This window comes from Sorex fumeus, unplaced genomic scaffold, assembly GCF_029834395.1.
Source record: "Sorex fumeus unplaced genomic scaffold, SorFum_2.1 ptg000079l, whole genome shotgun sequence".
In the NCBI taxonomy this organism is placed as follows: domain Eukaryota; kingdom Metazoa; phylum Chordata; class Mammalia; order Eulipotyphla; family Soricidae; genus Sorex; species Sorex fumeus.
In genome coordinates this window covers 7,906,839-8,031,724 of record NW_026606136.1, presented here as the reverse complement: position 1 = coordinate 8,031,724, position 124,886 = coordinate 7,906,839, and the positions used below count along the sequence as shown (strand labels likewise).

The 124,886-nt window shown below is 58.1% G+C and overlaps 6 protein-coding genes across 7 annotated transcripts; 4 read left to right on the top strand and 2 right to left on the bottom strand.

Annotated features, from left to right (window-relative positions):
- Positions 1–2,280: 2,280 nt before the first annotated feature.
- SRSF7 (serine and arginine rich splicing factor 7) lies at positions 2,281–6,594 on the bottom strand. Of its 2 annotated transcripts, none has more exons than XM_056130605.1 (8): positions 6,436–6,594; positions 5,884–6,064; positions 5,610–5,786; positions 4,749–4,823; positions 4,555–4,665; positions 3,344–3,397; positions 2,888–2,923; positions 2,281–2,571 (listed from the first exon to the last, which is right to left on the bottom strand). In XM_056130605.1, exons 1-8 carry the CDS (start codon positions 6,461–6,463, stop codon positions 2,517–2,519), a joined length of 717 nt encoding a protein of 238 aa, XP_055986580.1. In that variant the 5' UTR covers positions 6,464–6,594; the 3' UTR covers positions 2,281–2,516. The 2 variants fall into 2 exon arrangements, with proteins under 2 accessions (XP_055986580.1, XP_055986581.1); XM_056130606.1 differs by having other exon boundaries at positions 4,564–4,665.
- Positions 6,595–14,555: 7,961 nt separating this feature from the next.
- Positions 14,556–16,479, top strand: LOC130038786 (tetratricopeptide repeat protein 39B-like). The gene has a single exon (XM_056130601.1). The coding sequence runs from the start codon at positions 14,561–14,563 to the stop codon at positions 16,319–16,321; it is 1,761 nt and encodes a 586-aa protein (XP_055986576.1). The 5' UTR covers positions 14,556–14,560; the 3' UTR covers positions 16,322–16,479.
- Positions 16,480–22,679: 6,200 nt separating this feature from the next.
- Positions 22,680–23,638, top strand: GEMIN6 (gem nuclear organelle associated protein 6). Its single transcript, XM_056130607.1, has 2 exons — positions 22,680–22,920; positions 23,141–23,638. Exons 1-2 carry the CDS (start codon positions 22,796–22,798, stop codon positions 23,520–23,522), a joined length of 507 nt encoding a protein of 168 aa, XP_055986582.1. The 5' UTR covers positions 22,680–22,795; the 3' UTR covers positions 23,523–23,638.
- A 4,168-nt stretch (positions 23,639–27,806) lies between these two features.
- On the bottom strand, positions 27,807–60,232 carry DHX57 (DExH-box helicase 57). The gene is made up of 24 exons (XM_056130598.1): positions 60,198–60,232; positions 54,967–55,175; positions 54,308–54,481; positions 53,339–53,533; positions 52,406–53,223; positions 51,015–51,214; positions 49,995–50,116; positions 45,390–45,585; positions 44,117–44,241; positions 42,017–42,150; positions 41,366–41,420; positions 40,049–40,254; positions 37,833–37,949; positions 36,886–36,982; positions 36,148–36,321; positions 35,556–35,756; positions 34,057–34,333; positions 32,667–32,762; positions 32,508–32,591; positions 32,016–32,150; positions 31,163–31,237; positions 29,292–29,426; positions 28,474–28,674; positions 27,807–28,318 (listed from the first exon to the last, which is right to left on the bottom strand). Exons 2-24 carry the CDS (start codon positions 55,167–55,169, stop codon positions 28,175–28,177), a joined length of 4,164 nt encoding a protein of 1,387 aa, XP_055986573.1. The 5' UTR covers positions 55,170–55,175; positions 60,198–60,232; the 3' UTR covers positions 27,807–28,174.
- MORN2 (MORN repeat containing 2) lies at positions 57,751–67,398 on the top strand. The gene is made up of 6 exons (XM_056130566.1): positions 57,751–57,874; positions 60,204–60,464; positions 61,318–61,371; positions 62,060–62,166; positions 65,210–65,346; positions 67,260–67,398. The coding sequence occupies exons 1-6, from the start codon at positions 57,751–57,753 to the stop codon at positions 67,360–67,362; spliced, it is 786 nt and encodes a 261-aa protein (XP_055986541.1). The 3' UTR covers positions 67,363–67,398.
- Positions 67,399–75,912: 8,514 nt separating this feature from the next.
- On the top strand, positions 75,913–124,458 carry ARHGEF33 (Rho guanine nucleotide exchange factor 33). The gene is made up of 18 exons (XM_056130586.1): positions 75,913–75,966; positions 94,728–94,837; positions 96,080–96,129; positions 98,947–99,111; positions 99,505–99,626; positions 102,411–102,544; positions 103,413–103,472; positions 103,990–104,211; positions 107,065–107,194; positions 107,859–107,991; positions 111,582–111,665; positions 112,181–112,264; positions 113,136–113,284; positions 115,139–115,294; positions 117,101–117,851; positions 120,019–120,158; positions 122,901–122,975; positions 124,422–124,458. The coding sequence occupies exons 2-17, from the start codon at positions 94,813–94,815 to the stop codon at positions 122,950–122,952; spliced, it is 2,457 nt and encodes an 818-aa protein (XP_055986561.1). The 5' UTR covers positions 75,913–75,966; positions 94,728–94,812; the 3' UTR covers positions 122,953–122,975; positions 124,422–124,458.
- Positions 124,459–124,886: the final 428 nt, after the last annotated feature.

Here is a 124,886-nt window from a genome sequence, read left to right as displayed (position 1 = left end):
ATCAAACCCAGTCAGCCATCGTGCAAGGCAAGCGCTCTACCCACTGAACTCCCTCCAGCCTCCCTCTGGCCCCAAACTCTCCCATGTTCTCTCAGAAATTCCGTGCTCAATCCACTAGATTGCAAAGCACAAAGATGCAGAACACAAGGCAGCTCCTGCTGCCGGGAAAATGCACAGGGGCAGAGCAGGACTCGTGCAGAGGCCCGAGTTCAACCCCTGGCATGCCACTCCTGCCCAGCCCGGCTGATGGACAAAGCAGCTAGCAACCCCCGGGCCCTCTGAGTCTTCTTGGGAAAAGCAAGGCCCCTGGGGGAGGGAACTATGGTCCTACCTACTGAACAATCTGACAGCCCACCGGGCGGCTAGGGGGCTTACAGCTGGTCTCCAGCCTTTCCCGCTCAAGCCAAGGGTCCTGCTTCACCTCCTAGACAGCAGGTGAGAGCACCCAATAATGTCTTAAACAGTCTCTCACGTTCAACTTAAAACCCAAAGCGAGGGCTGGATTGATAGCACAGCGGGTGGGGCGTCTGCCTTGCACGCAGCCGACCCGGGTTCCATCCCCAGCATCCCATATGGTCCCGAGCACTTCCAGGAGTGATTCCTGAGTGCAAAGCCAGGAATAACCCCCGAGCATTGCCAGGTGTGACCCAAAAAGCAAAAAAAAAAAAAAAACCCAAAGCGAGGTTTTAAATGAGGGCTTCCATCTGAGATGAAGAGGTCAAGTGTATGCAAAGTCTAGATTTGACCCCAACACCCTTAGGGTTCGTGTACACCCACTGCCCCGCAACCCCCCGCCCAAAAAAATAACTGAGTAGCTTCCAAGCACTGATGTACTTCCAGATGTAGACCAAAGACAAAATTAAGTGAACAATGGGAGGCCCAGGGTTTGCTTCAGGCAACACCTGGTCTGGAGTTGGGATCGAGCTCTTTCCTCTGCCCAGTCAGCCTTGTACACTTTCCGTGTGGGAGCCCTGGTTTTAGAAGTACAGCGCCCCACCCCCCCAAAAAATCAACAAGCCATGTCCCAACTACTAGGTGCAGTGCAAAAAGGGAACCCGTCCAGAGGCACAGCTGCGCGTATTTGGGGCCAGTGTGGTCCAGCCACCAGCTGCCCTTCCCAGGGAGGGTTGCGTGAAACTTCCATTTTCCTTCCTGCCCTTTCATAAGCTTGAGTCCATCCCCAAACTAAAGGACTAATTTCTACTTCGCTCCAAACTCCCAATTCCAAAAACTGAGTGTCAGGATTGTTTTGTTCTCTGCAGATTTATTATTGAATAATCTTTATATACAAAACTGTTAGACCTGCCAGTTATACACACAGCTTCATGCCAGCATTGTAATTCAAGCCTATTACCAAAACTCAAAGCAGCCAAACTTCCATCTATCAGGTCACTTGGATCCCGGAAGTTCAGGCAGGCCAGTATCCCAAACCGCAATGCTCTCCAGTTAAACAAGGGTGTGCCACCAGCATTGTTTCCTCAAGGATAAATACCTAAGCCAGTGAAAGTTTGACCAGGAATCTCTCCAAAATAACTGCCCTACTACAAACATTCCAAATGTTAAGAATCTACAGGAAGATTTACCCAGATACAAAGTATTGCTATAGGTGAGATTTATGGAACTTCAGTCTCGTTAACATTTCTGGTTTTAACACTTTTATTTAGCACCAGCCTGGCAAAATAAGGTTTGACCATGTTGGAACAGGAACTACAAAACCTAACTTGGAAATAACAGATTTCTTAAACTAAGCCTATTCATCTGAAGGAAGAGGGAAGATCCGGGCTGGAAAATTTTGCAAAGCTGGTTTACAATTTACAAGGTGCTTTGTCCTAAATTCAGACAATTCCTCAAACATGCAAATATTCTTATATAAAATATGAAAAAGAACATCGAGACCTTCCTAATGTGGCAAGCTATAATTTGAAACCATCTAATACACCCAAATGTGAACGAGTATCATCGGCCTCCAAATCCTGCTTCTCCAACATTAAGTCTAGCTTTTCAAGGATTTTAGTGCTTGTTGTCCCATCAAGCTCAGATGGCCTCTGTAGCGGAGGGGCAGCTCTCTGCAACACCCACTCCAATTTCAGAACCTCACGGTGCATTCGCGCTCTTACAGGGGACACGAGCTCCTCTGGCCCTAAATTGAGCATCAATGACATGTCCCAGGTGTATGCACACTGGTTAAGCATGTTCAAGACTCCAAGAACTTTTAAATGTAGCTGTATGAGATCAAGGTTGATTCACATTTACCAATGGAGTATTAACACAAATCAGAACTCTAGTTAGAAACATTTTATTTAAATGTGCCAAATAAAAACCCATTTTCAGACGACAGGATGTTAATACATTCAACAAAAAATTGTATAGTCTTACTGCTGTGAATTTACAGAGTAATAATCCAGATTCATTTTGATTAGATGGTTCAAAACCTTCTTCCTAGGTTACACTTGACAGACATCACAAATCCCTTATAATAATGTAAACAAAATAACTTTTTCCTGAAAAGGTGAACTTCAGTCCACTCTTTCAGGACTTGCACTTCTCCGAGGACTTCCTGACGGGGAACGACTAAAAAGGAAAACAGATTTGGAATTGATTAGAATCTACTGAAACCGAGCCTTCTCACGTATAATCAATGGCCAGTTTCAGTGGAATTCTAGTACCATAGCAGAGACCAAAGGGTTTTAGAAGACGCAGATTTCTGCTGCAAAATTTCAAGTTCATTGTAAAAAACATGACATTTCATCATTTTTATACAGAAGCCATTTCTTTTAAGAAATCATCAACTCAAAGGGACTCAAACACAAAGTCTGAAAAGTAAGCAGGAGGCAAAGCCCGCAGAGGCCACACAGAATCACGACCTTGGAAGGAAACATCAGCCTACCTTCTTTTTGGAGATGGAGATCTGGACTTTGATCGGCTGTCAAAACATGAGAAATTCTATTAAGAAGAGGTACTAGCCAATCCCGATTTCTATCAATGCCAAGAAATAAATCCCTAAACTGTTTTGAGCTTCTAAACGGAAAGAATCTAGCAATCCAATCTCCCAAAGGCTGCTGGTGTTTTCACTACAGGCACCTGTTCTATGCTATTTTACACAGATTTAACCGGGTGTGCGTCTTTCAAATGATCAGCTCTAACAAGGGCTTCTTAATAAGCCCCAATCGCAAACAATACTGCCTGACACAATCATCAGTTCTTAACAGCTTCTTTATTGTTCCCATTGAACATTAACATTTAGGAGTTAACACGTGAAACTTCAACAACTCAGAACCCTTTGAACGCTCTGGATACTGGTGCCACATAAACTAGAAGAGCAGTAATTAGTTTTCTAGCCTACCTGCTTCTTGGTCGTGAAATAGACCTGGATCTTGATCTCGACCGTGACCGTGATCTTTAAAAAAAACAAACCCCACCATCATCAGTTAGTCCAGGAGCAGTTTTCTTCAGCACCACCCAACACCTCATTAGGTAAGCACAGAATGGAGGTGGGCCGGACGAGATGCCTTGTGCTGCCTGCACCTGAGTGACCAGGGCTGTCAGTTCACAAAGGACAGTATTCTCACAAGGTGCAGAATACCCAAGAGACAGCGGCCTGACTTTCATGGAAGACTGAGTGCATCAATTCAACTCTCCTTCCAGTAATAAAGTTCAATGATATCACCACTGGGAAAGGTCTAAGTCCCATCACAGGATTCAGGGACCAGTTGTGTCCCATAATCCAACCCAGGCTCTAACATACTCACAACCTCCCCACTGTATTTCAACGGGGGCACAGGGTGCAGGTGGTACCCTGGGAGGCTGGGCCGTCTACTCTTAGAATCTCCCAACCATGGACCACCAGGCCCGCACAGTGGGGGGGCCAGTACTACTGGAGCACCCGCCCCCTAGTCAGACAAAGTCCAGAGCTGTAGCTCAGCACTCCAGAATCAGTATTAAAAATGAAGGTTCTGGGCAGGAAGAGAAACTGTGCAGTGGTAAGGCCCTTGCCTTGCAGACAAACCCACGTTCAATCACCACGACCGCACTATTCCAGGAACCACCAGGCTGGATTCCCCAAGCAAGCCCAGTAGTAAATAAAAGTCCCCATCACACACGTGGCCCCCACAAGACCACTAGGTCGTACCACTTAGCAGCAGCGACTTCTAAGGGCACCCCTACATGCCGCCAACTTCCTATCGCTGGTTATCTGACCCAAGGCCATGTCCAAACCCATCACCCCCCAGTCTACCCAGGGCTTTAATCACAGACTTGTGCTTGTTTCAGGGTGCTGCTCAGGGCTTCCTCCTGGCTCTGCACTCAGGAATCACTGTGGTGGAGGCGAGGGGGACCGTATCAAATGCCGGGGATTGAACCCTGGACAGGCTAGGTGAGGCAAGGCAAAGCACCCTACTCGCCTGTGCTCTCTCCACGTACTTGTGCTTTTTTGCTGTGGGGCCACTTCACCACTTGCAGGTAGCCAGACGCCAGACACCACTGAGCAGAGTCAGGCACGGTCCAAAGCCCAGCCCCCCAATCCAAAAAGCAAGGGTAAAGAAAACGGTCACGTACTGGAAATACCTCGATCCTTTTATAGAGCCAGACCTAGATCGTCTGAGCGAAGCCGATCTCGATCTACGAAGAGACACAGACCTGGATCGTCGGGGAGACGCTGACCTTGATCTAGGAATTAAGCCAAAGTGTAAGTCCACCCCCTAAACATCCTCAGCTCCCGAACAAGCCAGCATCAAGGCGAAAAACCTCACCTCCGTCCCCTGCTCCTACTGCGCGAGCGCGAGTACCGCCTACCTCGGGACCGCGAATGGGACCTCGAGCGGGACCTAGTTTTCAAGTCAGAAAAGAGAGGATGTTAGAGAGGAATTCGCTTCCACGCTCTGTGTGCCTCTGCTGCAATCAAATCTCAGAACTATTCAAACTTAGCGTTTTCACTTGGAAACAAAAACTCTGGGCCTATCAGTTGTCGTTTAAGAAAAAAAAACTTCCTAAAAAAAGATCCGTTAAAAGTCGAATTACATCTCAGCATCACACAATAGAAAGCACTGTAATGTGTATTTAAAATAAACCTTGCAAGTCTGCAGGTCGACCCTCTTTGGCCCAGGTCTAGGAGCTCTAGCAGATCTAGACGGTCTAGCAGAATCTATAGCCGAGCGCTGCGTCTAGATGTTCTCTTCAATCTAACGACGATCAAACTGACAGCCAAATGAGCCAGGTGAGGCTTGATTGACGCAGGAGGATTTTTCTAGCTGGGGATGTGGTCAATCTGGTGTTCCTCTTTCTAAACCGGAGGGGCCCCCCAGTAAGCCAATTGCGGGCACGGCGGGCGCCGGCTCAAACTCTGCCCTCTAAAGAATGAGCTGGGGCTAGGCTGGACGGCTCGAGGGGATCTGGCCTCTTATGCTGATCACCTCAAGGTCTAGGAGGATCTTAATGGTCGGATTTGCAAGGCGCCTCAGCACGAAATCAAAAGGCTCGTGGCACTCTGAATCGAGGCGACCGACTCAAACGAAGAAACCTGAAAGGTGGCGACCAGTGATTATTCAAGGAGCAACAGCGAGGCAGCACACGAGACGCGGGACCCCTGCGCGGCCGCCGCGCGCGCCGCCTACCTGCTCCGGCGCCGGCGGCTGTAGCGGTGGCAGTCGTAGGCGTAGTGGCCCTTCTCGCCGCACTCGTAGCAGCGGTCGTTGGGGTCGAAGGGCCGGCGCGCGGGGGGCCGGTCGAAGCGCGAGCGCCGCGGCATGCCGGTGGACAGCTCCACGCGCACGCGGGAGCCGCAGATGACCCTGGGGGCGGCACGAGCGCGCGGTGGGACCCCCGCCCCGCCCCGCGTGGGACCCCCGCGCCCCGCCCCCCGCGCCGCGCCCCGCCCGCCGCACTCACTTCCCGTCCAGGCCGCGCACCGCGTCCTCCGCGTCCCGGGGGTCCTCGAACTCCACGAAGGCGAAGCCCGGCGGGTTCCGCGCGATCCAGACGGTGCGCAGGGGCCCGTAGTAGCTGAAGGCGCGCTCCAGCTCGCCCTTGCCGGCGCCCGTGCCCAGGTTGCCCACGTACACCTTCGTCTCTGCGGGGGAGGCGCGCGCTCAGCCCGCGGCGGGGGCGGGGGGCGCCGCGGAAATGCGCCACCGCGCCAAGATGGCAGCCGGCGCGCGCGGGAGGGAGGGCGGGCGGGCGGACCGGCGGGCGGGCGGACGGGCGGGCGGGCGGGGGTCCCGCGCGGGCGGGCGGCCAGGTCAGGTCAGGTCAGGTCAGGCCGGCCGGCCGGGCCACCCCCCCACCCCGGGCCGCGCGCCCCCGCCCGCCCGCCCAACGCGCGCCCGCCCGGCCGCCGCCGCCGCCATTACGCACGCGGCGCCGACCGCCCCAACGGCCGCCCCGCGCCCCGCGCCCGCCGCCCGCCCGCCCGCCCGCCCGGCCCGGCGCGGCCCCGCTCACCTCCCCCGTAGCGCCCGTAGCGCGACATGCTGAGCGGCCCGCGAGCCCGGCGCGGCGCCCTGAGCCGAGAGACACAAAGGCCGGCGCACGCTGCCCCGCGCCAACGGTCCGGCGGCACTGCGAGGCCGCGCCTGCGCCCGCGCTTATATAGGCCGCGGCCCCGCGCCGCTCTGCGCACGCGCGACGCCGACGCGCCGCGCCGCACAAAGGGCCCGGGCGGAAGCGGCCGCCCGGCGGCGCGGGGGGAAAGCGGCGCGGCGGCGCGCGCGCGGCGGGCGGAGGGATTCGTTCCCATGGCGACGCCCGGCCCCGGCCCGTAAACCGCGGCCCGCCCGCCGTCCCGCCCGGCTCCCTCCCTCCCTCCCTCCCTCCCCTCCCCTCCCCTCCCCTCCCGCCGCCCTCCCCTCCCCCGGCCCCCGCCCCGGCTCCCTCCGCAGGTGCCGCAGGCCGACCTCGTGCGCGCCCGCCGCCGCCGCCGCCGCCTCTCTGCCCGGGTCCCGGCCTGGGGGCGCCCGGTGATGACCGGGGTCCGGCACAGGTAACGGGGGGCGCCCCGGACCAGGCTCGCCAGAGACCCGGCGCAGCCCGAGCGAGCGCACACGCGGGCCCCCCGTGCGCACCTGCAGCCCACGTGGGCCCCGGGGCGCCCGTCCGGGCTCCGTCCCGGCACCCCTACCCCCGTGCACACCTGCAGCCCACGTGGGCCCCGGGGCGCCCGTCCGGGCCCCATCCCGGCACCCCCCAGTGCACACCTGCAGCCCACGTGGGCCCCAGGGCGCCCGTCCGGGCTCCGTCCCGGCACCCGCCCCCCCCCCCCGTGCACACCTGCAGCCCACGTGGGCCCCGGGGCGCCCGTCCGGGCCCCGTCCCGGCACCCCCCAGCGCACACCTGCAGCCCACGTGGGCCCCAGGGCGCCCGTCCGGGCTCCGTCCCAGCACCCCCCAGCACACACTTACAGTCCACGTGGGCCCCGGGGCGCCCATCCGGGCCCCATCCCGGCACCCCCCAGCACACACTTACAGTCCACGTGGGCCCCAGGGCGCCCGTCCGGGCTCCGTCCCGGCACCCCCCCCCCCCCCCCCGTGCACACCTGCAGCCCACGTGGGCCCCAGGGGCGCCGCAGCCAGGATGCCCGCTCGCAGGACGCCCACCCGGGCTCCATCCCGGCACCCCAAATCCTCCCCCCTCCCCCCCCCACCAGCCCTGCCGGGTGTGACCCAACAACAGGCAAAACAGAGGGAATGGGAGCAAAGCTTCCGCTTCTGGGTGACCAAGACCCCGAAAACCTACTTTTTATTATTTATTACGTAGTCTGAAGCCTGTGCTAAACTGCTTGCCGTGAAAGATACTAGTATTCAACACTCGCTGCGCCCTGATGTTGAGCACCTCTTCCCTAAAAATCACGAGACCCTTTTAATGAAATGTCAGTGCAAGTCAGGGCTACTTTAGTGTGCAGCGTTCTTGAGTGCTCAGGCCTTAGTCCTGGCTCTGTGCGCTAGGATCACTTCTGGCTGCGTTCAGGGCACAAAGCAAGACCCCGACAAGCTGTACTATCACTCAGACGCCTCTTGTTGATTCTTTTACAGTTTCACCCACATAACTTTCTGCCTCTAGGATTCTGTGTTAGCATGACACTCCACGCTGGAGAGAGGATTCAGTAGACTGAGTTCCTGCTTTGCGTGCTAGTGTCCCAGGTTTGCTCCCTGGCACCAATCAACCCCCCAAAATAAAAGAATTAACAAGAAAAAAAAGCCAGCAAATTCTTGGGCTGGAGAGAGTTGGGAGATCAAGGAACATACGTTGTAGGCACTGACCCTGGTGCATACCCCAGTACCACAAGCATCACCAGGACAGGAGTGACCTCAGCCACAGTCCGGAGTTGACCCAGAGCATTGATGGGTGTGTTGCCAAAAAGAAAGTCCACATTTTTTTAAGTTCACTTTTTGTCTTCTCCATTTTAGTTTCACACTTGTTTTCTTTTGTTTTTATTTCAGGCCCCCCACCCAGTCATGCTCAGGGGTTATTCCTGGTTCTGCCCTCAGGAGTTACTCCTGGTGATGCTCAGGACCATAGGGTGTCGGGGATCAAACCTGGCTCAGCTGTGTGCAAGGCCTTATCTGCTGTACTAGCTAGACCCTTGGTTTCATGTTTAAATCATTATCCCCATTATAATAACTTGGGTGCGATCATCTTTTTTTTTCTCCACTTTTTTTGGGTCACACCCAACGATGCTCAGGGTTACCCCGGCCCTGCACTCAGGAATTACTTCTGGCGGATGCTTGGGGGACCATATGATGCTGCGGATTGAACCTGGATGGGTCAGCCCTGTGCAAGGCAAGGGAAATGTCCTACTCACTGTACTATTGCTTCAGCCCCGAGATAATTTAATACTAGAACAACTTTAAATATTGAACACTTTTTTTTTTTTTTTTTTTTTTTTTTGCTATTTTGCACTTTGGATCACACCAGCGACGCTCAGGGGCTATACCTGGCTCTGGATTCAGGAATTATTCCTGGCGGTGCTCAGGGGACCATATGGGATGTTGGAGATTAAACCTTGGTCGGCCTCGTACAAGTCAGACGTCCTCCCTGCTGTACTATAACTCCGGCCCTGTTTCTATTTTTAATATAAAATAACTCTGCTGGAGAGGTAGTACAGTGGTTAGCTGCTCTACATTGCTGACCATGGTCCAATCTAGGGCACCTCCTTGATATCACCAGAAGTGACCCCTGAGCTCAAAGGCAGGATCTGAGCACCACAAGGTGTGATCCCCAAACAAAGGCCAACAAAAGTAGTCCTGGGCCTCGAGAGAGAATACAGAAAATAGGGTGCTTGCCTTGCACACAGCTAATCCGGGATTGATTGCCGGCACCCCATATGGCCCCTGGAGCCCTGCTGGGAGTGATCCCTGAACACTTCTGTGCATGGTCCAAATAACATAATAGTCTGTAGTTAAAAATACTGGTCCCAGGGGCTGGAGCAATAGCACAGTGGGTAGGGTGTTTGCCTTGCATGCAGCCAACATGGCCAACCCTGGTTCGATTCCCAGCATCCCATAGGGTCCCCCGAGCACCGCCAGGAGTAATTCCTGAGTGCATGAGCCAGGAGTAACCTCTGAGCATCGCCGGGTGTGACCCAAAAAGCAAAAAAAAAAAAAAATTTACTGGTCCTGGTCTTTTTGGTTTTTGGTTTTGGGGGGTCGTGTTTGGGGAATCTAGCTTGGACCTCCTGCATGCAAAATCTGTGCTCAGCTCTTTGGAAAGGCCCCAAATGCTGACCTTTTAATATAAAATCATGTCTGTGTAGGGTTTGTGTGTACCATACACAGGCCCAAATAGCTGTGTTGTGCTTATCTATAACTGATAGCTCTTTCTGTGGGGGAGGGGAAGTTCCCCCCCAAGAGGGGGAAGTGACAGCTGGTGCTTGGGGGTCACTCCCAGCAGGCTGTGTTTAGTGGTGCCAGGATCAAACCCTGGGCTCCAGTGTGCGGATGACATTCAGCCTTTGGATATCTCTCTGGCCCCTCGCTTCTCTTTTTTCACCAATATTTCATAATCTTTTCCCTCTCCAATACTGCTTAAGAAATTTTGGGAAGAGGCCGGAGTGATTGTACAGCAGATAGGGCGCTCGCCTTGCATGTGGCCGACTCAGGTTCGATCCCTGGCATCCCGTATGGTCGCCTGAGCCAGGCGTAAGCCCTGAGCATTGCCGGGCATGGTCCGAAAACCAGACAGCGACACGAAGCATGCTCTCAGGCTCTGGGGCGCTCTCTCCCGCCCTTGACCCTGCTTTTGATCTGGACTTCCTCCTGGTGCTTGTGGTAAAGCGTTGCTCTGGCCTTGCACGGGCCTAGAGCCTTCTGAGCAGTCAGTAAGCGTCAGCTCTGACTCGTGTTGCCTAAGAGCAGCCAGCCTCAGCATCTGACTGGACTTTGTTATTTGTGAAAACTGCAAAGATCGGGGCATTAACCTCCCGGAAGTTTCCTTTCTGCCCCAACTAGCCATTCCTCAGACCTTTATTTTTATTTTTATTTATTTTTGCTTTTTGGGTCACACCCGGCAATGCACAGGGGTTACTCCTGGCTCATGCACTCAGGAATTACTCCTGGCGGTGCTCGGGGGACCAGTGGGATGCTGGGAATCAAACCCAGGTTGGCAGCGCGCAAGGCAAACGCCCTGCCCACTGTACCCACCCCAGCCCCTCCTCAGACCTTTATGTCTTCCTAACTTGCTGCCTTCAGCAAGAGAAATAAATTGTTGCTGTTCTTTCAGCCAATCCACAGAGAAAAGGGGGTCACAGAGAAGCAATAACTCATAGAAAACTTTTCTTCGTGGAAAGCAAATCTTTGGGGGCCTGGAGAGAGAGGACAGCACGCCGGGCTCTTGCCTCGCCCACGAAGATGCCTAGGTTTCATTCCCAGCACTCCAGATGCTCCCCAAGCCCTGCCAGGAGTGATCCCTGAGTGCAGAGCCAGGAGTAAGCTCGGAGCACTGCCAGACATGGCCCCCAAACAAAAAAATAAAAGAAAAATAAGAAAGAAAGAAAAGCAAGCAAATCCTTGGGCTGGAGAGAGAGAGTTGGGAGATTAAGGAACATATGTTGTATGCACTGGCCTTGGTTTGGTCCCCAGTACCACAAGCATCACCAGGGCAGGAGTGACCCCTGCCACAGATCCTGGGGGTTGCCCCCACCAAAAAAAAAAAAAAGAAAAGAAAATTCTCAGGAAAGGCTGGAGCGATAACACAATGGGTAGGGCGTTTGCCTTGCACACGGCTGACCCAGGTTCATTCCTCCGCATCCCATAGGGTCCCCCAGCACCGCCAGGAGTAATTCCTGAGTGAAGAGCCAGGAGTAATCCCTGAGCATCGCTGGGTGAGACCCAAAAAACAAACAAACAAAAGAAAAGAAAATTCTCAAGAATCCCCAGATGCTAAGGCCTTTGTCAAAGCTTCTCGCCCGGGAGCAAGGACCGTGAAGAGTGGGACACTGGCGTTTCTCACTGCAACCTCAGTGGCGGCTGATTCTCTGAGAAAGAGGAAAAGGGTGGCCTCCACCCAGAGGTGCTCAGGCACCAGCCCTGGCGAGCTCAGAGGGCCCTGGAGAGTGCCAGGGATTTAACCTGCGTCTGTTAGATACGTGCAACTGCCCTGCCCCCCTGTACTAACACTCTGGCCCCCTATTCCTGTAAGATTAGTGACATTTTTTTTTACTTTTTATATTTTTGGGGGGAAATCACTCCGAGCTATACTTGGGGACCACCAGGCCTCTGCACCAAAGCCACATCCCTGGCCCCTAGGCAAATCTGTTTCTCTGTTTTCTATTTTTTTCTTTTCATTTTGGGTCCACCCGGCAGTGTTCAGGGGTTACTCTGGCTCTGCACTCAGGAGTTACCTCTGACGGTGTTCCCGGGGACCATATGGGATGCCGGGACCGAACCCTGGTCAGCTACGTGCAAGGCAAACACCCTCCCCACTGTATCGCTCCAGCCCTTTTTAACTTTGGACTCTCTCCAGCTCGGGGCTCAGGAGACCACGTGATGTCAGGGACGAACTCAGGCTCCTGCGTACAAAGCATGTGCGTTAGGCCCCGAGCCTTGAGCGGGCTCCTCCCTCGCAGATAAACCTTATCTAGAAAGCAAATTTAGAGGAAAAAAGTCAATCCAGAGAAGCTGTAGAGACAGCACAGGGGGCAGGGTGCTTGCCTTGCACCGCTGAGCGGGGTTTGTTCCTCAGCATCACGGATGGTCCCCTGGACGCTATCAGGAGTGATCCCTGAGCTCAGGTCTCTGCCAGGTGTGGCTTCCTCACCTAAATAAATAAAACGAAAGCAAGCCCATGCCAAAGAGAAATGGGTCCACTCCCTAGGATTCTCAGATCATTGTTTAGACTGTGGGTTTTTTTGTTTGTTTGTTTGTTTGTTTAGACTGTGTTTGACAGAGTTGGCTTGAGGACTGAAGATGCAGAACAAAGATTACGGCCCTGCCCTGCTATGATCCTGGCACCCCCAGGTGTGGCCCTGAGCAGCAGCTGGGTGTGACCCAGAAACAAGAGGCAGGAGGGAGGAGCAGGCAGGCTTGCGATCTTGAGATCCAGAGAGAAGAGGAGGTTTTGTTTTTATTTTTGATTTGCTTTTTGGGTCACACCGGGTAATGAGCAGGGGTTACTTCTGGCTCATGCACTCAGGAATTACTCCTGGCGGTGTTCAGGAGACCATATGGGATGCTGGGAATCGGGCCCGGGTCAGCCGCGTGCAAGGCAAACGCCCTCTCCGCTGTGCTGTCGCTCCAGCCCCAAGATGAGGAGGTATTGGAAAATGTCAGCCTACCCACCATACTTTTCAAATAAGAGGAGGCTCTCACAGAGCATCGATCCAGTGGGAACTGAGACAGTGCAGGGGCAGAGGTGCTGGCCGGCCATGCAGCCGGTCCACCTGAATTCCTGAGACCATGGATGGTCCCCTGAGCACCATCAGGAATGATCCCTGAGCACAGAGCCAGAAGAAAAGCCTGAACACCATGAGGGCGCCCCACCCCCGCACCCCAACATCTTAAAGGGAAAAAAAATATCGGTCTAACAGTGGAAATTCTCCAATACTAGAAAAATGGGAAGTTTTGTTTGGGTGCCTCGCCCAGCAGCACCGGCTGATGGGTAAGTGTAAAGGGCATATAAATTGGTTATATTGGCCATTAAAATTGGGGGTGAGGCCTAGGGACGTAGTACAGGGACAAGCACTTATTTTACAAGCATGCGGCCCCAGGTCAGTCCTCAACACCACCAGGGGTCACTCCTGAGCACAGAGCTAGGAATAGACCCTAGGCACCCTATGGTGTGACCCCCAAACAAAACAAACATACAAAAAGCAAAGAAAAAAAAAACTGCCAGAGAGAAACACTGGCAGATTCTACAGGGCGCTGAGTGGCTGCGCCCACACTAGGCTATTTCAGAAAAGGTAAAATTCCAGCTACCTTGGATGGGGAGAGGGATTCCGTGGAATATGATTAGCAAGCCGGAAATTCTCCTGGGACTGAACCTGCCACTTGTCCTTTCTCGAGCTCTTGGTAATCCAGCAGCCCAAAGAACAGAATTGTCCTCCTGTAAGGGCATTTCCCCGTGAGCTGGTTAAACGCTTGATGGACTTTGTAATCACAGTAGCTCGGGGAGAAAGGAAGGGCCAGCAGGGCCTGAATCTCCTGTGCGTGCACCGTGTCTGTAAGAATCTGCTCCTCTTGCTTCTCGTTTCCTACCCTTTGATTATTCCCCTGTTCGACCCCTCTCCCACCTTTTGTTTGTCTTGGGTCCCACCTAGCTGTGTTCAGGGCTCTCTCCTGCCTCTGCTCCGGGATTGGTTCTTGGGGGACCACATGTGGTGCCAAGGATAGAACCCGAGTTGGGGGTGCAAGACAAGCATCTCACCCCGTGTTCTCTCTCCAGACCCCTCGCCCGCTTTTATCATCAACAGAGTCAGTGGGGCTGGAGCCAGAGTACAATGGGGGGGGCTTGGCTTCCAGCTGACCCAGGTTCAATCCCCTGCCGGGAGTGATCCTTGAGCACCCCCAGGTGTGGCCCAAAAGAAAGAAACAAGCAAAAAACCTGGGGTTAAGCTTGAGCACCTCTGGGTGTGAACTGGAAAATAAAAACAGGATCACGTTTGTTTTAACTGGGGGGCACACCCAGCTGTCCGTGGCTGACCATTCCGGCCGGGCTTAGGGGATCATACGTGGTACGGGGGATCGAGCCTGGGCTGGTGCCTGCGAGAGCCCTACCCTCCGTCTCTCTGGCCTAGGGACTATTAATGGGGGGCTGGGCCCCAGCCGGCTGTGCCCCCGGCTTACTGTTGGTAGGGCTGGGGGACCAAACGCACTTCCAGGGCTGGAACCAGGTCGGCCTGCCGTGCGCGGCGCTCCTATCTGGCCCTGCAGCGGGGCCAAGCAAGCCCCCGTCCTCCTGGGCTTATTCCAGACGACGTGAATGCTGACGTGCTTATCTCCCCCCCACCCCTTTGTCCACGCAGGTGAGGTCCTCCTAGGAAAGCACCTCTGGACTCTTGCAGCAGCAGCATCTCAGGCCGTGCTTCGGGACCAGCCGCAGGCAGAGCAGCCTCCCGCAGACCCAGGCACAGCAGGGATGGCCCTCACTGTCAGGAAGAGAGACAGCAAGAGCCAGGACTTCTCACTCCGGGTCGGTAAAAGGGAGAACGAGAAGGAAGAGCGCTTCGAAGACGCCTTCGAGGTCATCCCCGCCGCGTCCACCATGAGCCTGCTCTCCTCCCTGGAGGAATGCACCACGGGCCTCTACTTATTTCTCAACAACAGGTTCTCGGAGGCCTTAAGCCTCATCTCCCCGTGGTCCAAAAGCAGCCTGTACCACGCGCTCATGTACGGCATCCTGATGGTGGTCAAGTCCGCCCTGACACTGGACCCGCAGGACATCGAGGCCGGCAGCATGGCCGCGAAGGACGCCCTGAGGACCTGCTACAATTTCCGCAGGAAGTCGTGGGTGAGCTTCTACCGGCTGGTGAAAAGGCAGGGCTCGCAGACCATCCAGGAGGAGGAGCTGCACGCGGACGTCTGCTACGCCGAGAGCCTCATCCTGAAGGCGGCCGTCACCTTCATCCAGGACGACAGCGTGCTCGGCTACCTCCGCAGCGGGCTGGCCATCAGCTCCAGCTACCAGATCTACAAAGACTGTCAGCAGATCCTGCCCCAAATCCCCAGCAGCCAGAGCAAAACCTACAAGCACCTGGTGGGCGGCATCAAGTTTGGGGTGGGCGTGTTCAATCTGCTCATGTCCCACGTGCCTCCCAAGACGCTGAAGCTGCTCAACGTGGTGGGCTACTCCGGGAACAGGGAGGTGGGCTTGACTCTGCTCTGCGAGAGCGCCTCCGAGTCCCACATCAACAGCATCCTGAGCGCGCTGATGCTGCTCTTCTACCACGGCTACCTCTGCGTGGCCTTCGGGATGGGCCAGGTCTCCAGCTCCGGGGCCGAGCGCCTCCTCGTCCTCCACAGCCAGCGGTTCCCCCACTGTGTCATCCTGAAGTTCTTCCACGCCCGCTTCTGCATGCTCGCCGGGGACTTCGCGGAGGCGCAGCTCAAGCTGCACGAGTGCGTGTTCGTCCAGAGCGAGTGGAAGCACGTCCACCACCTCTGCTACTGGGAGCTCATGTGGTGCGACATCTTCCTGCAGAACTGGAAGCAGGCGTTCCAGTACGCCCGCCTCCTCTCCCAGCAGAGCCGCTGGTCCAAGGCCATCTACTCCTACAGCAAGGCCGCCATCCTGGCCCTGCTCCCTGCAGACTTCGCCAGGCTGGTCAGCGAGGACACCAACTCGCTCTTCCTAAAAGTGGAGTCTTTGAGGATCAAGGTGTTGGGAACGTCGGTGCCCGTCGAAAAATTTATTGCCGTGAAGGGCCAGCGCTACGGGTCGACCACAGGTTGGTACCCGGCACAGCCCATGCTGGAGTTTCTCTATGCCTGGAGCGGCTTCCGCGTCATGAGCAAAAAGCTGGACCTGATCTCCAGCTGGCTCATGATCATCGACAAAGGGGAGGACCTGCTCCGAGAGAAGGCCAACACCGAGTACTGGGCCGACGACATCACCCTGCTCTACCTGCTCAAGGGGCTGTGCCTGAAACACCTGGGCAAGTACCTGATGGCTGAGCATTACTTCAACTCTGTCCTCCAGAGGGAGAAACTGTTAAAATACGACCACTACTTGGTGCCGTACACCTACTACGAGCTGGGGATTCTCTACTACCTCAAAGGAGACAGCGTCAGCGCCGCAAAAAGCCTGGACAACGTCAAGAACTACCGAGATTACTCCATGGAGAGCCGACTGCAGTTTAGGGTTCACGTGGCCTTTGAACAAATCTTCAAAGAACTGTGATTTCGGCACCAAATCCAGCTGGGTGACGACGAGCAGAGTCGGCTGCCTTGAGCAAGGTAGTCAGCAGGCAACGTGATTTCTGTGTCGAAGAGCTCAAGGAAAGCCTCCCGTGTAGAGTCCTGGCTGTGGCGAAGAAGAAGCGAGTCACCTGCTGCTCCCCCCCGTCCCTTTCCCTCCTGATAAAACGGCCCGTCCCGGACTGTCAGCGTAGTAAGAGCGCATTCTTGGCGAAGAGAGCAAATGAGGCACACGGTCAACAGCCCCCCTTTGTGTGTTATCAAGGTCTGGGTTATCTCAGAGAACATTTTCCCAGCCCTCCCCCTACTTTTTGGTTCTCGCCTTTTGTGTCACACCCAACGATGTTCAGGGGTCACTCCTGGCTCTGCACTCAGGAACTGCTCCTGCTGGTGCTCAGGGAGCATATGGGATGCCAGGGATCGAACCCAGGTCAGCTGCATGCAAGGCAAAGGCCCTCCCTGCTGTCCTATGGCCCCGCCCCTCCCCCCACTTTTTTGGATGATTCCTGTGTTGGAACCCAGGCCTTCATCTGTGCTGCTCATCTGCTCTGTCACTGAACGCCATGGTCAGTCCTTCCAGAAATACTGGGAGGGGGCTGGAGAGAGAGTACAGTGGGTAGAGGCTTGCTCCGCACATGGCCGACTCCGGGGTCGAGCCCTGGTATCCATACGGTCCCCCGAGCCCCACCAGGAGCCAGCCCCGAGCACCACTGGGTGCAGCCTCCGAAATAGAAGTCTATTGGGAGGGAGGCTGGAGGGATAGCACGGCACATTGCCTTGCATGTGGCTGGCCCAGGTTTGCTCCCCAGCGCCTCATGGTCCCCCAAGTCCTACCAGGAGTGATCCCCAAGTGCAGAGCCAGGAGCTCAATCCCTGACCACCGATGGGTGTGGCCTCCAGAAAGTGTTTTTCAGTGGGCTGTGTGGTTGGGGTATGTGAGCCGTCTGGTTACACTCAGCACTGCCGGGTATACCAAAAAGAGAAAAAAGGGAAAATATTCCACCGGACTGCTAGAGACCACGCACATCGGGCAAATAACACCAGAACACCCCATTTGGGAATCTCAGTGCCCCGTGTAGGTCTGATTTTGGTTTTCGGTGGGAGGTGCCCCTGGCGGTGCTCTGGCCATGCCTGGCCGTGCTGGGTTTAAACTACTGTCCTGGCTGCAGCCTCAGACAAGGCAGATGCCTTCCCCTCAGCACCCCTCTCCAACCTGCTTGTTCTTCAAAGAAATAGTCTTTACTATTTGACTTCTCCAAACAATGTGGGGTTGAGGAGATAAAGCGGCAGGGAGGGCCTTTGTCTTACAGCTGACCTACTTTCAGGCTCTGGCACCCTGTATGCCCCCCCGATTCCTGCTAGGAGAACCCCTGAGCAAGCCCCAGCACTGTTGGGTGTGGCTTACAAATGCTTTTAGGTGACTGTCTGTGCTGAGTCAGCCCCAGAGGTCACTGGACTGTTAGTGCGCTAAGAGGGCAGGTTTGGGCTGGCATCACACCCCAGCTCTGCCACTGTGTGGCCTTGGGCCTCTGGGCCTGTTTCCTCAGCTGTAAATAGGGACACTAGTTTCTGTTACATGAATTAACCCATCACGGCTAGGTAGAGCAACAGGCATAGTTCTTTCGTGCTGAGAATTTCACTGCTTTCTTAGGGCTGGAGCGATAGCACAGCGGTAGGGCGTCTGCCTTCCACGCAGCCAACATGGCCGACCCGAGTTCGATTCCTCCGCCCCTCTCGGAGAGCCCGGCAAGCTACCGAGAGTATTCGATATGCCAGACACAGTAACAACAAAGTCTCCAATGGAGACGTTACTGGGCCCGCTCGAGCAAAATCGATGAACAACGGGAGGGCCGTTACCTTTACCTTTCTTAGGAAAAGCCAAGGTCCTTTGTTACCTGGTTTGCCAACCTAAAATTTGACCTGCTACTTAAAAAATAATTCTCGATCTCTTGTGATGTCAGTAACTTCAACTTCCACTGTCTCCTTTACCAGCTGTGACAAGTTTAGCGGAGGGAACAAGTGCTGTACACCTGCTGTGTGGAGGCAGCATCAAACCCCTGGTCTGTCTCCCACCGGCCACCCCGTTAAGGAAATGACTAGAGACACAGTTGCTTCAAAAGGCTTTATCCCAAATAATGATGATAGTGATGTCCGTGGGCCCCCACGGGTGGTCATGTGAGGCGGGAGGAGAGATGGTCACTTCCTCCCTATCTGCCTCTGCCACCCGCGACCCAGGGTTCGCGGGTTCTTGTTTCACCTCGCAGAAAATAATTTCAGGAGTAGATGAGCAGTGAAATCAAACAGATTTTACTTAGGAAGCTTTTAGGAAGAGGAAGGAGGGAGAGTGATGTGCTCAAGAGAGAACCCCGGCTTCTCCAAAGCCCCTAACACACCCCATCGTTAGAGAGGAAAGTATGAAAGTCCACAGGAGATGCGGGCAACACGTGCTCGGCCACGTGGGAGCAAGCGGCACGGCACACGTGCTCGGGTAGCATACGCCTGCCCTTCCTTTGTTCAAGGTGGCTTTTAAGGGTTTTCCAAGCTGCCCTATGTGGAGCTTTCTGGCCCCATGTGGAGTCAGTTGCTAGGGTTGCTGCCAAGGGGGTAGAGTTGGAGGTGGTCTTTGGAACTCTTTTTCTTCGCCTTTGTTCCTGCTGGAGCTTCCCTGAGGGTGGGTCCAGCCTTCTCCAGTCTGGACGGGCTGAGGGTTAATCGGATTAAAGGAAGGAATTGGGGATTTTTTTAGTAATTCCCTTCAGGCTCCCCGCCCCCCTTTTTTGGGTCACACCCAGCGATGCTCAGGGGTTACTCCTGGCTCTGCACTCAGGAATCACTCCTGGCGGTGCTTGGGGACCTTATGGGATGCCAGATCGAACCCAGGTCGGCAGCGAGCGAGGCAAACAAGGCAAGTGCCCTACCTGCTATACTATCGCTCCGGCCCCAGGCCTTTTCTGTAGGGCAGTCGGGTCTCCTCAGGGTCTGCTGGAGGTCTTATCAGATCTTGCTTGCTTTCTGTATCCATAAGGTGGGTCTGATTTAGGACTGCTGGCTTAATTACTTCCGAGGAATTTTTTTTATTGCCATGATGGGGGAGAAACACTTCCCTAATCTATCTGCCGACATCAGTAGGCAGTTCAAGGCGGAGCTTTCTGTTATGGTGGTCAGGGAAGGGGGTCCAAGTCACACCCAGCAATGCTTGGCTTTGTCCAGGATCATATGACCTATGCCAGATGTAGTGCGTGGATCAAAATAGGGTAGGCTGCATGAAAGCTGGTGCCCAAGCCCCTGGACTGTCTCTCCAGCCCTGCAGAGTTCGAGTTTGACATTGCCTAGTCCTGCAGAGTTCACAAATATTTCCAGCGTTTTTATCCTAGGAGAGGAAGGCCATCACCACTCTCATGATCTCTCTGGGCAGGGCAGGGCGGGGCAGGGTGGGACAGGGCAGATAAAGGAACTGGTTTGCAGAAGCTGCTTCCCTGTAAGTGGATTTCCATTTATAAAGCTGCTCCAGGTCGGCCCGCACCGCAAGTACCACGGCATTGTTTTGAGAGGCTAACTTTTCCAGAAAGTACTGTGTCAAACGTTACACTTGGAGTCTGCCCAAAGCCCGCCCCCTCCCCCCCCAGTATCTTCTCCATGAGTCAGTAACGGGAAGTTCTCAGGATGTCGCCTGACTCCCAGCAGGAGCTGCAGAACCGAGAGCCGCGGTGAGGGGCCCAAAGGTTCAGGGGAGTGGAGCAGTGAAACCAGCACGCCTGGGCTCTGAATCACCCTGAATCTGAGCCCCTGCTTCTCGTTCTGTGGCCAGACAAGCCTTTCTGCAGTGCCATCTCTGGGGCTTTATTCTGATCTGGTGTGAATGTAGTCACCGACCGGCCCCCACTTCCTTTCTGGCCGCAGGGAAGACACAGCACCAGCTGAAATCTGAGTATTTTAAGGGAAAGCAGGTTTACTTTTGTGCCAGGGCTAGAGTGAAAAGTCTCAACAGACCGAGTCCATGAGGGCAGAAGCCTGGTTCAATCCTGGATCTACCGGGAGCAGCCCCTTCCAGCACCTCCTGGTGTGGCCCCAGTCAAAACCAAAAGCCCTTCGTGTGCTGCTGGATAGTACAGCGGGTAGGGGACGCGTCTTGCATGCTGCTGACCTAGCTTCCATCCCAGGCACCCCACGTGGTCCCCTGAGCATGCCAGGAGTGATTCCTGGGTGCAGAGCCAGGTACTCCTGAGCACAGCAGGCTGTGGGGTGCCCCAAGCCCTATTTTTCACCCCAAGAGCTGGAGAGCTCGAGGGACTGAAATGCATGCTTTGCGTGCAGGAGGCTAAACCATCAGCACTGCATACGGTCCCCGAATAAAGCCAGGAACAGTCCCCAGGAATCTGGCCAAAACCCTCGCCCTTAAGTAGCTAAAACCAAACTGAAATGCACCCCAAAACCTCTGAAAGGAGGAAGAGGGAGAAAAGTATAGCTTGAGGGAAAGGGATAGAAGACAGGAGGCAACCAACTTTGGGGGGCCCACCGTGGGCGTGACGGGAGAGAGGGCAGGGCTAAGTGCTGTGTCTCGCAGATGCAGACAGGGCAGGAACCTAGAAGGTGGGAAGGGCAGGGCACGGCCTGCTTTCAGTCTGCAGGAAAGCTCCGAGACATCTTTTTTTAGTTTTTTTTTTATGTAGGAGTACTGCTATTTATTCAGCCACTGATTGGCTGATTGAATTGTGCATTCCAGGACCTTTTTTTGAGTTTTTCTTTTGGGGGGGGTCGCACCCAGTGATGCTCGGGGAGGACTCCTGGCGGTGCTTGGGGGATCGTACGGGCCGCCAAGGATCAAACCTGGGTCGGCCGTGTGCCAAGGTCCTACCCGCCGTGCTCCGGCTCTGGCCCCAAAGCGCCACGACTTGGAACGCAGTGACAGCGAGCAACTGGTCCCGGTCCTGCTTTTCATGCGCTTTTGGGTCTGGGCGCCACAGCCGGCCCAGGCCAGGCACCACCTGAGGGTGCAGGGCCGGGCCCACACTCGGAGCCTGCGGGGGCCGAGCTCGTGCCGGCCACACACAGGCAGGTCCCCACCCCGGCCCGGAGCTCTCGGCGTGGGCCTTCGTGCGCGCGGCGTCTTTCGCGTCCCTACAGTCTCGGGCCTCGCGAAGCCCAAGGCCGAGGCCCCGCGCCGGCAACGGCCGACAGCGCGAGGAGCGCGGGTTCGGGGCGAGGGCGAGGGCGTGGCCGGGCACGGCCCGAGCACGCGCCGTGCGGGCGCCCGACGACCCTGAGAGAGCACGGAGCTCGGAGCCCAAGCCCCAGGTCGCGGGGCGGCGGCCTGGCGCTCCCTTCGGCGCCGGAGTGGGGCGGGGGCCGCCCGCCTGTCGCCCTGGGCTCACGCCACGGGGCGCCACGGGGCACCGCGGCGCGGCGGGGCTCGGGGGGCAGAAGCGGCGCCAGGGCGCGAGCGGGGCTGGAGCCGGCCGCCGACCGGGCGCGGCCCCACCCGGCACCCCAGGACCCCCGGCCCGGCGGCTGGGACCGCACAACGGAGCCTCGCGGCGACACAGAGGTCGCGGCCCGGCCGGCGCCCGCGGGCCGGAAGTGACGGGGGCGCAAGGCCTGCCGGGACCGAGGGCTCCTGCCGGAGGCAACGGGGCCGCGCCCGCTGGGACCTAGGACGTCTCCTTGGCACGCCGGAAGTGACGGCACAGGACAGAGCCCGCCGAGACTCGGACTCGACCGAGAACTACGGGGCCGACCCCGCCGGGGCCGGAAGTGACGGCAGGGCGGCGCCCGCTCGAGCCGCCCGGAAGTGACGGCAGCGCGCCCGCAGAGCCCGCCGGGGCCCGGAAGTGACGACAGGGCGCCCGCAGAGCCCGCCGCCCGGGGCCGGAAGTGACGGCAGGGCGGCGCCCGCTCGAGCCCGCCGGGGCCCGGAAGTGACGGCAGGGCGCCCGCTCGAGCCCGCCGGGGCCCGGAAGTGACGACAGGGCGCCCGCTCGAGCCCGCCGGGGCCCGGAAGTGACGACAGGGCGCCCGCTCGAGCCCGCCGGGGCCCGGAAGTGACAGGGCGCCCGCAGAGCCCGTCGCCCGGGGCCGGGAGTGACGGCAGGGCGGCGCCCGCTCGAGCCCGCCGGGGCCCGGAAGTGACGACAGGGCGCCCGCAGAGCCCGCCGCCCGGGGCCGGAAGTGACGGCAGGGCGGCGCCCGCTCGAGCCCGCCGGGGCCCGGAAGTGACGACAGGGCGCCCGCAGAGCCCGCCGCCCGGGGCCGGAAGTGACGGCAGGGCGGCGCCCGCTCGAGCCCGCCGGGCCCGGAAGTGACGACAGGGCGCCCGCAGAGCCCGCCGGGGCCCGGAGGTGGCCGCGCGCGCGGCGCTCGAGCGTGCCGCGGCGGTCCCGGCCGCGCGGCGGGGTCCGTCCGTCCCTTCGGGCTCGCGTCCGGCCGTCCGTCCGTGCGGGGCGGGGCCGGGCGCGCCGCCATGGGCGAGTGGGCGGGCCGCAGCCCGCTGGAGTGGCAGGCGTGGACGCACCGCGCCGTGCGCGTGCGGGCCGGCGAGCGCGAGTACCGGGGCTGGCTGCTGGCCACCGACCCGGTGTCCGCCAGGTGAGCGCCGCGGGTGGGCAGGCCGGGGAGCTCGTCCCGGCACGTGTGGGCCCACGAGGGAGCCGCCGCGCCCGCGGGCGTCGGTCACCGCGTGCGTCGCGTGCTCCCTGTTGCCGGGCGGGCGGGCGGGCGGGCGCTCCGCGGTGCTGGGGGCGGCGTGCAGCCCCGTGTCGGGTCGCCCGCCCCCGTTTGCAAATCGCCCCGAACGTTCCCTCCGAAGCGTCGTCCTGGCCAGCTTCCTCGAGGACGGCCGCCTGTCGGTGACGGGCGTCATGGGACACGCCATCCGGGCCGTGGCCGCGGACCCGGAGCAGGAGGGGCAGGACGCCGGGGTGCGGGAGAGGCTGGCGCCCCTGTTCGTGGCGGGAGCCCCCGAGGCCTGCAGCCCCGAGCTGCTGCGGCAGAGGAGGGACAGCCTGAGGAAGTGGCTGGAGGAGAACCACGTCCCCATCGCCGAGCTCGGAGACGCGCCCCACGCGCTCTGCGTGGCGGGGGTGCTGACCATCGAGCCGCCCTACGGCCCGGACAACTGCAGCAGCGCCAACGAGATCGTCCTGTCCCGCGTGCAGGACCTGATTCAGCGGCACCTCGCGGCTTCCTAGGGGAGCGGCCGGAGCCCTGCGCCGCCCGGCTCGGGCCTTGCCCCTGGGACTCTCGGCGCCCGATCGGATCAAGTCTTTGTTGTTGGGGTTCCACGTGGAATAAATTAGCACAGGCACGTCCTGGTCGTATTCGTCTTCATTTGGGGCCACGCCCGGCTGACAGGGCTTACTCCTGTTCTCTGCACAGAGCTCTCTCGGCGGGCTCTGGGGACCGCGTGGGGTGCTGGGCATCAAACCCCAGTTGTCCACATCCGCATGCCAGGGAAAAGCCCACCTGCTGTGCTCTCTGTGGTCCTGGAATAATTTCTTTTTTTTTGCTTTTTGGGTCACACCTGGCGATGCACAGGGTTTACTCCTGGCTCTGCACTCAGGAGTTCCTCCTGGCAGTGCTCAGGGGACCATATGGGATGTTGGGAATCCAACCCGGGTCAAGGCAAACACCCTACCCGCTGTGCTATCTCTCCAGCCCCGTGGAAAAAAATGTTCTTTTCAGAGCTTTTTTTTTTTTTTCGGTTTTGGGTGACACCTGGCACTGCTCATGGCTGCTCCTTGCTCTGTGCTCAGAAATTTCTCCTTGGCAGTGCTTGGAGCACCACATGGGATGCTGAGCATCAAACCTGGGTCTGCTGTATGCAAGGCAAGTGCCCTCCCCACCGTGCTATCTCTTTGGCCCAAGGGAATCATTTTTTGATTGAGTTATTCCCTTTTTGGGGGGGGGGTCACATCTGGCGATGCACAGGGCTTACTCCTGGCTTATGCACTCAGGAATTACCCCTGGCGGTGCTCGGGGGACCATATGGAATATACTGGGAATTGAACCCAGGTTGACCACGTGCAAGGCAAATGCCCTACCCGCTGTGCTATCGCTCCAGCCCCCTCCTTTCCACTTTTGTTAGGTAAGTTAGTGCCTTTAGAAAATAAGGGACCAGAGAGAGCCCAGCTGGTAGAGCAGCTTGCTTGCATATGGTTGATTGGGTTCGATCCCAGCATCTCATGGTCTCCTGAGGACTGAGAAGGAAGCCCTGGGCATCACTGGTGTGGCCCCAAGTCAAGAAAGTATTCGTGTTGGAGGTGTGTGCATCTGTTCCAAGCCTGGCATTGCCCAGGGGCTTCTGGCTCTGTCAGCAGGCTCATTCCTCGGGACCAGATGCCATGGTTGGATTGAAACGGTTGACTGCAGGGAAGGCAGGTACCTTACCTTGACTCCTATCACATCTGGCCGTAGGGCGTTTGGGTCACACTTGGCGTTTGAGCTGTTCTGACCTATGCTTGGGAGTGACACCCTATGTTGCTTTTGCTTGGGACCCTGTGATGTGCTCGGGATTGGACCAGGTGTGGGCATTTGTAAGTCAGGTGCTTTGCCTCCTGGGCCATCACTCCAGCCCGTGTAATCTTCCCCATTAGAGTGAAGCAAAATAGTTGCTTTTCGGGGTGGGGGACCCACACATAGTGGCGCTCAGGTCTTACTCCTGGCTCTGATTCGAGATCACTCCTGGAGATGAGATCAGGGCTTCCTCCTGCCTCTCGCTCAGGGATCCTGGCAGTGGACAGGGGCCCTCTGGCTGCCAGGGGTTGAACCCGGGTCAGTTGTCTATGAGGCAAGTGCCCTGCCTTCTGTAGTACCGCCACAGCCTCCAACAGGAACTCAGGCCTTCAGGTCATTTCCAGGACAAGCCGGCTGGAACGCAGTGAGCACACTTTCTGCATAAGGAATTTCCAGGCTGCAGATAGTACAGCAGCTGGGCCGCTGCCCATGCACGCAGTGACCAGAGTTTGATCCCTGGTTTCCTGTGTGACATCCCGGGCACTTCCAGCAGTGATCCCTGAGTGCTGAGCTGGGAGGAAGTCCTGAGAATCGCCAGGTGGCCCCAAGGTAAAAACAGCAAAAACAACCAGAGAAACAGGAAACTATTACTGATGAGAACACATACTACACATCATTGGTCTTGACCAAAGGGCAGAGAAGTGACAGTCACAATCCCTGCTTGTATTTAGCTTTGGGGTCACAGCTGGTGACGGGGCGGGGCAGGGGCACTGCGGGCGCATCCTGACCCTGGGCAGAGCGGAGACTGCGCAAAGGAGGTTTTCTTTTCATTTAAAAAATTATTTTGAGTTGGGAGGGGGAGTGATGGGAGGGCATCTGGGGACACGGTGCTGGGAAACGGACACTGGTGGTGGCGTGGGTGTTGGAACACTATGACAAACTACGAACAGCTCTGTAAAGGTCTATCACAGTGATTCAATAATAAATATTTTTTTCAATGATAAAATTTTAAAAAATTGTTTTTTTTTTGGGACCACTGCTCCCATGTCACACTCATCTGGTTTGAACCAGAGATGGCTGATGCCGACCCGGGCCCTGTTTGCACTCCTCCCTGGGCCCGGTCCTCCAATACTGACCCGACCATGGTCACCGTCCAGACCCCACTCCCTCGGCAATGGCAGGTCACAGAGGTGCACTCGCTGGCGGTGCTCCAAGGGAAACGGCCCCATGCTGCTTCATTTCCACGGACTGAGGGAAGCGCCCATCCCTGCCATTCGGGGCCGTGGGCCTCCTGACAGTGTTCAGCTGGATGGCGAAGACTTGAAAGTTGCACTGGGCACCACAGGACCACCCCAGAAGCGCTCGGGGCCCAGGGTCACACCCGAAGGTGCTGTGGTTCATGTGGTGCCAGGATTTATGTGATGACTGGGTGACACCCACAGACCCGCTCAGTTGGAGGTCACACTGCTAAGTGGGACTCAGCCCTCAGCCGTACAGCTTGGAGCCCACCATGGGGGGCTTGTCGAAGTACTTTCCCAGGATCTCGTTTGCCAGAACCCCGTGGCCAGATTCTGAGTGTTTCCAGAAGGGTGAGACCCACTCTGGGCGGGCGGGGCCTGGCGGGGTGCGCTGCCTGTCACTCCTGACGGGGCCGGAGCACACACATTCTGTTAAGTCCTTTACTGACACTTTCCCGCGCGCTCTAGTAAAACCATCACGGACAGAACTTGCTGGAACAGTCACGCCATGAGTCGGCGTGCCTCGACATCCTCTCTACTGAACATGTGCCCGAACACCACACTGCCGACTCGAGATGGATCCCGAGTCGATGGATCCCTTTCCAGGGGGCTGGGCTGGAAGCCCGGCTTCCACCTGCTTGGCCAAGTGCTCAGGCCTCTGGTCGCTCCTCCTGGCCCTGGCTCTGGGCGTCTGGCTGAAAGGAGATCTGTGAGCTTTAACAGTGTAAAGCTTGGCACGTTCGTGGGATGGGAAGGGCCGCTTCAGGCTGGGCTCTGGGCACCGCGTGGCCCCCCATCTCCAGCACGACTGGGTGTGGCCCAGGGGGAGAGCTCGGGGCTCTGCAGTCGAGGGTCCCGCCCTTTCAGGTCTGGCACGTATTAGCATGTGTGTGTGGCTCCCGGGGTTGGGGCAGCCCCCTGCCCTCAACAGGCCTCGAGGGTGGCACCCAGGGCCCAGAGGCAGCTCCAAGGTGAAGCACGAGCCTTGCACATGAGAGGCCTGGCCCCGGCCCCAGCACCAGATGTGCAGTGAGGTACAGTGACCTTCTCAAGGCTTAGGCGAGTGTTGTGGCTCGGTGTCTGAAACGGTCCCGCCACACCAGAGCTGTGAGCTGCGTCTGATTCCTGCAGCGGGAACTTGGCCAGGGTGGGGCGAGACTCTGCTTGCGGAACTCATCCAAGGGATGACTGCGATCAGCCTTTCAGATGCTCAGCCCGAACCCTCCAAGGTGAAGCACCAGAGATTGATTGTGGCCAGTGGGTCTGGGTTTCCTGTCCCCTGAAGACTGCCAGGATATGGGGGGCTGTGACTGATGAGGAATTCGGGCTCCCAGCACAGACATACACCAGAGGGAAGCGCCCCATGCCACAGTGGAGAAGCAGCGGTCAGCGGCGGTCATCGTCCATGGACACTTTTCCATCTCAGCTGTGCAGTCTCACCCAGAACTGTCCAGTTCCGGGGGGCTGGGAGATGTGCCGGTGAGGCGCAGACCCCTACTGAAACCTGACAGGAGGGAGATGTCCGGGTGACCCGCTTTCCAGACCAGGCATCGTGGACTGAGGTCTTGGATATGAACGCCCTGGAGTGCAGGGTCTCTCCTGGCAGTGCTTGGGGACTGAGAAGCGGGCCCTGGGCCCTGCACACAAAGTCCAGGCTCAACCCTGAGCTCCGGCCCCATTTAGGTTCAAGCCAAATGAAAGTCTGTCCCTCGGCCTCACGCATGTGTGTCCACACTGCGGCCCACCCTGCTGGCCTGCACCACATTCAGTTTCAGGCTGGTCTTAAGTGGAAATCAACTTTACTCAGTCACCAGAGCCCAAAACAGGATTCAGACTTTTCCTGTTTCGTTTTTAGGACAAACTGGTCTTGTCAGGGGGTCACTCCCGGAGGGCTCGGGGGACCCTCCGGGATGCCGGGGTCAGCCCCAGCGGCAAGGCAAGAGCCCTCCCCGCTGGACTATGGCTCCAGTCCTGTCCCTGCTCCTGCACTCGGTTCCCGTTCTCTGGCCTGCCTGTGGCTTCTCTCGGTGGCCCAGGTCGGGTCGGGTCTCGGTGGAGACCCCCGTCATTCTCTTCCTCCCGCGTCCGTCACTGCAGCACGAAGCAGAACCCTCAGTGCTGGCGTCCACCAAGTGGCCTGCGGCGTGCCCTCACTGCGTGGTGACGAGCTTGACGATGGTGCCGATGATGCGGGAGCCGCGGGGGCAGGTGCACAGGTCCATGCTGGGCTTCCGGATCTTGTCCTGCAGCAGCTGGTCTAACTCCCCTCGCAGCTCCCGGACCAGCTCGGCCACCTAGGGTGGGGCGGGCGGGAGGCAGTGACCCCATGCCGGCAGGGACAAGGACGGGGTCCAGTGCACCGCACGCCCAGGGCACCTCCCGGCTGGGGTGCCGCTGTCACAGGAAGCAGAGGAGGGGCTGTCCCGGGCGACCCTCACCCCAGCCTCACCTGCCGGGAAGCTGCAGCGAAGCGGATCCAGCCGTCGTCCAGGGAGACCACGAACTCGCCCCTGTGCAGCTGCACGCTGACCTGGCCGCCCCCGAAGAGCACCAGCGGGTACACGGACACCATGCAGCAGTCCCGGACGAACACGCGGCTTGTCTTCACCTTCTCGTGGTACACCAGGTAGGGGCTGTCGAAGTGCCGGACCTGGGGGCACGGCGGGCGGGGTCACCACCCTCCGCCTGGGCTCTGGGCCACAGCACTGTCCTGGCAGCAGGGACCCGCCCCTCGAGTCAACCAACCAGACACGAAAGGAGCGACCCAAGGGTGCGAGTGTGCCTGGGGGACAGTACGAAGGGGCACTGAGGGTGTGGCTGGGTTTCTGGGCGGCGCTCAGGGGTCACCCCTGGCGGGACTCTGGACACCCTGCACGGTACCAGGGATGGAGCCTGGCTGGCCGTGGGCATGCCGCCCCCCCCCCCCCCCCGCACTGTCTTAGGCCAGTAGAACCCAGAACAGGGACTTGGAAAGCTCAGCCTGGGCCAGCAGGAGTACCTGGGCATGGTTACTTCTGAGGATGGGGGCAGGAAGAGACGGAGTAATTGCGCCGGCCTTGCACGCAAGCGACCGCTGTCCCTGCCACCCCGGTGGACTTCCCCATGCTCAGTCTTTCTGGAAATGGCTAGTGTTTACAGTCGCTGACTTCACCCCTCCCTGCAGAGCTGGGGGGGACCAAGCAGGCTAGGGATAAGCCCCAGGACCACACCCATGTGAGCCACTTCCTGTCCATCCGTCGGGGTCTGGGGTGTCAGGGACGCCCTGACCTGATAGTTGACAGAGGAGGGGTGAATGTGCACGTAGCCGTCGTTCTTGGTGACGAACTTCAACTCGTCGGACTTGGGCTGCATTCTCACCGCCCCCGTGCTGGTCTTCTGGAACTTGCCGTCGGGGCTTTTCACCTGAACCGGACAAAGCACGTGCCCGTTGGGGAAGGGGGAGGGTCGCTCCTGTCCTCCCGGGAGACAGACGACGGGGACGGGCACAGGGCCGCGTGGACGCTGAGGCGCTCAGAGCTGTGGCCCACCCCACGCCTGCCAAGAGCCAGAGTGTCCTTCAAACCTCAGTGAAGGAAGCGTACAAAGAGCTGATTCCACCACAGGGAGAGCGACAGCCCCGCACACGGGCCTTGCGTTTACACAGGCGTGCACCGCAAATGTACTGTATACCGGAAACTAACGTGAGAAAAATGAAAACACCTGAAATCTGATTAGTAAGAAACTAGCATTAGTATCTGATACGGATTTTTTCTCTGCTGCACTTCAATATAGGAAGTAACACGAATGTATGCATGTACTGAAACTAGTATGCGGTTTTCTTCTAGAATCTTTCACTATTTGAGGGGATGTTGGGCCATGCCCAGCAGTGCTCAGGGCTGACCCTGGCTCTGTGCTCCTGGTGGCACTCGGGACCCTGTGGGGTGCCGGGCAAGTGCCCTCCCTGCTGTACTACCTCTATGTTCCCTCTGATTTTCTTTTTTTTCCACCTTCGCTACAAACAACTTCCTTTTCCCTGCAGTGCCAGGATCAAACCCGGGCCTCGCACGCGCACACTACGTCTCAACCCGAGCCCACTCCAAACGGTTCTCTGAAGTTCAGTGGTTTGGAGAGCGGGTACGGGACAGGGGCCCAAGGGAGCGGCGCTAGCTCGCACCAGTGTGAGGAGAGAGAACTCAGCCGGACACTGCAGCTCGTTCGGAGCGGGCCCAGGACGGGGCCCAGGACGGGAACTGCCACGCGGGCAGCACACGGCGCTTCCTGCTGGCCAGCAGACGCCGAGTGAGCTTCATGCCACTCTGACTTCAGTCGGCTCTTCTGGGTCAGCTGACGCCAGGCGGACAGTAGTAGCTGATGTTCGCTTCTGGGGCGCCCAGTAGGGCCAGAGAGTCAGACCTGTTCTACGTCAGGGCTTAGACACATTTGCTTCTTTTTTCTTTCTGGGCCACACCCAACTGTGCTCAGGGGTTACTCCTGGCGGGCTTGGGGGGCCATACGGGATGTCAGGGATTGACCCCTGGGAGGCGTGAGCAAGGCAAGCGCCCTCCCCACTGTGCTGCCGTTCTGGCCTTCACAGATGTTTTCTACTTGCGACCGATTTTTGCCCAAGAAAATTTTATATAGCCCTGGGGATATGGTTATATATAGTAGGCGTACAAAGTCAAGATTCATTGATAATACATCATAAAAAAATCATCCTGAAGGGCTGGAGAGACTGTACAGAGGGCAGGGTACTTGCCTTGCATGCAGCCAATCTGGGTTTGGTCTATCTGGACCCTACACCACCCTGTGCGGTCCCCTGAGCACTGCCAGGAGTGACCCTGGAGCACTGCACTACCAGGTGTGCCTCCGCCTCTGGAAAAAAAATTTTGTATCGAAACGCAATGTTTTAGGGTTATGTGACGCAATTTAGGAAGCAAGGCTTTACACAGTCATGTCCCTGAAGGAAGTATGGAAGCGGATGGGAACTGAAGGAGGCGTGAAGGTGCGCTAACACTCGGAAGACTGTGTGACCGTGTGTGTGTGTGTGTGTGTGTGTGTGTGCACTGAGATCTTCAGATATGAACGAAGGCGTCTGTCTTCACTTCAGAGCCTACAACTCAGGCGTACAGCGGGGCTGGGGAGGGACGGGGGAGCGTTACCTGCACGACATTGGGATAGAGAGCGGCGCACAGCATGGCCGAGATCAGCTTGGGGTTCTCGGCATTGGAGTTCGCCTAGGAGCGAGACACAGCATTACCCCCCGGGCCTGCCTTCCCCGTGACTCACTCCCATCGCGGGGGGAAGCGTCACATCTCCGTCTCTGTTCTCGGGAGATCTTCCCCACGAAATAGCGAGCTTCGGGGTCACGTCCGCACAGGACCCACCCAAAACGCCTCTGGGTCCTGAAAGCGTTAGAGGACTGTGGCTCCTGAGACGATCTCCTCTCCAGAAAGCCTGTGGGGTCCTTCCTACAGCCAGACAAACCCTCCTACAGTCAGAAAAATCCTTCCCAGAGTCAAACCCTTCCTACAGTCACACAAATCCTTCCTCGGCCGGAAAAGGTTGGACTCACGTAAGCCAACAACTGGGAAGTCTCTCCCGCCTGGGGACCCACAGGTGTCCAGTGTGAAACTGAACTGCTGTTTTGGGGTCACGCCCAGTGGTGCTCAGGGACCCTTCCCAGGGGCAAGGGGCCACGAAGTGCCAGGGATCAAGCATCGAAGAATAACTCAACCCACTCAGCAAAATGTAAATAGAGTCAACACAGAAACCACCCTAGGACACCATTCTGGAACAAGAGCCGACATCTCGCCCTCTCCCCCGTTCTGGGCCACGCCCCACGGTGCTCAGGGCTGACTCCTGGCTCTGTGCTCAGGCATCTCTTCTGATGGTGCTCGGGGGCCACCTGGGGTGCCGGGGACCAAACCCCGCTGTGCTGTCTCTCCGGCCCCCAGAGCTGGCGTTCTCTGCGGGATGAAGGCAGTGTCCCCGTGCCCTGCTCGGGGCTGTCACCTCGTCCCCGGTGGCCTCCACCACGCCGTCTCCGCCCTGCGCCCTCTTCTCGATCTCCCGTGCCCGCAGACCCTCCTTCACAAAGCCGATGTCCGACAGGAGCTCGGTGAACTGCCGCTTGAGGCTGGCCATTTCCTGGGAGAGAAGCGAGGTGAGCAAGCGGGGCCTCGGGTGGTCAGTGCCCCCCTGATGTCCAGGTGAACGAGGCCAGGGAGGCTTGGCAGCAGGGTGCTCGCCTTGCTGTGACCGCCAGGTTCACCCCGGGACCGCCAACATGACCCCAGCATGGTGTCACGACTACAAAGCCAACCCGGCTCGGCTCAGTGGCCGGAAGGTGACAGCCGCTCTTAAGTGGACGCTTAGGTCATTATTCAGGCTCTGATGCACACAGCTGGTGCAGCCAAGAACATTCCAGAAATAAGTGTGGGCATCACGCAGGGCAGGAGGCTGCCACCCCGTGGGGCGCGGGGGAAGGAGGCCGAGGGGACTGACCTGGAGGATCCGCCCGGACAGGAAGTTCTGCCGGCAGTAGCTGGAGCTCGCACGGGCACCCTCTCTCCAGCTCAGCTGCCAGCCCTGCACAGAGAGAGGGTGAGTGCCCGCCGGGCAGTGCTCAGCCCTGCACAGAGAGAGGGTGAGTGCCCGCAGTACCTGGTACGCCCGAAGCAGGGCCAGGTAGTCACTGTTGGCCACGGCGAACTCGAGCTTCCTCTGGTTGGCCTCCTCCTTCTTATCCCAGGGGGATACCTGGGGGGTGAGGGGGCAGGCTGAGCTCCCACAGGGTCCCGCTCCCTCGAGGGCAGGTCAAGCGCTCCGTGGGAACATCTCCGAGCTGGTCTTCACAGCGGCGCCTGGTCCCCGAAACTCCCCGGGGTCACTCAGTTCCAATCAACAAGTCCACCACTTGCTCTGTTTTCCTCCCTCCCCCGCCCCCAGGCAGTGCTCAGGGCTTGGGGGGCTGAACCTGGGTTGGCTGCATGCAGGCAAGCGCCCTTCCTGCTCGACTACTGCTCTGGGCCCCGAGCCCCTCACTCTGAAGGCTCCACCCGAAGCCCAAGGCCCATGGACAGATGTTGGGGCTGGGCTGGCCATCGGGGACAGGCCCACGCGTGCCCGGGAGTCAGCGAAGTTGGGGCATCTCAGCTGTGCAGAGCCAGAGCTCGTGAGAGACAGGAGAGCTCCCTGCGGTCGGCAGACGGCGACCCTCACTGTCCCTGCCGCTGTCCCTGTCCCGGGGCCCGCAGGAGTCAGCGAGAAAGAGAAGCCAAACGGCTCTGGCGGGAAGGAAGGAAGCCGCGCCCTGAGCGGGTGACATGCTGACACGCACGGGAAACCCTGAAAACCTGGCTGAAAACCCTGAGAACCAACCAACAGATTACGAAAATCAGCTGTATTTCCTGTCTGGGGGTGGGGTGGGGGTTCCTGGCTCGGGGTCGGTCACGCGTAAGGCGAGGGCCTTTGCCTTCCACACTGCACTGCCAGAGTCTGGCTCCCATTTTTCTTTTCCTTTTTGGACCACACCCGGCAGTACACGGGGGTCACCCCTGGCGGTGCTGAAGGGACCCTATGAGACTGCAGCACAGTAGCATGTCCTCCTGTTGTTCATCGATTTGCTCGAGCGGGCCCAGTAACGTCTCCATTGTGATACTTGTTGTTACTGTGTTTGGCATATCGAATACGTCACGGGGAGCTTGCCAGGCTTTGCCGTGCGGGTGAGATACTCTCAGTAGCTTGCCAGGCTCTCTGAGCAAGGCTGAGGAATCGAACCCGGCTCGACCAGACAGGCCGCGTGCAAGGCAAATGCCCTACCACTGTGCTATCGCTCCAGCCCCCTGGTTGCATTTCCAGATGCGAATAACGAGCTAAGAGGGGAGAGAGGAAGCCTGACCCCGTTCAGAGAAGCTGAGCTTCCCGCCCGGGCACCACCCGGTCCCCCCACACCACGGATGCGGCCCGGGCGCCCCCAGCCGCGCAGGAGTGACCCCGAAGCGGCTCTGCCTTCGGGACAGAGGGCAGGGCAGTCGGGGGCCCTGGCACTCACGAAAGGAGACTTAAAGGCCAGGCTGGCGGCGATGGTGAGCGCCGGGTCCAGGCAGCGGAAGATGGAGCCAAAGAGCATGAGCTTCCCAATGCGCACGTCCACGGGCAGCGAGGCCAGGTGGTAGCCCAGGGGCGTGAGCTCCTCCTCGGGGGTCAGGGCGCCCAGGTCGCGCAGGCGGATCTTGGAGGCGCGCAGGGAGTCCGGGTGCGGCGGCTCGATGAGGCGGGAGAAGACGGACTGCAGGTCGTGCGCCTGGAACATCTCCAGGATCTTGATCCTGGGGGCAGACAGGCGGCGCTCGCCACTCCTCCCACAGGCCCTGGCGCCCGAAGGGCGGGACGTCCCCCAAGTCCCCAGATGACGCGTTTCCTGCATCTGCTTTTGGGCCCTTGACGGGCCAGGGGTGAACCCGGCGCGCCCGCATACAGCGCCTCCGCTCAGGCCTTGACTAACGTTTATTTGAAAAATTTTGGTTCTGGTCCACACCTGGCGATGCTCAGGGGTCACTCCTGGTGCTGCTGGGGGGAACCACATGGGGGCCGGGGATGGAACCTGGGTTGGCTGCGTGCCAGCAAGCGCCCTCTGCTCAGCCCTGGGCACTCTCCAGCCCGAACCGCGCCTGCCTGAGGCGGACGATGCCAGTTTAAGGCGCGCTTCAAGACTCATGGCCTCGCCTCTCACGCCGCCTCTCCCTCTGCTCACAGACCTGAGCACAGAGCCAGGAGCAGCCCCAGTGCAGGGTGGGGAGTGGTCCCCAAATCAGACAGACTCGAAGAAACATTCGGGCCTCTGCCATCCTCCCACCCCCCTGCAGGACACCTCTAGGCGCTGAACCACAGGCCCAGAGGAAGGGGAACTCTCCAGACGCTTCTCCCGAACAAGAGAAGGTCCGATTCAAGGACATTTCTGGGACTCGGGGCTCCCCGAGGGCTGGAGGCCCAGGCCCCATTCCCAGCTGCGTGTCCCAGAGCCAGGTCCGGCCCAGCCCCTCTCCTTCCAGAACATTCTCCGAGAGCGTTCTGTTCCTGGGCCCTGGGCCCCCAGCCCTGGGGTTCCCGCAGGCAACGTGCACCTCACCCCTGCATCAGCATCCTGGCCCAAAAAGTTGTTTCGTATCCTAAACGGGAACAATCTTCAGAACAAAACCTTAGACCACCCCAGAGTGTGAGGTGCCAGGAGGAGGCCTGGCTTCATGCTCGTTCTGCCCCCCGGGCCCTCTCCCCTGTCACCTTCAGCCCCCACGCCCGGCAGCGTACAGGTGGTGGGCGGGACACACTCGGAGCCTACCTGTCCCGCTGTCTGCAGACCATCCAGGCCCCGTGCCCCTGTCCCCCTCCCTCCACAGGGCCTCTCCGCACCCCCTTGCCTGCCGCATCTGCCCACCTGCGCAACCTCTTCGTTTCCTGGGGGTTTCCCAAGCAACGCTTCGGGGGTTGGGGCCAGCCCTGGCATGGGGGGGGCACGCTGGGGATGGGTCTGCAGCCCCCATGGGCACGCACCTGAGGCAGAGCTGCTCGAGGGGAACCCTCTGGATCTCGGGAAGCTGCTGTTTGAGCAGCTGGTGCCGGAAGTGGTGGCTGGTGAACAGGTGGAAGCAGACACCCGAGGCCACGCGGCCGGCCCGGCCCTTCCGCTGCAGCGCGTTGGCCTGCGACACGAACGTGTCCTCCAGGCTCTCCATCCCCTTGCTGGCGTCGTACCTGGGGAGAGGGACACCGAGGGGAGGCACCTGGCGCTGGGAGAACCCACCCCGCGGAGCTCAGGGATCACTCGCGGCAGGCCTGGGACCGTGTGGGGAGCCAGGGACGGAGCCTGGGCCGGCGCCTCCCGCTCTCCCCTCCTGCCCTGGAGGACGCTTTCTTCAGCTGGTTTTGGGGCTTTTCCTGCCGGCCCCGAGGGGCCCATGCGGGGCCGGGGATCGGAGCCCCCACCCAAGGCCCCGAGGTGGTCACCACAGAAAGGTCACCACCACGTAGGGCATGAGCAGATCCGGCCCCAAGCGGCTCCTCGGAGCAGGGCGGAGACGAGGGCAAGTGTCCACGTGACCCTCCCCGGCTCCCTGCCCGGGCCACCAGTCTGGCGCCTGCACACCTCTTCTCTTTCATCTTCCCCGAGTCGATGACATAGACCACGTCGTCGATGGTGACGGACGTCTCGGCGATGTTAGTGGAGATGATGATCTTGGTGACGCCTGCCGGGGGCCGGACGAACACGGCCTGCTGCTCCTCGCTGGACAGGGACGAGTGCAGGGGGTGGACCACACACCTGCGAGGGGACACAAGCACGGGCACCGCAGTCAGCAGGCAGGGGACACTGGCCTCGAGATGGGCTTGCTTGGCCGGGAGCCCGAGAGCCCGACACGCCGAGAGCTGCCCCCTACTGTGTGGAGGGGCCGTGGCGGCTTGCCGGGGAGCCTCCCCACTCACCAGGCCCTGCCAAAGGCCTTCCCACAGAATACCAGCATTCCTGCCATTTCGGGGCGGGGAGGGGGTTTGGCCCACCCAGCAGTGCTCAGGGGCTACTCCTGGCTCTGTGCTCAGGAGTGATGTCGGGGGTAGCGGGGATTCTAAGCTGGTCATGGCCGACACGGCCTCGTGCAGGGCACGTGCCCGGACCCCTGTGCTGTCCCTCGGCCGCACGAGCAGCATCTCGGTGACCATCGCTGGCTTCTCCCTGCCCCACCTGTGGGAGTGGCGTGTCTGTGCCTGGTGACGAACGTGGAGCACGGGCTTCCTGGGCAGACGGTGGGTCTGTGTTGGGCACGAACCAGGGCAGGGACAGGGCGGGGTGCAGCCCTGCAGTGGGAGGGCACGGGAAGGGGGGACTCACCGCTCGCTCCGCCGGTTGTTGAAGAGCGAATTCGCCTGGAGCTGCTCGTACAGCATTTTGATCTCAGCCAGACCCGGCAAGAACACGAGAATCGCGCCTGGGCACAGGGTGAGAACCACCTGGTGAACACGGGAAGCAGGCGGCAGTGGGCACCGCAGACAGGTTGCCTGGGCATCCTTTTATTTGCAAAGTGCCCAAGGACTTCTCGATGCACTGCTTTCCTTTGTTCTGTTCTGGGCTGCACCCAGCAGTGCTCAGAGCCTACTTCTGGCTCTACGCTCAGAGATCACTCCTGGCAGGTTCACGTGGCGCCAGGGACGGAACCTGGGTCAGTGATATGCAAGGCAAGTGCCCTGCCCCCTGGGCAGTCTCTCTGGCCCCCAACTCCCTGTTCTTAAGGCACGCACACTGCACAGAGGGAAAGTGTCCGCGAGCAGAACTGAGTCTCCGGACAGTGCTGCGGGCTGGAACATGGCCCTGTTTCTGCTGTACTGACCGCTAGGGGCTGGGGAGGAGGCTGTGCCGGCCGGCAGGTCCCGGGGGTCCCAGACAAGGCAGAGCGGCGGGAGGGTCCTGTCCCTGAGTGTCAAGTGACCGGGGCCTCAGCAGTTCTCTGCATGGCACCAACCAGGGGCTTGGGCCGCGCTTGATGCCACAGCTATGGTTTCTCTGACCCACAGAAGAACTTTCTAGAAAAGACCTTCTGTCGTCTTCATTGTCCAGACAAGGCTCCCCAGGCCCAGCTGGGGGGACGGCCTGGCAGAGCAGGGGAGGCCCCTGGCCTCTGAGCCCGTCACTGTGGCCACTCTCTGGGTACCCCCTGGCCAGGGCCACCATCCCTGCGGGACTCAGCGCCTGGCCTCCCCCTGGAGCTTGCAGAAACGCTGCTCGATGGCGGGTTGGAGCCTCAGTACCCGAAGGAGGGCCGGGGCAGGCACGGGGCTCACCCGGGGGGTAGGAGTGCTTCCCGCTCACGATCCACTCCAGCAGGGCCTCGATTAGCTCCAGGTTGACCTTCTCGAAGTCCAGGACAGACATGGTTTTGATGACCGATTTGCTGACCCCTGAAGAGCAATGGAGCAATCTGCGGGCTGCTTGCATGCGACGGGCCCCCGCAGGCCCCGAGGCGAGGGGTCTCAGCTCCAAGTGCCCCCGAACGTGAAAGGGACTTTCTCGTCCCACGTCTCTGAGGGCGCGCCACGGGCCAGGCCCAGCACGTCTCCGAACCTCCCAGAAGCCTCTGGATTAGGGCGGAGAGTCAGGACAGTGGGAGGGGCCTGCTCCACGTGTGGCTTCACGGGTTCCGCCCCGGGCACCACCAGGAGCGATTCCTGAGCACAGAGCCAGGAGCAACCCCTGAGCATCGCCGGGTGTGGGCTAAAGAAACAAAAAGCATCCTTCAGAGCAGAGAGGTTGGTGGGCGAGAAGTTGTGGATTTAAGGTGACAGGGTCCCCTGGAAACTGACAGACCAACACACACACACACACACACACACACACACACACTCGCAGACAGAGCACCGTGTGTGGCAGGCAGGCAGGACTCATTCTCACTGGCCAGGATGGCAGGGGCGGGGGACGGGATTCAGGCTGTTGCCTTGCATGCAGTTGACTCTAGTTTCGTTCCCAACGAAGCACAGACCCCCAGAATCACTAGGGGCAGCCCTGGGCGATCCTCCCCCCGCTCCACCACCCCAAAAATACTGAGAATGAACTCACTGAAAAAAAAAAAAGTAAATATTTTGTTCATTTGCTTTTTGGGTCACACCCAGTGATGCACAGGGGTTCCTCCTGGCTCCGCACTCAGGAATTACTCCTGGCGGTGCTCGGGGGACCATATGGGATGCTGGGAATCGAACCCACATCGGTCATGTGCAAGGGAAACACCCTACCCATTGTGCTATCGCTCCAGCCCCCCAAATTATTTTTAAGTAACTATTTTAAATTATTTTTGGGGGGCACCAATGGTGATAATCAGGGCTTGCTTACTCTTGGCTCTGTGCTCAGGGGTCACTCGTGGGGGTACCTGGGAATATTTGCTGTGCAGGGGGTGGCGAGCTAGGGATTGTCACATGCAAGGCAAGTGTACTCTCTCTCTCTGACCTGACCCCTAACACGCTTTACTGGGGGCCACAGCTGGCTCTGTGCTTGGGGGCCATACAGGGCGCCAGGTATCGAACCTGGGCTGGCCGTGAGCATGGCCGAGTGCCCTGCGCGCTGTGCTGTCTCCACCCCCAACGCTTTCCTTCCCCATCAGATACTTGTAACAACACTTTCTCTTCCTTTGGCGTTTGACCCCCGACCCCCGGAGTGTGAGGTGGCCCTGACGCAGAGGGGCACTCAGCCCACCCGCCTCCCTCTCAGACCCACGAGAGGAAATGGTTCTAACTATAAAACATCAAAAAACACTCAACTAGGGAACCTGATTTAATCTCACCATTGTTACAGTGATCCGTGGGGTACCCCTCCCTGGGTGCTCCACTGACCTCTCTTTGGCTCCCAAGTTCGTTTGGGGCCACACTTGGCTACGGAGCCTACCCTGGTTCTGGGCTAGGGGGACCCTCTGGGGTGTGGGCTGGAACCTGGGCTGGCTGTGTGCACGTGAATGCCCTTTCCACTGGACCATGGCTCTGGCCCTCCTAGTCTCTTTTTTCTCCCTCTTCAGTTTTACTTTGGGTCACGGCCAGCGATGCTCGGGGGTTCATCCTGGCTCTGCACTCAGGAATTACTCCTGGCAGTGCTCGGGGGACCGTATGGGATGCCGGGGATGGAGCCAGGGTCAGCTGCATGCAAGGCAAACGCCCCATCCTTTGTACTATCTCTCCAACCCCTATTTTTATTTTTTTTGTTTTTGGGCCACACCTGGTGTGCTCAGGGCTAACTCTGGCAGACTCGGTGTACTGGGGTTGGACCTGGGTTGGTCACATGCATGGTAAGCGTCCTCCCGCTGTGCTCTCTGGGTGGGACCCGAGGCCTCACTGCGCACGTGCAAGGCTGATGCTCTCCCGCTGAGCGGCACGCCGGACCCCGCTGACTGTTCGGAAAGCCCCCGGTACCCGAACAATGGCCACCGCACTTGGGTGTTGGGTCGGTTCCGAGAGGTCATGGACGAGTGACCGTCCAGCTCTGCCCTGCGCCCCACACCCAGGAAGGAGGCCAACACCTTTGTAGCGAGCCAGCAGCTGCTTGAAGTCCAGCTGCTGGTCGGGCACGGCGTCGCGGGCAGCGTCCTGGTCGTGGAACTGCAGGGACAGCCTCAGGTCCTCCTCCACCTCCTCCAGGGCCGTGCGCTGGCGCCGCGCCCGCAGCCGCTCCTTGGCCAGCTGCTTCCCGGAGCGCGCGTAGGGGCTCCCGTCCTGCAGCACATACCTGCGGGGACAGTGGGCACGCCGGGGGCTCTGACCCTCCCCTCAGCCCGTCCCTCCGGACAATCACGCCCACGCCCGTCTGCCGGACTCCCATCCCTGGTGACTGGCTCCCTGAAAACGCTCGAAAAGTCACACAGGGGCCGGGAGAGGCTGCGAGGCGGAGAGCTCAGGTTCAAGTGCACCCAGGCCCTCCCCGGGGTGCCAGGGCTGAGCTGGGCCCGGCTGTGTGCCAGGCGCCCGCCTTCAGCGCAGTGCTCGCTCTCTGACCTCCAGTTTCGAAAAGCTGATTCTTGAACATGGAGGCAGTGAGCTGGATGGGTCCGGCAGGGAGGGCTCGTGCCTTAGTCACAGTGACACGGACTCGAGTGCTCCAGGAGTGAGCCTGAGCACAGCTGGGTGTGGCCCAGAACTGGAGCAGTTAACAGGGCCCGTGGGGCGAGAGCGGACAGCCAGGAGGCCGCTGTCTTCCACACGGCGGAGCCGGGATCCATCCCACATCCCATACGGCCCCCCGGCACCGCCAGGAGTGACCCCTGGGCATCGCGGGGTGTGGCCCAAACCCACCAACCCTCTAAAAGCACCGACAGCAACTTGAGGCAGTGCAGGCTGCCACAGCGTTACAGCTGTCTTTTACTGTTTGGTGTTTGGGTTACACCTGGGACACTTGCGACTGCATGCAAAGCAAGTGTCCTGCTGGCTGTCCTACGCTCTCCCGAGAGTTGTCATTTGGGAGTTGCGGAGAGCCCCACCAATCCCCGCCCCCCCCCCCGGGTCCGGTTGAGTCTCAACCCTCTGGTTGAGTTTCAGTCTGGGGGGCACGTGCAGAGGTGCTCTGGGCTCCTGGGGACCAGGCGGTGCCGGACTGGCCTCTGTGTGGGAAATGGTGCCCAGCACCTGTCCTTCCTCTTGGGCCCCGCAAGTCCGGAGATGTCCGCGTGCTGCGCCCGCTGGGTTCTGCCCCCAGCCCCACGCCCTGCCAGGCGGAATTGAACCCCAGCCACCCGCACCCAAGCCCACGTCTACAGGGCCCCGGAACGGCCCCCGGTCCGCGCGAGTCCTCGGGGCGAGCGGGAGAGGAAACCGGCCGCGGGCCCGCGCGCTCGTCCCCTCACCTGGTCACAGCGATGGCATCTTCCAGAAAGAACTGATCTACGGGGAACGTGCGGCCTGGGAAGCAAGGACGGCAGCGCTCAGCCCGCCTGCCACAGTCCAGAGCTCACGACTCTGCGACAGAGCCCGGCTCGGGAAGCGCTGCTTGTCCGGCGAGCTTACAAGCACGGAAAAGCTTCTGACGACGGAAACTGGAGGGGAAATTCCCGTCCAACAGAAAACAGAGGTGCAGAGTGACCCCGGCGATCCCCACATCAGGTCACTAAAAATTCAGCGACCGGGGCTGGACGGTGCCGTGGGGAGGGCGCCCGCCTAGCAAATGGCTGACCAGAGTTTGATCCCCGGCACCCCTATGGTTCCCCAGCCCGCCAGGAGTGAGCCCAGAGCAGAGAGCGGGGGGAGCCCCGAGCACTGCAGGGTGTGGCCCCAAACAAAACAAAACGGAAGCGAGTGAACCGGGGCAGAACACGGCTCCGCCACAGAGCACGCGGCAGGTCCCGCCAATCCCGGCACCAGACCACACGAAGGAAAGGCCTGGGCCCCCCAGCAAACGGAGGGTCCTCAGACTCCTCGACATGGCCCAGGGTTTCCCCAGACTGTTTTCTAAAGAGAGACAGAGACAGAGACAGGGGCAGGCGGGCGCCCACGCTCACCGGGGATGGTGACGATGGGGCAGGAACCGAAGTACTCGGAGAAGAGCTCGGCGTCGAGGGTGGCGCTCATCAGGATCACCTGCAGCCCCGGCCGCTGCAGCACGAGGTCCTTCAGGACCAGCAGCAGGAAGTCACTGCGGAGAGGCGGGGGCAGGTGTGTGCGGGGAAGGACACGCAGCCACTCCTCGGCAGGCCCCTGATGGAGACGGCTCCGACCCTGAGCGCACGGGCGGTCCCGGGGGATCGGGCGTGCGAACTGGACCGACGCCATCGCACCCCACGATGCAGGCCTGCGGGGGTGGGGAGACAGTGCTCTGCAGGGGAGCACCACTGCCCAGCACACAGGCACGCACCCAGCCGGAGGGCGCAGTCACCCGCACGTGCCGTGGCCATGTGCCCGCCCCAGCCCACGGGGAGGGAGCTAAGAGCTGTGCTCAGCTGTCAGCCCCCGCACCTCACTGCGAGCCCACTCAAGAGTCCCATGACCTCCCACTCTGCTCCAGCACTTCACACAACCTCCACCCGCTGACCTGCCCGCTGCGGGAGCACGCCAGACCAGAGGATGGCCGGAAACAGCTCGGCGCAGAACCAACTTGTACCAGCCAACCCCTGGGCTCACAGCTGGCACCCAACGATGCACAGGGGTTGTTCCTGGCTCATGCACTCAGGAGCTACTCCTGGCGGTGCTCAGGGGACCATATGGGATGCTGGGAATCAAACCCGGGTCGGCCGTGTGCAGGGCAAACGCCCTCCCCGCTGGGCTATCGCTCCAGTCCCCTGCCAAAGGGTATTACGAGGAAGCAGCAGCAGAAGCTGTTTCTCCCTCAGGGTGCCTGTGTCCACGCACACCAGGCCTCACGCTGACCTCCCGCCACGGCTCTCGCTTCGGCAGAGGCCGCGGGCACTGCCACTATGGCGCTGTTTATCACTGAGTTCTCACCGACTTCGCTGCCGTGCGGGCAAGCGCTGAGTGCTCCGTGTGGAGAGACCTCCCCGGCCCTCATTTGTTTTTCTGTTCGTTTGTGGTGGAGCCACACCTGGCAGTGATCAGGGCTCATCCTGGCTCTGAGCCCAGGAGTCCCCGCTGGAGGGGGTCAGGGGACCGCCGGCCGTGTCAGACAACAAGCTCCGCCCTACCTCGCTGTCCCCAGTATTCTGGATTCATCGTTAGGTGTTAATAGGCCTTAGAAAACCTGCTAGTGAACAGGACGGCAGGCGGGACCAGAACAGTCATGGCCCAGTTTCTCTGAGTGGTGTGAAACCTCAAGCTCTTCCTTCTCTTTCTGTTTTGGGGTCACACCCGGCAGTGCTAAGGGGTCACTCCTGGCTCTGCACTCGGGAATCCCTCCTGGTGGGGCTCGGGGAACCACATGGGATGCCGGGAAGGACTGAACCCGGGTTGGCTGCGTCAAGGCGTGCACCCAAAAGCTCCTCTTCGTGTTCACATCAACACTGGACAGCACTTCCTCTGAATTTAACACGCACGATCGTTTAAACACCATTAGTCTTGCTGAGCTTTCGGGCTGCACCCAGCAGTGCTCAGATCTCACTCCTGGCCCTGCACTTGGGGATCAGTCGGCCAGAGGGGGAGCGTGGGGTCCACACGGGCTGCAAGGCAAGGCCCGACCCATGGTCCTATGACTCGGCCTTCAGGTGGCAGGGGCTCAGGGCATCTCGCACGTCAGCTCTAAGGACCCGAACTCCATGGAAACGAACCAGAAAGGCCCTGTGGCTCACCGGGTGTCTGGCTCCCACTGCCGCCCCTCCAATGTCAGCCACATGGGTCCCTGTCCGCACAGCCCCGGCCCTGCACGCACGCGCCTCTGCTCGGCCACACGCCTGCCGAGCACAAGGGTCTCTGCTCTGTGTCCAGAACACACAGGTGATTGATTGTTCCTGCCAACCGGTCAGTCAGTCACCCGGGAGCGAGTGTCGGGGCTGTGCCTAGCCGCCAGGCAGAGGGAGCAGCTCACCTCCACCTGTCAGTCCGTCAACCCTGCCGTGTGACACCCGTCTCTTCTGCTGGGGACAGTGCCCGCTCAGCCAGACAGTGCCCGTCCAACGGGAAGCCTGCCCCCTGCCAAACCCTCGCCCCGTTACCTCTCCTCGGTGCGCTCATGGACCTCGTCGATGATGATGTGGGTGACCCCGCGCAGGGCCGCGTCTCCCTCCAGCCTGCGCAGCAGCACGCCAGTGGTACAGTACAGCAGCCGGGTGGACGGGGACTGCAGGGGAGCATGGAGCCCGTCAGCGCCGGGGAAGTCAGGCCGGGGAGGCATCTCTCTGATGTGGCGACCCAGGTTCCGTCCCCGGCACCCCATACGGTGACTGGGACCCCACCAGGAGAGACCCCTGAGCGCAGAGCCAGAAATAAGCCCTGAGCACTGCCGGGTGTGGCCCCAAACAAAAACAAAAGAAGATTTTGGAAAAAAAAAAAAGGAAAACTTCCTGGCAAGCTGTTTTTAATGGCAAAAAGGCAGAAAGACCAGCAATGCCGCTGACAGGAAACTAAACTTGGGCAGTTTCCTGCCAGGTCAATAATAAAAGCTATTCTATCTCAGACAAAAATCTTTTTTTTTTTTGGCTTTAGGGTCGCACCCAGTGATGCTCAGGGGTTATTCCTGGCTCTGCACTCAGGAGGAGTGGAGGTGCGGGGCAGACCATATGGGATATTGGGGACCGAACCCATGTCACTGCATGCAAAGAAAATGCCCTCCCCGCTGTCCTTTCACTCCAACCCTAGATAAAAATCTTAAGTCATCAAAAGTGTTCACAACTTACCATAAAACTTCAAAAAGATTAGTGAGTGATAGATCAATTCGGGACCCAGAGATTCCTTTTTTCTTTTTTGGGGGACTCCCCAAAAAACTCCCAGCGATGCTTAGGAGTTACTCCTGGCTCTGCACTCAGGAATCACTCCTGGTGGTGCTCTGAGGACCATATGGAATGCTGAGGACTGAACCTGGGTCGGGCGCCTGCAAGGCAAACGCCCTCCCTGCTGTGCTATGGCTCCAGCCCGAGATTCCTTATTTAATCAAACAGAGTGACTCCCAGGCCCAGGGGTCAAACAGCACCTCCTCCACCGCTTCCGTCAATAAAATGAGGGCTGGAGAGGCAGCGTGGGGTAAGGCACTTGCCTACACCCAATTGGCCCTGGATCAATCCCTGGTAGAAGGTCCCCAGTACCACCAGGTGCCAGTCCTGGGCACTGTCAGAGGTGGCCCCAAGCGAAAAACTGAAAAGCCAAACGTCAAGACACCTTCACAGAGGAAATCAAGTGTAACGCCGTGAGTCTCCCACGGCCTGCAGGACTCGGCCCGGGAGGAACCCTTCACTGCACCTCAGGACTGAAGGAACCAAAGCACGGACGCACCTGCACGCTCTCCAGCCGGATCTGGTAGCCCACGGTGAGGCCCACTCTCTCGGCCCGCTCCTTGGCCACGCGCTCGGCCACCGAGATGGCCGAGATCCGCCGGGGCTGGGTGCAGATGATGTTGGCCACCTTCTCGGGCGGCCCGCTCAGAGAGTCATCCAGGATGAACTGCGGGATCTGCGTGGTCTTCCCGCACCTGCAGGCCGACACGGGAGCTCAGCACCGCAACAGCACAAGCAGTGGCCGCCCACCGGGGTTCCTGGCGTGGGCCTCACACCCACAGGAACCGAGCAGCAGTTTAGAGTCACGCGGGGAACTGCATGTCCAGACGGATGCCAGAGCGGGTCTGTGAAACTCTCCGACGTTTCCTCCCCTCCTCCCCCACGAATCTCGGGGAAGAGCAGAACGTGTTCCGCTGTGAATGCAGCTTGTACCTGCCCCGTGGTCCAACTGACTCGGTAAACCAAGGTTTGAATCAAGACTGGAAATGGGGAGACACGTCACAACCACCACCATGGGACTGGGAATTAATGTGCTCCTCACGCACTCACGCGTGTGTGCACGTACACGCACACACACACACACACCCCGTGTGAACAGGAAAAACCTGCGTCTCAAGCCTCTTGTTTTTGCCTTTTGGGTCACACCTGGTGATGCTCAGGGGTGACTCCTGGCTCTGCACTCAGGAATTACTCCTGGCGGTGCTCGGGGGACCATGTGAGATACTAGAAATCGAACCCGGATTGGCTGCGTGCAAGGCAAACGCCTTCCCCGCTGTGCTATCATTCCGGCCCCTCAAGCCTCTATTAAAGAAAAGAATCTCTAAGGAAACCAGAATGAGTACGGAGGACAGCAAATTTTCACGCAAAATGTTCACACACTGTCCTTCTCTTTTAAAATGGACTTTTCCATCATGAACAATTTTGTAACAGTATCTCACAGTGATTCAGTTAAAAAAAAAGTGGGGCTTCAGCAGCTTGAGGCAGAAATGTGAATGGACTATGCGTTAAACTCTGGTGCCATGCGCCCCCCAGGAGGGAAAGGGTGTCTGTCTCTTCTGCCTTCCCTGCTGCCCCCCACCCCCCCGCACCACAGTGGCCGCCAACTCAGAGCTTACTGAAAAGCCAGGTATGAGCCGGCGGTAATGGGGCAACTGCAGCCACATGGAACGGGGTGGGGGGGGGGCAGAACCGGCTCATCCTTCACGCCCAACCGAGGCCACGAGTTGCCCCCCATGAGTGGCTCTCTGGCACGGTCACGGAACCAGACGCACAGAAACCAATCTCATAATTATTCGGCTCTTGGCAGAAATCCCTCCAGACTTAATAAAGTATCAGAAATCCAAAACTGCACAGCCGCAATAGCAACAGACATCATAGGGTTTTCATAACCAGCGATAGAAAACAAATTATTTCACAATGCCTTTTCAGTAGTTCTGATTGTTGGGGGGAAATTCCAAACAATAATGGTGCATCTTTTGTCGTAATAATGAATGTATTTAAAGTAGAGAGTTAAGTACAAATCATCTGCCTCACAGGCATCGGGAGGGGTGGGAGGGGGGTTATATTTGGGTTCTTGGTGGTGAAAAATAATTACTGGTGAGGGGAGGGGTGTCTGATCATTGTATGACTGAGACTTAAACCTGAAAGCTTTGTGACTTTTCTCACTGAGATTCAACAATACTGTTTTTAGAAAACAGTATGGACGATTCTCAAAAAATTAGAAATTGAGGGGGTATGGTGCCGCCAGCAGGTCAATCTGTACCTGTGAGGCGAGTGCATCAGCAGCCTCATGGCGCCTTCAGACTTCCAGGTACCCCAAAATTGCTGCTGTGCCTTTGGCCAGACCCCAAAAACTTGGGGCAAAGATTACCAAGAAAGTAAACGGCCAAAAGTTAGGTATGTGGGAGACACACCCACAAACCACCTCCGGCTCAGCTATATAATTGGAGGCATGGCCTCTCTGGTTCCTGATCAGACTGCTTAACAGCCATGATCCCAGAGACTCAGAAACGAATCTCGGAACCCAAAGGCTGCTGGCAGAAATGCGTCCGGTCCCTGCAGTAGGTTACTGGTGCTGGGCCAAACCAGGTGGGAAGAGGTTTTGTGCCTTGGCCTGTTCCCCCTGGCAGCCCGGTGGCCGCCATCTTCCAGAGGCCACTGCACAATCAGGTTTGGGCCCTCAGTGATGAGACACACAGGGCTTCGGGATGGGGGTGGAGCCGGTCCTGTCCTCCCCACCCTCCCCACCCCAGTGAGACCCCCGAGTTGATACCCATGAACGGCCTCTCTGGCTCCTGATCAAGCTGCTCAACGGCCATGATCCCAGAGATTCGGGAACAAATCTCAGAACCCAGCAGGTTTTGGCAGAAATCCCTCCAGATTTAGGTGTTAAAATTTCAGAATTTCAAAATCACGTGGCCACTACTGCAGCCACTGGACATCATATGTTATTCTTAACCAGCAATAGAAAACAAATTGTCTACTGTTGCCTTTTCAGCAGATCTGAGTGTTGGGGTAAAATCCCAAATAATAATGGTGGGTCTGGTGTCAAAATAGTGAATGTAATTAAAGCAGAGAGAGAGAGTAATATAAAAATCATCTGTCCCACAGGTAGAGGGGAGGGTGTGGGATGGGGGTATACTGGGGTTTTTGGTGGTGGAGAATGAGCTCTGGTGAAGGTACGGGTGTTTCATTGTATGACCAAGACTTAAACCCGAAAGCTTTGTAACTGCTGTCTTGGTGATTCAATAAAAAAAAAATTATAAAAAATGAAAAAAAATTAGAAATTGAGCTCCCATTTGACCCAACAATACCACTCTTGGGAATATATCCCACAGAGGCAAAAAGGTACAGTCGAAATGACATCTGCACTTGTATGTTCACTACTGTACTATTTACAACAGAAAAAATCTAGAAAAAACCCGAGTGACTTCAAGAGTTAAAGAAACTTTGGCACATCTATACAATGGAATACTATCCAGCTATTCGAAAAGATGAAGTCATGAAATCTGCATAGAAGTGGATCAACATGGAAAGTATCATGTTAAGTGAAATGAGTCAGGAAGAGAGGGACAGACATAGAAAGACTGCACTCATCTGTGGAATATAAAGTAACGGAATGGGAGACTAACAACCAAGAGTAGTAGAGATAAGGAGCAGGAGGTCTGCTCCACGGCTTGGAGGGAGGCAGCACAGCTAGGGGAAAAGGCAGCTCAGATAGAGAAGGGAGCACCAAGTAAAGGGTGTTGGGAGGATCCTCCCAGGATGGGAGAAGCATGCCGAAAGTAGTCTGTAGACCAAACATGACTGCCACCCATTGGCTCTTTTGCAAACCACAACACCCAATGAGAGAGAGAGAGAACAAAAGCGAATGCCATGCCACAGAGGCAGGGTGGGGGGGTGGGGTAGGGGGTGGAGGTGGTGGGAGGGATACTGGGAACATTGGTGGGAGAGGATGGGCATTGGTGGAGGGATGGGTAAACGATCACTCTATGACTATAATGCAAACACCAAAGTTCGTAAGTTTGTAACTGTACCCCACAGTGATTCACTACTAAAAAAAAAAGAAAAAAAGGAAAAGAAAAAAGTGGGGCTTTTGGGGGCTGGAGCGATAGGACAGCAGGCCGGCCACTTGCCTCACATGTGGCCAGCCGGGGCCAATCCCCGGCGCCCCTCCTGGCCCCTAAGCCCTGCCACAGAGATCCCTGAGCATCGCTGGTGCGCCAAGTCCAAGCAAACCATCAGTACTTCTGAAGTGGGCGTGTAGAACTCAGTCCTCCAGGCTAGGGAGTTCTCTCCTTTCCCTTCCACCTCCCTGTTTTCAAAATTCATTATAATCATAATGCTGATATTCTTGAAAATACTGAGACAGATGGGAGCCACGGAGCAGTCCAGAGACCCGCCACGGAACCACGGAGCAGCCCAGAGATCTGCCACAGAACCATAGAAAAGCACAAAGACCCGCCACTGCCATTCCTACACCAACACCACACCCTGCACTCTCCTCCCGGGGGGGCGGGAACACTGCACCCTGCAGTCTCCTCCCAGGGGTGGACACCGCAGCCTGCTCTCTCCTCCCGGGGGTGGACACTGTACCCTGCAGTCTCCTCCCAGGGGTGAACAACACCTCAGCCTGCTCTCTCCTCCCAGGGGTGGACACTGTACCCTGCTCTCTCCTCTTGGGGGTGGACACCAAAGCCTGCACTCTCCTCCCGAAGGGGGGAGGGACACTGCACTCTGCACTCACGCTGGTTTTCCAGCTGGTGATGTACTCAGGAACCCATACAAGGAGCTGTGGACTGAAGCCTGGTCAGTGGCTGCGCCCAAGTGCCCGCCCTGCATCTGACCCTGCCACATGTCCCAGCTGTGTCTCAGAGCTCTGACTGGCAGCCCTGAGGGTGGGTCTCTAACCCTGGGGCTTCCCGGATGGGTCTCTGTGTTGTCTGAAGGTTTGGACCTGCCGGCAGCGTCAGCCTCCGTGAAATGCTCGTATCTGACAGGGAAGCCCGCATGCATCCACCATCTAGTTCTCTGAGGCTAAACCAGTTCTGCGGCCGAGCCCGGGGCAGTTCCGGCGGAGGCATGCGTCTGGGGGGCATCTTACCCGGTCATCCCGCTGACCACCAGCACCTGGTGCCTGGCCAGCAGTCTAAGGATGGTCTCTCTCTCTTCCCACGCAGGGAGGGACTGTCGTTCTTGCAGAATCGCCTGGAACTGCCTGGAATTCTGGACACACATGAGAAGGAGTCAGCCGGGTAGCTCTGTGTCCCCTTCCCCTTGCTGTCCCAGCCAGGGGTGACCTTCACCACTCCCACGCAGCCACGAGGCACTGAACAGCACAACCAGCACTGCTGAGCAGACTGTTTCTGTTTTTTTTGCACACCCCGCAGTGCTCAGGGCTCGCCCCTGACTCTGCACTCCGAATCACCCCTGGCAGGCTCAGGGGCCATATGGGATGCCGGAGATTGAACCGGGTTGGCCACATGCAAGGCAAGAGTCTCCCCACCCCACCCCACCCCCAACACACACACGCACACGCACACACACACACACAGACAACACACACGTTTAATTCTATCACCAAATATATCACCTCTGGACAGTGATCTGATCAGATACATAATTTTAATTCCTTCCGCCTTATTATTCACACCCACACACGCCACCCTCACCGCTCCTGTCCGACACGGGGGTCCAGACGCAGCCGCGGGGCCAGCAGAGTCCCAGCCCCAGTCGACTTCCCCACGCCGCTCGGTCCCAATGACTCCCTCAGATACATCTACATTTTATTTGTTTTGGCTTTGGGGCCACACCCAGAGGTGCTCAGGGAGCACTCCTGGCTCTGCTCTCAGGAATCACCCCTGGCAGGGGATCCCATGGGATGCCGGGGTCCAACCCGGACCAGCTGCGTGCAGGGCCAGCGCCCTCCCTGCCGTCCTACCACTTCGGCCCTTGACTTGAGATTTTAAAATAATCTTCATGGGAACGGAGGGACGAAACCCCACGGACTAGCGCCAGAAGAATGAGCGGCATCCTGCCCTGGCCCACTTCCGAGCCCCCGGGCCCCCACCACACCGCCAATCCTTAGTCCCCGCCCAACCCACACAGCACCAGGCCCAGCTACCTGCTTGGCCCGGAACTGCTTGCAGAGCCTCGCGTTTTCAGCGTGGGCTGATCGCTCCGACCAGTCGTGCCGCCTGGAGACCTTCTTCAGGTTCACGTAGCTCTCGCTCTCCACCAGCACGGGGGCGGGCCCTTTGGGTCCCTCCTCCTCTTCCTCCGCTTCCTCTTCCTCCTCCTCCTCAGGCTCCGACTCCTCTTCGACTTGAAGGGGACAAGGGCAAGCACCTTCCATAGCCATTTTTGGACAAAAATCAACAAACCCGTCCACTGAGGCAGGGCCTACGCCGAAAGGCAGGTCTGTTCATTTCAACCTGCTGTGCTGCTGCCAAGGCACTCATGGCCGGCCTGCACGAAAGCAGGTTACAGTCCAGAGACAGGACGCCTGAGAGTACAGCGGCAGGGCACCTGCTTGCACCGGCCTACTCGGTCTGACCCCTGGTCCCTGATCCGGTGCCCTGGACCCATTGGAGGTGATCCCTGAGCAGAGGCAGGAGGGAGCCCAGAGCACAGCCGGGTGTGGCCCCGATTCAAAATAATAACTAAACACAGAGAGACAATCCCACTAGGATCCTGCAGAGGGGCTTGCACACCCCCCACTCCCTGGGGTGGGGCCCGACAGGCGTGCTGAGGACGTCCTGGCAACAGCGGGCCCGGACCCGAGCCCGAGCAGCTGAGCCTCGTCCCGAGCGCCCGGCCAAACTCTGCACAAGCAGGCCGCGAGGAGAGTCCGACGGCCGCTGCAGCCCCCAAACCGTGGCAGCAGGGGCACTGACGGACACCGGGGTCGGCCCCCAAGGGAGCAGTTCTTGGCAACGAGCAATGCCGGGATGACAAGCACCTGGGGTCACAGTGGGGTCGGGGAGGCCAGAGTATACGAACGCACCAGTCGCCAGGGCAAGCCTGGGCGTGAGTGGACGGAGCCTGGGTCTGCACCAAGCCCGTCACCCTGCCAGGTCCACCAGGTGAGGCAAGCGGCACCCAGGAAGACCGTCAGAGAGGAGCACTGGCTTTGGAGGAAACTGCGGGCCCGGCCCTGCGGGGCAGCCTCACCCACACGCGCTCAGCCACCGAGGCGGCCACGGGCAGAGAACTCGGGCAGCCTGAGAAGGGGGTTTCCTCGAGGGGTGGCTTCCGGCCCTGGGAAGGGCATTGGTCTGAGGGTGGGAGAATCACAGTGTGAGCCGGCCTGGAAGGAGCCGGGGGGCCTGGTGGGTGAGGAGAGGGGAGAAGCAGCCCCTCGAGGGGCCCTCACGAGAGCACGAGGGGGTACAGACACGAAGGGAGAAATGGCCGACTCGGGGGCCGTGCCAGGGCTTGTGGCCCACAGGCAGACGGGGCCCAGGAGGAGCTTCCCCGTGTCAGCGCCTCGGCCCCGGGCCTGACCCCACATACCTTCCGGGATCTGGCTGGACACGGGAGAGCGGCTGGGGACGGCGGCTCCGTGGCAGGCGGGCCCCGATGGGCGGGGCGGGGCGCCGGCCGGGGCCCCACTGTGCTTGTGGGGCCCGATGGTCAGCAGCGGGGCCACGGCAACCTCCTCCTCCAGGAGGGTGACCAGCGAGTACACGGCGGGCTCCGCGCTCTCCGCCAGCGCCAGGGCCTTGCTGAAGAGCAGCTCGGAGATGTGCAAACGACAAGCCAGAGGTAGGTTCTCATTGGTGGAATAAAACGCCACGAGGGGCGCCTGGTGGGGGTAGCGGTGGTCCCGAGGGAACCGGACTTCAAGCTCGTACAAAAAAGACCCCTCTCTCGGGGCAGGGAGAGGGGCGCGGGCAGCAGGCCTGTCTGCCCGGCCCACCAGGCCCAGGGACGCCTCGTGCCGGAACTTGCACTTGGCTCCGAATTTACAGCTGCCTTTGAGGTAAAACCTGCAGACTTCCTGCGGCAGCCCCTGGGCGTGCCCGGCGTCGTCCTTGGGCCTGGCCTTGCAGAACCTGCTGGTCAGGTAGTCCAGGTCCAGCCCCACGGTCCAGACTCGGTTCCGGATCCTCTCGGTGAACCTGTCCCCGCAGATGGACCTGAGGGCCAAGGCCTCCTCCTGCCGCTGCTCCACACACTCGTCCAGGCTGGCGCCGGCGGCCTCGGGCACAGCCACCCTGTCCCCGAAGGCCTCGGCGAAGCACTGTGTGAGCAGCAGCTCCAGCGCCGCGCCCACGTCTCCGTCGCAGGCCCTCAGGGCCAGCCGGCAGCGGTCAGTGTGGAAGCCGTACCTGCCAGAGCACTGGGCTGAGCCCGGGCACCGGGGCGAGCAGGGGGGCCCCGGGACGCCCGCCCTCCCCGGGGGGTGGGGCCCACCAAGAGGTGTGGGGAGGGCCCGGAAGTCACCTGGACAGCTTCTGCACAGCGACTGTGGAGACGGGGCACTCGGGGGGCTCCACAGCCCCTGAGCCTCCGTACTCTGAAGGGTCGTAGTCGGGGACCAGGGACGCCTCTCGGCCGGCCACCCAGTACTGCTCCTCGTCTCCGACCGGCTCATCCTCCTCCTCCTCCTCCTCCTCCTCCTCCCCCGAGACATCTCTCCTGGCAGGGGGACCGGGAGTACGTGTTACGGCCTTTCCATCTCAGGCGGAAACTCTGCCAGAGGCTGAGAATCTCAGACTGAAGCCGGAGGGCGCAGGGGGCCCGCAGCAGCCCGGTGACTTACACGCAGGCCAGCCCGGCGTCGGCCGTTCTGAAACAGAACATTATCCCCACGACCTCACCAGGGATGTCGGAACCCCGATATTCAGGGGATGGCATTTCCAGGTCCCCAGCAGGGAGGAATAGCCCAACCCACAGGCACCCGAGTCTGTCTTCTCAGCTGTGTCCTGGAAGGCCGCAGGGCAGTGCCGGGGACCCCCTGGGCTACACACGGCTGTGCTAGGAGCCCCCCGGTGCCCCTGAAGCCTGTGCCTCAAAGGCACAGATGCCTTCCTGACCTTCCCTGGGCCTCACACAGGACAAGCGTGCGGAACCGAGTGAGAGCCTGTGCCTGCGTTCCCCTCTCCTCTCCCTCTCCCTCCCCCCTTCTTGTGGTCTCTCTCTTTCTCTGCTTCTCTCTCCCGCAACTCTCTTCTGGCTCTCTCTTCTCCGTCTCTCTCTCTCTCAGGCTCTCCTAGCAGTGCTCACGGACGGAACTGACTCTCCCCAGCCCAAGAACCTGCATTTTGGGGGGTTATTTTGCTTTCGGGCGACACCCCTTCGGGATACTGCTTATCAAAGATTCTTACTGCTTCTCGTGCACCCTTCTGACCGGGGAGGGGGCCCAGCAGGCTCAGAGCTGACACGACCCCAAGGCCAGCCGGGAGCACTCACTCGGAGCCCGCATCGGCGTCCTGCTCCTGCAGGTCTCGGAGCAGCGCCTTCACCTTCTCCTGGTTCTCCGAGGTCATGTGCAGCCTCTGCAGGGGCACTTTGGCTTCCGAGCGCCACCGGGGCCGCGCTTCCACCCTCTGCCCGCCGCTGCCGCCTCCGCTGCTGCTGCGGGGTCTGCAGGGGACACAGGCGAGCATGCCAGGGGACCGACCGGGAGGCAGCTGGGCCACGGCAGGCACGAGCCCACAGAACCCACACTGAAGCAGACTCGGTCGTTTCCGTGTGGGTTTCGGGTTACGTTTTGGGGGGAAGTACACCCTGCAGTGCTCAGGGCTGACTCCGATTCCATCTGCGTCTCCCCATCCCGTATTCCGCAGAAATGGATGCTGGCTCAGGGGCCAGAGCGACAGTGCAGCAGGGAGGGCGTTCACCTTGCCAGCAATCAGCCCAGGTTCCCTAGCACCCTGTATGGTCCCGAGGACCGCCAGGAGCAATCCCTGAGTGTAGAGCCAGGAGGGAGCCCTGAGCCCCATCGGGTGTGACCCAAAACCAAAAAAGAAATGGACACTGGTTTCACACCTGATGGCCAGGGGGCACAGAGATGGGGCGCAGGCCCCCTCCCGGACGACATACACCCACAAACCCCAGAGCAAAAGCACCTGGAGGCGGAGGGGCGCCGGGAGTCACTGAAGATGCAGAAGTCGTCGCCGTCGTCCCATGTCCTGCTGGAGGCCTTCCTGCTGCCGCCACCACCGCCGCTGCCGCGGGACCTGCCGGCTTGGCCCCGGCCTCCCTTCCCGCCTCGGGAAGACCCCTTGGCCCCGCCTTTGCCCGGCTTGCCTTTCCTTCTCACGGAACTCATGCTGGCCTGCAAGCAAAAGCGCGCAGGTCTCACGGGGCAGGAAGCTCAGGCCACCTGTCAACAGCGCGGATGGCCGCCGCCAGTCTGGAAGAAATCAAGCAAAATGCATCTTATTCACTGACTCATTTTGGGGGTCTGCGCTGCACCTGGGCTGCCCAGGGCTTCCTCTTGGTCTGCGCTGAGGAGCCACGCCTCGTGGGTCAGCTGCATGCAAGACAAGCGCTTTGCCCGCCGTACCGCTGCTCTGGTCAAGCCCCAGCCCTGCACGGTCCCCCGAGGACACCGGGGGAACCCTGGCAGCCACTCCAGCACCGCAAGGTCCAAGCAGCACCTGCTGGCCTGACACTGACCCTTCCAGCCCACAGAGCCATGTCAGACGCGGCCAGGAAGGGCTGCAGGATCTGGGCACTCCCTGGACTCCTTTACCAGCACAGCTGAACTGTTCCAGCTGCAGGACGTCTGATCTAAGCCCTCCTTATTACAAAGCAAACATCTCTGGCAGACAGCCAGAACCACAGGGAACTGTCCAGCGTGACCAGGACACTCAGGGCCTGGTCACCAGCAAAGATCAGGAGGAATTATTGGAGTCCCTGAAGAATGGGAGGAATTCAATAAAGAATCACAGCCAAAGAAATCACAGACAAGAACTTCTTAGAGCGGAGGAAGACAGATGCACACAGGAAAATTCTAAGACACAAATGAAACCAGAAAACAATGCAAAGACAAGGACAAAAAAAGTGAAAGCAAGAAGGTGAATAAAGGAACTTACATACAAAGGAAATCCAGAAGTCACAGCAGATAGATTAAATGAGACCCTACAGGCCACAAAAGAAAAGGGGGTATTGCTTGAAAATCCCAAAACTTCACCAAGAATACTCGATCTAGTTGGGCCAACACTGAGATCTGATGGAACAATACAGAGCTTCGTGGATGGGCAACAGCTTAGGAAGTTCATAGTCTTGAAACCAGTTTTGCAAGAGACATTAAAGGGTCTTCTTCTTCTTCAGGTTTTGGGCCACCCCTGGCAGTGCTCAGGGCTTATTCCTGGTTCTGTGCTCAGGGATCACTCGTGGTGGGCGCGGGGAATCAGATGTGGGGCAGGGGATTGAGCCTGGGTCAGCCGCATGCAAGGCAGATGCCCCACCCGGAGGACTATTGCTCCAGCCCCCAAAGGCGTTTTCTTAAACTGAATCACTGTGTGATAAGCAGCTACAAAGTGGTTCCTGGTTGGGTTTCAGTCATACAGTGTTCCAACACCCGTCTCGCCACCAGTGTATGTTTCCCACCGGTGTTCCCAGTTTCCCTCCCCTCCCACTCCCAAAGGAGCTTCTTTAAGGGACAGGACAAGTCTCTCAAGAGGCTGCCACTGAGCCTGGCACTCACGATGCCTATGGTAGCTCCACTAGACGAAGAAAGCCTGTTTATTCCACGGTTTCCTTTCACGAACATTAGCCAAGCAGCACAAACGCTGGCCGACTTCGACCGTGAGTGTGGAAAGGTCGGACCACAGCTGAACCTTATGAAGACAATGTTCATGAAAAACAGACTTGTTCCTGACGTTCCATTTGATTTCAACGGAACGAACACCTCCAAATGCAGCAGTTACGTGTACCTAGGTCGAGAATTCAACATGACGAACAACCTGGCACCTGAGCTGCGCAGGAGGAAGAGAGCGGCTTGGAACGCCTTCAAAAGCGTCGAAGAAATAGCTAAGAGGACGAAGAACCTCCGGCTCCGGGCACATCTCTTCGATTCCACTGTTCTTCCTGCATTAACATACGCCTCTGAGACCTGGGCCCTACGCAAACAGGATGAGAACACTATTCGGGTCTCCCAAAGAGGAATCGAAAGAGCTGTGCTTGGAGTATCACACTTCACTCAAGTGAGAGAAGGAATCCGGAGTTCTGACCTCCACTGACGATCGGGAATCAGGGACGCTGTTTTGTTTGCCAAGGTGTCGAAAATCAGATGGGCCGGACACGTAATGCAATTTGGAGATGACCGCTGAACTAGAGCCATTACTGACTGGATTCCACGGGACGTCGAAAGATTGCATGGCCGCCCACCTACAAGATGGTCAGATTTCTTCGTCAAGATCCTGAATGAATGGTTTGAGGCTCTTCGTGTTCCTGGAGCGAGCAGATGCCATTGGGCTACACTAGCATGCTACAGGGACAAATGGAGATGTTACTGGTGCCCGCTCGAGCAAATCGATGAATAACGGGATGTCAAGTGATCCTTTCCACAAACCTTCATGATTTTATGTAAGAGACCATCTGTATCAGCCGGGGGGAACCAGCGCTGGCCACTGAGAGGCATGCACCCTGACATCGACATTCTCTCGGCCCAAACATAAATTTTCTGCTTGTTTCCTAATGTTGGCCCAGAAAGCTCCCTGTTGCAAGACTCGACAGATTTTTTGCTTTGTTTCTGGGTCCCACCCAATGGTGCTCAGGGCTGACTCCTGGCTCTGTGCTCAGGGGTGACTCCGAGTGGGGCTCAAGGGACCACGTGGTGCCGGGTGCAAGCGACCTGCCCGCTGTTCTACGGCTCCGGCCCAAGCCTGCATTTTAAGAGTACGATGGAGTACACGCGTCTTTGGAAAGTACGCACCCTACAACGCCACAGCGACGGACAAGAGCCCTCCCGCCAGCTGGACCCCATGCAGTCTGTCAAGGCCCGGCCTGCTGCCCCTCGGGCCTGTGGTCAGTCTGAGGGTTTGGGACTGTCTGGCCTTGTCTGTGCCCACGGGTTTCCTCCTAGATCGCAGAGAAGCGTCCAGGACTGGTCTTCCCCTTCGGCCCATATTGGCTGAGCATAAACTCCAGGTCCACTCAGGGGCCGAGGGCAAGAGTCCACCCTCCAGAGGAAGAGTCTCCGCCGGGTGTCCAGACTGTGTGCTCTGCATCCGCGTGTCCCGCTGTGGACAACAGTGGCTACTGTGACGAAAGCAGCGGTGAGCGCCAACAGGCAGATGCCTCAGAGAGAGCCGTCAGGTTGCCCGGCTGGGTGCAGGGTGACCTGTGTCCCTTAGACAGACTCGGGCAGGAGAGGATCGGCTGGGCAGTCCAGGCCGGAGGCGGGATGCTCGCAGGGAGCTGAAAACTGAGTCTTCACAGGGAGCAAAGTCAAACGGCGTCACTCGCTCCTCTAGCACCCTTGCCGTGACGTAAAGGAATGAAGTCTGGAGAGAGGGTCCACGGCATCCCTTTCCCAGTCCCCGCCCTGCCCAAGGCCCAGCACCCAACCCACCCACAGCCGGGCGCTGCCAGAGGAACGACCCAGCTGCACGGCTGACCCCAGTTGCCGATGGCCCAGCTCCAACGCCCGGACAGAGAACAGGCGCATACTGGTCGGGAAACACCTCCAAACTTCATGGAGACAGCCCAGGAGAAGCACAGAAAGTGAGATGGGAAAAGGGAGTTGAGTGCCCGCGCAGAGAGTGGAAACAGCACCCAGAAGGCCCAGGTTAGCCCAACAGCTGCGGACCCTCAGGCTGGGCCCTCAGCAACACAGTGACAAGACAGAGGTTGGGACAAGGAGACAAAGGAAACTTTTATGCCTCGTAAGGGAGCAGGCTGGGGGTGGGAGGGAAACGGGAGACACTGGTAGAGGGAAGGGCACATGGGTGGTGGCGCCGGGGGTGGAAAACACTCAGTATCTGGAACAACTGGACCCTGAACTCTGTAATCACCAATGTTTAGAAAGTTCAAGCTAAAAAAAAAAAAATCCAACCATTTGACCCAAGAACTGAAACCCACCATATCCTCTTCTCTCTCTCTCCCGCTCCCTCCACACCCCCACCTTCAATTCAGAATCTACGGGTGGGTTGGCCCCACTTTGGCTCGTTCCTGAGTGCTCATGGATCAAGGTGAAAGGGATAGGAGAGGTGAGTGCACTGCAAGCCATCCTGTCCTCCCTGGGGTCCCTAGAGAGGACATGCCGCAGGGGAGGTGCTGGTGCCAGGGCATGCCACACTGGCCCCTGGCAAACTCCAGACAGGACCCGGCATGCCAGGCCTGGGAAGTTCCAGGGTCAGGGCAGGCCACGGCAGGCCCCGGGCTGGGGACAGAAGAAAATGAGGGCGAGCACAGGCCAGTCTTTTGGGGGGGCTCCTGCAGTGAATGAAGACAGGGCAGGGCAGGGCAGTTCAGTACTGGCCGCCGCTGGGGCAAGGGACTTCCCCGCTTGCCTGTCGCCTCCCTGTGAGCACTCCTTCCCCAGGAGACGCGGTGGCTTGGCATGCAAGGGCAGGACCGAGGAGAAAGGGACTGGCTGGGTGCAGAGAGCAAGCGTCCACTCCCAGTTGAGCCGGCCTCTGCTGGCCCAGAGAGCGACTTCCTTTCCTTCCGGTGTTTTTCCGGCCTTGGGGCCATACACGGGAGTGCTCAGGGATCGCCCCGAGGAGCTGGGGGACCAGATGGGATGCGGGATGGGACCCTGCAGCCCGGACCTACTCACGCCGGGGTGGAGGCACCGGGCTGCAGGGGCGCCGACAGGTGTCACTGCTCTGTCCCGCCTGGACCGCGGAGCTGGCCACTGTGTCCGCCTGGACGTTCTAACGCAAAGATCTAGGCTGCTCCGCGCCCCCAGACCCTCCAGTCCGTGAAACAAGCAGCCGGGGGGGGGTCCGCGGTCAAGAAACCCCGGCTTGGGGCTGGAGCCACAGCACGGCGGAGGGGCGTTGGCCCTGCACGCGGCCGGCCCGGGTTCGACCCCCGGCGTCCCACGTGGTCCCCCGAGCACTGCCGGGGGTCGTTCCTGAGCGCAGAGCCAGGAGGGACCCAAAGAGCCAGAAGCAAGAAGAAGAAGAAAGAGAAGGACCCTCCGGCCGGGGGTCCCGCCGCGCGCACGCCCCCCTCGCCGGCCCCCCGCCCGCCGCGCCCGACTCACCGGCCCAGGGCCCGGGCCCGCGAGGACGCGCCCCCGCGAGGGCTCGAGGGCTCCGGGGCGCGCGCGCGGCGCCTCCTCCGGGCGGCCGGGCCGAGGGGCTGCCCGGGTCGCGGGTCCGGCCCGCGCCCCCCGCACCTGCAGCCGCCGCGCCGCGGGCCCGCGCCGTCGCCCCGCCCCCCGCCCCCCGATTGGCCGCGCCTCGGCCCGGCATCCACTTCCGGGCATCCACTTCCGGGGCGACGCCCGGCCCCGCCCCCGCGCGTCCGCTTCCGGGGGAGCGCCCTGGCAACGGTCGCCCTGGCAACGGGAGACGCGCCGGGCGGGCAGCGCGCAGCGCCGCGGAGCTGGCGGCCCCCGGGGAGCGGCTGAGCAGCGCCCGCGTGTCCCAGGCCTCCCTGCGGAGTGAGTGGCGCGACCCCGCCTCGCGTCCTGCTTTCGGCCGCCCCGCGCCCTGCGGCCCGGTCCGGGGTCGCCCCCGCTGCCCCCGGCCCCCGCGGCCGCGCAGTCTCACCCACCCCCCACCCCGTCCTGGAAACGGGCTTCGCAGCGGCGCGTCGGGGCAGGACAGTTGCGTCCTGTGCGGGGGGCCCGGGCTGCCCCCCGCGGCCCCGCCAGGAGGGAGCCCCTCCCCCAGCACGGCCCGGTGCGGCCCCCCAAAGCCAAGCGAAGACAAACGCGGAACCGGGAGGGCAGGGGCTGGAGCTGCGCTAGAATCCGTGGGAGGCTCCGGGCCCTGCGAACAAACCCCAGAAGGCGTGCTTCCGTTTATTTATTTATTTATTTTTGCTTTCTGGGTCACGCCCGCGATGCCCAGGGGCTCCTCCTGGCTCTGCGCTCAGGAATCGCTCCTGGCGGTGCTGGGGGGACCCTAGGGGATGCGGGGAATCGAACCCGGGTCCACCGCGTGCAAGGCCAACGCCCTCCCCGCTGTGCTATCGCTCCAGGTGTGCTTTTAAAAGGGAGGTGAATCGGGTCCCCCGAGCACCGCCAGGAGCGATTCCTGAGCGCAGAGCCAGAATCCGGGGGTGACCCAAAAAGCAAATAAGTAAATAAAAGAGAGGTGAATTATAAATGAATAAAATGGTTATAAAAGTATTCCGGACGGAATGATTTGGCCAGAGCTCCTGTTAGACGAAATGCCCTTGACCCAGGATGCTTGGCCCTGACCCGCAGGCTGACTCTTAGAACACCTTGTCACGGGCGTGTCAGAGACAGATCATTCCATTTAAGTGACTCCTCTTCGTTTGTTTTAAAGCTGCTGAAGAAGTATCTAAGATAAACTTTATTTTTCCAAATGGAGACAAGTACGGTAAGTGGACCTTTCAACTTTTGGAGATACGGACTAAAATGAAATAGCTTAGGAGTGAACTGTGAGGCTAGACTTGAAACAGTTCATAAAACAGCTCTTAAGTCCATCGAAAAGCTAAGCTGGAAATACAAGTAGATAAGCAGGTTTGACTTGGGGGCCTGGCCTGCCCAGCAGCCCTCAGGGGCCACTCCCTGTGAGACTTGGCCTGATTGTGGGTGTCTAACGGTCTTGAGCCGAGGATGTGGTGTGCTCGGATGCCCCCCGCGATGCCCAGGGGTTCCTCCTGGCTCTGCACTCACCGCTACACCTGGCACTGCACAGGGGTCATGTGGTATTGGGAATCAAACTCGGGACCTCCCGCTCACCAGGTGTGAGTGCCAACCCTTCGATCTATTTCCCTGGCCCCAGATGAATATACTTGAAATATTAACTCTCACAGTAAGGCTAGCAGCGTGAGTGTTATGCCTTAACTCTGGAGTCGGTCAGCCTCCAGGGGCTGTATTTCTCAGTGGTCTGGCAACTCTCTGGCCCTATCTCTGGACTCACTGGTTAGTTGCAGTGTGAAGGAGCCCGGGTGGCTGGCCACAGAGGGTGGGCCTGTAGTGTGTGGGCCTGGGCATGTGTACTTGGTCAGACAAATCTTAGCCAGTGCTCCAACTTAGAATTCCCAGTATTCCTCTCTTCTTAGATGGTGAGTGTACAAGAACGTCAGCTGGAATTGTTGAGAGAAACGGAATAGGTACTCATAGCACCCCGAACGGGATCGTCTACACTGGAAGCTGGAAAGATGACAAGGTATCATTGTTGTCTTAAGTGCTGACAGGAAATGAGCCATTTTCTGATGAGATTATTCCAGGCATTTTGCCACTCAGAACACATCTGAGGAAGCTGGGCCATTTAAAAAGTCAGATGGTTATGTTTAAGACACGAGCATCAGAGTAATATTGAATTCATCCACATGGGTAGTTAGAGCCTGGCTTCTTCATTTCTCCTGCTCACCGAGTCAAGCTAAGCCCAGCACATGATTTTCTCATTACATCCGTGTAGCATTCACAAGAGGTAGGACCATTAGCCCCATTTTATTTGATTTTGGCGTTAGTTTTTGGGTCACACCCAGTGGTGCTCAAGGCTTACTCCTGACTCTGTGCTCAGGGATCACTCCTGGTAGGCCTAAGGGAACATATGTGGTGCTGGGGATTGAATCCAGGTCACTCGCATGCGAGACAAGTGCCCTCCCCGCTGTACTTTCTCCAGTTCCCAATAGTCCTGTTTTATTAATGACTGAACGCAATTCAGATTTCTTGTCCAATGAGAATGTGTGCCTAGGTGGGCTTAAAAGCATGTGTGTCTTTCTTTACAACTCTGAGTACAGGTGTCTGGGCTGGCCGAACCGTTTTTTTCTTTAGGATTTCTGGTATTTTCAAGATACCTTGTGTGTAAACACACAAAAAAGGACGGGCAAGGGGACCAGCAGCCTATCTCTCCCGCCGCCCGCATTCGGTAGTCTCAGGCCGTTTCCCCACTCCACGGAGGTTGATGACGATGGTCAGGCGAAGGAAGGAAACAGGGGCCAAGCTGGTTGGTCTTAGCAGCAGATTATTACATGGAAGAGATGTATGTCGTGGAGGCCCCAGGATCTCTCAAGCACGTGCGCCTTTCTTCTCTCAGCTTCAGTCCTCAGCCCCGTCTTCCCAGGTTCTCTGATGCACTGTTCCCCAGAGAGCCCTGAAATCTCCCTTATATAGATCATAGTACCTCTAAAGGGTGCAATACAGTGATGTCATCAAAAGGAGTTACAGAAAGAACATTGAGGCAGCAAAACATACATTGTTTCTTTACACCCACCAGCCGGTAATCTTGGCCTCACCTTTTACAAGCTACAAGCACTTGGATTTGCAGAACAAAGACCAGTCTGCTAGAGCTTGGAATCTACATCTCCAAGATCAGCCTGCCTGGAGCCAGGCATCTACATCCCCAAGATCAGGCCTGGTTTAGCACCTGGGATCTGCATACCTAAGACCAGCTAGGTTCCTGTGAGCTAAGGGAAACTGCCTCAATATACTGAAATCATTTACTGAAGGCAGTTTGAAGGGGAGAAAGTTCAGTCTCATCCAAGCTAGTCAGGACACACGGGAAAACTGCTGCTAGGACAGATCAACCCACCGTAGAACAGATTTCCCTGGGTGTGTTTCTCCTCTCCTTGTCCGACCAACATATAAGCATACATAATATAAATCATTTTGTATGGACACAGTAAGAAATACTTTGAGCTCATAGAATTGCTCTCCCAGGGCCATCTCGATCTCAGACTGCCGTGCTCAGGCCAGATATCTTTCCTATTCTTAGCAGCAGGGTCCTAGTCTCGTCGTTACTTTTAGATCACGACAGCATTTGTCTATGATCAAACTCTTATAGTTAAGAATCGTGGCACCTTGGCCTGGCCCATCGCGATGCCAGGGTAGCACATAACTTATCAGCTTGCCCTGGTTCCATCCAGTCCCACGTCGGGACCCTGCCCTTGGGGTGCTAGGAAGTGAGGGCAACTGAGGCTTAAGTTGAGAAAGCAGATGCCCGGGAGTGAATAATATTCAAAGCCAATCAACTCCTAAGTTACAAAGCATAATATTAATTAATTGTCTTCCTGTATCTCTACAAAAAGGACATTGCATTAAAGTAAACTGCTCAAAAGACATAAAGAGAGGAGAAAGGCAATATTAACTTACAGTACTGCTTCAGTGTCTAAGAAGGATGAGACCTTACAAATTGGTTGGGGAAAAGAGCACAAGGAAGTAGTTACAGACAAACGTTGTAATGGGAATGACTCGGGAGCACTGTGATGGGTGCAACCTGATAAACCTAAGCTCCTTGTATTCCAGCAATCTTGCAGACCCCCATTATCATCATGGGACCCCTTGCTGCTCATATGCCCAGGTCAGGACCATTTGACTTCATGTGAAGGACATGATCAAGCATCATTTTGTTCGGTTTTAGACCACATTTGGCAATGCTCATGGCTTGCTCTGTCTATATATGTATATAGATTGCTTTATGGTTATATCATGATATAGGTATCATATGGCGATGCTCAGGGGTCCTTCCTGGCTCTGCACTGAGGAATTACCCTGGTGGTGCTCAGGGGACCATATGGGATGCTGGGAATTGAACCCGGATCGGCCGCGTGCAAGACAAACACCCTACCCGCGATGCTATTGCTCCAGCCCCATTACTCTTTATATATTTTTTAAAGATCTTTTTATTGGATCACTGTGAGGTCGACCCTGACAAAGCTGTTCATGATTAGGTTTCAGTCACACAGTGTCCCAACACCAGTGTACATTTTCTAGCACCAGTGTCCCCAGTTTCTATCACCCCCAACCCCCAACCTGCCTCTATGACAAGCATTTCTCCTCTCTCTCTCTCTCTCTCTCTCTCCCTATCCCTATCCCCCCCCCCAGCATAGTGGTTTGTAATACAGATACCGAAAAGCTACCAAGTTTGTCCTTTTACCTACTTTCAGCTTTTGTCAGTGTGATCATTCGCAGCTCTTATTGCCACAGCGGTCCCTTCTCTATCGCACTACCCTCCTCGTGCTTGCTTTTGTCTCTAAATCAGCGATGAGTCCTACTGGGGCTCCGGGGAGTGTGTGGGGCACCAGGCACCAAACCCAGGTCTGCCATGTGCAGGGCAAGTGCCCGCCCACTGTCCAACATGTTTCTAGAAATGAAGGATAATGCAACGAAAGATTAAATTAGGTGTATCATAGATATAGGTGTTCAATTTTGATGGGTACCAGGGAAACAGAATTAGTTACTAAGGTCATTTCCTTGATTCTAAACAGATGAATGGCTTTGGAAGATTACAACATTTTTCAGGTGCAGTATACGAAGGACAGTTTAAAGACAATATGTTTCATGGAGTGGGGACTTACACATTTCCAACAGGGGCAAAGTACACTGGAAATTTCAATGAAAATAGGTAAGGTAAACATGAAAATTCTTCCTGTAATTCTTAAAGATTCTTTCAAGGTATAATTGCTTAAGTACTATATATATGTGTGTGTGTATATATATCACAGTCACGGTCCTCCCGTTGTTCATCGATTTGCTCGAGCGGGCCCAGTAAGGTCTCTATCATGAGACTTTGTTGTTACTGTGTCTGGCATATCGAATACTTCACGGGGAGCTTGCCAGGCTCTGCCGTGCGGGCGAGATACTCTCGGTAGCTTGCCGGGCTCTCCGAGAGGGGCGGAGGAATCGAACTCGGGTCGGCCATGTTGGCTGCGTGCAAGGCAAACGCCCTACCGCTGTGCTATCACTCCAGACCCAGTTATCACTATTTAAAAATATATTTAATTAAAATAGATATTTAAAATATATGAAATGTATTTATATATTGGGGGCTGGAGCGATAGCACAGCGGTAGGGCGTTCGCCTTACAAGCGGCCAACATGGCTGACCCGAGTTCAATTCCCCCGCCCCTCTTGAAGAGCCCGGCAAGCTACTGAGAGTACCTCGTCCGCACGGCAGAGCCCGGCAAGCTCCCCGTGACGTATTCGATATGCCAAACACAGTAACAACAAAGTCTCCAATGGAGACGTTACTGGGCCCGCTCGAGCAAATCGACGATCAACGGGAGGGCCTTTACCTTTTTATTTATATATTAATACCTATGTATATTTTAAATGTGTTCATTAGAATATAATACATTGTTAGAGTGGTGGAGTCATTTGGGGAGGGGGAGATAGTCTACAAAGGCTAAGACCTCAGGTGCTGGGGGGAGAAGGCAGTCAGGACAGAGAAGGGACCACCATGACAAAGAGAGTTGGAAAGGACCACTCTGAGTAAGAACTGTGTGCTGAAAGGAGGTGAAGGGACACACATGCTAACCTCTCAGTGCCTGCATTGCAAACCCTCGTGCCCCGAAGGAGTAGGCAGAGAGGAGGGGGGAAGTGCCTGCCATGGAGCAGGCTGGGGAGGGGTGGTGACGGGAGGGAAACTGGGAACCACTGGGAGCAGTGGTGGTGGGAAATGGACACTGGGGAAGGAACTGGTGTTGGAAGATTGTATGCCTGAACCCAACCCAGCCGTGAACGGCTTTGTGACTGTGTATCTCACAGTGATTCAATTAAACAAACAAACAAACAAAAAATGGTTAAGATCAGCCTGAACCTCTGAAAGAAAATAGAATTTTTGCTGGTAACCTACTAGAGATTTCATTGCTGGTGATTTGCCAGAGATTTCATTTGTTTCTCGACTCCCGTTCCTATAAGACTTTCATAGTCAGTGCCGACATGGAAAATCTGTTGGAATTATTGAGAAAATCTATGCCCCCAATTCCTCTCACTTGTCCTTTGCTCTTTTTTGGGCGGGGGGGTGTCACACCCAGTGATGCTCAGGGGTTTCTGTTGCTCTGCACTCAGGACTTACTCCTGGTGGTGCTTGGGGGACCCTGTGGGATGCTGGGGATCGAACCTGGGTCGGCTGCACACAAGACAAAGGCCCTCCCCGCTGTACTATCACTCCAGCTCGTCTTTCCTTTTTTGTTTGGACGCCCCCTGGTGGTACTCAAGACCCTCCAGCTCAGTGCCCTGGGAGGGGCAGTACGGACCCCACTCGCAAAGCCCGTGCTCCAGCCCTTTAAGCTCTCTCCCTGCCCCTTTGGAGATAATTTTATAATTCTTTCATTGGACATGATTTTTCTGAGGCATTTTTTCAAGTTGTTGCTTGTTTGTTTGTTTGTTTATTTGTTTTGGGGTCACACCCAGTGATGCTCAGGGGTTACTCCTGACTCTGTGCTCAGGGCTCACTCCAGCAGTCTATTGCACGCTGCGCAATCTCACCTGAATTCTTGCTCTTGGTCAATGAACAAACTGGTCTTTCCTGCTGCAGGGTGGCTGGCGAGGGGCAGTACACCGACATCCACGGGCTGGAGTGGTTCGGCAGCTTCCACTTCACCTCTGCTCCAGGCCTGAGACTCAAGATCCTCATGTAACGCCTCCCAGAATTCGAACTCATCCAAGCGCTCCAAGGAGGACATGGGAAACCTGGGAAACCGTTACTCAGTGTTCCACATGATGTTGCTGCTTCTCGCTTAGAATTTTACCAATAAAGCCACGTGCCATTTTCAGTTTTATTTGTATCTCATAGTTTGTTTGTTTGTTTGTTTGTTTTGCTTTTTGGGTCACACCCAGCGAAGCACAGGACTTACTTCTGGCTCTGCACTCAGGAATTACCCCTGGCGCTGCTCAGGGGACCATATGGGATGCTGGGAATCGAACCCGGGTCGGCCGCGTGCAAGGCAGACGCCCTACCCACTGTGCTATTGCTCCAGCCCCTATCATAGTTTATTTAAACTGTGGTTCAGTTGAGAGTGCTTGTTTTATTTTTATTTTATTTTATTTTTATTTTAAGCCACTAGTATTTTGGGATAGTTTGTTCTATAGCAATAAAAAATAAAACCAGAAATTGATATTTGGAAGTAGGTCTTGCCGTAATAAAAACAGGTAACAATGGCTTTGGGATTGGATAGGGAGCAGAAGCTATAAGGTCATATAGGAGATTGTTAGTGAAGTTTGAAGGTGGAGAGAATGTCAGGGGGCGATAGCACAGCGGTAGGGTGTTTGCCTTGCACGCAGCCAGCATGGCCGACCCAAGTTCGATTCCTCCGCCCCTCAAGCTACCGAGAGTATCTCGCCCGCACGGCAGAGCCTGGCAAGCCACCCGTGACGTATTTGATATGCCAGACACAGTAACAACAAAGTCTTCAATAGAGACGTTACTGGGCCCGCTCGAGCAAATCGATGAACAACGGGAGGGCCTTTACCTATAGTGGAAAGTTTGACATTTCCTATACTGACATGGAAAACAGAAAATGTGAGGAATACACCTATTTGGCAAAGATTTCTTTATTTTATTTTATTTTTCGTTTTTTGGGTCACACCTGGCGATGCACAGAGGTTACGCCTGGCTCTGTGTTCAGGAATTACCCCTGGCGATACTCAGGGGACCATAGGGGATGCTGGGAATCGAACTCTGGTTGGCCGCACACAAGGCAAACACCCTACCGCTGTGCTACTGCTCCAGCCCCTGGCAAAGAGATTTCTAAGAAGAAGACAGTGGCGACGATTTCTGTTTGTTCTTTGGATATGTATGGTACGTGCTAATAGCAAGAAATCAACATTTTCCATTTATTTTATTATTATGGTGATTTTTTTGCTTTTTGGGTAACACCTGGTGATGCTTAGGGGTTACTCCTGGCTCTGCACTCAGGAATTAACTCCTGGTGGTGCTCAAAGGACCGTATGGGATGCTGGGAATCGAACCCGGGTCGGTCGCGTGCAAGGCAAATGCCCTTCTGCTGTGCTGTCGCTCCAGTCCCCAGAAGTATTCCATTTTAAAGCAGATTTTGATTAAATATTATTAACCTTAAACTAATGGGTTGGAAAATAAGTGTTTCTCATTCGCAGTTCGCTCATCAGCAATATTCCCACAAAATAGTTTCAACTGAAAGTGCTCCGTTTTAATAAATGCGCAGAACTTTACAATCTTGGCAGTCAGTGGCCAGCTCTCTGCCGGAGTTCGGTCATGTCCTGCTTTTCAGAGTTCTTATTAAGCCACTTCTAGCTTTTGTTTTGATTTGGGGGTTCACACCAGATGATGCTTATGTGCTGGGCTGGGGACTATACAGTCCTGGGGTGAGCCCAGGCCTCCCACGTGTCAGCGTGCCCTCGGTCCATTCAGCACTTCCGGGCCCAAGCCCCATGGATGTATGCGTGTGTTTGTTTCTTTGTTAGTCTTGGGGCCCCAGCAGCCAAGCCAGGGCTGGACTCCTGGCTGGGTGCTCAGGGCTCATTCCTGTGCCCGGGAAACCACTTACATTGTTGGGACTGAACTCGGTCTGCCACAGACAAGCCAACTGCTTGGATCCATTTGTATTTTCTCACTAAAAATCACAGTTTTGGGGGTTCGTTTTGGGGCCACACCTAGCAGTGCTCAGGGCTTTCTCCTGGCTCTGCATTCAGGGATCCCGTCTGGTGGGGCTCAGGGGCCCATATGGGACACTCCGGATAGAACCCAGGTCAGCTGTGTGCGAGGCAAGCACCCTACCGCACTGTACCATTAACTCTGGCCCCCAAAGTGAGATCTTTCTGGACTGTCCTTGAGATTCACATACGGTCTTAGGAACATATGGTCTTAGGGTGAGATATTTTTGTGCTATTTATAAGAATTTTATACTTAAGCAGTTCTGAATAGGACAAGCTAGAATAAGGCAGAAAAGATGCTTCCACGGACCAGAACATATAATGCAAACTCAAAAGGTACAGAAAACATAGAAAAATATCCACTGCACAAGAAAGTCCCCCATCTCCCCCTGGAATAATTAGAGGCATTGATCTATGTGCTCTTTAAGTATTTGCTGTTCTCACTGACGGCAAAATAGCTTTTCAGGGTTAAGGTTTCCAGTTCTCTCAGATACCAGCCGTCCCCTGAAGCCCTTTCTTTTTTTCCTCGTTGGAGCTGAACCATTCAGTTATTTGATTAGTTGGTGCTGGAGTGTGACCTGGAGCTTATATAATTAGAGGAACGCTGCTTTTCCTCATTTAAAAACCTAGTTGGCATCTGACTGTTTCTGGGGAAGTCAAACCTCTCCACTGCTTTTTTTTTTTTTAATAAGCTTCAAGTTAATTGAGAATTCAGAGAGCTGGAGGGTGCGAGCCAGGCAGGCAGCGTGAGGTGAGTACGCTCTTCTTTGAGTTCCAGAGAGGCAGGGAAGGGGGGTCCCGGCGGTGAGGAAGGCAGTCTCCTCCGCTCTTGCTAATTTAGATTAATTTATCAAAACATGCTAATGCCCTTCTCCAGCTGGCCTTAAGCAGTCCCAGCGAAATACTGAATTTCTCACTTTGTTTTCTTATTTCCGCTGCCTTTCTGGGGCCTCAGCAAATGAGGTGTTTGGGGACCCAAGAGCCTTTTGCAGATTTATGCACTCAGTGGGAGCTGAGTGAAGTTCTGGGAAGAGCATTAAAGAAAGCGTCAGGGGTCTTCACCGAGGAGGCAGCCAGTGTCCAGCCTGAGAACGCCTCTCTGGTGCCGAGAATAAGGAGTGGCAGGCCGGGGACAGAGCGGGCTTCATGTGCACCTTTTGGAACAAAGCCTAGATGAGTCTGTCGGTGTTGCTGGGAACAAAGGTGTGTGGGGAGAAGCACGGGGCATTTTTGAGACAGATTCAAACTAGGCTCGGGGAGCATGGTGTGGAGAAACGGGCTTCGCTTGTTTGCTTTCTATTCTTTCAGGGGGGTTGTTTTGGGGCCACACCGGGGATGCTGAGGCCTGACTCCTGGCTCTGTGCTCAGGGACCACTCCTGGTAGGGCCCGGAGGACCACATCAGGTGCCGGGGATTAAAGCCGGGTCTGCCGCGTGCAAGGCCAACGCCCTCCCCGCTGGTCTGTCGCTCGGGCCCCGACGGCTTTCTATTCTCAAGTGAGAAGGGACGTCTGGTAATTCGTATTAGAATTATTTGCAGTTTCCTATGTTGCAATAAAAGCATTCTGCAGATAAGGAAGTTTGTATCACTCTTTTGTCTTTTTTCATTCCTCCTTTGAGGAATTGAAAGTTACATGCTGAAATTCACACAGCCCCTCCACTGAAGGCACTTCTGCAGGATTTGACAGTCAGAAATGTACAACCGGAGAAGTAACTTTGGATACTGTTAGTCTCAGGAATTTCCATGGGTTTCATAAACATCTATTTTTATCAATACATGGGCGGGGAGAGCGCTCACTGGGCTGAGCCTGTAGAGCCTCCCTGGGCCACGGCTGGGACTGAGCCCTGAGCACTGGGCCAGGAGTAGCCCCTGAGCACCCCAGGGGGTGGCCCCCAAACAAAAGAACTGAGCCTGTGTGGTTGAGCACCTTCCTTCCAGAAGGTTCTGGAGTTAGACAGCGTTCTCAGAGCCCTTGCTTTATTTTGCAGCCAGTGATGCTCAGGGCTACTCCGGGCTGGGCGCGGGGGTTACTCCAAGCTGAGCTTGGGGGTCCGCGTGGTCCCTGGTGGCAAAGCGCGTTCTCTGCTCGTCAGTACGCCCGGACCTGAATAGGAGAGCCCCTTGGATAAGTGTCACCAACACTGGGAGTTTTGTTTGTGGGGTGCAACGCCCTGCCATGCTCAGGGCTTACCCTGGCTCGGGGGACCCTCGGGGGTGCTGGGGAATGAACCCGGGTCACCGCATGCAAGGAAACGCCTCACCCACCCCACCCCAAATTTCACCTACGTTGGGTTGCTTTGATCAAGACGGAATTGAGGAGCCGTGTGGGTTGTCTCCTGGCCCTCTTGCTCCTCTGAGGGTACGTGGGCACAGCATCACCGCCGTGGACAGACCCCCGAGTCCCCCTTTCTCTCCTTCCCTCCCTCCCTCTCTCGTTCTTGCCTCTCCTACTTGCGTCCCTCACCTTTTTTGTGTTTTTTGGTCCACACTTGACAGTGCTCAGGGCTTACTCCTGGCAGTGCTCGCAGACGTTACTGTGTGCCGGGGATCAAACCCAGGTCAGTTGGGTGCAAGGCCAACACCTTCCCCACTATACCATCACTTAAGCCTCCCTTTTCCTTTAATGGAAGTGACTTTTTAGCCTCTTTGGGATCAAGGATTACTGCTTAAATGTTTTAAAATAAGACCTGGAGAGGTAGCACAGGGGTCAGGTGACTGCCTCATGCACAGCTGACGTGGGTTTGAACCCCAACAGCCCCTGGAGCCCCACCAGGAGTGATCCCTGAGCACCACCCAGTGTGGCCCCAAAACAGACGAGAAGAAAAGCCTGTCCTTTCTGCAAAACAAAGCCATGCAGATGTTTGCAGATGTTTCAGGAGATCAGCGGCCTTGGGAGCGCGTCCAGGGACCCTGATCGGGGCCTCTGGGCACTGCTGCAGGCGGCTTAGAAACGCACAAGCCACAAGCCTCTGTCCTGAAGTTTCAGGCCAGGAGCGAGTGGCAGCCGTTCTTTGGTTCTGGAAATGTAGCCAACGGTTCCTGCTCAGCTGGTTGAAGGGCTTCAGGGAAGTCGCGTCAGCCCCGTGACCCCCGACTCCCCGGGTGCTTTGATCAGTTTCCAGCGACTGCCCCCCCCCCCCCCCCCGTGTGTCCCCAAAGCCTGCACTGCCCCTCAGTGCTTCACAGAAAGCCGAGTCAACCCGAGAGTCTGAGAGTCCTGTGGGAAGATGCCGCCCCCAACTGTGATGTAGAGCTGGGGGCGGGGTGGGTGGGTGGCTGCTTGCACCTGAGGGGCCCCTCTCCTTAAAGTGATGAACAGAGAGTGGGTAGGAGGCCCAGCTTGGGGGAGGGCACACGTTGTAGGGCTGGGGGGTCCCCAACAATTAATTGCCCTGATGCCAGGCCAGCCCTCTCCTCCCATGCTGCCCTGGCTTCAGTGAGGAGATGTGGATTCTCTCAGAAAGCTGTGACCCCCTCACAGTCCTCTGGGCCTTTTTTTCCCCGGGGGACTCCCAAGCAGTGCTAGGGTCGCCGAGGGCCCCTCCTGATGGTTTGGCCCATTGGGCCCTTGGCTACTGGGGCTCTCTGTGTTCTGGGGCCGCCCAAATCTCCCTGGAGGTGCTGGGGATTCTCCAGGTCGCACCCAAAGATGTTGGGGGGCTCGTGGGGGCGTGGTGGGCCGTGCAGTGTCTTTGTCCCCAACTCTCCTGGTTCCAGAAAGGGGACAGAAACCAAACTTGCGCGAATGGGGGCCTTGGTGTGGGCCCTGGGCAGGGCGGGGTGGCGCCTTTCCCGCCTGAGCTGTGGCTGAGCCTGGGTCCCAGGCTGCATAGGGAGGCAGAGCCCAGGCTCCTGCAGTCACAGATAAACTCACGAGTACAACACTCTCCTTTTAGTTTCCTAGTTCAAATGAGGAGAGACCAAGTTTTTAAAAATCTGCTTTGGGGGCTGGAGCAATAGTATAGCAGGGGGCGCGTTTGCCTTCTACGCGGCCGACCCGGGTTCGATTCCCAGCATCCCATATGCTCCCCCAAGCACCGCCAGGAGTAACCCCTGAGCGCAGAGCCAGGAGTAACCCCTGAACATCGCTGGGTGTGACCCAAAAAAAGCAAGATAAATAAGTAAATAAAACTCTATTTGGGGGGCTGGAGGGATAGCACAGTGGGTAGGGCGTTTGCCTTGCACAAAGCCCGCCGGGGTTCGATTCCCAGCGTCCCATATGGTCCCCCAAGCACCGCCAGGGGTAATTCCTGAGTGTATGAGCCAGGAGTAACCCTGAGCATCGCCGGGTGTGACCCAAAAAGCAAATAAAATAAAATAAAATAATTAAAAAAAAAACTCTACTTGGGGGCCTTCAGAGAAGGCACTTGCCTTGCGCATGGCCAACTCCGGTTTCATTCCATCACCCCATAGGGTCCCCCAGCCTCCACCAGGAGAAACCCCTGAACTCAGAGCCAGGAGTGAGCCCTGAGCACTGCAGGGTATGACCCAAAACCAGAAGAAAGAGAAGAAAAGAAAAAGCTTGTTGGGGCAGGAGCGCCAGTACAGTGGGGAGAGTGTTCGCCTTGCCCCGGCCCACCCTGGTTGGTTCCCGGCACCCATATGGTCCCCCGAGTGCCACAGGGGCACAGGGGTGATTCTTAAGTGCAGGGAGAGGAGTGACCCTGAGCATTGCCGGCTGTGGCCCCCAAACAAACGAAGAGTGCTTGTCCTGAGTGCATCTGACCCCAGCTCATCCTGCACAGTGCCAGGGCTCGGACCCAGGGCCTCAAGCGTGCCCAGGAGCCATCGCCCCGGCCCTGCTGACCCTCTCATAGTTGGCTTCCTACTTCTGAGTCGCAGGGCTACCTCTTTGTGGCAGGGCAGCAACGGTGAGAGCATGGCTGCCCAACGCCCCAAGCGTCTCTTGCTCCCCAGGGCTGGTCCTGTCGGCTGTACCCTGTCCAGAGTCCCGCCGGCCCTCTGAGCTTGGGGTCCCAGGGGGCTGCCGGCGCCTCCCCACAGTGGCTGGTTTTCTGCCTTTCTACCTCGGGCCCAACCGCAGCTTGGATCTTTTTCTTTTTTCATTTTTTGTAGTGGTGGTGGTGGGGGCACACCCAGCGGTGTTCGGGGCTTACTCTTGACTCTGTGCTCAGGATCACTCCTGAACTCAGGGAACCGTTTGAGGTGCCGGGGATGGAACCAGGGTCAGCCGCGTGCAAGGCCAGCACCCCCCTGCTGCACTGTCGCCCCTCTATCTTCGACCTCGTCTTCCTTGAGAAACCCTCTCCAGACCCCACCCACCACAGACTCGGAAAGTTCTGGCACTTCCTGCTCCGCTGCGAGGCGCTGGCCCAAGTGAGCCCTTCCCTGTGTGTCTGCACTTTCCAGAGGGAAGCAGGTCTGCAGCGGCCTCGGACTCCTGTCTGCGCTAAACACTCACTCCACGGTACTTCTGTGGACAATCGGAAAAACCGCTCTTAGCCAAAGGGGGTGGGAGAAAGGGCTTGGGGTAGTGGGCAGGAAGCTCACCATGGCATGGGGGTCAGGGACCAGAAGGACTCTGTTCTGTCCCCCTGAGGCTGGAGGAAGAGGGCCCAGCTCAAACCCGGCTGAAAATGAACCAACGAGGACTGGAGCAATAGCAAAGTGGGTAGCGCGTTCACCTTGCACGCGGACAACCCGGGTTCGATTCCCAGCATCCCATATGGTCCTCTGAGCACTGCCAGGGGTGGTTCCTGAGTGTAGAGCCAGGAGTAACCCCTGTGCATCGCCGGGTGTGACCCAAAAAGCAAAAAAAAAAAAAACCAACAAAGTCCAAGAAATGGTTGGAGGCAGGCCAACCAACTATGGGGCAAGGCAGGGAGATGCCCAAGTCAGCCCTGGAGAGAGGGAGCAGGGGAAGGGCAGGAGGAGGGGCCAGGGGAGTGCCCTCCCCCCCAGCCCAACACAGCCCTGTTCCCTCAGCGAGGGGCAGGCAGGGGACTCTGCAGGGGTTTCTGTGAATTACCCAGCGGTCACCCCACTCCGGGACTGACGGGGTCGCTAGGAATCACTGCCACATACTCGCCTGTCCCCTGCCCCTCGGCCGACCTCAGGTGAATGTGACGGTACCCCCTGGGCCTCCACCAGTGACAGGAGTCAAGAAAGCAGCCCAGGAAGACCGAGACACCAGAGGCCTAGGGTTGGCGCCGGCTGGAAGGGGTGTCCAACGCCCACCGGTGGCTGCTTCCTTCAGCCCTGCAGGAGGCCCCGACACACACGCTTTGCTCCAGTGGTGGGAATTTTCCGTGTACCCCGTACGGGCAGACAGTGGGGCAGGGGCCAGAGGAGAGCCCGGAGCCATAGAACGGCTTTGTCCACTCAGGTGGCCCCTTAGCCCCGCCGGGAGAGACCCCTGAGCAGGGCTGGGTGTGGGCCCCCACAAGTAAACAAACGAAGAAGTGAGACTGAGACAAGCACCTCTTGCTCCTCCGAGTGCTAACTCGGCAGCGCTGCAGAGGTCGTCGGGGTACTGGGCTGCTCTCCAGGGCACTGGCATCACCCACTCCTTTACTCTTTACAGACCCTCCAGAGAGATGGCAAGGACGCCACCAGCCTGGGCGTGATGTTGGCGGGTAGAGGCCGGCCGCGCGGTGAGTGATCGCTGACCTGCTTCTGGGAGAGGCTGTTGCCGGGTTCGGTCAGTTCCGTGGGACCCTGTTATTAATGGCTCTGATGGGCGTGGTGGCCGTTGAGGACAAGCAAACCTATTGCGGGGACCCTGAGTTACAGAGCAGGCCTCCCGTGGCTGCTCTGCTAGAGGCAGCCGTGAACGCCGATGGCGTCTGTCTGTCTGTTGGGGCACCCCCTGCTGGTGCTCGCGTTCCTCCAGGCAGTGCTCAGGGACGTGCGGTGCCAGGGTTGGACTCAGGCTCCCGGATGCAGAGTGGAGGCACCAGCCCAGTGAGCATCTCCCGGACCACAAGCTGTCTTCTAACTGACTTCCATTGTGGGTGTCTCTGAGGATGACAAACATCAACTTAAGTAGCAGATATTGCCTTCTCACTCAGCATTTCCTGGGACCCTGTGCTGGGCAGTGGGGTGAAAGCCCCGTCCAGCAGGCAGGGGTCATGGTCGTGTTTGCCGCTGGGGTGAGGGTACTGAAAAAGGGTAGGGTCCATTTGGGTGCTCAGAGCACAGCACCCACTGAGGAGCTTTGGGGGTTTGAAGCTGAATATCTTCTGAGCCCAATATGAAAAGCATTTAAAATCCCGTCCAAAAAGTGTCTGGGAAACAAACTGAGAAGGACAGAAGCATGTCATGAGATTGGGACCCCTGGCTGCGCCGGGTGCTCCGTGGCAGGGCCCTTAGCTTGCAGCAAGAGGCCCTGGCTCTGTCCCCAGAACTGCAATTTTTTTTTTTTTTTTTGCTTTTTGGGTCACACCCAATGATGCTCAGGGGTTCCTCCTGGTTCTGCACTCAGGAGTTACTCCTGGAGGTGCTCAGGGGACTATATGGGATGCTGGGAATCGAACTCGGGTCGGCTGCGTGCACTGTACTATGCTCCAGCCCCCACGATAACATTTTTTTTAAATAATAAAAAGCCCTCCCATTGATCATCGATTTGCTCGAGCGGGCCCAGTAACGTCTCCATTGGAGACTTTGTTGTTACTGTGTTTGGCATATTGAATACGTCACGGGGAGCTTGCCAGGCTCTGCCGTGGAGCCTGCGGCTTAATTTGACTCAACACGGGAAACCTCACCCGGCCCGGACACGGACAGGATTGACAGATTGATAGCTCTTTCTTGATTCCGTGGGTGGTGGTGCATGGCCGTTCTTAGTTGGTGGAGTGATTTTTTTAACTTATTTTTTTAAATTTTATTTTCATAAGGTTGTTCACATTAATTGATTACATTCAATATTTCAACACCAATTCCACCACCATTATTACGAATTTTCCCACCACCATTCAAGCCTGCCTGTCAGGGGCAGATGCTAGATCATTTATTTTCTATTGCCTTTTATGACTATCATGATAAGTATCCTGCCCACACGGCAGAGTCTGGCAAACTTCCCGTGGGGTACCCAATATGCCAAATACCAGTAACAATGATAGGTCTCATTCTCCTAGCCCTGAAAGAGCCTTGAGTATGTCTTTTTTAAAATCTCAGGGCTAGGAAGAAGGAGACATTACTGGCGCCTGCTTGAGGCAATCGACGAACAACAGGATGATCATGATCGTGATCGTGATCGTGAATATCATGAGAGGTCCTGGAATTCTAAAATTGTAAATGGTTGGGGTCCAGAGACATCTCTGTAGGGAGCTAATGCATTTTGAGATTCATTTGGGAGTCTCTGGATCGAGGCCGTTGATGTGCTGAGGTGGTGTCTGAAGGCAGATCTCCGGCGTGACAGCCAGGACCCCAAGCAGGCCGGGAGACAGGAAGACAGGAAGACAGCAATAGTGGCCTCAGTCCTTGAACATGATTTTTGCTTCTGGAAGCGCGTGGCCATCGGGGTTCCATCCGGAGTGGGCGGAGAGGGCGCCCCCGCTCCATCTGAGGTGCTCTGGTGGGGTCGGCTCAGCGCGGGGTCCAGAGGGATTTCTGGCGAGCTGTCGTCTTTCAGGGTTCACTGCTGAGTCTCTGGACTGAGGCCATTATGCGCTGAGATGGTGCCCGGAGGCAGTAAAATGGTCAAACCGTCTCTGCCCCTCCGCATCCCTCTTTCCAAGCAGAACTACTGAGAATAGTTTGGCATAAATGCAGTTTCTCCCCCTTCATCCAATGTGCTTTTCCAGGTGTCTCATTTCTTGCGTACTTAAAAAAATCAGGGAGTTAGAGGTCGGCTTTACCATCATGTATATTTTTTAAGAGATTTTTTTAAATTTATTTTTTATTTTTTGGGGTCACACCCAGAAATACCTGGGGTGACTCCTGGCTCTGCACAGAAATTATTCATAGCGTTGCTCAGGGGACCATATGGGATGCCACGGCAAACGTCCTCCCCGCGGTACTGTCACTCCGGCCCCCATCCTGTATGTTTTTTAGCATGAATTATGCACATATGTGCACACACGTCCGTCTCCGTGGAAGTACTGGAAGTACTTCTTCCTTTCAGTGTCACTGGCTCTTTGCCGACGGGACCGTTTATGTAGATGCCAGGAGGGCTCCCCGGCCCTCCCTAGGGACTCGCAAGCCAATGCACTGGACTTCACATTTGTTTCGAGAGTCTGTAAAGACTTCTTTGGGAGTCTGATGTGAGTTTTGCCCTCCTCCCCAGGGGAGAATGAGGCTCCATCAGAACTCGCCTCTGGTGCAGGGGTTTCCGACCGGCCTGGGTGGGATGGAGCCGTCTTTTAGGAGCCAGACTGACTCCAGGGCTGTGGGCCAGGCCACCCCAGCAAGGCGCCCATGCAGGAGCGCCAGGCGGTACGGCGAGCCCAGGGTCCGGAGGGGGCGGCCCAAGCCAGAGAAGGGAAGACCGGGTACCCGGCTGTCTGGAGACAGACCCAGTTCTGAGGGGGGCACCCAGTGAAGGGTTCATCGCGCTGGGCCCTAGGCTGGCGAGACCCTGTTGCGGGTCATGGGAAGAGCAGCAGGGGCATGGCTGAGGCCTCGCGGGGAGGTCGGACGCCGGAGTGCCACTCGCAGAAATAAAATGCGGGTCCAGGGCAGGTTGTGAAGATCAAACAGACATCACGGAGGGTCACTGTTGCCACCCAGGAGGCAGGAGGGTGAAGTCTCGCTGAAGGACTGGGAAGAGAAACTCAGGCCTGAACCCTGAGCCCCAGGCATCCCAGGGTCCTCCACTCCAGTGGGGAGCAGGGAACAGGGGTGCAGGGTAGGGCACCCACCCCATGCCCACCCCACGCAGAGGTTTTAAAGCAGGAGCAAGGCCAGCGCGAGGGCTCACGCAGAGCCTCGGACGGGGTCTGGAGGAGCTGCCGCCGCAGACGTGCGTTGCTGGGCTGAGAGTGAGGTCGGGCATGCAGGCTCCTGCCCTGCCTCCGGCCATCCCTGGAACCCTGTCCCCACCCTGGTCACTGTGCCCTCAGGCCCTCACACTGAGCTAGGACCAAGAGGGGTCCCCACTCTCCTGAGAACCCTGTGGGGCTCCCGCCAAACGTGTTACTCATTTCACATCTTGTCAGTTGACATGTGGGTCTACATACATATTTCACGTGAGGATCGATCATACCGATTTGATCGCGCGGGCACCAGTAACGTCTCCATTGGGAAACTTGCTGTTACTGTTTTTGGCATATCAAATATGCCACGGGGAGCTTGCCAGGCTCTGCTGTGCGAGCGGCATATGCTCAGTAGCTTGCTGGGCTCTCTGAGAGGGACGGAGGAGTTGAACCCGGGTCTGCCACGTGCAAAGCAAACGCCCTACCTGCTCTGCTATCGCTCCAGTCCCATTTATTACTAAAAAAAAAAAAAAATGTTTAGTGTCTTTTTGGGCCAAACCCAAAAAGATCACACCTGGTGGGCTTGGGGGACCATATGTGGGTCAGCCACGTGCAAGACAAACATCTCACCCTCTGTCCTGCCCCCCCCATCAGACATTAAAATATATCCACTGAGATGCGTTTGTTTTCTGCCAAAGGGTGGGTGACTTTATGTTGTTTTGGGGTCACACAGCAGTGTTCAGGGTTTTCTCCTGGTTTTGTGCTCAGGGATCACTCCTGGCAGGCTTGGGGGACCACATAGGGTGCCGGGAATGAACCCCTCACCGGCTGCATGCAAGACACACACCCTATCCACGGTACTGTCTCTCTTGCCTCAGGCAGTGTGGGTTGTTTATTTATTTATTTATTTTTTGCTTTTTGGGTGACACCCAGCGATGCTCAGGGGTTCCTCCTGGCTCTGCACTCAGGAATTACTCCTGGCGGTGCTCAGGGGACCATATGGGATGCCGGGGATTGAACCTGGGTTGGCCGCGTGCAAGGTAAACTCCCTCCCCACTGTACTATAGCCCCCAGTGTGACTTTGTTTCTTAAAAAAAACTAAGTGATAATCATTTTGTTTATCATTCATTTATCCGGGGGCCTCACATTGTGGTGCTCAGGGCTCGCTGCTAGCTCTGCCCTCAGAAGTCACTCCCGACAGGCTGGGGTTCCGGGATCTAACCTGGGTCAGCCACGTGTAGGGAAAGCTCCCTGCCTGCCGTCCTATCTGCCCCTGCCCTTGCCCAGGGATGCTTCAGTAGCTTGGTTAATGGGTGCACGACACTCCTTATTGTGGCTGTCTCCCTTCCGCCCTCCCTCCCCAGTGCTCTCCACCCTCCATCTCTCAGGAGCCAGATGGAACCCAGCACCGGCTTCTGCTTTTCTAGAACTTCTTGGTTACTTCCTGTCTGATTCTGGGGCACCGTAGGTCGTGGAGACCTGGGGTTCGTCTTGGCAGATGCAAGATCAGAACTTTGACTTTTTCCCCAGGGACGGTGCCAAAGACGGGCTGGGCATGCTAAGACAGCCCAAGGGGCCGAGATCGGGGGCCTCTCCCAGGTGAGCCGGCACCTGCGCCCCCAGGCCCTCTAAGCGCCTGCTTTTGGGGGGCCCTGGGGACTGTGCAGACTGTGGCCACCACGCTCCTGCACGCTGAGCTGGGCCTGCCCTGGAGCCTCCTCTGGCTGACCAGATATTTAAATCATGGCACTGGCACTTGAACCCAAACCCAAACACGTCAGAGCTCGGACCCTGAGCTTGCGCCCAGCGGGCAGAGGTGTTAACTGGCCATATTGGAGGACCTCTTGGCTGCGTGCCTGGTGGCCCCGGGGCCACCCCTGATCGCTGTCCTCTGCCTCTTCCTCGGAGAGTGGTTTCCCTGGGGTGAGGCAGGGCACCCCTTCTGCTGTTGTGTCTGTGCCCTTCGGGTCACTCTGACTCTGCAGCGTGTCAGAGCTCAAGCCCCGGGCTCATCGTGATCCGCGAGGGACAGGTTTGTGTCTTCTCAGCCACCTTCCGAGAGCTAGCAGTGGTCAGCCAGAGCTCCAGTCTGTGGAATGTTCCAGACTTTTGTCCTTGTGCGGAGTTTACTGTGGTGAATTCGGAGTTGGGGTTTGGTGCACCTCAGCTGAGTAAGTAGATGTGGAGTAGACAGATCGACACGGTCATGTCCAGGAGCGCCGGACAGGTGCTGGAAGTGACTCAGCCCTGAGGACAGAGCCTGTGGGTGGGGAAGCTCGGGCCAGCGCAGGCCTCAGGGGGGTGGACACATATGAGCTGGAGGGCTCAGAGGACCTGCCAGCAGGAGCCAAGGGGACAGGCTGGGACCCCGGATGGACAGGGTCTGCAGGGACAGAGGGGGGCGGGCTGCGACCCCGGCCGGACGGGGGTGGCAGGCACAGGCCGGGCTGACGCCCCTGAGGATGGGGTCTGCAGGGCTCCTCTCTGGGGGTCGCTGGATCCTGGTGCTGTGGTGATTCCCCCCTCCTGAGGGTTCTGCCCGAGTGGGCGTGAGCTCAGGGGCGTGGGCAGGGGGAGTGGTGGCAGGTGCCCTCTGTGCAGAAGTGCCGCCGTGGACCCAGGCGGGATGTTGGGAAGTCCTTTCAGGACAAGCAGCCCCCGGAGGTCCTCAGGGTGACCTGGTTTCCCGGCTCCTGGGGCTCCGCTGCCGCTGTTCCATTTCCCGGCCCCGGGCGGTGCTCCGGGGACAGCTGGGATGCGGGGACAGAGCTATGGTCTCCTGCCCACATGGCAGCGTCTTCATGCCTGCGTTTCCTCCAGGCCCATCACTTTAGTTGTGTGTTTTATTTATTTATTTATTGGCTTTTTGGGTCACACCCAGCAATGCTCAGGGTTTCCTACTCCTGGTGGTCCCCTAGGGGACCATATGGGGTACTGGGAATCAAACCCGGATCAACCGCATGCAAGGCAAATGCCCTACCCGCTATACTATCACTCCAGCCCCTTGTGTGTTTTAAAAAACCTTCTTCATTTTTTGGTTGATTTCATTTTGGGGTCACCCCAGTGGTGCTGAGGACCTACTTCTGACTCTGTGCTCAGGGGTCACCCGGGGCAGTGCTCAGGGGCACCCTCTGTGTTGGGGAAGGAGCTAAGGGTGACTGCATGCAAGGCCAGCACCTCACTTCGCTTACTGTCTCTCCAGCCTCACTCTCAGTTTTTGAAGCAAAGCTCACCAGTAAGTTTTCCTAGAAAAAACTGTGTTTTACTTTGTTTCAAAACTTCCTGGCTCTGCAGAGCACTCTAAGTTAGCTGCATTTTGTATACAAAGAACCAAGAAAAAGAAAAGGAGGCTTGGAATCTCATAATAATTGGCACTGGTTCTATTGGTTTATTTTATTTTCTTTAACTGTCCAATAAAACTTTTCTTTTTTTTTTTCTTTTTGGGTCACACCTGGCGATGCACAGGGGTTACTCCTGGCTTTGCACTCAGGAGTTACTCCTGGCGGTGCTCAGGGGACCATACGGGATGCTGGGAATCGAACCCAGATCGGCCGCGTGCAAGGCAAACGCCCTACCTGCTGTGCTGTCTCTCCAGCCCCCTGTCCAATAAAACTTAAGAACAGTTTCAAAGAAATACACCATGGGTTAAAAAATCAGCGCAGAAAGACTTAGAAATAATGCATCTATTTATTGGATAATAATTTTGAACATTGAACTTACAACCCCCTCAAAAAAAAAGAAGTAAGAATTACTGGCTTAGAGCAATAGTACAATGGTAAGGTGCTTACCTTGCATGCCACCAACCCGGGCTGGGTCCCTGCATCCCAAGCCTGCCAGGAGTGACCCCTGAGTGTAGTCAGGTGTAATTTCAGAGGGGTCGGACCCAACCCTATGTTCCATATTGTTCTTTCTCTTTCTCTCTTTTTCTCTCTGTCTCCCTGGACTCCAAAACACTTCCCTCACCCAGGCAATCTGCCCCATTTCCTTTTTCAGACATTGCCCGGACCTAGTCAGAACTCACATGCTGCCATAACTAACGGGAAAAGCGGTTCTTAGCTCAGAAGCCTGTGGCACTCAGCAGTCTGTTTACAGAAATGGAGAGATAGTTCAATGGGCAGGGCGCCTGCCTTCCACGTGGCCTACCCAGCTTTGATCCCCAGAACCCCAGAACCACATAGGGTCTCCCGAGTCCCCGGGGAATAATTCCTGAGTGCAGAGCCAGGAGTAACCCCTGAGCATCGCTGGGCCCAAAAACAAATCAAAAAAAAAAAAAAAGGAAGAAAGAAAAAAAAGCGAGAATAGACTCAGAAAAAATGTGTGACAGTGGGGACGAGGTAGCTCGGCGCTTTCCATGTGGAAGATGAGCTCTGGGCCCAGGTGGCCCCTGACAGCCAGCCCAGACACGGCCTGGAGGCTGAGCGGGAGGAGAGACACGGCGCTTCTGGGGGTGTTTGACGCCCTTGGCAGCCTACAACCATCCCAGAGATGCAGGCTTCCCCGATGCTGTCCTTTAGTGTCAGGGAAGCAGTTCCTGGTCCCTCCCACCAGCATCGAAAGTTCTCACTGAACTAAATTAGAATCGTGTGCCCAAGACCCGTTCAGCTGGGGAAGCTCAGATGGAAATTAACTCGGGTCCGCTTTCAATTAACTCCAATTCCCCAAAGTGCCAGACTTTCCTTTTCTGTAGCAGCAGTAATTGGATGGTAATAGGCCATCCGGAGTTGGGTTGTGTGTGTGTGTGTGTGTGTGTGTGTGCGTGTGCGCGCATGTACACATGTGTGTGCAGGGGCAGAGACATTTTAGGTCAGTGTATGGGGGTCCAGGAGAGCTTTCAGTGTCTAATTATTTTATTATGATGATGATTATATGATTACATATCGCATGATTGTTATTATGAATTAATTTCATCCAAATCTGGCTAGAATAGGCTTAGATGAAAGTTTCAAGGTGCTTAGTTTTTATTACATCTTTGTAAGTGTGAGAAACTGCTTATTCTGGTTTTTTTTTTTTGGCTTTTTGGGTCTCACCCGGCAATGCACAGGGGTTACTCCTGGCTCTGCACTCAGGAATTACCCTGGCGGTGCTCAGGGGACCATATGGGATGCTGGAAACTGAACCCGGGTCGGCCGTGTGCAAGGCAAACGCCCTACCCACTGTACTATCACTCCAGCCCTCTGTTTGTTTGTTTTGGACCAGACCTGATGATGCTCAGGGCTTACTCCTGGCTCTGTGCTCAGGGGTCACTCCTGGCAGTGCTCCGGGGACTGTATGGGAAGCTGGAGATCAAACCCTGGTTGGCTGTGTTGCAAGGCAAGTGTTCTACCCACTACCTCTCCAGCCCCAAAACATTTCTCGGGGGGTTATGGGTCACATCTGGTGATGCTTAGGGGTTACTCCTGGCTCTGTACTCAGGAGTCACTCTGGCGGTGCTCAGGGGACCCAATGGGATGTCGAGGATTGAACCTGGGTTGGCCACGTGCAAGGCAAACGCCCTCCCCACTGTGCTATCACTCTGCCCCACCCCCTGCTGAAATGGATTTTTTTCTTTTTTTTTTTAAGTTTTTTTATTAGTGAATCACTGTGAGGTACAGTTACAGACTTACAAACTTTCGTGATTGCTTTTCAGTCACACAATGATCGAGTGCCCATCCCTCCACCTGTGCCCGTTCTCCCCACCAAGGGTCCCAGCGTCCCTCCCACCACCCCCATTCCATGCCCTCCCCCAACTCCACCTTCCCTCTGTGGCAGGGTTTTCCCTTCTGCTTTCTCTCCTTTAGGGTGTGGTGGTTTGCAGTGGAGGTATTAAGTGGCCTTCGTGTTCGGTCTGTAGTCTACTTTCAGCCTGCATCTCCCATCCCGAGCGGGCCCTCCTAGCACCCTTTACTTGACGGTCCCTTCTCTATCTGAGCTGCCTTTCCCCCAGCATGTGAGGCCGGCTTCTAAGCTATGGAGTAATCTTCCTGGTACTACTGTTCTTGGGTGTTAGTCTCTGAAAAGGATTTTTTAAAGGAAATGTTTCCCCCAAACCGGAGCTTGAGAACCAGGCGAAAGCAGACAGATGGGTGGGCAGTGGCCTGAACCTCTCTTAGTCGCGTGCGTAAACACAAAAAGACAGCAGCGGTCTATCGCTCCCGCCGCCCGTGTTCAGTAGTGTCAGGCCGTTTCCCCCACTCCAGGGACGTGGATGGCAAAGGAAGGAACCGAGGGCCAGGCTGGTTGGTCTTCGTTGCAGTTTATTCCAACCCTCTCTCCATTCACTCCTGTCTCTCCTCTGACTCCTCCAGCCCACTCTTACAGTCTCATTAGATCCCCCGGCATGAGGGGTTGGTGTTGTGTAAACGTTGGTTCAGTCGGAGGCACTGAGACAAGGAACGTGAAAGAAATGTATGTCTTGGAGGGCCCAGGTTCTCTCAGACCTGTGACCCTGGTAGAGACCCCATATCCCTTTCATTGATCATGGTACCCTAAGGGGCACAGTCATCAAAAGGAGTTACAGAAAGAACACTGAGGCAGCAAAACATACATTGTTTCTTTGCATCTGCAGGCCAGTCATTTTGGACTCAGAAAGAAGATACAAAACCAAAACTGAAACCTTTCTTGGGCTACAAGCACTTGGATTTGCATCCCAAAGACTAGTGGCTAGAGCCTGGAATCTACATCCCAAAGACCAGGCCTGGCTAGCTCCTGAATCTGCATGTCAAAGACCAGCCAGGTTTCTGTGAGAAAAGAAAAACTGCCTCTTACAATATACTGAAATTATTTACTGAAGGCAGTTTGAGAGGGAAAAATGTTCAGCCTCATCCAAGCTAGTCAGGACACACGAGAAATCTGGCCCATTTCGACGGGTTCCTATGTTCCTGCCCGTTGTGTGGTGCAGTCTACATGGGCTCACCCTGACAGCTCAGTCCAGCCCCAACAGGTTGGGGTAACAATTACACATAGGTGTGGTCACAATCAATAGGGGTAGAGTTCTTTCCCTCGGGAAAGCCACTTCTAGGACAGATTCTCATTTAGCAGATCAACCCACCCTAGAACGGATTCCCCTGGGTCTGTTTCTCCTCTCCTTGTCCAACAAACATAAAAGCATACATAATATGAATCATTTTGTATGGACACAGTAAGAAATACTTTAAGCTTATAGAATTGCTCTCCTAGGGCCATCTCGATCTCAGACTACAGTGCTCAGGCCAGATAGTCTTTCCTCTCCCTAGCAGAGCCCCAGTCTCGTCGTTACTTTTGGATCATGACAGCATTTGCCTATGATCAAGCTCTTAACTTAAAGTTAAGGATCGTGGCACCTTGGCCTGGCCCATCGCAATGCCAGGGTAGCACATAACTTACCGGCTTGCCCTGGTTCTATCCAGTCCCTCGTCGGGACCCTGCTTTCGGGGGGTGCTAGGAAGTGAGGGCAGCTGAGGCTTAAGTTGAGAAAGCAGATGCCCGGGAATGAATAATATTCAAAGCCAATTAAATCCTAAGTTGCAAAGCCTGATATTAACTGTCTTCCTGTATCTATACAAAAAGGACATTGCATTAAACTATTCAAAAGACATAAGGAGAGGAGAAGGCGATATTAGCTTACAGTACAAGTTCAATGTCCTAGAAGGATCTGACCTTGCAATGAACAGATTCTGATTAGGGGAAACGCTGATTAACTGGTTGGGGAAGAGAGCAGAGAGGAGTGGTTACAGATACACAAAGGAATGGGAGTGACTCGGGAGCACTGTGATGGGTGTGACCTGACACACCTAAGCTCCTGTGGCAAGGAGAAAGGACAAATCAATTGTTACCCTACAGTTGGTCCCGCTTAGTCCGGGGATTCAGAGAGCACAGCCTGACACCCCGGGGCAGACCTGGCTTCTGGCTCAGCAGGGGCAGGGCAGGAGGCGAGGGGGGTGCACGGCCGAGCGGGGGCTGGGCAGGGACTGGGGGAGACCCTGGGCTTGCAGTGGGGGGCCCCGGGGGAGTGAAGGGCAGCCGCCAGGGTTGCTCAGAGGCAGGTTCCTCAGGGTGCTGGAGGCTCTTTCCAGGAACTGCAGCCGAGGCTTCCCGGCTTCCCGGGCGGGCGGGCGGAAACTGTCTGTCTGGCCCCGCTGCCCGCCCCGCCCCTCGCCTCCGTCCTCCCGCCTTTGCTATTTCTCTGGCCTCATTTTCTTCCTTATTAAAAAAACCAACTTGGGTGCCTGAGAAATAGTCCAGGAGGTCAGGCTCTGCTTTGTTCTCCGCTGCTCCCAGTTCAGACTCCCAGCGCCAGACACAGTCCCCCCGAGCACTGCCAGGTATGGCCCAAAAACTAACCTAGAAATAAATTGATTTTTGGGTCATCCCTGATCATGCTCAGGGGCTACTTCTGGTCAGTGCTGAAGAGTCCATCTCGCTAGTGCCGGGCTATTGGCGATCAAACTGGGTCTCCCGGGGCTGGCACGATGGCACAGCGGGGAGGGCGCTTGCCCTGCACGCGGCTGAGCCGGGTTTGATCCCTGGCATCCCGTAGGGCTCCCCGAGTGATCCCAAGTGTAGTGCCAGGAGGAACCCCTGAGCACTACCGGGTGTGGCCCCAATGAGCAGCAACAGCAAAGAAACCGAAGTAGACAGGCTGGTCTCCTCCACGTGAAGCCCAGGCCGCGCCTGCTGGCCTCTCAGGCTGGGCCTGCTCCTGTTTCCCTCTGCGGCTCAGCTGCAGTCTCAGTGTTGGCCACAGTGGGTGGGATGTTTCATTTTATCTCACGGGGGGACTCCGCGCACTGTTTGGATGTGGCAGGCTCATTTAGGTCAGTGCTCTGGCCCAGTGGCGCTGGGCGGGGCGGGTCACTGGGACCACGCCAGACGTGCTTTCGGGCATTTGCAGTGAATTTTCATGGGCCAGAGAGACAGTTCGGCAGGCAGGGTGCTGGCTTTCCCGAGGCCGACCCGGGATTGATCCCTGGTTCCTCATATGGCCCCTGAGCCCACCAGGAGTGGTTCCTGAGCACAGAGCCAGGAGCAAGAGCTGAGCACCGCTGATGTGATGCGCCCCTTCCCCCAAGAAACAAACCAAAAAACCCATGAGTGAATGAATTGGTTTTCATACGCTTTTGTTTTGTGTTGGGAGGCCACACCTGGTGTACTCTGGGCTTACTCCTGGATCTGTGCTCAGGGAGCACTTCTAGTGGGGATCAGGGGTGCACGTGTAGTCCTGGGGATGGAGCCCAGGTCGGCTGTGTGCAAAGTCAGTGCCTTTCTGCTGTCCCGTTCAGATGCTTTTAAAATAAGACAAATATACATCACGAGGAGCTTTATTTGGTCTCAAGTTGTATAAAAGTGAAAAACCGGTGTCATTGCTGCTGTAGTTTTCCTATTAAAATTTTTTTTTTTTTGTCTTTTGGGCCGTACCCGGCAGTGCTCAGGGCTTACTCCTGGTTCTGCACTGAGCTCACTCCTGGCAGGGCGTGGGGCCTCCTACGGGATGCTGGGGGTTGAATCCAGGTAGTTGCATGCCAGGCAGAGGAAGTTGGCATGGGGGCTGCTGGGTCCAGCCAGGAGGGAAGGGCCAGCCCAGCTTTGACCCCCTGGTGTCCCATAGGGCCCCCAGAGCCAGCAGGAGCCGTCGCTGGGCACAGCCAGGAAACCATGAATGGTTCTGTGAGCCACACAGCACCTAAAAGAAAATCTAACTGAAAAATTTAAATATATATATGTATTTTGTTCTGGGGCCACACCTGGTGATGCTCAAGGCCCACTCCTGGCTCTGTGCTCAGGGGTCACTCCTGATAGGGCTGAGGGGACTCTGTGGGATGCCAGGAACTGAACGCAGGTTGGCCACTTGCCGAGCAAGTGCCCTGCCCTGTGTACGCTCTCTCTGGCCCCATAATTTTGTTAAATGTGAGCAAAAGTGGTCGTAGTCAAAGCCAATGAAACGATTCATAATGTGTATGACATACTTATTGTTATTGTTATAATAATTCTTACTGTTTGGGGGCCATACCCAGCGATGCTCCTGGCTGTGCACTCAAGAATCACTCCCGGTGACGCCCAGAGGACCGTATGGGATGCCGGAGATTAAACCCAAATTGGCGGTGTGCAAGGCCAGCCCCCTCCCCTCTGTACTATCGATTTTTCTCCAGCCCCATAATTTTTTAAATGAGAGCGAAGTGGTCACAAAGTCAGAGAAAATGAAACAACTGAGAGAGCAATGACTGACAGTGTATGTGACAGTGTATGTGACAGTGAGGTGTCACACTTCCTTTGGGGGTCACAGCTGACTGTGCTCGGGAGTCCATTTGTGGTGCTGGGGATGGAACGCCGGCCGGACCTGTGCATGGCGAGTGCCCTGCGGTCGCTCGCCCAGCCCTGCGTGTGACGGGTTAGCCCCTTCCAAAGCTCTTCCCCGAGGGGCGGGTGGCCGGGCCAGCTCGGAGCTGGAGGGTGCCCCATGCCAGGAGGGGCCGGTCCCGCCACTTCCGGGCTGCGGGAACTTTCCTACCCACAGAGCGAACCCTGGGGTGCTCAGAGCTTCCTTCTGGCTCAGTGCTCAAGGGCCACTCCTGATGGGCCGGGAGGCACCGTTTGGAGCGCCGGGGATTGATGAGGCTGCGTATCAGCCTCGGGCTGCCCGGGACCCAGCCGCTCCCAGGAGCGAGAGCTGAAGCCACATTCCCTGGGCTCCACTGGGGCCGCTTTGTTTCCTTTGATTTCTGGGCCATGCCTGGCGGTGCTCAGGTTGCTCCTGGCTCTGTGCTCAGGGATCACTCTTGGCGGCGCTCAGGGGACCATATGGGATGTCGGGGATGGAACCCAGGTGGGCCAGCAAGACCAGCGACCTCCCCGCTGTGCTCCGGCTCTGGCCATCATTCCAGTTTCTCCGAGGACAGTCTGCACAGGGTTAGGACGCACCCAGTTAACAGCTACATTTGATGCGTTTCTGGGCCATGCCTGGCAGTGCTCAGGGTCACTTCTGGCTCTGCGCTCAGGGAGTCACTCCTGGTGGTGCTAGGGGCCCCTATGGGGGGCGAGGAGAGAAGGGTCGTCCTCATGCGAGGCCAGTGCCTACTGCTGTGCTCCCCAGCCCTCGTCTGAAGTGTTTTGATGATTTTACAACCTCAATTCAACCCAAGAACTTGTTCTCTCAGGAAACCCTCAATCTCTGGCAGCAGCCGGGCCGCCCTGGCCAGCTCTGACCGCAGAGGGGCCGTTGGTGCCAGAGCGGTGCCCCTCTCCTCCTGAGATGTCCCCTTTCCTTGTGAGGGGGTGTCCCAACAGAGTTGGGGGCCACTGCAGGTGACCCTCAGCCAGGCCCCCCAGGGCTCCTGCTGGTGTGGGAGGGAAGCCAGTACTCTCTGGCCCGGCTGGCCACGACTGAGAGAGGCACCCAGCCCAGGGCTTTCCTCTTCCATCTATTTACTGTCCCTCTTCCAATGATGTACTGAGCGGGATCTCACACACTGCCACAGTGCTCACTTTCTTGAGGTGCTCATGCTCCTGAGGTGTCACTCTCCTGACTGAGGTGTCACTTTACAGACTGAAGTGCTCACTCTCCAGACTGAGATGTTACTTTCCTGACTGAAGTGCTCACTATCCTGTCTGAGGTGTCACTCTCCTGACTGAGATGTCACTCTCCTGACTGAGGTATTACACTCCTAACTGAGGTATCACTTTCCTGACTGAAGTGCTCACTCTCGTGACTGAGGTGTCACACTCCTGACTGAGGTGTCACTCTCCTGACTGAGATGTCACTCTCCTGACTGAGGTGTCACTCTCCTGACTGAGGTGTCACTTTCCTGACTGAAGTGCTCACTCTCCTGACTGAGGTGTCACTCTCCTGACTGAGGTGTCACTCTCCTGACTGAAGTGCTCACTCTCCTGACTGAGGTGTCACACTCCTGACTGAGGTGTTACTCTCCTGACTGAGGTGTCACTCTCCTGACTGAAGTGCTCACTCTCCTGACTGAGGTGTCACACTCCTGACTAAGGTGTTACTCTCCTGACTGAGGTGTCACTCTCCTGACTGAAGTGCTCACTCTTGTGACTGAGGTGTCACTCTCCTGACTGAGTTGTCACATTCCTGACTGAAGTGCTCACTCTCGTGACTGAGGTGTCACACTCCTGACTGAGGTGTCACTCTCCTGACTGAGGTGTCACTCTCCTGACTAAGATGTCACTCTCCTGACTGAAGTGCTCACTCTCCTGACTGAGGTGTCACACTCCTGACTGAAGTGCTCACTCTCGTGACTGAGGTGTCACACTCCTGACTGAGGTGTCACTCTCCTGACTGAGGTATCACTCTCCTGACTGAGGTGTCACTCTCCTGACTGAGATGTCACACTCCTGACTGAAGTGCTACTCTCCTGACTGAGGTGTCACTCTCCTGACTGAGGTGTCACTCTCCTGACTGAGATGTCACACTCCTGACTGAGATGTCACTCTCCTGACTGAGGTGTCACTCTCCTGACTGAGATGTCACACTCCTGACTGAAGTGCTCACTCTCCTGACTGAGGTGTCACTCTCCTGACTGAAGTGCTCACTCTCGTGACTGAGGTGTCACTTTCCTGACTGAAGTGCTCACTCTCGTGACTGAGGTGTCATACTCCTGACTGAGGTGTCACTCTCCTGACTGAGGTGTCACTCTCCTGACTGAGGTGTCACTCTCCTGACTAAGATGTCACTCTCCTGACTGAGGTGTCACTCTCCTGACTGAAGTGCTCACTCTCCTGACTGAGGTGTCACTCTCCTGACTGAAGTGCTCACTCTCCTGTCTGAGGTGTCACACTCCTGACTGAGGTGTCACTCTCCTGACTGAGGTGTCACTCTCCTGACTGAGGTGTCACTCTCCTGACTGAGATGTCACTCTTCTGACTGAGATGTCACACTCCTGACTGAAGTGCTACTCTCCTGACTGAGGTGTCACTCTCCTGACTGAGATGTCACTCTCCTGACTGAGGTGTCACTCTCCTGACTGAGATGTCACACTCCTGACTGAGATGTCACTCTCCTGACTGAGGAGTCACTCTCCTGACTGAGATGTCACACTCCTGACTGAAGTGCTCACTCTCCTGACTGAGGTGTCACTCTCCTGACTGAGGTGTCACTCTCCTGACTGAGATGTCACTCTCCTGACTGAGGTGTCACTCTCCTGACTGAGATGTCACTCTCCTGACTGAGGTGTCACTCTCCTGACTGAGATGTCACACTCCTGACTGAAGTGCTCACTCTCCTGACTGAGGTGTCACTCTCCTGACTGAAGTGCTCACTCTCGTGACTGAGGTGTCACTCTCCTGACTGAGGTGTCACACTCCTGACTGAGGTGTTACTCTCCTGACTGAGGTGTCACTCTCCTGACTGAAGTGCTCACTCTCCTGTCTGAGCTGTCACACTCCTGACTGAGGTGTCACTCCCCTGAGTGAGGTGTCACTCTCCTGACTGAGGTGTTACACTCCTAACTGAGGTGTCACTTTCCTGACTGAAGTGCTCACTCTTGTGACTGAGGTGTCACACTCCTGACTGAGGTGTCACTCTCCTGACTGAGATGTCACTCTCCTGACTGAGGTGTCACTCTTCTGACTGAGATGTCACTCTCCTGACTGAAGTGCTCACTCTCCTGACTGAGGTGTCACTCTCCTGACTGAAGTGCTCACTCTCGTGACTGAGTTGTCACACTCTTGACTGAAGTGCTCACTCTCGTGACTGAGGTGTCACTCTCCTGACTGAGGTGTCACTCTCCTGACTAAGATGTCACTCTCCTGACTGAGGTGTCACACTCCTGACTGAAGTGCTCACTCTCGTGACTGAGGTGTCACTCTCCTGACTGAGGTGTCACTCTCCTGACTAAGATGTCACTCTCCTGACTGAGGTGTCACTCTCCTGACTGAGATGTCACTCTCCTGACTGAGGTGTCACACTCGTGACTGAGGTGTCAGTCTCCTGACTGAAGTGCTCACTCTCGTGACTGAGGTGTCACTCTCCTGTCTGAGGTGTCACTCTCCTGACTGAGATGTCACTCTCCTGACTGAGGTGTCACTCTCCTGACTGAGATGTCACACTCCTGACTGAAGTGCTCACTCTCCTGACTGAGGTGTCACTCTCCTGACTGAAGTGCTCACTCTCGTGACTGAGGTGTCACTCTCCTGACTGAGTTGTCACAGTCCTGACTGAAGTGCTCACTCTCATGACTGAGGTGTCACTCTCCTGACTGAGGTGTCACTCTCCTGACTGAGGTGTCACTCTCCTGACTGAGGTGTTACTCTCCTGACTGAGATGTCACTCTCATGACTGAGGTGTCACTCTCCTGAGTGAGGTGTCACTCTCCTGAGGTGCTCACTCTCTTGACTGTGCTGAGGATCTATTAGCTCATGCCTCGTTTGTTGTGTGTCCGTTTTGGGGCCACACCCTAGTGCTCAGGATCACTCCTGGTCCGGCGAGGGGGCCGCGTGTGGTGCGGGGATGGAGCCCCTTAGTCCCGAGCTTGCTGCTCTGCCACGCCCCGGGCTCACCCACGTGTGTGTCCTCCCAGTGTGGGCCAACAGCTGTCCGGATGGTTTCCCTCAGAGTTAGCTGCAGGCACCAGAGAACAGCCTGTCCGGGCACTGTCAGACATGGCAGGTTCGAGCCTTGCCAGGGGGCGCGAGACATGAAAGCTCTGGGTTTGAGCCCTGGAACACCACACACACACACACACACACACACACACACACATACTCATACGCACACACGCACATATACACATTCACTCACACGTTCACACACATACACAATTACACACTCACACTCATACTATGCATACACACATACTCAGGCACACTCAGACACGACACACACATACTCAGACACACTCAGACACCACACACACACACACACACACACACAGAAGACGGCGGCTCTCCCGCGCGGTGGCCTGCCGTGAAGCCAGTGGCTGACCTAGCTGGCGTCACTCAGACAGGAGCATTCCCTCTTACAAACCCCCAACACCCGCTGCCAAAGCGCCTCAGCCTCACCCAAGACTCACCTAGGAGGCTTGGCTTTTGTCTTCGCCTTGGGCCACACCTGGCGGGGCTGGGGAGCTTGGGGGCTGCAGGGATGGAGCCCGGTGCCCCCTACTGTCCTGTTTCTCCTGCCCTTTCATGTCCTCACTGTCCCTATGGTGTTCGGGCCCCAGCAGACGGTGCTCTGGGGCTGCTCCCAGCTCTGTGCTCAGGTCCTGCTCACGGGTTGCACCTGAGCCCCTTGGCACAGAGCCTGTGCTCAGCCTGGGGCCATCTCTCCAGTCACTCAACACAGCCACTCTTCAGGAGCTGTGGAGCCTCCAGGCTGCCTCAAACAGCTGTGTTCGTTTACGGTGTTTTCCCTCAGCGGTGGGGCTGGACCACCCCCGTGGTGCTCAGGGGACCAGATCAGGGCTGCCCGATGCATGCAAGTGTGTGGCCTGCAGCCGGGGTCCCCTACCCTCATCCCTGAGCTCTGAGGTTGGCCCAGAGAGCATGGCCCTTCGCCGGGGTCGGTTCGCCCTGTGAACTCTTGATTCCCCCGACAGGTCCGCGGAAGAAGGAGTGGCCTGGGCGGGGGACACGGACGATGCCGCGCTGACGGAGAAGCCGGCCAGAGGAGCGAGAGGCACCATGGAAAAAACTAGAACGAAGCAAGGTCGGGCCTCCCTGGTGGGCTGCGGGCTGGGGCCTGGACTAGCGGGGCGGTTCACCTTTCTGTTGCCTGGAACCCAAGATCATCACGTAGATGGGGGCGTCTCACCTCCTGCATCACCCGAGGACCACGCAGGGCGTGGACCTGGAGCTGGGGCAACAGGGAGTGAAATAGCACGTGTGTGTCACACGTGTGAATCATACACAACTCACGCGTGTGTTGGCCCTGAGGACTGGCTCACCTGTTGCGGGCCTCCCGCCTGTGGGGCACTGAGGATGGTCACCTGGGAAAGTAGCTTCTGTGGCTGACAATGACTCAGGAGAGAGGTCCCAGCAGGTCGGGGGGCCTGTCCCTGTCCTGCCCCCACCTGCACTGGGCCCGTTTCTGCCTCACCTCCTCCCTCCCCAGGGCCGTGCCCCTCACCTCCTTTCCCACCTACCCATGGTTTCCTGTCTCTTGTGTTGGCAGCATGGCTTTCTCTCTCAACCAGCATCCTTTCTAGAACCTTCTTCCCAGGACAGTTCTATCAGCCTCATCAAGAACTCTGTGTGTGTGTGTGTGTGTGTGTGTGTGTGTGTGTGTGTGTAGAACTGTGCGTTGATTGTGTGCAGAATCTGTGTACCTGAGTGTGTATGTATGTAGAACCGAGTGTATGTGTGTGTGAATCCCAGAACCTTCTGGAGACAGTTCTGCTGGCCTGCCTCCTTCCCAGACCATGTGTGTGAGTGCGTCTGTGTGAGTGTGTGTGCATGTGTGTGAGTGCATGTGTGAGTGCACACGTGTGTGAGTTTCATGTGTGTGAGTGCACATGTGTGTAGTTCATGTGTGTGAGTGCATGCAGGTACATGTGTGTGAATGCACATGTGTACGTGTGTGAGTGCATGTGTGTAAGTGCACACGTGTGCGTGTGTGTGCATGTGTGCCTGTGTGTGCTTGGCTGAACCTTCCATACAGTTCCACCAATTCTCTTGCCTGGAGCTTGCAGCCTCCCGGTGTTCGCCTGGGCTGGCCAGGGTCAGAGGCAGGAGTGAGTGAAGGCGAGGGGGGCAGCTGGGGGCTCCCCCGACCCGTCCCACCTGCCCTGCTACCCTCCCTTCCACGGGTCTGTGTCCATGGGCCATCCATGCAGACGCCAGCCATGCGTGGACCTCGGCTCAGCGGGCGGCCCTGGGCCCTGGGGTCTCCCCTGCAGGTGTGAGGAGGAGCGGGGAGGGGGTGCGGACTGAGCTGCTCTCCCCCCCCCAGGAGAGAACGAGCACGTGCCCATGAACAGCCCCTCCACGCAGATCTACCAGGTGAGCACAGCGCGTAGCCGCGGCGGGCAGCCCACGGGCCTCGGGGACGGCCGGCCGCACGGATGCCGCCTCTGTGCTGGGCAGGACGAGGCGTGACAGGTGCACGCGGGAAGGGGGGTCAGATGGTTCTGTCTCCTGAGGGAGACTCGGCAGAGGAGAGAAACGATCTACAGCCGGGCGTGGTGTCTGTGCGCCAGCCTGATGTCGGGGAGGCCCCACGGGTGGTTCATGTGAAGCTGGGAGAAGAGACGGTCACTTTCTCCCCATCCGCCTCTGCCACCCGGTACCCAGGATCACTGGGTCCTTGTATCTCCTCGCAGAGAAGAATTTCAGGAGTAGATGAGTTGTGAAGCAAAGCATTGTAGCACTGTAGCAATGTCCTCCCGCTGTTCATCGATTTGCTCTAGTGGGCACCAGGAATGTCTCCTTGGTGAGACTTGCTGCGACTGTGTTTGGCATATCAGATACGCCACGGGGAGCTTGCTGGGCTCTGCTGTGCAGGCGAAATACTCTCGGGAGCTTGCCAGGATATTCGAGAGGGACGGAGGAATCGAACCTGGGTTGGCCGCGTGCAAGGCAAACGCCCTATCGCTGTGCTATCACTTCAGCCCTCAAAGAAAACAGATTTTATTTGAAGGTTTTGAAGGAGGGAGAGACAGTGGGAGAGAGCGGAGAGTAACGCACTCAAGAGAGGACCTGGGCTTCTCCAAGAGCGGAGAGACCCCTACACACACGCCACCATTAGGCATGAAAGCAGGAAAGTCCCCATCTCTAGAGGGGAGACGCGGGTGACACATGTGCTCAGGTAGCACATGTGCTCGGCCACATGGGTGCAGGCAGCATATGCACCCTTTCTTTGTGCAAGGTGGCTTTTATAGAGTATCTTCTCAGGATGTCTTGGTCTGGAATGTTCTGGGCTGAATCACTAAAGTGAATCGGATTAAGGGAGAGGTCCAAGGGTATCTGAGGAACTTCCTTCATGCGTAGGTGTCCACTCTCCTCAGGGCCTATTGCTGGCACCAGGCGAGGGTCTTCTCAGCCTTAGTTCCTGTTTTCTGGGGGGCTACCCCAGGCTGGAGGCGGGGTGGGGCAGCCGAGGGCTGATTGGACGCTTCCCTGTGCAATCGCGTAAGCAGTTTAAGCGATGTAGTTGAAAACTACGTGCACCTGTAGATTTACACTCAGGTGCAGTTCCGACTGCTTGTGGGTCAGTCCCCACCTGGGCTAAATATACCCATGCCGGGGGGCCGGGCTGCCCCGACCTGGGCCTCGCAGCCCTCTGACAGCTGCTCCTGGCAGCAGCGAGACGGAAGCTGGTCTCTGGGACTCCTCCATGCTGGGAATTTGTCCCATCATCGTCTTTGGAGAACACTTTCCCGGAGCTGGAGAGGTCGGATGGGGGAGGGCATTTGCTGTGCACACGGCGCCCCCTGTGGTCCCCTGCACCCGCCAGGAGCAAGCAGCCCGGAGCACAGCCAGAAGTAAGCCCTGAGCATCACCCGGTGTGGTCCCCAAACACAGAAACAAACCCCGGCCGGCCGCTCCTGGGCCCTGAGCACTGTTGGGTGTGGCCCCAAAGCCAGACCAAACAGCATAAACGAAGGGCTTCAGCATCGCTCAGGCTGAGGCCCAGAAGCACCTGGCAAGTTCTTAGGAGCCCCAACGGGCGGGGCGGGTGCTCTGAGCCCTCCTGCTGGGACCAGCTCCCAGAGATCTGTTTGCTGAGACTGCCCAGGGGAAGGCGCTCAGTCTGGCACTCGGCCACACCTGCCAGGAGGGCCCCTGAGCACAGAGCCGGGAGCCAGCCCTGAGCACCCCTGGGGGTAGCCAGGAGGAAAGAGCAGGAAGAAGGCAGAGATGGGTCCACCGCAGGGGCAAGACGCTAAGTCACAAGGGCTGTTGTCCCATTACTGTGACTTTTCAGTCCAGCCTGCTGAAAACGTTTTTCGTTTGTTCAGTAAGTACAATTGGAGTGTCCATGTTTCTCTTAGACCCCCTACAGGGGAAGGGGGTGGGACTTTCTGGGCATGTGGCGCCTGTGGGCCATGTGGTCCCTCCGTCTCAGAGAGCTGCAACTGGGCTCTGGGGGACGGCTGCTGGCGTCTGGGGACGTGCCCTCGAGGTGGCCCCCCTGGCAGTCACCCCCTCCCCACTGCCCTGCCTCGCAGATGCAGAAAGCGAGTGGCAGATCTGCCCAGGCCTCAGGGCCCTGAAGACCCGCTCGCCCTGGCCCCTGCATGGAGCTGTTCTCAGCCCGACTCATGGACACGCCACAGGGGCCACCCGCTGGTGTGCAGTGTCGGGAGCTTAGCGGAAGCCTCTCCCTGTTGGAGGGACCCTCTGGGCGGCCTCTGGCCTCGCCTTTTAGCCTGCAGCCTTTTTTGGTTTGTTTGGGAGACGTACCTGGCGATGACCGGGCTGACTCCTGGCGGTGCGTGGGGACCACTTGAGGTGCCAGCAGGCCCCCTACCCCCTCTATCATCTCCCCAGCCCTCCCATCAGCTATTGAATTTACTTATTTAGGTTTTTTGGTTACACCTGGTGTTGCCCAGGGGTCACTCTTGGCGGTGCTCCCGGGACCCCGTGAAGTGCCGGGAACGGAACCCAGGTCAGGCGCATGCACGGATGCGCCCCATCGTACTATTGCTCCGGCCCTTCAGCCTTCTTTAGGGGGCAGACAACAGGGCTTCTTCCCTCCTGTGGTGGCAGGGGCGCCCGCCTTTTCTCCCCCAAAGACCGGGGGCTCTCGAGGCAGCGTGGAGGGCCGGGATCTTGGGGCCGCTCAGCACCGGCCCAGCTCTCGGCCGCCTCATCCAGTTGCAGGCGCTCGCCTCGGAACTCAAGACGGGCTTCACGGAAGCCATGCAGGAGCTGTCACGGATCCACCACGGGGAGTACGTCCTGGAGGAGAAGGTGAAGAGCTGCAAGTGCTCCATGGACGAGCGGGTCACCGAGATGAGGAATTCTCTCAACTACTTCAAGGTAGGGCCTCTCGCCTGGCCCCCGAGACTCGGCTTCCCCTGCGCGCGGTCACGGGTCGGCATGGAACAGGCGCCTCAAAGCTGCCTTTCGGGCACCTCTGTGCTGATCCCGCTGGCCGCGGCAGGAGCAAGACTCTCACCTTGCAGGGCCGGAGAGAGCAGGGGTGAAGGGGCTTGCCTGGCACGGGGCTGACTCTGGTCTGATCCTGGACACTGCACGTGGGCCCCCGAGCAGCGCCAAGGGCCACTGCTGAGCACAGAGCCCTGAGCACTGGAGGTGGGCCCCACTCCAGCCAATCTCTCCTTTGCTCAGTGAACAAGCTGGCCTCCAAAGCTTCCTCCAGGCCCTTCCCTTCACCGTGCAAACATTCCCGTTCTCTCTTTTCTCTTTTAGGAAGAGCTGAGTAATGCCATGTCCATGATCCAGGCCATCACCTCCAAGCAAGAAGAGATGCAGCAGAAAATCGAGCAGCTGCAGCAGGAGAAGCGGAGAGAATCCCGGAAGGTGAAAGCCAAGTGAGTGGCCGCACTGGGGACCCGGGGACAGCACTGGCCGGCGGCCAGCAGGGAGCGGAGGGCACAGGCCCGAAAGCTGCCTAACTCCAGCCTCCCAGGCCGAGTCTGGTTGGTACAACCGGAAGTGAAAAGACATTGGCATCAAATGGCACCTAGAATACTAGCTCAACTGTAAACATACGAAAAGCAGGGGCAGGGGAGAGAGCTTGGAGGGCAGGAGGGCTCGCTGTGTGGGCAGGAGTCCTGGGCCTGATCAGTGCCGTACTGTCCCCTAAGCCCCTCTAGAAATGGCCCCCAAGAACAGAGCAGACCCAGAGAGCAAGTGCAGGCGCCGGAGTGATAGCACAGCAGGGAGGGCGTTTGCCTGGGTTTCATTCATCCCTGGCACCCCATATGGTCCCCCGAGCACCACCAGGAGTGATTTCTGAGTGCAGAGCCAGGGGTTACCTGGAGTGACCAGGTTTGTGGCTTGCACACATGAGACCTGGGTTCGATCCCCAGAATAACAAGAGTAACAAGTGCAAAGGCTTTTTGAAAGACTCATTTAGGGGCTGGAGAGAGGTACAGAGGCTACATCACTTGCTTGGCACACAGCTGACCCAGGCTCGACCCACACCACATGCGGTCCCCCAAGCCCTAGCTGGAGTGATCCCAGGTATGGCCCTCAAACAAATAAATAAAAATGTGATTATTGGGAAGGGGGCCGGGGAGATGGGACGGCAGGCAGGGCTCTTGCCTCACATGCTGGTGACCCGAGTTCAACCCCCGCCACCCTGGAGAGTCCCCTGACCCCCGAGGGCAGGGCCAGGAGTGTCACCTGCGCACAGCCAGGTGTGGTCGAAAACCCCATAACACAACAATCAGGATTGCTGGGGCAGACACAGTCTGAGGTCTGAGGCGCTCGCCTGGACTGCTCTGGGTCAGCTGTGACCCAGCACACACACTCCTGAACATGGCTGGAGGCGCAGGGGTCCCAGGACGGATGGGGGCAGCACTGCGACACCCAGAGCCTCATACGAGCCTCTGGCCCAGTTGGCCAAGGATTGCTAGGAGTGGCCCCCAGGCCCACTGAGGTCTGTCCCCTGCAGATAATAGTGATTGTGCTGGGAGGTGGCTAGTGACCAGGTTTATGGCTTGCACACATGAGACCTGGGTTCAATCCCCAGCATTGCAAAAGGGAAAAACAACTCACAAAAAGTAGTGCACCGGGGGCAGGGGAGAGAGAACAGGACGGACGGCGCTTGCCTTATATGCAGCTAGTCCGAGTTCGATCCCCGGCATCCCACATGGTCCCCCGAGCACCTCCAGGGGGGATTCCTGAGTGCAGAGCCAGGAGTGATCCCTGTGCATTGCTGGGTGTGGCCCCAAAGCAAATACAAAACCAAAACCAAAATGCACATAAAAATGACGACTGTGGGGGCTGGAGCGATAGCACAGCAGGTAGGGCGTTTGCCTTGCACGCAGCCAACATGGCCGACCCAGGTTCGATTCCCAGCATCCCATATGGTCCCCCGAGCACCGCCAGGAGTAATTCCTGAGTGCATGAGCCAGGAGTAACCCCTGAACATCGCCGGGTGTGACCCAAAAAGCAAAAAAAAAATGCCGACTGTGTCTGAAGACTGGATGGGGGAGTGATGGTTTTCTGATAGTTTTATAGATCTTCTCGAATATTAAATTTTTATTAGGCAAGAACTTCAGTAAAAAACTTCAAGTAAGATGTCATCACTCGGGGCTGGAGCAATAGCACAGCGGGTAGGGCGTTTGCCTTGTACGCAGCCAACATGGCCGACCCAGGTTCGATTCCCAGCATCCCATATGGTCCCCTGAGCACCGCCAGGAGTAACTCCTGAGTGCAGAGCCAGGAGGAACCCCTGTGCAGTGCTGGGTGTGACCCAAAAAAAGAAAGAAAAAAGAAAAAAAAAGAAAAAAGATGTCATCACTCAATGTGCTTATGGTTATCAGTCGCTACTTGTACTCTGAGGCCATGCAGGGCGATGGATGCTCTACTTCCCTCGCAGGAAGGCTCAGAAGGAGGAACACAGGTCACACACGCAGCACAGCTGGGACGGAACCAGCCACGTGGGCCAGAGTCTCGGAGGCACAGGACAAAGTGTATCAGTAGGGGCAGTGGTTAAGCAGAGGTTGAAGGAGAGCCACACTCATGAGGGGAGCTGGAGGGGGCCGAGGGGGTGTTCTGGCTCGGAAGAAGCGCTGGAGCGGTGTCCTCAGAAGCTGAGGCAGGGCAGGCTCGGGCACTGCCCACACCCAGAGGCGACACGTCCCAGCCACCGGCCGCCGGCAGCTGCAAGGCTGATTACTCTGCTATTCTCTGAAAATGTCAGGGTTCCCAGCAGCTGGGGTGCGCCCAAGGGCCCAGGGCCCCTGGTGGTCAGGGCCTGTGCCAGGGAGCCGCGCCTCACTGCTGCTCTGTCTCCAGGTCTCCGTGGCGATTTCCACCTTTTTGTTTTGGGCCCGTGCCCAGCAGTGCCCAGGGGCCCCAGGGATGCCCCTGTCACACACTGGCATGGACACGGCGGGCACCTTTGGGCCGGTCAGTCACCGGGGCCACGGCTCAGGGAGGAGAGTGCGGCTGGCTCAAGGGCTCACGATCCCACCCTGTCCGTGTCCTGCATGCGAGTCCAGGCCCTGGCCAGGCTGGATCCAGAAACTGCCTGTGCTCCTGGGTTCCACCAACCATTCAGGAACATTCTGGCGTTCTAGACGGATCCGCTTCCTCCACCCTGTGTTCAGCCCCACGCACGCCTGTCTCTGCTTCCCTCGCAGGAAGGCTCAGAAGGAGGAACACAGCACCCCGGGCCCGGCCGGCGGCAGCCCCTTCCGCTCCATCAACACCCCCGAGCCCCTGCAGCCCAGCGAGGAGTTCCCCAGCCTGCTGCCCGCTCAGGCCTACGACAAAGGTACCCACCTGCCACCCCGGCAGCCACAGCCTCCCGCACCCCCTTCTCCCGAGCCAAATACCCCCCAGACCAGCCATGTACCACTTCCCGCAACAACTAGCCACAGGACCATGCTCTGCCCTGAACAACCTTGCACCCCCAACCAGCCACGCGCACACACACGCACACACGCACACACACACACACACACACACACACACACACACACACACACCCCTCTCCCCAAACCAGCCCACCCCAACCAGTCACGCCCCCGGCCCCGGGCCCTAGGGTTGAACACACTCTGGCCCCCGCCTGGGAGAGGTGACGACTGACCTGGATTTCGGAGCCGGAGTCCACGGGCCGTGGGGAGTCGGACATCTGCCTGAGTGTAAAAGATTCTTTGTAGTGGGGGCAGGAACAATTGTTCAGCGGGTTCAACCCCTGGCACCCCATATGGTCCCCTGAGCACTGCCAGGTGTGGCCCCCAAACAAATCAAAACAAAAAGTCTCTATAAAAGAAACAGGAAACGCCAAGTCGAGTGCCCTGAGTTTGGCCCAGTGATGCCGGCTGTCCACCCAGCCCCACGTGCGCCCCGTCCAGAATCAGTGTGTGCCCAGCACAAACACGGCAGCAGCAAAGGCCAAGACCTGATCCTGGGCCTGGACGGGTGGGCAGTGGGGACACTGGGCCCAGGATGAGGTCACACCTGCGTGTTTCCCTGCGGCTCAGGACCCAGGGACAGAAGGGACGTCAGTGGCTGTGGTCTGTGTCCTCAGCTGCATCCCGGGGACTTTGTCTTCGTCTGGGGAACGTGCCCCCCTCTGCTGGGGGATGGTTCTGTCACATGGGCAGGAAGGACGCTGAGGGGCTTCTCCTTTCTGGCAGCTGCTGAATCCAGGGCTGTCCACGTCGGGGAAGGGAATGTGAAGGCCGTGCTGGGCGCAGGTGAGAGCCGCCCTCGGGCCCCTCTCTGGTCCCCGTGCTCTAGGGAGCAGCCCTGGGGTCCGGGCCTCTCTCTCAGGGCCCTCAGCTATCATCGGGACAGGGCGTCCGTCCCCAGTCCCCAGGGGCCGCGTTTCCTGGTGAGACAGCCCGCCCGCAGTCCTTCCCTCCCTCTCCCCCTCCCTCCCTCTTGCTGCCACTTGCCTGGGATGGAGGCTTGGGTAGCCCGAGCCTGGCATCCGCTTCCCCTTAGTGTCCCCTGGAGGGAGCAGCAGGCTCAGCCCAGCCCCCAGCACTGTATTGTGGGGGATCAATGATGCCCCATTTGTCTTCGAGGCTCCTCATTCCCAGGGGGTGGGGAGTGTCTAGGGCAGTGGGGGCCCAGTGTGCATGCCGGCACCATGCATGCTCGGACAGCTGTTCTGGCCAGGGGGACAGTGGGGGACAAGGCCCCACCTTGCACAAGGGCTACTCGCGGCCCAGGCCATAGGCGGCCGGGACTGAGCACAGCGTTTTCCAGGAATGAGCCCGGTGGCCCCGGAGCCGGAGGAGAGCCTCAAGGCGTGCCTGCCTGCCGACACCCCCACCCCAGGGCACCTCCCCTCAGGGCTGTGGCGCCAGCCCAAGGTGAAGGAGCGGGCCGAGGAGTACGCCACCAAGGACCGCCCAGACAAGCTCACGGAGGCCACGCCGGGCAGGCATGGGGCGCTGGACACTGTGCTCTGCGAGCCCTCCCTGGCTGGTGAGTGCCGGCTGGCTGCGGCTTCCTCTGTCCTGCGCTGACCACCGTCGCGGCCCCTCCAGGCACTGGCTCAGGCATGCTGGGGTGGACAGTGCCAGGACTGACCCCTAGACATGGGCCCCTTGCCGAGTGTCCAGGGCCAACTGACATTTCATCAGCCTGTTGCCCAGTTTTACTGGGGTGTGTGTGTGTGTGTGTGTGTGCGCGCGCGCACATGTGTGTGCCTGGGTGTGCGTGTGTGCGTGTCTGTGTGTGTGCATGTGTATGTCTGTGCGTGTCCGTGTGTGTATATGTGTGTCTGTGCGTGTGCGTGTGCATGTTTGTCTGTGTGTGTGTGTGTGTGTGTGTGTGCTCGCACCTGGGGTCAGTCCCAGACACCCCCTGAGAGGCTGGCCAGCTCTCTAGCTCTGAGCCACCCCCCCCCCCCCACGCTGAGATTTTATTATTTTGGGGGATGGTGCCCTGAGCACACCTGGCGCTGCTCGGGGCTGAGCGTGGCTCTAGGCTTGGGCGTCACCCCTGGTGCTTGCGGACCCGTTGGTGCTGCCAGTTGGGGACTCTGATGGGGCAGGGTGGTACTCAGGGGCATGCCTTGGCACCTGTACCATCTCTGCCCCACAAGCCGAGGCTCTGAAGCAGAGGCTGCGATGGGCCAGCGCTGTCCCGGGAGCCTGTGGCCCTGCGGGGGTGCCCGGCTGTCCCACTCGCCTTCCCGACGAGCAGACGGGAGTTCACAGAGGTGAGGGGTCCCCGCAACAGCGCCCACCAGCTCAGGGTCCGACAGTCAGTCGTGGGTGGTTCTGAGAAGGCAGGAGGAGGGTGGCGAAGGGACAGGTCCAGTCAACTGCTCAGTGGGGGCCGTGCCCCAGGACAGCTTCACGCAGTGTCTATCCCGGGAAGCCGGAGTGGCCGCCACAATTCAGTGCTCCGCACCCCGCCTGTGAGCCTTTCTCCATGATGTGAGGGAGAGAGTTCGGGCAGCTTCTCCTGATGGGTAGCGCTGTGGGTGGGCACGTGGGTAGGTATGTGGTTGGTCACATGGGTGTGTACGCGATTGGGTACAGGGGTGGGGACATGGGTGGGGGCTGGGGTGGGGTCCCTGGGCACCTGGGGGGTACTGGAGGGTAGTGGACAGGCAGTGGGTGAGTGGCCTGCCCTGGTGGGTGGGGTCGTGGGCACCTTCCCACAGTCCTGCTGGCCGGCAGGTCCCTTAGGGGGCGCCAATTGAAACCCTGCCCAGCCTTTCCACGGTGGTCTCGGTCTTCCCACTAGCTCCGGTGGGCTTTTGTGTGTCTCTGGGCCACACCCAGCGAAGGTGCCCAGGGATGACTCCTGGCCCTGCACTCAGGGTCCCTCCTGGCGGGACCAGGGGATCCAACCTGGGTCGGCCGCACACAAGGCCAGTGCCCTCCCCGCTGTACCCGCTGCTCCTTCTGAATTCGTTCTAGTTGAGGCCCGATCGGATACAGGCCGATGGGTCTGTTCTGGCCTGCGGCCTGCCTCTTCCCTCTCAGTCTCTCTCTCCTTCACGGAGGTTCCCTCGTGGTGCTGGGGGCCGCCTGGGCCCCCCCAGTCTGAGTCCCCTGAGGCGACTGTGGGGTCCATGCCGCTCAGTCGTCTCCCCGCCCCAAATGACCCGTTTCCAAACAGCTTGTCACTTACGTGTTTCTCTGAGAAGTCTGCCTGTCCCCAGGTTGAGGATTTATTTTCTTCACAACCCTTCCGGTCGCAGCAAGAGCGGTAAACCAACCCCTCCGCGTGTGCCTCTGAGGCTCGCTCTGTGTGTTGGGGTGCACGTGCGGAGACGGGGTGCATTTCCTCCGGTCAGGTCATGCGACAGCATCTCCTCCTCGCTGGGTGGTGCAGGAGCCTTGAGCCGTTTCCCAAAAGCATCTCCCGGGGCCGGACACACCCGGGGCCTCACAGGCTCCGTGCCACCCCGTCCCCACCTGTCCCCCCCCCCGCCCCGCTCTACTCTCTGCCTTTGGGAAGAGACTCCTGGATTTCTTCTCTGGGGAGCGGTTTCCCCAAGGAGAACAGGGCACCCCAGAGCTCTCACCCCTCCCAGGATGCCCGACAAGATTCTTAGTTTCCTCGATTCTTCCTCTCCCCCTGCCCCGCGTCTCTCCCTCTCTTCCCCTCTCTTCCCCTCCCTCTCCCTCCCTCTCTCTCCTTCTCTCTCCTTCTTCCTCTTTCTCCCCCCTCTCCCCCTCTCTCTCCCTCTCTCTTCCTCTCTGTCTCCCTTTCCCTCCCTCCCTCCCTCTCTCTCCCTCTCTCTCTCCCCCTCTCCCTCTCTCCCCGCTTCTCTCTCTCTTAAGCAAACTGGGGTGTTGGGATGTCACTGTCTGTAGCTCTTCCTTCCTTGGGGGCCTCCTCTAGGGCTCTGTCTCCTGGGGACCGCCCGGGCTTCTCTGCTTTAGCCTTCCTCCCCCGCCCCCGCAGGTGGATGAGAACACCTGGGGGTGCTCCTGGAGCTGGTGCTCTCAGCCTGGCACCCTGCTGGCACCGCATCTGGGCCAGGCTTCAATTCCAGCATTGCAGCTCCCAGCAGACCCCCGCCCCAGTGCAGGGGCACCCAGGGTCTCCCGAACGCCCCCCAGGCCTTGGGTCCATCTCTGACACTCGCTGGCAGTGGTGATAAGTTTCTGTGTGTGTGTATGTGTGCGTGCGTGCATGTGTGTGTGTGTTTACATTTTCGGGGGGCGTACCCCCCTTGCCCCTAGCTCTGTGCCCAGGGGTCCCTCCCTGCAGGACTCAGGGGAGCAGGTGTGGTGCCGGGGATCAAGCCCTGGTCGGCTGCCTGCAGGGCAAGTGCCCTCCCTGCCTTGCTATCGCCCTTGGTTTGTTTTTCAGCTAAAAGGCAGACGGTGGCTCTGGAGCTGCTGGAGTCTGAGAGGAAGTACGTCATCAACATCTCTCTGATCCTGAAGATCAAGGCCACCTTCCAGGGCTCGGACGGCAAGAGGAACGCCAAGGAGAGGAGGTACCTGCCCTCCGCCGCCAGGGAGAGACCCGGGAAGCCAGAGCAGCTGGTCCCCACGCACCCTGGGAGGTGCGCCCGGCACCTGTGTCCACCCTCTGCTGACCGGCTGGCCCTGGCCTGGCTCAGCTTCTCTGGCAGGGTGGGGGCTGGGGCAGGAGTGCCCGGGGGCTGCAGGCAGACCCTGCATTCCGCCCTGAGCTGTCTCCTGGCTCCCCACTGCGCGTGAAGGAGCACGGGCCCCCACGCTCGGACCCTGACCGCCCCGTCAGAGCTCTGGGTGACCCTCAGCCCGAGAACCCCACGCTCTCTCCAGCCCTCCCTCACCCCCACTCCTCCTTTCTTCCTTGCCTCTGGGGGTGGGGGTGGGACGGGCGCTGTCCTCGCAGTCAGGGCCCCGCTCAGAGATGGGCTGTTCCCCGGCTCCTCTATGGGGAGCCTCTGCTCGCTCAGGGCCCTCGACACCCCCTGACGCTGCGGGCGACAGCGCACATGGGGGCAGAGCTCCCAAAGAGACACCTTTAGACTGTCCTGAGGGTCTCGGCAGGACAGGGTGACCCCCGGAAGGCCGCGAACTTCCTTTCAAAACTCTGACTGTGGACCCTCGACTCGGCACCCCAGGCCGAGGTGGGCCGGCCCCATCTAACCCCCTCCCGCCCTCCTGAAGCCTCTTCCCAGGCTCCCTGCGGTACCTGGCGCAGCAGCACCTGGACCTGCTCCACGCCCTGCAGGAGAGGGTCCTCAAGTGGCCCCGCCAAGGCGTCCTTGGAGATCTATTCCTGAAGCTCACCAACGATGAGGTAAGAGTTTCAAGAGAATCTCTTTGGCTTTCCTTTAAAAAATATATTTTTTGCAGGGGACCAGAGCAATAGTACAGGGGGGAGGATGCTGGCCTGGCATGGGGCCACCACAAGCCCAGGAACCCGTATTGTCCCCAAGCCCACCAGGAGTGATCCCTGAGCACTGCCAGGTGTGGCCCCTAAAAATTGTGTGTCTGGGCATACTGACAGTAGTGACGTGGGAGGTGACCACGTCCATCTCGGCGCAGAGACCGTGCGCTGGGCTCCATCCCAGGACTTCTGCATGCCACCCTTTGAGCCTCCCCACTTCCCTCTGAGCCCTCAGAAACCCTTCACAACAGTGGCCAGAGCGATAGTGCAGTGGGCAGTTGCTTGTTTTGCACACAGATGACCCAGGGTTTGATCCCTGGCACCCCATGTGGTCCCCTGAGCACCGCCAGGGTGATTCCTGAGCACAGAGCCAGTAGTAAGCCCTGTGCATCACCGGGTGTGGCCCAGAAAGCAAAGAGAGAGAGAAAGACCCTGACAGACATGGGTCGGGGGCGCCGGCACCTCCGTTGTCTGTCCCACTGCAAAGTCTGGTGGATCCCAGGTGTGGAGGAAGTGTGGGCCCCACCCTGGTGCCCTCCCACTGCAGATCACGCTCGGCGACTCCCAAGGCTTTCTGGTATCACCCAGCTGCTGGTGGCTGTGGGCCTGGGTCCGAGGGAGTTCACGTCTTCCAGCTTCAGCTCTGGCTCCCACCTGTGTCTGTCTGCATGGGGCATGTATGTGAATGCCACCTGCATGTGAGCTGCAGTGACACAGACGGCCCTGGGCAGGCACTGGCAGGCACCCTGACAGGCGTGCTGCCGCCCCTGCCTGGCATTAAGGCAGGCAGAGAGCTCTGCGGGTTCGACAGGGTAGGGGTACGAGGCAGTGAACTGAGGCAGTGGGCAACTCTGCTTTTCAGGAATGTTCGTTGAGACACTGTGACTTACCGGATCGCTCATAGTAGAGTTGTTTCAGGCATGCAAAGTTGCAACACCAACCCCACGGCTAGAACCCTTCCCTCTGCCAATGCCCCCAGGTTCCTTCCCATCCCCAGCCTGACCCTGGGCAGGAATATAGCAAGCTTCTTCCGTAGTCCAATAAAACTTAAAGGGATGGCAAATAGAATTACCAGAGAGTCAATCAGTAAGAATCCACGTGTGGTGATGAATCGCTCAGTTTTTAACCTTTCTTAATTGAGTAGCGGACAGCCACATGGTGGTCAGGCCATAGCCCGCCACACATGGGGGAGTTTCTCCTGGACCTTCGAGAAGTTCTTTTTGCTTTTTGGGTCATACCTGGCGATGCACAGGGGTTCCTCCTGGCTCTGCACGCAGGAGTTACTTCTGGCGGTGCTCAGGCGACCATATGGGATGCTGGGAATCGAACCCGGGTCGGCCGCATGCGAGGCAAACACCCTCCCCAGAGAAGTTCTTTTAACGCTTCTTGCAAAACTGGTTTGAAGGCCGTGAAGGCTGTTCCCTAAGCTCTTGCCTGTCCAGGAAGCTCTGTATTCCTTCAAATCTGAATGATAATCAAGGTGGGCATTCTTGGTGAGGTGTCTATTTCGTTGAGTTTTTATACTATATCCTTCCGTAGTCTGAGTCTCACTTGAGAGATCTGCAGTGTGGCTTCCCTTTATTTAAGAGTTCCTATTTTGAACTTAATATTCTGTCTCCGTCTTTCGATTTTGTCGTTTTGAGTACATTGCATCTTGGAGTTTTTCTACTTGGGTCTATTTTCTTTTTTTTATTTTCGGGTCACACCCAGCAATGCTCAGGGGTCACTCCTGGCTCTGCACTCAGGAATCACTCCTGGCGATGCTCGGGGGACCATTGTGGATGCTGGGAATCGAACCCAGGCCGGCCGCGTGCAAGGCAAACGCCCTCCCCGCTGTGCTATCTCTCCGGCCCCCTACTTGGGTCTATTTTCACGGGTACCCTTCAGGCCTCCTGGGTCATGGTGCCTGTAACCCTCCACCCTGGGGAGTCCTTGTCCATGACTGAACTGTTTCTGCATCGCATGTGCCTTCCTGCTCTTCCTTCTCCGGTGATTCCCACACCGCCCCTCCTGGCCAGAGCCCTCTGCCCTGCTGGTCAGTTCTTTCCGGCCAGTTCCCACCTCCCGCTGTTCCCTGGCAGTTTCCTCCTCCTCCTCTTGGAGCTCCTTCGTCTTCTGCTCGGCTGCTGCCGTTCTGCTCTTCCAAGCCGCCGCGGACTTTTCTATCACCCACCACGCTCTCCACTTCTGCCTGGAGCAGAGTTTTCCTGTTGACTCTCAGACTTTCTTGCGCTTTGCTGGCTCCCTGTTGCTACCAGTTTTTCTAATCTTGGTTATGGGCACTCCTGGCAGTGCTCGGGGAAGACTCTTGGCTCAGTGCTCGGGGGTCACACCCAGCAGTTCTCAGGGACCACACGGGCCTGGATCCATCCTGGGCCTCCCCCTGGCCCCTTGCGCCAGCTCCCAGCAAACCTTCAGAGACCGTGTGAGCGAGTGAAGTTCACTCGCAGCAGTGTCCAGTGTCCTTGTCTCCTGGTCCCGCCTCCCCTCCCCCCTCTGCTCTGCTGTGCTGACGGGGTCATGTGCTGGAGTGGTGCCCTCTGGGGCTCCAAGCTCACACCCGGGTGGGGTCGCACAATTTAGCTGCCAAGAGCTCCCCTGCTTTGGCACCAGGAGGTCCAAGCAGACCCGCTGGGGCCACTGATTGACTGGGGGGGGGGGCTCTTGGCCTCACACTTCCAAGCTATACTTCTCCCACTGAGTCACACTGGCCCAGGTGAGTCCTGGGACAGAGTTTACAGAAGTCACAAGGCCACCTGTATGGGTTAAATGTGTTCTCTCTCCTCTCTCTCTCTCTCTCTCTCTCTCTCTCTGTCTCTCTGTGTCTGTCTCTGTTTCTCTGTCTCTGTCTGTGTCTCTGTCTCTCTATTTCTCTGTGTCTCTGTTTCTGTCTCTGTGTCTATTTCTCTGTGTCTCTGTCTCCATCTCTCTCTCTCTCTCTCTCTCTCTCTCTCTCTCTCTCTCTCTTTCTCTCCACTTGCACTCATCCACATTTGCTGTGTTTGCAAGCTGACCATGTTCTCGTGGACTCATAGCCGTGGAGTCTTGGAATCATTTTCAGGAGTGGGAGCGGGGCCGGGGAATGTTCCAGAGGTGATTAAAGGGGTCTGAGCACTGGGCAGGGCTAGAGGCTGTGAGCGGCTTGTCCATGCATCTCCTTTGGGTGCAGGGGACGGAAATGAAAGTGGCTAATGGATAACTGAGCCTTGATCGCTTGACCACTGCAGGGGCGGGCGTGGCAGAGGCAGCCTTGGTGTGTGTGGGGGGAGCCACGCGCCAGACCCACCCCTGCACTTGCACCTGCTGCCCCGCCCGCCTCTCGCGCTCCTCGGGGCCCTGCTGCTCGACCCGGTTCCCTTAAAATCGAAGATTCCAAAACAGAGAGAAACCCGGCCCCCAAACTCGAGTGGCAAACACGGCCGCAATGCGAGGTCAGGTCCAGGAGGCGCCCCTGTCTGGACTGTTACCACTCAGCGCCCAGGGTCTCTGTGTCCCCCCAGAACAACTTCCTGGACTACTATGTCGCCTACCTGCGGGACCTGCCCGAGTGCATCGCACTGGTCCACGTGGTGGTCCTGAAGGAGGTGAGTCTGCCTGGGTACTGCTCGGCCACAGTGCTCCATCCTCCGGCTGGGGCAGGGCTGGAACGGGCCGCTAACATGGCCCCACCCAACTGGAGGACCAGGACCATTGCTTGGGACCGGACCCCGCCTGGAAACGGTCTCGAGGGGCTGCCGGTGTCCCTTCTGGACAGGGACGTGCCGCACCTGGGCCTGGCCAGGCAACCCGGGCCATCCCGTGTCCAGCAGGAACATCGTGACAGGGCCTTGGCCCCGCTCCTTGGAGCAGTGCTCGCCCTGGCAGGGTGCCCAGTCACCAGAGGGGTGGCTCTGCCCCCTCATGTCCCCAGAGCCACTCCCCGCCCTTGTCCGTGGTGTCCTCGTGTCCTCTGCAGGTCAGGGGACACTGTGGGGTGGCTGCATGCGGCTGTCCAGCTCAGGGGTTCCCACTGCTGCCTAGCCCGGGCTGAGAGGGGCTGGGGCGGGGAGCACTGTCGCCTGAGCCCTCCCTCACAGCGCCAGTCCCCTTCTCGCCTCAGGGTGACGAGGAGATCAAGTCGGACATCTACACGCTGTTCTTCCACATCGTGCAGCGCATCCCTGAGTACCTGATCCACCTGCAGGTGAGGCCCAGGGCGGGGCGGGGGCCCTGAGCTCCCGCAGGCCTGTCTGGGGCAAGCGGGCCGAGCCGTGGCTCAGGGCGCAGCTGCCCGCAGTGTCCCCCAGGCCCTTTTCCGCCCCCCCCCAAGGGACCCACTGGGCGCTGGGGGCTGCAGGGGAGGGGGAGAGAGAGGCTGCTCCCATGATGCCCCGGGCAGGACCTTGTCCGGGACTCACAGGGAAGGACGTGGGCCATGCGGGCCAGTGACTTTCCCTGGAACTTTCTCCAGCCTCAGCGACATCCACCTTCCTGCAGGCCTGCACTAGTGGTCCTCCGGAATGTTCCTAGGGAAGCAGAGGGACAGCCACAGTGCGAAGGGTGCCCCTGCACCCCGGCGGATGACGAGAGCAGCCTGAGCCCTGGGCCCGCCAGCCAGATGGGGGGGCACCGTCTGCGAAGGACCCATGGAGAGCAAGGGACAGAGGACAGGGGACAGGGAAGGCGACAGGCGGGGGCAGGAAGAAGGAACAGAGGGGGACAGGGATGGGACAGGGATGGGACTGGGATGGGACAGGCACGGGGAGAGGACTGTGCCCTCACAGCCCCGTGCTCGCATGGCCGCGCCCCTCCTCCTTTGATGCAGTCCCCGCAGGGCTGGTGGCAGGACCCGGAGGCCGCGCCCCCTTCCTGAGAGGGCTCAGTCTCCTTCCCCGAAGCTTCTGAGGTGTTACTTCGTTTCTTCTTGGGCTGGGGCTCTCTCCCGGCTCTGTGCCCGGGCCCACTCCTGGTGCGGACCGAGCCCTGTGGCTGTGCCAAGCCCCACCCAGGCGGAGCCGGTCTCAGGCCCCGCCCCTCCCGCAGCCCCTCTCACCACCGCCCGGCTCTGCCCCCAGAACGTGCTGAAGTTCACGGAGCAGGAGCACCCCGACTACTACCTCCTGCTGGTGTGTGTGCAGCGCCTGCGCGTCTTCATCGCCCACTACACGCTGCTCTTCCAGTGCAACGAGGACCTGCTCATCCAGAAGCGGAAGAAGCTCAAGAAGTAAAGAGGCCGGCCGGGGGCGGGCAGGCAGGGCAGGTGGGGCTGGGGAGGGGGCGGCGCCGCTCCCCAGGCGCCCTCCCACCGCGGCCGAGCTCAGGCCTGCGCCGGGCTCTACGCTCGGTGCTCGGTCTCTGGCAGGACTGGCGTTGGCCCGGAGAAGCCAGGGACGTGCTACCCACTGTCCTATCTCTCTGGCCCCACTCTTTCTTTTCCTTTTATCTTTTATTTATTTATTTGCTCTTTGGGTCACACCCGGTGATGCACAGGGGTCACTCCTGGCTCCGCACTCAGGAATTACCCCTGGCGGTGCTCAGGGGACCATATGGGATGCTGGGAATCGAACCCGGGTCGGCCGCGTGCCAGACAAACGCCCTACCGCTGTGCTATCGCTCCAGCCCCCTCTTTCTTTTCCTTTTAAAGGACAGTTTGTAAGAATTTTTACTCCTGGATACTTTTTTTTTGGATAATTTTTGGAGACAGGTTTTTAAACTCTTTTTAAAGCTCACACAGTATAAATGATTACAGTAACATCTCATCCACCGACTATAGGTAAGCCACTAGCAAATCTTTTTCTTTTCTTCTTTTTGGGTCACACCCGGCGATGCTCAGGTGTTACATCTGGCTCTGCACTCAGGAATTACCCGTGGTGGTGCTTGGGGGACCATATGGAGTGCTGGGAATCAAACCCGGGCTGGCCGCATGCAAGGCCAATGCCCTACCCGCTGTGCTATTGCTCCAACCCCACTAGTAAATCTTTTAAAGTTTTGTTTTGCTTTTGGGCTACACCTTAGTGATGCTCAGGGCTTCCTTCTGGCTCTGTGCTCAGGGCTTCCTGCTCGAGGGGCTCAGGGTACCATGTAGGTGCCGGAATTGAGCCCAGGTTAGCCACATGCGAGGTAAGCATCTTACCCACTGTACTATTTCGCCCGACCCTTTAAATTTTTTTTTTTAATTTTAGTCACTGTGATTTACATTTTATGAAAGTGTTGGTAAAACAGTTTCACGCATACAACAGCCCAATACCGCAGCCCACACCCGTATCTCCTTCCCTCCACTTCCCTCAGGGATCATACTCCATACCCCGACACCCACTCCATCTTTCATGAAGCTGATGTCTCTTAGACTAACTGGATTCGAAACTGCGGTTAAGGGGCTGGAGCACAGCGGGTAGGGCATTTGTCTTGCACGCGTCCGACCCAGGTTCGATTCCCAGCATCCCATATGGTCCCCCGAGCACCGCCAGAAGTGATTCCTGAGTGCAAAGCCAGGAGTAACACCTGTGTATCGCCAGGTGCGACCCAAAAAGCAAAAAATAAATAAGTAAAACCAAAAAACGTGCAGTTAAACTCATTGACACTGGCGCTGCTGCTTGTTTTTCTGACCTTCTGGTGACTTTATTCAATGAATCCCACCGTCTCTTACCAAGCTCTCAGCGCCATGGCAGTTTCCTATTTTCCAAACTGACCAGTGAGCTGTTGGACATATTCAGTGGCACGGTCTGTCCCATGAGAGCCACGTTGGCAGGTGCCAGATGTGGCCTCCTTGGTTAACCGGCAGTCACAGATGCTCCCCGGAGAACAGGACCAGAGTGAGGTGCCGGGTCGTGGGGAGGTCTGCTGGGAGCAGATTCCGTACAGACAGGAAACAGGGAACAGGAGGAAAACAGAATCATTTCCCGGGGGTTGAGTTTGCCAGCTCAGGCCCCTGGAAGAGGGCGTCCTGTCTCCCCCACGCCAGCTGAACCGCCTCTCTATGACTCTACCGGCCGGTCCACGGGAGCTTGGGCACAGGAGGGAGGGTGGGGGACAGCAGCGGGGCAGCCCCACATGCTGAGGGTCACCTTCCCACCCACAGGTCGTCCATGGCCAAGCTGTACAAGGGACTGGCCTCGCAGTGTGCCGGTGGTCAGGACGCAGCTACCGCGGGCCCTGAGGCTGTCCGGGACAGCGGCCTCCACCCTGAGGAGCTGCTGCAGCCCTACCCACCCGGGCCTGGTGGCGGGGCCCTCACGTAAGCACCTGTTGGTGTGGGCGGGCCGGGGTGGGCAGCCTGAGCCAGTGTCCCCTGCCCGACTCCCTCCCAGAGGGCCACTGCCCTGGGAACTGGCCCAGGGGGCAGCTGCTGTGGAGAGGTTCCCGGAGCATCTCCTCAGCTCTGGGCTGCGATGGCACGCCTCTCTTCTGCTCGCGGCCCCTTTCCAGCTCGGCCCGACTCTTACTAAGCTGCAGTTCACACTCGTTAAGCATTGTCTTGGCATCCTTGAGGTAAAGACTGGGCCAGTTCGGCTCTGGAGGAGGAGGGTGCAGCCAGTGGTCCCACGGGAAAGCGGGGCTCTTAGAACAGTCCTGGCTGCGCTGGCAGACCCTCTGCAGATTTCGTTACCTTCAAGAAAACACACAAGTCATGCAGAAAGCGGCACCCTCAGCGGTGTTCAGGAGGAGCTCCCGGCTCCCCTCATGGACCACTCCTGGCACAGCTCAGGGGAGAGCCTCTGGGCACGGGGAGTTGAACTGGCCTCAGCTGTGCACAAGGCAAGTGCCCCACCGCGAGCAATCTCTCTGGAGAAGGCACTGCTTCTGTTAAATGTGAAAGGTCCCAATCACTGTCAAGTTCAGGACGTCAACAGCAGTTGTTAGGAGGAACAACTGAGGGGCTGGAGGGAGAGGATAGCCAGGGGGGCACTTTCTGGCCTCGCACTCAGTCGACTCAGGTTCAGTCCTGGCATCCCTGAGCACGGAGCCAGGAGCCGCCCCTGAGCACTACGGGGTGTGTGGGGAACCAGGAACAACTGGTCGGCAATGGAAAACAAGCCTGACTTCCCTTCCCCAACTCTCATCGCTTCGTGAGAGAGGAGATGGCTGGGGGCAGAGAAGGGAGGAGAGAAGGACACTCAGAATCCACAGAGTGGCATCGAGCCGACCCAGGAGCTGGGCTGGATGGGCCCTGGGACAGAGGGTGCAGGGGCACCTGATGTGGCCGAGCCCAGCATAGGGCCGCGAGTCCTGTGGCCAGTGGGAGGCAGAAGGCCACAGCCGCTCTCTGAGCCCAGCAGCTGCTGGCTCATGGTTTCTTTTGGGGGTGGGTGGGTTTGGGGCCTTGCCGTGGCGTTCAGGGCCCGTTTCTGCTGGGTGCTCAGGAGTGACCTGGTGGTGCTGAAAGGGGGATGGACTCGTGTCAGGGACAGTTGGCAGCACGTGGGCAAGCGCCTGACCCCCGCACTACTGTTGGCCACTCCAGCCTAGGGAGCAGGAGCCAGGATGGGCGGGCTGGGCATCACTGACCCTCGCAGGACCGGGCGTGGCCTTTCTTCCTGTCCTCGGTGCTCTGGACCGGCACCCGTGTGCAGACAGACAGAAACACCAGGTTGGGTGGGTTCCTGGAGTCCCCACCACCAGGGCACCTGAGCCCCGCCCCCACGGCCTGTGGGATGCCGTCAGCCTTGGGGGGGGGTCCGGGGTCCAGCCCGCTCCACCCTGGGCCTCTCGGGGAAGTCAGGGTCTCCGCCCACAGGGGCTCTTAGGTTTGGTTCTAGTTTCGGGGCCAACACCGGGCAGTGCTCAGGGCCGGCTCCTGGCTCCGTGCTCAGCGGCCACTCCTGGAGGGCCCTGGGCGGGTGGGTGCGGGGGCTTGTGGGCTTCGTGACCGGAACGACCAGCGCCCAGGGGGTCGCGCCCCCCACAGGTCCAGTCCCAGAGCCCCGAACACCGCTCGTGTCCAGCGCGGGCGAGAGGCGGGCGGGCGGGCGGGCGGGGGCGCGCGCCCGCGGGGTGGCCGGCCCGGCCTAAGCCCCGTCGTGCGTCCTTGTCCCCTCTGAAGGCACCTGCTGGCCCCCGCCAAGAAGGGCCCGCCGCCGAGCCTGCTGGAGAGCCTGGCGCCCGCCAAGCCCGGAGACTGGGAGCCCGACGGCCGCAAGCACCCGCGGCCCGAGTTCTGCGCGGCCGAGCCCGACGGGAAGGCGCTGGCCGGGCCGCTGCAGGCCATCCCCGAGCTGGACTTCGAGCCCGCGCCGGCCGAGCTGGGCGCGGCCGAGCGCTCGCTGCGGGGCCCGGCCGAGCTGCTGGCGGACGCGCGCGGCGGCTTCGTGCCCGCCGCCTTCGACGAGTTCGAGTACGGCGGCGACCTGTTCGCGCTGCCCGCGCCCTACGACGACGAGCCCTTCCCCGCGCCCGCGCTCTTCGACGCCGGCTCGGCCGCCTCGTCCGAGTCCAGCCTGGACATCTGCTTCCTGCGGCCCGTCAGCTTCGCCGCCGAGGCCGAGCGGCCCGAGCCCGCGCGGCTGCCCAGGAGCGCCGCGTCGCCCGCGCCCGGCGCCGCCGCCCACCCGCTGGACGCGGCGGCGCAGGCCCACGGCAAGGCCAAGCCGCTGAGCCGCTCGCTCAAGGAGTTCCCGCGCGCGCCCGCGGCCGACGGCGCCGCCCCGCGCCTCTACAGCGCGCGCAGCAGCAGCGGGGGGCGCGCGCCCCTCAAGGCCGAGCGCCCCGCGGCCCCGCACGCGCCCGCCCGCGCCGCGCCGCGGACCTTCTTCCCCCAGCAGAGGTCCCAGAGCGAAAAGCAGCCCTACCTGGAAGTAAGGCGGGTAAAGTAACGCCCCCGGCCGGCGCGCGCGGGGGTCCCGGGACACGCGCCGCGGTCGCGCGGGCACTCGGTGGCCCGCCCGCCCCCGCCCCGCCACGCGCGCCCGGCCCGCGAGTGGGCCCCGGCTCCGCCCCGCCGCACGGCAGCGCTGCCCCCGCGGGGGGCGACGACGGGCGGGCAGGGAGCGGGACACCCTGCTGGCCAGGGCGGCCGGAGCCTCCCTGGGGGGTCGAGCAGGTGCGCGGCGGCTGCTGGGCGGAGCGGGGCGCGCCAGAACGCGCCGCCTTGCCCTCGGGGCTCGGGAGCGGCCGGCCGGGGCGGGAGCAGCCTGGGGAGCGGCCCCCAACCCCGCGGGTGGGCTGCGCGGCCGAGACTTCCCCTAGTTTAGCTAGGAAGCTGCCGGACGCTTTCCTCGCCTGTGCGCCCCGTCACGCTCCCGGCCGCCCGACGCGGACTCCAGCCGCTCCTCGGAAACCTCCGCCGTAGGCAGGGTCGGGTCCGGGGCCGCTGGCGGACGCACCAAGCACAGGGTGGTCAGAGGCACGGACCGCGGCCTTCAGCATCGCTGGCCGCTGGGCCGTGTGCGGGAGGGTCGTTCGGAGAGACCCCCAGAGGGGAACAGGCGGAGGCACGCGAACAGACGGCTTTGCTTTCAGTTATCAGTAAATTTTTCAAACTTGCAAACAGAGTTCACTTCCTTATTTCTGGCTTTGGGCACGGTTTTCCTTCTCCAGGAGTGGACCGGGCTGGGAGGCCTGCAGAGGGGCCGGGATGCTAAGGCTATGCGCGCACGCAGCTGGCTGTGCTGCGCGCGTGCGCGCGTCTGCCTGGGGGGAGCGCACGCAGGGTTGCCGTTGGGAGACCACCCTTCTCTGTGCCTGCTCCGTCGGGGCGCCTTGCGGGGCGCCTCCTGCGACAGACTCAGCCTCGCGCGCCGCCCTGGTCCTGCTCTGTCTCCTGCGAGGCGTGCGTGGCCGGGCGCCGCTGTGGCTCGGCGCAGAGTCGGTTTGTCGGTACAACCGGCTGCGCTGTTGCAAAGGGAGGGTCGGTGTGCAGCCGCTCTTTGTAAAGTAGGTCAGACCCCCAAACAGGGTCCCCTGAGCACACCCCAACACCCGCCTCTTAAACTGTCACCAGTTGGCGGCGAGCGTGTCCGGGTGGGGCTCTTGAGCACAGAGCCAAGCGGTTCTGCGGTTCCGAGCCCAGGTGACCCCAGGAAACAGAAGTGCAGGCGAACACGCTGGTTTTCAAAATCAAGAGGGAAGGAACCCCAGAGACCCTGGTTCAGGAGTCAGCGTTGGGGGGCGGGGCTCCCAAGCACTGCTGGAGGCCTGGGGGCTAGCTCCTAGCAATGTTTGGGGTGTGTGTGGGGGGGGAGGGCAGTGCTGCAGACCACCGCGGCCACCACCGCTGGCTGCCAGTGTCCAGGCTCCATCCCGGGGTACACAAATCCTGCATCCATGTAGCAGCAGCTCTCTCCCAGACAAAGGCCATTTGACAGGTCCTTGGCGCTGAGGAAGTCAGGTCACCAAAACTGCAAGTCTGTAGCTTTGTTAGGAATCTTGATAGTCTCAGGATCTCCAGACACCTGCGAACCCCAAATTAAGTCTCTAAGATACCCAATTTCCTGAACCCTCCCATCCCCACAGTGACCCAGCCAAGTCCTGGAGTGTCCAGGCCAATGTGGTGTGTGTGTGGGGGGGTCCTTCATCTGCTTTGTGGTCCCACTGGAAGGGTCTCTGAGGCTATGCAGAATTACTTGCTCTGTGTGTTTTTGTTGGCAGTGCTGGGGGGCGGGCGCTAGGGCATCACCCATGTGGGGGACGCACCCCCGGGGCAGTCAGGAAGGAGGGGCAAGCGCCCTAGAGGTGGGCTTGCCCGTGGTGTTCTGGCCACAGCACTGGCCCTGCTCCCTCCCCGCCGCATCTGCATCTCCACCAGTCCATGGTCTCTGCTTGTCCAGTCCCCAGCACTCGCCCCACTGCGGCCCGGCTAGCATGGTGGGAAAGACCCCTTTCTACTGCTGAGGTTTGCGTCGCCTGGAAGGGGGTGTCCGCTGGTCGGGTGGCTGAGCAAGGGAGGTCAGCAAACTGTCCCACCGTCCCGAGCCACACGGACCACGGCGGGAATCCCAAAACAGCCCTCTTTTGTGTTTTCAGGAGATGCATTTAGAAGATGCCACCAGATTCTGCCCAAAGGACGAGAGAGAAAGTGAACAAACATCTTTCAGCGATCAGAACCCCAGGCCAGACCAGAAAGGGGGGTTCCGCAGCTCCTTCCGCAAGCTCTTTAAAAAGAAGTGAGTAGCCCTTAGACAGGCATCTGGCGACCCACTCAGGTGGGGCCTGCCCTGCCCACGCGCCCCCACACCGCAGAGAGGTGCCCCCTCTCTCCTCCCCCAGTCAGGTCCCGAGAAGGGGGAGGAACGGGGCGGGGCAGGAAGGGCGCGAGCTGAGGGGGACAGCAGAGCCCCACCCTGCAGGCTCATGACCTGGCTGGGCGTGTCCACCCTCCATCAAGGCCCCTCCCTGGCCTCGTCACACTTGGTGTCAGCAGGGCTTGGGAGGTCGGGAGGGACGGTGAGCGGGGCGGTTTCCGCTGTGCGGTTGTATGCAGGAACCGCGGTGCTGGTGGAAGACCCACGCGAGACCGTAGGCGACGTGTGTCTCTTCTGGGGGCGGCGGGCAGCCCCCTCTGAACCCCTGCGGGTCCCTGGGAGGAGGCGCCCCCTTGTGGGGGAGAGGCGTTGGGAGTGCGCGTGGGCGGGTGGGAGAGGCCCAGAAGCGGCCTGGGATGTGTCTTATTCCTGCGCCAAGCCTCTGTTCTGTGAGTCTCAGGATGCGCTTTGCGGCAACCGAGGCCTTGTGAGGGTGCCCCGTGTCCCCCAGGGTGCCTGGGAGGGCGCCCTGGGCAGTTGTAGCCTGGGTCGCTGGAGGTCGCCTGGTGCCCACCGCTGCAGCCTTGGCACCTCTGCTTGGCGCCTGCTGTGCTGGGCTGGGCTCCCCGGTGGTCCCTCCTGCATCCCTGGGTGCTGACCCCAGCAACCCCGGGGTACTGCCACTCGGTTTCTCTGTCCTGGCACTGCAGGGGGTGCTGCCCATTGCATGCCTGGGGTCACAGTGGCCACGCAGGGGACGCAGCATGACCTAGAACAAGCCAGAATTGCCTTTCTTGAGTGTTTTCCTTGGGGACCAAGGATGTTGGCCAACTCTGCTCCAGTGCAGGGGCAGGCGGGGGAGACCAGGGGCGCCCTGAAAGGCCCAGTGCTTCCCTTGGGCACGGATCGAAACACTCTCGGTGGTTAAGCGCCGCCCTGGCCTGTTCTGTGGTGGACGCTTGGGTCCGGACGGAGTGAACCGGGGCGTAGGAGGCTGTGGCGGCCGTGTGTGGGCGGAGCGGGGAAGAACTTGTGCCAGTGTGCCAGCGCCAGCCCTCCCTGCCACCGCTGGGCCCTGCTCTTGCTCCCAGGGCCCAACCTGGCCCGTCCTGTCCAGCGGCTGCCCGTGTCCCCCCTGGGGGTGCAGGTCTGTCGACACTGACACCCGTTTTGTATCCCCAGGGGCCTGTTTGGCTGGTGGCCCCACACGCCCAGAACGCAGCTCCGGGACGAGGCTGGGCATGGAGCCAGGGGCCGCAGCAACCCCGCCAAAGGGTTCTCGTCCCTGTGAGGCGGGGACAGGGCCAAGGCACAGGCGCGGGCACACCTGTCCTGGGCAGAGCCGTGCGTCCGCCCGAGGAACGATGACCTCACCTCGGGCTTGCGAATGCCAAGTGGCTTTAAGCAGTTTTAAGGAGGATTTTTGGAGCCGGGCAGAGCCTTAGTGCGCTAGACGGATGCTGGACTGAGTCTGGAGTCTCGGAGCCGGCTAGAAGAGAGACAGTCCCCTTCTAGAAGGATCTCTGTCCGAGCCGTACCGCAAAGACCGCCCTGAAGCCTGGGCGGATGCTTCTCCGCCTTTCACCTTGCACACATGTGGACAACAAATGCTCTTGGCTGGGCAGAGGGTCAGTGAGCGGTTCGGGGGTGGGGACAGAGGGCAGAGTGCAGGGTGCCGAGGCTGCCTTTCTCTGTGCTCCGAGCTCTCCTGCCTCCTGCCACAGTCCCAGCCACACCTTCTGCCCAAAGCCAAGCGAGATTTGGGTCCCCCGGGGGACCCCTTTGCGTGCCCTGTGCCACCTGCAGAGCCTGCTGGCCGCGGAGGAAGGGCCCGCGGGAGCTTCAGCCTCCAGGGCCCGTGAGCTGCTCCCGCGCCCTGCCCCGGGCTTCCCACTCTGGGCGTCTCCCCCATTTCTCGTTGCATCCCCCTCTGAATGCTAAAGTAGAACACAGTTGCAGGGGTGACTTTTGGGGTGCCGGCATCTGATTCCAGTGTTTCTCACGAGGTGACTCGCTTCTGCCCAGCGCGAGAGGAGGGCAGCTCGCTGTGACCGCTCCTGTGTTCTGGGGCTCGGGGCCGACTGGCCAGTCTCTCTGGCCACAAAGCCCTTCTCGAGGCCGTAGGACTCTGCACTGGTTCCCCTCGTGCCCTTCCCAGGGCGAGTCTGTTGCCAGCTTCCTCCCGTCTGGGTGCCCCACACGGCTGCGGGCCCTGGCCAGTGGAGGGAAGAAAGGTGGCAGGGTGCCCGCAGCCCCTGGACAGTGGTCTGGGTGGACAGGGCAGGCAGGTGGCTTTGCTCGGCCCCTTCCACCAAGCGGTTCCTGTCTGTTCCTGGGCATGGGTCGCGCCTGCCCCTGCTCTGCGGGTATGTCGCAGGATTGTGTCCCCAGCAGCTGTGCCGCAGGGAGCGTCCGGGGCTGTGGCCTCTATGAGCCGGTGACGCTGCTGCGTCTCTCGTGGCTCAAACTCAGATATTTACTTGGCTCATACTCGGGCCAGTGTGCGAAAAGGCTGGAAATGAGTTTGCAGTCGTGGGCAGGAGCCGGTGTGGCAGGGGCGCACCACAGGAGGGTAAAGCAAGAGCTGAAGTGCAGAGAGGCCGGCCCAGGGGGACCGGGGCTGAGCGTGGCAAAGAGACAGGGCGATTTTGGCATTTGTTTCAGAGATGGGAACGCAGCTGGTGAAGATTTCTGTGGTCCCTGGGGCTGGTGGTGACATCAGAGCTTTCCCATGTCCAGGTAAACACTGCACAGTTGCATGTTAGAACCACGCAGGTGCGCCGTGTCGGGCTCTGGAGAGAGGAGGCTGCAGCTCAGAGGGGACTTGGTGCTCGCAGGACTCAGGAGCTGGGCAGATCCGCTTCCTGGGCTGCCTCAATGCAGACATAAGATGTGTGGCAGGAAGGAAGGACAGAAGGAGCCAGGAGGAGCCTCACCCCCTTGGGTGTGGCGGCCCAGATGTCAGTGGGCGTCCTGCGGGTGGGCCTGGCAGACTCTTCCGAGGAGGGGGGTGGGATGCAGGAGGGGGCCCCTTCCTTATGTGATGAGTACCCGAAGAACGGGCTGACGGACGGACGGATTTTCCTCTCTGCTCTGGGATCAGTGGAGAAGTGCTTCTGCTGACGGTGGTCAGGAGCCGCTGGCCACCCAGATGACCTGTTGCCAGTGGGAAAATCTGGTTGTCACCAGGTGTCTGGATATCAGGATTTTGTATTTTGTGTGGAACTGACATGTGTCCTTGACTCATGCCAAGGGCTGTCTGAATTCTGACCCTTCGCCAGTGAATGCCACAGCCGGCAGAACCTTTGTAGGTCAGTGACAGGGAAGGACCCTGCCCCTCTCTGGCACAGAGCACCCACCCCTGACTCCTCCGTGGGCCATGCTGGCACGAGGCCGTGCCACCCTGGTTCTTAGCCCCTTCCCCAGGCCAGGCTTCCTCCTCCCGCTCAGAGTTGAATCTGCCCAAAGCACCCAGCTCGTTTATGAGGGGCTCTTTCCGGCAAGCCCCACTCCAGGGCTCCAGGCTCGGGCACGCTGGATGGGCGCAGAGATCGAGCGGATCCCAGCGGGCTGAACCAAGATAATGTGAGAAGGTACTGCGGCCGGGCCTCAGTCGAACCCACTGGGGTCATTGGCTGTTACCGGGCCATCTCCTCTGGCTGCCGAGATGGCAGGTGGTCTCACTCTGGTCACTGTGCTCACTTCTGCTTCCTACCCAATGTAGCATGTGTGTGTGGCTGGCTTCAATAAATCTCTCCTTTAAAAATGAAAACAAGCCAAGGCAAGAGTTTGTAACGTAACCCCAAGTCAGTGAGATGACGGGCATTGGTGGGGGCTGTATATTCCATCCTGATTAAGGCATGGACTTTGGTCACTTGCAGAGGAGTTGCTGGGGTGAAATCAAAACCAGTATTTCATGAATTTCCTGAGCTTTTATTTCCCTAGTACAAATATCTTACACTGACACACAGTGATCACAATTGTCCACATAAAATACTGGAAAAATTCTTTCTTATGTTCAGTGCAGTTTTAGTCATGCGTATTCTTAGCTGTGAAATTCAGGGGAAGTAAGACTTACCCCAGACCTAGCGGCAACTGTTTTACAAATGCAAAGCAATTTGGATAGCTGAAAATATCTGAAAACAATTCAAACCAAATCAATCTGTACTTTATCTGTGTGCTGAGATTTTAGGTCCAGTGGATCAGAATACAGGGAAAAAACTAATGAGAGCCCCTCAATGGATCCTTCACCCACCACACAAGATTTCTTCAGAAACCGACTTGCTCTTGCAAATGACCTTGACCAAGGAACAGCTGTGTAAAGCATAAAGTTGTGTTGCCAAGTGGTCCGATGAGGCTAAAAGGCGTGTGCTATCGTGTAGGAATCCTATCTACCTAGATGTACAAACCCTGAGGAAAGCCCATAGAAATATTTCCTATGAAACTAAGTCGGCACACAAGACCGTGAAGATGTGAAGCTTAGTCTGTGGTTGGGAGCTGACTTTGGAACCTCCACACTCGGGAAAAGGGAATGAAGACCGTTCACTGCGTGATAGCAAAACAATGGAGGAAAATAAACATTTGTAAGAACGAAAACTTCCACCTTGAAGTCCTTGCCCCGGTATGGGACGCGGCGTGCCTGGGCTGAAT

What these genes read in the sequence shown, in the direction of transcription:
- ARHGEF33 (XM_056130586.1), top strand. Translation starts at nt 94,813, where the DNA reads ATGGAAAAAACTAGAACGAAGCAAG. An exon ending in AAAAACTAGAACGAAGCAAG is followed by an intron (nt 94,838 to 96,079) that starts GTCGGGCCTCCC and finishes TCCCCCCCCCAG; the next exon opens with GAGAGAACGAGCACGTGCCC. An exon ending in CGCTCAGGCCTACGACAAAG is followed by an intron (nt 102,545 to 103,412) that starts GTACCCACCTGC and finishes CCTTTCTGGCAG; the next exon opens with CTGCTGAATCCAGGGCTGTC.
- GEMIN6 (XM_056130607.1), top strand. Translation starts at nt 22,796, where the DNA reads ATGGGCGAGTGGGCGGGCCGCAGCCCGCTGGAGTGGCAGGCGTGGACG. An exon ending in ACCGACCCGGTGTCCGCCAG is followed by an intron (nt 22,921 to 23,140) that starts GTGAGCGCCGCG and finishes TTCCCTCCGAAG; the next exon opens with CGTCGTCCTGGCCAGCTTCC.
- LOC130038786 (XM_056130601.1), top strand. Translation starts at nt 14,561, where the DNA reads ATGGCCCTCACTGTCAGGAAGAGAGACAGCAAGAGCCAGGACTTCTCA.
- DHX57 (XM_056130598.1), bottom strand. Translation starts at nt 55,169, where the DNA reads ATGAGTTCCGTGAGAAGGAAAGGCAAGCCGGGCAAAGGCGGGGCCAAG. An exon ending in GTGGTCAGCGGGATGACCGG is followed by an intron (nt 45,586 to 49,994) that starts GTAAGATGCCCC and finishes GTCGGCCTGCAG; the next exon opens with GTGCGGGAAGACCACGCAGA. An exon ending in GATGCCATCGCTGTGACCAG is followed by an intron (nt 40,255 to 41,365) that starts GTGAGGGGACGA and finishes CTGTCCCCGCAG; the next exon opens with GTATGTGCTGCAGGACGGGA.
- SRSF7 (XM_056130605.1), bottom strand. Translation starts at nt 6,463, where the DNA reads ATGTCGCGCTACGGGCGCTACGGGGGAG. An exon ending in CTACGGGCGCTACGGGGGAG is followed by an intron (nt 6,065 to 6,435) that starts GTGAGCGGGGCC and finishes CCTCCCCCGCAG; the next exon opens with AGACGAAGGTGTACGTGGGC. An exon ending in TCTCCATCTCCAAAAAGAAG is followed by an intron (nt 2,572 to 2,887) that starts GTAGGCTGATGT and finishes TTTCCTTTTTAG; the next exon opens with TCGTTCCCCGTCAGGAAGTC.
- MORN2 (XM_056130566.1), top strand. Translation starts at nt 57,751, where the DNA reads ATGGAGTACACGCGTCTTTGGAAAGTACGCACCCTACAACGCCACAGC. An exon ending in GTCCCAGGCCTCCCTGCGGA is followed by an intron (nt 60,465 to 61,317) that starts GTGAGTGGCGCG and finishes TTTGTTTTAAAG; the next exon opens with CTGCTGAAGAAGTATCTAAG. An exon ending in GGAAATTTCAATGAAAATAG is followed by an intron (nt 65,347 to 67,259) that starts GTAAGGTAAACA and finishes TTCCTGCTGCAG; the next exon opens with GGTGGCTGGCGAGGGGCAGT.